This window comes from Leuciscus leuciscus (assembly GCF_965113295.1).
Source record: "Leuciscus leuciscus genome assembly, chromosome: 24".
NCBI classification, from domain to species: domain Eukaryota; kingdom Metazoa; phylum Chordata; class Actinopteri; order Cypriniformes; family Leuciscidae; genus Leuciscus; species Leuciscus leuciscus.
Genome location: NC_138723.1, coordinates 20,459,353 through 20,586,308, shown reverse-complemented (window position 1 = coordinate 20,586,308; position 126,956 = coordinate 20,459,353). Strand labels below are relative to the sequence as shown.

Sequence of the window (126,956 nt, the reverse complement as noted above, 5' to 3'; positions counted from 1 at the left end):
GTCATCAGCATTTTTGCATATACTGAAGGGTAACTTTTTCCACTTGATAACATTTTTGAACTAGGTGTACACTACCATATAGATGATTTTAAAGCTAACATATGTGGACTAAAAGCCAATTTTGATGGGGTCTTTAAAATGTTGCCATATATCTGGCAATGGACAGTGCTGCAAATGTTGAAAGTAGACCAGAGCGCTTTCATCTCCTGTCACGCTACACTCTTTAATTGGCCAAAAGAGCCTGCCAGACTTAATTTGCCTGCATTAAAGGGAAGAGTTAGAAAGTAGGACAGAAAAATCACTTGCTGAGCTTCAAAATTGATGCTTCATTGGTACTCACAGTATTTGGTTTTACATTTTGTGCTGCAGACCTCACACTGAGATGGATGGGATATTGCTGATCTAGTGCACTTTTGGTATATATGAAGACAAACAAGAGTTTGTCATATGACTTATTTCAACAAGGTGGCAGGCACATTTTTTTTTTTTTGTTCTGTTAGCATGGTTTGTTCAATTAGCCATAAAATGTAGGCTACCCCTAATTGACCATGCTTTTGATTCCCTCAAAAGCAAGACCTCAGTTCAGAGAAAAAAACACTCTGGAACCTACTCTTCTGTCAAACCAGCTTGAGAATTATAAAGGGGAATTCACGTAGTCAAAGGGAACCTCCCTTTGTTCCATCTCTTCTGAAACATGCTGACATGCTGAAAAGAATATGTCAGACGTGTGCCTGTTGGCCACATTTGATTTTTAACAGCTATGTAAATCACACAATTTGTGCTGTTATAAAGCCACTTCACAAGTTTCAAACCCAGACACTCCAACCAACCTAACCTAAATTTACACTTTTTCCCTTTTTGACATAAAGTTCTTACAATAAAGTGTCTGTCTGTGAATATTATACACAGTCTGTATTTCTTGGGAGGAAAAAAAAGTTACATATGTTTAAAATTTGTTTCTCAGTTAACTGATGACACGTAAGTACAGAAGAAAGCGTTAGACATGGTTGCAGTTTAGTCCTCATCTATTTAAACCTATATTTGTTAGGCTTTTAGATAGATTTAGCTGGAACGTAGAGATGGAAACAAGCTTTGCCCAAATATTGAGTAGCTTTTAAAAGCTGTCAGTAAATTTGGTTTTTATTATCAGCAAAGCTACAATGTTCCCTATGGGTTTAAGAAAATGACATTTTACGAGACAACGTCGCCATGAAATCTCTGCGAGGCAGTCCTGTGATCTGTTTTAGGCTTCTTTTTAAAAAACATTTCATAACATGGCTTTCTGGAATACTTGATTCTGATTGGTCAGGGAAGAAATTTAACAGTCAGATATTTCACTAGATTTCCCATGGCCTATCAATGGCAAACTGTTTATCACACAGTGGTCTTTTATACAAACGCAAATGGTGCTGTCTTGCGTCTCAGTAATTGAGAGTATTGAAAATCATCAGAGGATTTCAGCATTAATATTGCACACTATACATTTTTTTTAATTTTTACAGAACAAGAAACATAGCCAAACAAGGCTGACAATAATCCAAGTAAAAACACATATCTAAACACAGCAGCTTTACAAGAAGTATATAAAGACTATGACCAACAACAGACTACTGAAACACAGGGGTGTATATACACAACATAGCAAGAGGCTAAACAAGGCACAAGTGAAGGTCATGAATCGCTATGGCAACAAACAAGGGTAACTATGGAAGCAAACATGGCAGCAATGGAAACAGTGGCAAACAGGCGCTAAACACAGGAAGTGAAACAGAAACAGAAAATACATATCAAAACAGAAGTCCTTTAACACAAAACAGGGTAAACAAAGAAATTAGTTTGAACCTGGTAAATCAAACAGCCCTTTTCTGCTGAATTAGCAAGGCCACACTGCTAAAATCTGTTTAATACCTCCCTGACAACTACCAAAATAACACAGGGGTTAAAGAGAAAAGTTGAGGTAAATAATATAAATACCTGATATATAGAAGGTGCACACAGTGTTATACAAAACAATAACACCATCACATGACACTAAAATAATGCAAAAAAAACATTCATTTAAAACAAAATGTAACATAAAACCCTCATGTATATACTTTAGGACCCCCTCGAAAACGAGATGGTGCATCTCAAGGGGTTTATCCTAATAAATAAATTTGAATATATGTATATAACTAATAGCAAAGAAATAAGAACACAATTATTAAAATGAAAAAAACATCAAATATGAAGAATCACACAGGATTTCTGGGATTGTCAGTTTACGGCTTTTACTATAAATAATAGGATGATTTGTTCTTTTTAGGCCTAAACGTCCAAAATTGGTACATTCATCAGTACACAATCATTATTTTAATATTTTACAGTACAGTGTAGTGTTCCTCTTGTATTAGTGCCAATGGTTTTGTACATTGTGATAGACGATTTTTTTCTTAGTGGAAGCTCTAAGTAGATAATATACAGGGAAGATTATAAAATCATTTAAACTAAAATCAATATTTCAATTCATTTGGGAATAGCAGTGAATAGCAGCTCTGCATTGGAAGATCTGTCAGAAGCTTTCCTAATGACAGATTTAGAGAGACTGCACTGTAAAATTATACGATCAATGAGTTATGAAAACATGATTTTACATTGCTTTACCTCATCATAATAAGTTAAGCAATTTTCAACTTTTTTATAAGTTATACAAGATTCAGCTCTTTGTTAAAGTCAGTTTAATCTAATTTAAGTTGACATGACTTAAACATCCAAGTTGATTGCACTTAAAAAATTTAAGGCAGCAACTTTTTTTTTCAGTGTGGATCTTTAGTTTGGCCCATTACACTCGCCAATCTTCCCATATTTGTGTGAAGCTTGGTGCACATGATGTGTTTCAGGTATTCTCTTACACACACCCAGGCCCACACCAAGTAAAACAGAGCGACATGCCAAAGAAAGCTGGTGTTTGGCTCTTTTAATAATCCTGCGCTGGGACACAACTTCAGTGATATTCCTGAGGTCATCATGTGTTTTGGGTCTTTCAACATCACACTCTCTCAGGTGACCCAGCCAGGGTTGATCAGGCCCTGGCTTGTGTCCCAGCAGCACTGGCCCACGAATCACTCCTCTGGATCCACAGCCACTCTCTGCAGCCTTTATTTGGTGCATTTTAAAATCATTTGTGCAAAATAGGATTCGGTGGTTTCAACCGCTGCATAATGTTAATTACAGCTGAAATCTGATTACAGGTCAGTTTATTTTCAACAGCTGAAAGAGACACTCTTCAGTGGCGAGACCCCCGTCTGAAATCATATTTTCGTCGACCTTAATCGCATTTAAGTTGCGGCGCTTCAGCTAAAAGAGTCTCTCCAGAAAGTTTATAAAGGGAGCTTTCTGTTTTACACAGCTCCGTTCTGCTCCATTACTAAACACCACATGCCTGCTTCATGCTGTGGACCTGTCTGCAGTGTCTCCCATCAACCCCAGTGAAATAAATTGAGTCAACAACTCACGATTCGAGTCACTGTATTATTATGGGCAATTAGGCCGGTAAACGCCACACAGCTATTTGGTTAATGTAGTTGCGGCTACAGCACTACTAAAATGAAAGAATCCATTTAGAAGCAAAAAGGGTTTTGCAGCCTGATGAGAGAACTTTTTTAGGTTTAACAACAAACTATTACCATGTTCTTTAGAACAGTGAATCTCAACCTTTTTCTGGATCCCCATCATATTTGAACCCCCAGAACAAAATCGATTCATTGACATCATTAAAGGGATAATTTCATTCTCAAAAATGAAAATTGCCACATGATTTACTCACCCTCAAGCCATCCTAGGTGTATATGACATTCTTCTTTCAGACGAATACAATCCGAGTTATATTAAAAACTGTCCTGGCTAAGGTTTATAATGGCAGTGAATGGGAGCCCAAAATTTGAAGCCCAAAAAAGTGTATTGTAAAAGCAATCCACACGGCTCAAGGGGGTTAACAAAGGCCTTCTGAAGCGATGCGTTTGTGTAAGAAAAATATCCATATTTAAAGCTTCTTTGTGACGACCAAATGCAAGCAAGTACAATTCACAACTAAAGGCAGTTGACCTATCCAATTCATATAATCAGTTGTATGCATGGCTTATTCTTTTATTGGAACATGTCATGTTTCAAAAAATACAAATATTTATATGACATATGGTACTTAGATACCAACCCCCAGGCAGTAAGACTACGATCCATGGACCACTGGTTCAGAAACGAGAATTTCGAGAAGAATTTCGAGAGTTGTCTATTTATTGCTGCTTTTAAAAAACAAAACAAAAGGAGCTGCACTTTATCTTACAATTAAAATTGGGAGCTGAAATGAAAATGAATAATGTAAAAATACTAATAACAATGCAACAAAAAATAAAGTTTCCAATTAGATACTAAAAACATTTTTACAGCCTAAATTTACAGAAAAATGTATAATTCTAGTTATTTAGAAACCTTCTAAGAGGCAAACACTATTCATATACATTTTGTTTTACAGTCTTCTTTATTTTGTCTTACAGTTGATTTGTGGACTACATATTTGAATGAGAATAGATAGAGCTACACAAATGACCACATCTTTTGAGAATAAAAAGTCTTTAAGTGGAGTCAGAGGTCAACAGTTTACTGAGAAAAGCCTTTGGTTCAATGCAACACCATAATTAAATGCATAAAACCTACACAGAAAACTTCACATTCACCGTTACACACACATCTTCTAAAATACAGGATTCATCTCATCATTTAGCTGAAATGAATCTGATTTGGCACTTTAAACTCTTTTCTGGGGCATCTTGAAGGCACGTTGCCCATGGTTTCACAACCTTGTTGCAGTAGTGAGGAATTGAGGAGCATCTTTGATAGCCAAGATTAAATTGAGAAAAGCATTAAAGCCTAAATTTGATTAGGTGAGCCATAATCGAATCAAAACGAGCTTGTGAGAGTTGGCCTTGCGTCACAGATTCAACACAATTTCCTGGAGAGTGAAGGGATAGACAGCAGTCAACGGAATATGATCAGACAAAACACACCACAACAGACAGGCCGGAGAGACACGGCGGAGAACACGCAGAGGATCCTTTCATGTCTTCGTCAGCGCAAATGCCAACTTTTTTCCAGAGAGCTCAAGGCCCAAAAGTTTTGTAGTCGTGTGTTCACTTCTGAGTCATAACTTTCAGAAAATACTTTTGAGTGCAAAAGAGAAAGACATCTGAAAATAATGTCCATCTTCCAAAGAGTCTGAACACCACATCAAAGCCATTTTGGTAATTTCTCTGAGTAACATTAACTATTACGACACCGCATGATGCCATTATCTCCGCCTTCCACACAGGAATATTAACCATTGTGCAACAGCTTTATAACATCGACTGTACACTTTTTTCAGATGGCCTTTGATTCAAATAATATCTCTAGCTTTTCATAAAGACCAAATTACACTCTGAAGAGATGAACCGGGCTGTAGGTCTGCATGAGCTAAAACTAGCCCACTAATAAAGATTGACCTTTAACTAGCACAGCATTTTAGGGCTGTGAAAAAACCCTCATGATTAGTCCTTTTATTCCCGTTCACACTTTCAATGGCACACTCTTATCCCCATGTTTCCCACTTTGTATCTTTTAACAGACAGAGCAATTATTGGCCTTTCCATTAGAGCAGGCTCAGCTTAATTCACTCTCCGTCCAGCAGTGCTTTTATACAGACACGTTTTGTTCTCAGGAAAGAAAAAAAAAAGTGGAGAGCCGGAGACAGACAGACATGAGAAATCATCATATCACAGCATCTGAAGTGCTACATCCACCCACCTACTTTCCAAGTGAACGCAACAAGTACTCAAACATAATAACCTTTCAGTGGTGAATGTTCTTCTTCAGGTAGATCCGCTAGTCTTATAATATACACCGAGGTCCAGTGTCTGAGACCAGTGATTATGCTCCTATTTTTCATTTAGCAATCTAATTTAATACAAATTATATTATCAACAAAAAAATTTGGGTAAAAAGTTGAAATATATTTTTATATATATATATATATATACATTTCTTAGTATTTGTTTTTTCCTTCTTTTACTTTAAATGACTTAAATGTTCAATATAGCCAATTTGCTTAGTGGATTAACAATGTTTTTTAGAATTCAGGTTTAAATTTCATTTTTGGGCATCACAGCAAGACAAAGTCAACATTTGTGCAAAAGGTGTAAAAGTAAATTTTATTAAAATGTATTTGGGACATTTAGAAGCAATGGTAATAATTTAAAATACTGTAAGGTTTACTTTTTTTAAAAACATTAATAGGAATCAAACTAATAATAATTATAATATGAATAATTTGTTACATTTATATAGCGCTTTTCTAGGTATACTCAAAGTGCTTTACATAAGGTAAATATTTTCACAGCATTTATATTATAATATATTGTTGTATTACACAAATATATTTTTTAGAAGCTATAGAAGCTTTGATAAAAATGTACAATAAGGTTTAATTTTATTACAGCATTTATATTATAATATAATATATTATTTGTTCATTGATCATTTGTTTGTTCATAATAAACAAGTTAAATAAGTAGAAATGAACATTAACTAAAATGAATAAATGCTGTGAAAGAATTCATTGTTAGTTCCTGACAATACCTAATGCAATAAACCTTTCGCACATAATGTTAATGCAAACCTTGGCAAAAGACCCACAGCACATCTTCTAAGGCCCAGCACCACCACCCTCAGCCATACATGTCAACAGCAAACACCTTACAACCCCAAGAGATGGACGTATGATACTCGTTACTTTGTCCCAGGTCTGAAGCAGGCCTGTCTGGGCCTGTCTGAGAGGGGTGAGATCTCTTACCACTGGTAGTACCTTCTCATCTGGGTGTAATCCACAGCTCAAGTAAGGTAATTAGGTGGTGTCTCACAGCTGGTGCTTAATCCCTCTGTAGAGCACAAGATACAATGAACATGTTACAGAGTATCTATTAGTGTGAGTCTCATCTTTTACAGCATTACGGCAAGCGGGTCCACACCCCTAATTATAACTTGTTGTTCTTATTCAATAATTCTCACTTCCCTGCGGGTAACTCATTCTCTGTGCGCTTGGAATGGCATCCGTGCGAGGTTTTAAATGGCTGTGATTCCCTGATTCACTGAGAAACTATGCATGTTTTAAAAACGGTTGCATTTAACGTGTCTGATGGTTTATGACTAAGTCAGTTCACTTGAGTGCACACACTCACAAAACAGTAATGCTGGAATGTTGCAATGATATGACATTGGTAGTGTTTAAACAATAGTTACACACTATCGTTCAAATGTTTGAGTTGGTACGATTTTTAATGTTTTTGAAAGAAGTATCTTATGCCCATCAAGGCATGTATTTGATTGAAAATACAGTAAAAAACAATAATGTTGTGAAATAATATTACAATTTAAAAGAACTGTTTCTATTTTAACATTGCTGAATTTTCAGCATCATTACTCCAGTCTTCAGCGTCACATGATCCTTCAGAAATCATTCTAATATGCTGATTTGGTGCTCAAGAAACATTTATTGTCATCATCAATGCTGAAAAAGGTTGTGCTGTTTCATATTTTTGTGGAAACTGAGAGATCAAAGTAAAAAATAAAAAAAAGAAACCCTGCAAAAGTCTTCAAATTCTGTCATACTGTCAGTTTTGATCAGTCCCTTCTAAATAAAAGCATAGAAAAATAATACTGACTCAAACTTTTGAACGGTTGTGTGTGTGTGTGTGTGTGTGTGTGTGTGTGAGTGTGCGTCTGTGTGTGTGTTATGTGGTTCCTAGTGTGTTTTGGGTTACTTCTTATTTTCCCAAGTCAAAAGATATGATGGTCTTGATTTGATCAAATATGACACAAGCCTTTTCTCTCTGATATTCTGATTTGGGTCTCTTTCAATGTACTTCATCTGGCAGGTATAAAAGCATATGACTGATTCCTTAGAAAAGCAATTACACACCTCTCCTCAACAAACCCTATTATCTGAAGCATAATTCATGTCTTTTATGAGTTATGCACCAAATTGTAATATTTACTGTTAGTGGTTTGTTCCCTAATCCGAAGTATGAGCAACAGCATTAGTGATACTTGTCATAGCAAGCACTACTGATCATTATTAATCCCATTGTCATTAATTACAACAGAAGGTTTTCTTTTGCAACCATGTAGCAGAACAAACAGAAAACGTTCTAGCATGCATTCAGTTGCTGATTGCATTTGAATTTAGTCTTGATTTACTTCCATGCGTGAGAGTTTTTTGTATATGATCTATTGTTTCTCATAGTGATTCCACCCTACAGGTTTTCATGCTCCTTAAACCGAGCTGGAGCTGCAGGGTGTGGGAGTGCTTGTGTGTTATGTTGTCACCATGGCAACATATGATGATTAAAAGTTATACATGAGAGCTCCTATGGGACAGACAGCAGAATCCCATCAGCCCATTAAGACAGTGAAGCAATCAAATAAGCCTGTGGCGTATTTGTTCAACCTGTCGGCATAGTTTACACTAGACACTGTGGGAAACTTGTCCAGTTTATCTGTGCAACTTACCCTCTCAGAGGTAAAACTGAATTTATACAAAAAAAAGTATTTGATAAAAACAGTAGTCGCTGAAAATGTTAACAATGTGATTTGCACTCATTGGTAACAGTGTTGTTATTAAACAAACTATTCAAATTTGTTTTCGTGAATTGAAATAAATCTGAAATAAAAAATTAAATAAAAAAATTTAAACAAGAAATTAGAAATGCTGTCTTGACAACTAAATAAACTAAACTAAACAAATCATGTTTGACTTGTAAGTTCCAAAATTCCTTTTTGAAACTGAAATGAACATAAATTTAAGCTATTAACATTTAAAAATATATATATTCAAAGTTACAAAAGCACATAGGCCTAATAAAGCTTAAACTAAAATTAAAACACATCTAAAATATTAATAAATAGTATAATGTTAAAATAACAGATCTCGTTCATAAATCCATTCGTTCTTACAGCTTTTCTCAGTCGCTTTAGTGCATTTCTCGAATCATCCTTAACATTTGCAAACCAGTTAAGTTCATTCAACACGATTTCACGGCAATTCGTACGTATTTTACGAGGTGGCTATAATCGTATGAATTCGTACTAATGACCTACCCCTGACCCCGCCCCTAAACCTACCCGTCACCGGGGTTTAGACAAATCGTACGAATTAGCCACCCCGTAAAATAGGCCTACATACGAATTGGTCGTGAGATAACATTGGTTAATTTCTCGAAACAATTCGTACAAACAGCACCAGACAATGGACTACCTGCAAAAGCCTGTAACTTGCTCGAAATCCTTAGTTCGTCTCTCAAAAGCAAGTATTTATTAATGAACATATCAGTGCTATCAGAATGACAAGTCCCTGTGTCATTGCTCACAAACAAGATAGTTCAAATGCTAAGCACGACGTCATAACAGTGTCACAGGGCTTGACATTAACTTTTTTGCTCACCAGCCACTGTGACTAGTGGTTTTCCCAAGTTACTAGCCACTCATTTTCACTGGCCACCATTTTGACATCAATAGCATCGGGAAAAACTGCCATACAGATATTTGTATTATTATCTCACAATTTGGCAGCCGGTAGGCCTATATTAGGCTGCTGTCGGTTTAAGACCTGACGCACAGACCCATTATACTGTTTTATATAGCCAATACTTGTCTTTATGTGTGCGCACTTTGGGTGTGAGCACAAAATCTGCAGGAATGAGTAAATTATGCTGAATATGCGCAATCCCTCGCCGAAATTCAAGCCCAAGCTGCCTGTTACACCAACAATATTCATCCGGAGGAAATGAAACGAGTGAGTAAAGGGACGCGGGTTGTGTGTTAAAGGGATGGTTCGGAGTAAAATCAACCTAGGGTCCTTTGCACCATGACCTCGAGCCAAACACCCCCCCCAAAAGCTTTTTTTCCCTTGGTCGAACATTATTAAAGTTAGAGCTTATTTAGAGATATCAGCCGAATGGCTTAGTGCAGGCGCTAATGGATCCAAGGATGTATCTCGTAAATTACCCCACTAATAATGCCCAGAATGGTACCAAACTTCTACAGTAGTACAAATAGGTTCTGCACTCATAAAATGAGGCATTGGAAAGTTTGTAAGTACATCAGGAGTTTATTTAAATAACACTTGCCTGATGGCTCATGCTACCGCTAACCCGGACGTCGAGGTCACTTCCGTGATTTGGGAAAAGCACGTAAAAGTCCTGGCAGAAAGCGAGGATGTAGTCCGACAGCATCTCTCTTGCTGAGAACGCGCAGATGGTATCGTAGGCTATATCCATTCTGCGGAAGAGTTTCAGATATTTCAGTATCGATATGTATCGAAAAAAGCATTATTTTTGACAACACTAGATTGCACTTAGTTTATTTCAGATGCCTTTTTAAAATACTACAATTGAAAAATGTAGCTATATTGTATAAAATTAAACCCGCCAAAGTGGCTAGTAGGAGTGACTGCGTCACACGCCACAGCTGAAATCCACCCCATTTGGCGGGTGTTAATGTCAAGCCCTGAGTGTCAGTATTTTCAGATGTAAATATGTCTACGATTTTAATGACAATGATTGAAAACAAGCCAGCACTTTATCTGTATGGCATTTATCAATTTTAACAATAAAAATTGACTGTATATGGGATATTGATTGCAAGAGACTGGACAGGATTCGTGACACTTTTACTGTTGGTCTATCAACAGATTACAGTACAATGTCATTGCGATAAAAGAAAAAGACAAGACTATATATGCACATGTGTTTGTGTGATATAGTATGAATATGTATAAAATGTATTTATACTGTCAAATGCAAGTGTAATATGCTACTGTAAGTGTAAAAATGCTACTGCTGCACCTTTCGACCAACCTAGATATTTTTAGGGCTAAGACTATTTAACAGCACTTATTACACTTGCATTTGACAGTATATAGTAAATACATGTTATACATATTCATACTATATCACACAAAAATCCCATATACAGTCAATTTTTATTGTTAAAATTGATAAATGCCATACAGATAAATCTCCATCCTCCAAACTTTACCACATGTTGAGGCCAATTTTCAATAAGATTTAAAGGTACACAGATATGGAATAGATTTTCTCATGTGGCGAGACAATGTACCTCAATAGAGAGTTTTAAAAGAGTTTTAAGAGGTCTGCTGATAAACTAGTTTGTGCATTTGGTTGGTTTTTTTATTTTATTTTATTTTTTTATTGTATTTTCATTTACTGAGAAGTGTTTGTTGTTTTATCATCAATATTATCATGACATATTTTTTCTTTTATTAATGTTTATATGAGTTGTATTATATTGTGTTTGCATTCTTTGGTTATTTTTATCTTTCTTTGGTGGAGGCTTTAGATAAGCCATACTGGCTTTTTGCCTTCTCCAGCACTGTATATGCATCAGTATGTCCTTGGTGTTGTATTTTCTTTTAATTTGTGCAAATAAATAAAAAATAAAAAAATAAAAAAACAGGGAGTCAGTATAATACATTCTGAGCAACATGGGATTAGCAATTGATAATATAGCAGACAGTTGTTCTGTGCATAATCAATTGCATGAATGTACCAAAGCATTTGCAACTTGTTTGCTTTTATGATGTGTGCAAGTGATTAGATGATGTGAATGTTGAACAAGTAGTTTTGCGTATTTCAGGTGTGATCTGAAAAATGTATCAAAGCAACTGCGAAAAATTATAAAGCAAAATTAGTTTTGCTTGCGTTTTATGAATAAGGTCTTTTCCTGGCATATTTATATAGCAGTGCTAACTGCACATGTTTTAGATAAGTTACCAATTTGCATGTTGAGAACAAACAAACAAAGTTGGTCGCTTGACAGGGCGAGATTTCCGACAGAACTGTCCAGACACTAAAGCCAAGCTCATAACGTAATATAAAACATAGCAGATCAGACAAGAGATCAACACATGAAACTGTGTGCAACAGTAAATGTGAGAGCAAATGAGACGGAGAAGAAAATGAAAAACCTCTTAACAGGACTATAATTAAGTCTGTGAATGGAGGAGATGGAGAGGTATAATTGACAGGGGGCATTACAGGTAATGCATGCCAGTATAATGATTACAAGTCTGTCCCATGCTGCAAATTAGTATACGCATCCTCAAAGACACATTAATGTGTCAGACACCGAACAATGACTAAAGGCACAGATGATCCTGGTCTGTGACATGACGGCAACATGATGACAAGCTACACATCATTGAAGGCCGTCTGATATTCCATATAGCTTAGTTTTGTTTTCCGAAGGATTTCAAAAGGTCTAATAATACTTACACAAAGGTACACTAAATTATTATTTAAATTAACAAAATAAATGTTCTCTTGAACTTTGTATTCATCATCAAATCCTGAAATAAAGTATCACAGTTTCCACCAAAAATAGCACCAAATTTTTTGATCAAATAAATGCATTCTTGGTGAGCATAAGAGACTTTTTTCAAAAACATTAAAAAATCTCACCAACCCCAAATTTTTGAAAGATATATGCGTGAGAGAGTGTGTGTATAACATTTTCTCTCTTAAAAATAAATAAATAAATAAGTCAAGGCGTTAAAACAAGACAACAATGCTTGATACTAATGTACCACATCACCATTCATTATATTTTTAATTTTCAAAATATGTCAAATCAAATTAAAGCCTTGTCTAAAGCCAAAGCTTTAATTTCCGGCGCAACAATCTCATCATATCATATTGCTACGTTTCCCTGTTGAGCTTGTCCTAAATCAACTTCCTTTTCATTGCTGGGCCGCAGTGACAACAGCACAGACATTCCAATGGAGCGTCACTCTTAGTTAGATCACTGCTGAAACATTCCTGGAATGAGGCTCACTGGACTCATTCACAAGTGTATTTTGGCTAAACTACAATGTGAGATCACACACACACACACATACACATGAATATATGGTTTACGGGGACTCTCCATAGGCGTAATGGTTTTTATACTGTACAAACTGTATATTCTATGCCCTTACACTAACCCTACCCATCACAGAAAACATTCTGCATTTTTACATAAAAAAAGAATGAAAAAAATCACTTAGTATTATTTATAAGCTGTTTTCCTCATAGGGATCAAATAATGTCCCCACAAGGACAAAGATTTCAGAAAGTGCCATTCTTGTGGACACACACACACACATACACACGAATACACACACACACACACAAAACTCCCAATTTACCACTTTGTTTCAAATTAAAAATTCAAAGCACATTATCGCAGTCTCTATCCATCCGTCTGCCTGTACGTAAGTACTGTGTAGTACTGAATATTGGTATATTGAAGGCATACACAACATCCACAATTTTATATATATTATTTTGAAAAAATCTAATATTTTATAATTATCATGTGTAAACTGCAATATTACAATGAACAGCAATGTTTATTTATATCTATCACATTTAAAAGATAAGATAGATTGATAGATAGATAGACAGATCGATATATAGATGAATGATAGATAGATAGATAATTAGATAGACTCTCTTCTTTCAAAACATCATCATTTCTTGCTTCCGTCAGCAGAGTCAGTGTCTGAAAGTGGAAGTTCATGTCTGCACACACTGCTTTCTCCATTAGAGAGGGGCCATCAGGAAAACCAGATTAATTCCCATAAGCTGTGCCACAGGCGGGCGCCAACATTTCTCCTGGGCCTCTCTCTCACCACGCTGCCCAGTTAGATCACGGGGAGAGACAGCGGGAGGCTGAGGGACACAGGGTGGAGGCCTGGCTCTCATCTGAGGTGACTGACATCAACAGTGGGCCATGTGGGACACATATGCATTGATACACATTCACACACACAAACACACACTGCATGACGCCAGTCCAGGAGGCGTCATTGGGCGTTATCATGTGATTAAAGAGCAGGAAGCGATGAGAGGGTGGTGACAGCGAGCTGGACTGATGCACAGGAGGTGGCCGATATTAATAATAATAATCACCCTAACCTACACAGGAGATAATACCAGATCAACAAGAAACACAATGCTCTCTCTCTCTATCTCTCTCTCACTCACACACACACACACACACACACACATTTACTGTACTTAAAAATATTGGTAAGAAAAAACACAATTACAGAAATGTTCTAACAAGTATTTGATACACTGCCGATTTTGCAGGTTTTCCTACTTCCAAAGCATGTAGAGGTCTGTAATTGTTATCATAGGTACACAAAAATACAGAAAATCACATTGTATGATTTTTAAATAATTAATTTGCATTTTATTACATGACATAAGTATTTGATCACCTACCAACCAGTAAGAATTCCGGCTCTCACAGACCTGTTAGTTTTTCTTTAAGAAAAACTTAATGAGTGGAGAACCCTCCTGTTCTCCACTCATTACCTGTAGTAACTGCACCTGTTTGAACTTGTTACCTGTATAAAAGACACCTGTCCACACACTCAATCAAACAGACTCCAACCTCTCCACAATGGCCAAGACCAGAGAGCTGTGTAAGGACATCAGGGATAAAATTGTAGACCTGCACAAGGCTGGGATGGGCTACAGGACAATAGGCAAGCAGCTTGGTGAGAAGGCAACAACTGTTGGCGCAATTATTAGAAAATGGAAGAAGTTCAAGATGACGGTCAATCTCCCTCGGTCTGGGGCACCATGCAAGATCTCACCTCGTGGGGCATCAATGATCATGAGGAAGGTGAGGGATCAGCCCAGAACTACACGGCAGGACATGGTCAATGACCTGAAGAGATAGGTCCGCACGCAAGGTCCCCCTGCTCAAGCCAGCGCATGTCCAGGCCCGTCTGAAGTTTGCAAATGACCATCTGGATGATCCAGAGGAGGAATGGGAGAAGGTCATGTGGTCTAATGAGACAAAAATAGAGCTTTTTGGTCTAAACTCCACTCGCCGTGTTTGGAGGAAGAAGAAGGATGAGTACAACCCCAAGAACACCATCCCAACTGTGAAGCATGGAGGTGGAAACATCATTCTTTGGGGATGCTTTTCTGCAAAGGGGACAGGACGACTGCACCGTATTGAGGGGAGGATGGATGGGGCCATGTATCGCGAGATCTTGGCCAACAACCTCCTTCCCTCAGTAAGAGCATTGAAGATGGGTCGTGGCTGGGTCTTCCAGCATGACAACGACCCGACACACACAGCCAGGGCAACTAAGGGATGGCTCCGTAAGAAGCATCTCAAGGTCCTGGAGTGGCCTAGCCAGTCTCCAGACCTGAACCCAAAGTCTGTATTGGAGCTGAAAGTCTGTATTGTCCGCAAAATCGGCAGTGTATCAAATACTTGTTCTCCCCACTGTATATTGTTATATTATATTGTTATACAAATTATATTTTGTTTCAGTAATGTGTATGTATTTTTGAACAAAAAGAAACATAATAAATTATGAAAATCATTGTTTGCAGTGCAAGTGTCATTGATAACATTTACAAAAAAAAAAAAAAAAAAATATCTAGAAAAAAATCACAAATGTGAATTCTCAGACCACCTACCATAAAGAATAAAGATTTTATGCATATTCATCCAATAAGGGACTTCATTCTCTTCAGTGCTCCAATAACAATGACAGCTAATGAGCTGAATATTGCAAAGCAATTTTCTTTGGATTTATGTGGTGGAATAGCACGACTGGGACACTTGTTTTGTGCTTATGCTGTTTGCACCCTTTTAGTGCAGTGCGGGGTCCTGTCATTTTTGGCCTGTTCTGTGTTTTTTCAGCTGTGAATTGCTCTGTCTGTCATTAAACCTCAACGTGTGATGGAAAGGTCTCTCATCAGCATTAAAAGGACCGTGGATCAAATCAAAGTTTGTTCAAATAAACAGTTCATCCAAAAATGAAAATTCTGTCATCATTTACTTGCCCACGTGTCGTTTAAAACCTGCATGACCGTCTTTTTTCTTTGGAATACAAGAAAAGTTCTCTTGGCCCTTTTTATGCCTTTCCATCACATATTGCAGTTTAGTGACAGGCAACAATTCACATTTCATTTTTGGATGACCTATGCCTTTAAGCATTTAAAATGATGACTAAAAGGATGCATACCACATATTGGGCAGAACGGTGTTTGTATGGTGGGATCAAATTATCATAAACAGACATTTTTGCAGGGAAATTGGTATTTGTGATCTTTTGATGACAGGTGGGAAAATTGAAGCCGAATAAAACTGAGTGCTGAAAAGAAAATGACATTTAGAAAATTACATGTTCAATCAGAATTTCCCAGCACTAAAAAATGACTCAATTAAATGACATTTGATAAGTGTTGCATCAAAGATAATTTATGATGTAGATACATCCACTGTGAATAAAAACTTGTGAACTGTGCACACGCACCAAGCTGAATTCACTCTATAGGCTTTCCATAACATCGCCTTTACAACCTCACGATGCGTTAACAATCTTTTAAAAAATGCACTGTGTTTTAGGGTCAAAGGTCTGTAAAAATCAAAGCTTTTTCACTCAAGTAACATGCATAGCGTGAGACACAGATTTAACTAAAACGTTCAGAATTCCTACTATGCAATGCACCGTTCAAATGCACCGATGTCCTTTTAACATCCTAACAAGTGCGTCGTGTCAAGCTGTGTACTGACTTCGGCTCCTGTCAAGTGCCCTCCCCTCATCCACGCTGAACTCTTGTTCAACCAGGCCACCGAACAATAAACTGCAAGGTCCCCTTCTGTGTGCTGCAACCTATAGGGGACAGGAACTAATTAAGTGAATTTATTGTGTGATACCCCACTGTCTGCTGTGTTAAACGGCTCTGTGTTCGTCTGGGTGACTAGTCAGGATCAAAAGGATGGAATACTCCACACAACAATCTGAACAGATTTTAAAACGCATGGCATCATACGCCTGCCTATTTTGTAAATGGTTACAGAAAAAACTGCATTATAACTGTCACGATTTGGTCTCGTCTTGGTCACGTTTCATGTCTTTGTCATGTCTGTCATGTGATCCCCTGTTCAAAGTCATGTGATCCTGCCATGTGTTCCTTTGTCTGATGTGTCATGTTGTCATTGGTTCATTGTTTCATTGTTCACAGGTGTCCCTTGTCAGGTCATTAGTCTTGTGTATTTAAGCCCTCATGTTTGCCATGTGCTTGGTCAAGTATTCTGTAAGGGATCCACTGGAGGCAATCTTATTGAGAACCCAAGTGCAGTTTAATTAAACAAAACAAGATTAAACATAAAACAATGGCATGGCATGGCAAGAGACAAAACCGTGGACATAAATGCGAACATAGACTTACACAACAGTGGACTACAGGAAACAATACTTGACCAAACACATGGCAAACATGAAACATGACAAAGACATGAAGCGTGACCAAGACGAAACCAAATCGTGACAATAACCTAACGACTGACGATCACTACCAGATTTTCAAGTCTTTCAGAACACATGATAGATGAAAATAATGTGTTCTAAAATCAATTCAAAAAATAAATTATCCTCCAAATGGATGGAATCATAGTCTGAAGTGTATTCTGATTCACAAACAGATAGATAGATAGATAGATAGACAGACAGATTAGATCTTTTTTACATGAGCAAAATTAACAATAGGCTATATCTGATTTATATGCAAATTCATTTGAATTGAAAAATCAATATAACCCTCTGAATGACTAGTATTGTCCTAAATAATAATAATCCCTTAGCTTTTAAATCAGCTGTAATTTATATATTATGCTAAAATTCTATGGTGAAATTCTTCACATGAGTGCAGAATTATTTCTGTATTATTCTGACCGATTCATATCCGTACTCTCCAAACGACGGGATGTCAGGTCCCTCCACATTGTCTCCGATCACCATGGTTACTCCTCACATTTAAAAGCAGACTTTAGCCTTTAGTCATTGTACATGTAGGCTACTTTCCATGACATCATCAGCAAAGTCCAAATGTCTGCTAAACAAACCAAGTTAGCAAGCGGTGCTGTGGTTCACAGAAAAAGTAAACATCTTTAAACTCAAAATAACTGGATGCAATGAATCCACAGCCAAACGAAGATGAGGGACTCATGGCGTTTTAGTGTATATGCTTCAAACATATTATGGATACAAGTTGCTACTTCTGCCAGTTAAACGAATGGACCGACCAACAGCATCTCATAACGAATTAACCAAAAGGGCAACAAGGGCAACCGCAACCGCAATTCACTATCATATCCACTGCACAGCCAAGCAACCCTAATGAACTCACAGCAGAGATGGATCTAAGATACAGGCTAATAATCATATTTGCGCCTCTCACAACTAAACTGCTCTCAGCTCTCTTTATATTTTCCATGTATCAAAGCTGTCAGCACTTGCTGCGAGTTTTCTTCCACTTTCACAGCTTAACAAGACTTCCTTGCAGTGCCAGAGGGCCACAAACAGTTGCTCTGAGGAGAACCAGACGCAAAAAACAGATTGCATCGCTCATCAGCACAAGTAAAATCCACACTGCGAAAGAGAGAGTGAGAATGAGTGTGTAAATGAGAAAAAGTGAAAGACGATGAGAGGCAGCGCTGATGAAAGCCAGAGCTCAGAGCTTTAATGTGCTTTTCTCGTATTTAACGTTTCTGTAGAACATTTCAATTTTTGGTTTGTTTAAATTTCAGCCCAGAATAACAATGAAACTCCTGATTCAAAGTTTATGTGCCACATGGTTGCAATAAACAAATGATGGAAGATATACTTTATACAGGCACAACGTTTTCTAAATTCAAGTAAGAATTGTGGGATTTCTGCATCATTTACTTATCCTCATTTCACCCGCTGATCCATCTATCTATCTATCTATGGAACACAAGCACTTTCATGGAGATTTGTTGGGGATATAATTTTTTTTTCTTCAATTCTTCCTTTAAGTATGACACGAGAAGAGCCTCACCATTAAAATAAAAACCTTCCAAAATAATGTTTTTTGCAAGCAAGTTTTAACACTGTCATTCATTCATCTTTTTTGAATGAATTCTAAATCTTTCCATACTGTAGGGTCTCTCCCTGACCCAGCATGAGTGTGTGCTGCATGCTGACACACTTGTGCTGAACTTGATGAACTTCAGCTGAAGTCTCGATGGGGTTCTATTTTGGCAGCTGAGAGTTTGCCTGGCGGTTTCTGGCCGAGGAGAGGCACGCAGTCTCACTTCCCTCTTGAACAAACCGTGGCCTGAGCCTCACCTGGACACTTTAAAATGGGGAAGAAGGGGAAACAAGAAATGTTTGCACAAACCAAGTCTTTGTGTCTTAAAGAAATTGTCCATGCGCTTATGTAGAAATGCAGGTGTGCGTATGCGGTGCACTTTCAAAATAAATAGCCTATGCTACACATAGAAGTTAACTTGACTTGTGACAGAAATAGGTTGCAACTGAATTAAATAGTTTTTATACTCACTTTTTTCATACTACATGCCATAAAAAATGATGGTCACACTTTAGTTTAGGGTCCAATTCTCACTATTAACTAACTTTTAACTACGACTTTTGCCTCAATAAACTTGCCTCAATTACTGCTTATAAATAGTTTATAAAAGAAGATATTTTTAAGAATGTCTGTAACCAAACAGTTGATGGACCCCATTGACTTCCATAGTATTTTTTTTTCCCCACTATGGAAGTCAATGGGGTCCATCAACTGTTTGGTTACCGACATTCTTCAAAATATCTTCTTTTGTGTTCAACAGAACAGAGAAACCCATACAGGTTTAGAACAACATGAGGTTGAGTAAGTGATGACACAATTTTCATTTTTGAGTGAACTATCCCTTTAAGTTTGGGTATTGGGTAGGATTAAGGGATGTAGAATATGGTCATGCAGAATAAGGCATTAATATGTGCTTTACAAGTACTAACAAACAGCCAATGTCCTAGTAATATGCATTCTAATAAGCAACTAGTTAATAGTGAGAATTGGACCCTGAACTAAAGTGTTACCAAAACTATTTATATTTAAAATATTTTATTTTGTTATTTTTTGTTTTTAGATGTTTTACAAACCGACACTAAAAGTGGAAAACTGTGTCCTTTTGCATTTTTTTACTGCAAATTAAAGAATATATTGAATAAACAAATTCCAGTGGAATTCTCATAAAATGTCCATGTGACCACTTCGATGCATCTTCAAAGGACTAAAAGAGCTCAGTTTGGTTTCTCTGTCCAAAAAACAAATGAAGAAACCTGATTGTTGGCACAAAAAAAAACTTCAAATACAGTGGTGCTTTTAAATAGAAACTCTCTAAAGCAGAAGAACACACACATTGACAAGAAGATACTAAAATGTGTTCCGTGCTACAACAAACCCCTACAGCTTAGAAGAAGTTACAGAGATTCCTATCTGACAGCGGGAAAGTGAGGTCTTTGAGTTCATTGCTTGGTGTGTCCCACAAAATGAACTCATGTCCTAGAGTGTTCTAGTGTCCTAATGTGGCCTCTTTTCTTCTCTTTCTTCCAAATCCCTGTCTGCAGATCCATCAGAAGAAACATATGGGGAGCATATGTGTCTAGTCACATTCTTCAGCAGACCTGACCCACCACAGACTTAGGCGGCTACAACTGACCTGTCCCAACAAGAGGGGACAACGTGCTCCCCTTTCACTTAACCAGAGTTTATCAGCTAATGACTCAACTGAACTCAGAAAAGAGCCCCTATGTCTCCTATTTTACCCTCTCCAACATTATTTCAACCAGAATAATTAATATGAAAGAGTGTTCTATATGTTTATAAAGAGTTTTTTAAAGATGTATTGTTGAAGAGTTAGTTCACCCAAAAATGAAAATTCTGCCATTGTTTACTCACCCTTCAGCTTGTACGACTTCTTTCCTTAAAACTCAAACGGAGGATTTTTTTTATGTGACAATAACAATGAATGCATTGGATATTTGAATGACCTACTGGATATTTCGCGCATCAAAAATTGGGTTCAAATGACGCAGCCTACTTCTTTTAAGCTTATTCTAAGTTTTCTGAAGCCATTTTTTTGTGACGACAATTCTGATATTGGCATGTCTTTGTCACTGACTATCTTCCGCTTGTTTGACTGACTCGAGAACCGGATCAAATGATTTGTGAACAAATCGTTCAGTTTGTCAACTGTCAACCGATTCACCGAAGTTCCGACTCAAAATAACGATTGTCACGAATATCATCCTAGTATGTATTATTAACATATCAACCTGTCTGCTATTGTACGCTAAAAAAAAAATGCCAGGACAGGATTAAAGAGAAGGCTATTATTTTACAATAAATTCCTGTAGTAATAAATGAACTATGACATTAATGGATGCTGGTTCATTTTCTTACAAATTATTGTGACTCAACAGCAGAATGATGCTAACATCAGATTCATACTAGGCTTTACTGTGAATTCAAATGATAAAGTTGTCTTTAACCTGTTGTTTACCACTGTAATTGTTGTAATGGTGATTGCTGTTCCATTTGCTCGGAATCTTGGAACTTTTATATAATCTAGCAAAGTCAGAAGGTGACAAAGGCAAACATTTGTCAAAAGATGATAAGATGGAATATAAAATAAGATAATTGGCTGATTTTAAGTTAGTCAAACTATTCTTAGCATGGATATGAATATATTTTACATTAGCATTATTTAAGCATGAAGACTTACCAATAACTTATTTCAAATACATAACTATTTGTAGATGGATCTTTCACAATAGCAACTACTGCGCTATAAATATCGAAACATATCAACTATAGGCTACATATCGAACAAAATATACCAACAACACAAACGGCTAAAAGTGAGCTAAAAATAATTTCAGTAGCACAGATAAATCCAACAAGTATCAAAAAAACTCTACAGCATAATCTATTCATGGTGCATTGCATGCTGGATACCTTCATAATACATATGCACTGTAGAAATACAGTATGATGTTATTTGTTAACAGTCATTTTTGTTTTACAATACTGTAAACTGACAGTAAAACCAAACCTTTTTACAGTACAATTGTAAAAACTTGACAAAAATTGCCAGTAAGTGTACCTAAATTGTTGGTTAAGTTGGTTAAAGTGTACCTAAAACTTTACTATGCCTTGAAAGCACTGATACTGTTAACATACATCTAGATTTACAGATGCAGATTAGCCATTAGCCCATTCCTGTGAGGACACTGTTACGTGAATTAATATCAGACACACTCAAACTCATACTAAACACAGTAATACACAATACACAAACAACAAAAAACAGATTCTTAATGATTTTTTTCATATAGTCATACCTTTATATACAATTATGGCTTCATATAACAGCTGCAATTTTCCTTTTGTTAACTGAAAATCAATTCTTCATCGCTGTTTAATTACATTACAACATGATCAGGCACTTCCTCCATGTAGAACTAGTCTAAAAAAAGCATGGTTCTGACAAGGACTGTACGATGAGTGTACTGTATATTTCTAATGTACAACCGGCTACAGTGGGAACACATCTCCCCATCTCAATTAGGTCACGTCAGACAACAACATTAGAATCAGCAAATACAAAAAAACTTCACTAACACATTTGAGACAAATTCATAATAAGAAATTAGAGTCAAAACAAATGACATGTGTGATTATTAAATAAGACAAAGTCAAAGCTATTTACATGTCAAAAGATTAAAAAAAACTCACTGTCAGTGATACTTAAAAACATATACAGGTATGATCAGATAACAAAGACACAAACAAACAAAAGCATACTTTTAATACTTAAAGTAAATTAAAATTGCTATAAAATGCAGATAGTCGTTTTATATCTGTTAAAAATATATATGTTTAAAATATTCTTTATAATTTACAAACCTTCATGGTACACCTCACTGTTTGGATAGAAAATCTCTCACATGTTGAAAATCTCAAAGCATTAAATATTTTGTAGATGTACAGTTACATCGAATGTGTGTGTATGTATGACACAAGAACACAGAGAAAAGTCTTAAATTACATTAAATTATCATAGAATTTCTGTCAAATACATAACTTGAGAAACATTTAAGGGAGCCTGACACCCCCCAGACAGACACACAATTTGTCTAAATTAAATGTGACCTCCGGTAACCTTCACTGAGGATTCTAGAATCTTAGCATAGCTCATTTTAGATTTGTTCAATTTTGCCATTATGATGAACAAGTCAATGATAAATATACAAATAAATATCCAAGATGATAAAAAAAAAAAAGATCTTGTGCCAAGAAATGTCAATTTCAATGTTCCATTCCAAAGTTCAAGGATTCGTTTACTCTAAATATATCCAAAAATAAGAAACTTAATTATTATAAGAAAAATGTTTTAAAAAATAAGTAAAAAATTATTAATTTATTTTTGAATCATGAATATCATGAAGTTTTCTTGGGGTTATACTTTAGTTTCCATGTCATAAAAAAAAAAATCAATGGCCTTTTAAGACTTTTTGCGATCATCTCAGGATGATTATGCCATTTTTTTTAAATATGATTTTAAATTCAGAAATTGATGAAAAATGATCACATACCTGTCCTAAAAGCCAGTTTGTAAGAGGGGAAGGCACAAAGTACAAATTATTTTATACAATGAAAGAATTCATCCAGCAGTTTGAGAAAAACTATATTATATAAACAGCAACCAAGGCCACAATAAAGAATAGTTTTTTTGACATTTAAAGACTGGGAGGGGTCTTCGAAGAGCATTCAAATTGACCAGTAAGAAGCTTAAAAGTGTACAAATATAAACATTTCATTTACCATCCCAATGGTACAACAAAAATATACATCTCTGTACAAAATGCATTTATTCAGCACCCTGAAATGACAATGATAACTGTAATGTGCACTATACCAGACATTACACAGCACTCCAGTTGACATGACAAACTTCTGTCCTGAATTCATTTTAGTGACCTGCATTGCCAAACTGAGACAAAAATATACAAAAAAGCTAAATCTGTGAGTGTTTGATGTGACCATTTATGATTAGCCAGCTTCAGTATTTACACTCTGACTAACCAAAAGCAAAAAAAAAAAAAGCAGGTTATGATGATTCTCGACAATCATGGAGTCTACTGAAAAAATGTACTGTAAATCAGTAAATAGTGACCATTCACTGGCCTCTGCTGATAGGCTGCAGAAGTTCTGGCTGAGGTAAACGGTTCATGAGGTGTATGCACACACTTCAGAGAGAGAATATGGTAATAGTGACTAAAATTACACGTCAGTCATTTTTTTCTCTTTTATGAGATATATAAAGTTGCAATTCTGAGAAATAAATGCAGAATTTTGGAGAAATTAAATCAGAATTGTGACATATACAATCACAGCTAAGAGAAATGAGGTCGCATTTGTGAGAAATAAAGTCACAATAGCAAGACAGTCGCAATTACCAGAAATAAAATTGTACTAAGATGGTGATTCCAAAGGTTTATGCTTAAAAAAAAAAACTGTTTTTAATTGCTACTTTCATATTATTTTTACCTGTAATTATTTTATTTTACACTTTCAATTATTGAGTCATTGCAGATGGAAAGGAAAAAAAGTTCTAAATCTCTCTTGTACGTGTAGCCTTTTGGCATGACCGACAGCATTCAGTCTGCTTTAGTCAACAGTCAATTGACCTGCTATATGTCTATGACATATTTACACATATATTCACACAGATTTGCTATGATTAATTCATATTATAACTCAAAAACAGCTAATGTGTACATGTTTATCCAGATACCCAGCTATGCGTGTTGGTCTTGACCCCGTGCGGGAAATTCTGTTGACACATGGGGTCGAAGTTGAAGTCCAGAGCATCGCCGTCCATGAGCGTGTCATGAAGGACGGTTTCTACGTCACACTCCAGCTGTTCGATCGACATGTCGTCCAAGTCACTGGGTAGCCGCTCTGGGTGGCTGTGATGGTGGTGATGAACCGGTCCGTGCCTGTGAAAACCGTTGCCATTGGTGTAACTCGGCATCCCGGCCTCACCTCCGCCTCTTCCCAGTTGAACGTGATGATGAGGCAGGTGTGGTTGAGGCTTCATGTTACCGAGGCGAAGAGGATGACCGTGGGGCAACAGGGCACAGCCGTTCATGCCCATTGTTGGCGAGGGCAACTGATGAAGCGATCGTGGGTGTGCATGCAGGTGAGGATGTGCAATCATTTTGCCCCCCTGTCCCATTTGTCCCTGACTAGCATAGCTGGGTAGCACCCGTCGTCCTTCACTAGAAACCACTGACTCTAAAGACTGCATCAGGTTCTCTCTCGGATCGGCTTCTACTGTCAGCAGCTCTTTCAGCATCCCTGCAGCACAGGTGTACTGACTTACAAAGGGTCCGTAGCCTCCTGGTTTACTGTCTGATAAAGTCGGTATGGCGATGGGACTCAGTCCGCCAACCCCAACCTGTCCGTACAGGCACTTGCGGTAGTCCTGCTGGACCTGGGGCTGAGGACCCATATTGGGGGAGTTGTAGGACGGGTACCCAGGGCTTCCCTGCATCATGGGCGAGGACAGCGCAGTCTGGGGATCTTGGCTGCCCTGGGTGTTGTTTTTGGGTGAGATGAGGTTGAGGTTGTCTAAGAGATCGTTCATCATCACGTTGTCAGAACCGTGGTGACCCGCTACTTCGGACAGGCTGGGGAGAGGGCCACCCAATTTGGTCCCTGGGTACCCGATGTGGACCTCGCCGGGCTCGTCCTCCTCAGGTAGGAAGGTAGGCGAGCGACGGCCGCTGAGCGTGCTGGCATCAGAGCTTGCGCGAGTACGAAAGGTGGTCCAGGGTTCAAAGTCGTCATTGCTGTGGGAGTTGGGGCTGCCGAGCCATTTTGGGTACTGAGAACCAGGACTGTTAGAGCCACCATCCAGACCACCCTGCAATGACATCTACAGACGCAAAACAAGAAACCATGAAAACCAACTGTATCACATTACTGCACAGATATATATTACTAAAAAGTCACTCTTTCGCCGTGTCTACACTGGAAGTGGCACAACTATTTATCATCTCAAAGTGTTCACCAACACAAGATTTGAGTTTGAGGCCACACATTATTTTAAACTGAACTTGATTAGATACAATTGAGTTTAAAATGTTTGGGAATAGTAATATAGTAAAGCATCTAATAAAGGCATGTACCACAATTAGGGATGGGACGATTACCGGTTTCACTATAAACCACGATAAAATTTACTGACGGTTAGTAATATCGTTTAAAATTTAATTATCATTAAAACCGTGTTTGATTATCGCGATTTTTAGATCCTGTCCAGCCAGCAACAGTCTGACGCAGGCTCAGCGCGCAATGTTGTTGTTTTTTTATTCAAGAAGGAATAGCGGAAGGCAGTGACAGCGCTCGGGAGATTTTTCAGCCTTTTAAGAGAACCAATTCTGAGGTGTGGTCATATTTTGGCTTTAACAAAAGTCCTGAGGCAAACTTAATCGAGGATGGAAAACAATCGTTCAGACAAGATGATCACAACAATATTATCAAACTCTGTAAACAATAAATCAACTCTGCTTTAATTTTCAATACAATTAAAAATGGAGACGCAAGACGGCAAGTTATTTGAATGAAACGAGAGAGCGCGTGTTGACTTTTATAGATGTTTTCTCTCAGTTATAAGCACACTCTTCACATACATGTCGAAGAACGAATGTTAAAAGGGAAAAGAAAACACTCTAAAACACGCTACAAATCAAAGTGGAAGTAAACACATTATAATAAAACAACGGTCAGCAGTAGAACGGTCATCTTCTTCCTCTTAGCGCGAGCAATCTCACTCTCACTGTGCGTGCGCGCTCACATAAAAACAGCATGCATACAATAACGTATGCCATAGAAGAAGTTATCTTAAAGGCACATCAACATTCATGTCATGAACACTACTTGAACACTACGTCAATAGTTAGAAGTTATCTACTAGGTGGCCATTAAAATGGATGTGCGCGGTGTTATAATGCGTTGCTATTGACGACCGTCATTATAAGGAAGGAAATGGCACAGAATAGAATCTTGCTTTAAAAAGAGCATAGAGCTGCTTGTTTTATTTGTTGTTTGTTGATTTTCAAATATAAAACTTGTTGAAATGCTTTCAGTGTGATCATCATCTCTTTTTGAACACTTTCATCTCGTTTTAACAAAACCGTGATAATATTGATAATCGCGATAATTTTGGTCACTATAATCGTGATATTAAATTTTCATACCGTCCCATCCCTAACCACAATGGACATTTCCAGAGTTGACCGTTTCATTGATTAAAATGTGAACAATTCAGTTTTAAGGCATTGCAAAGTGACAAAGTGACAAAATCAAGAGTTTAAAAGAGTTAAAATCAAAGACAAGACTTTTTTATTTGAGATTATAAACTGTACAAACATCTGAATAACTGAATAAATAACTGATTACAGAAATGTCATGTTTAGTTATGCATGCAATAGTTTAAACCAGCACATTCATATTTCAGCACACAGAGAATCTGCAGTAAGCAGAGATTGTTTTCTCCTCAACTGACCTTTTTCTTGGCAGCTCGTCCACGGCTCTTGGTGAACTTGCTGTTGTTGTCCATGGAAGTGGCCCTCCGGCGTGGAGACTTGCCACTCTTTCCCCCCTCAGGGTTCAGCATCCACCATGAGCTCTTCCCTGTTCCTTCATTCTGGACGCGCACAAAACGACTGTGCAAGGACAGATTGTGTCTGATTGAGTTCTGTCAGGGGGAGAGAGAGAGAGAAAGAGAGAAAGAGATGAGAACATGAAAATCTTGAGTGTAGATGTCTGCCTGAAAACCAATCAAAATAAGTGGAAATGACCTGCAATCAACCAATGTCATTAAATTTTGCTAAGACACAATGAAACGCATTAAACCAGTCAAATTTTCCAAATAAAAGAAGTGACTTTTGATTGACAAAAGCCAATATTTTGACAGACAAGTTGCTGTGAGAGTGTTTGTATGTGTTTTTGTCAAAGGTTAAAGGTTTAATGCATTGATAAAACTTGAAGATATTTCAACCTTATTATCGGTTACCAATTCACATGCACCCAATCACAGATATAATTTTGAATGAAAGACCAAAAGGATAAACCAAGCAGATTTATTTTTACAGCCATCTTTGATCATATTTACCAGGGGTGCCAATAATTTTGACCACAACTGTAGGTACAAACATTCTTTTCAGAGCCTTGCGATAAAGTAGAGGAATTGCCATTTAGCTGGCAGAGGACATTTTGTATTAGTCATGTCCTTTTTGGAGACAAACACTGAACTCTATGTATACACACTATCCTGCGCTAATGATATTTTGTCTTCGGTTTTTCCATTCACACCCTGACTAGACCTACACCTACTAAGAGACAGGAAGAGAGACTACCATAGTACTATTTAAAAGCTTAACTCTTATCATTGATACCTTTGAAAGGAAGGGCAATCTTTCAGGCCTGAACTGCTCGATGAGTAGAGATGAACAGGAAAAGAGTTAGCAAGACAGATCTTCAGGTTTTGAGGATGCAGGGTGGGGTATGACAAACTCAATTTTGTAACTGCAATTGATAACATGTTTTGTGTGGTACTTTGATGATCCCATGCCATCATAATAATTAAAGTTTCAAAATGAACAGTTTGATTCAAATTGATCATGTTTTGTAATTAATAAATGATGGGAAAAAATAACTCTGATAATTTGTAGTTCCGGCCTAATAAGGCTTATGGAAAAAAACTTGCACCTATGCATACAAACATATACCTATGCATACAATTATCTGCAGTTTCCAGCTGACGTGAACGCTAGAGGCAGTAAAATACTAACAACTTTTCAAATTATGATTACAGAGGAAGATAAAAAAAATTATAAAAAATTTGCACGGTTCCTTGCACAAAACTTTGTAAACTCAAAATACTTTTACCATAGTGTAAGATTCATAAACTAATACATTTTGACACTTGCATCACATAACCAACTCTGTTTGTGTGGCTTTTCTGATGTTGTAAACTTGCTTGGTAGCTCACCTGGTACAGCACTGCACTTGCGATGTGGAGCTAAAATGGTATGGTTGATTCAGCAAATGTTTTTTTCTCTCACATTTGCTTTTGTTAAGGCTTTTGGTTTAGGGTGGGGATTGGAGTTAGTGGTATGTTATTTTTTACCACAATAGAGCATTAATCCTATTAGCAGCGCTGATCGGACAATTCATTTCTGAACTGCCGTCATAGGGTGTGTTCACACTTGTAGTCCGGTTCGCTTGGTTCGGACCAAAAGAACAAAAAACATTTAGTTCTGGTCCGCTTAGCGTTCAGATTGGCATTTTTATCACCGAAATTAAAGGAATATGTTCACAACCTGATTGGTCAGCTTTTATGACGCATTGCGATGGAACTTACCAAACATCCAAAACAATACTGTGTGCTGGGATAAACACACTTGTTGTATGTGCGTAGCCTACATATGATAGTATTTTGACCAGCTGAGAACTCGTGAAGAGCATATAAAATGTGTAAAGGAGTCAAAACAGCATCAGGAATCACTCCATCACACACACAAATGAAGATCTGCTGCGAGAAGACGCGGTTCTGAAGCCTGTACCGCTGGGCAACATCACGACTATGACGAGAAAAAACAGGTATGCATAAGCATTCTGTCCTTTTTAGGGTCTCATCTCCCTGTTCTTGTTTACTTAACATGTCTTTGGTCCATTTTACGTTCATATTTCAGTTGAACCGCACCAGAGTTCGTTTGGAAGCGGAACGAAACCCATCTTTTCAGGGGTCTTGGTTCGCTTGTTTGGTGCGCACCAGGTTTCGGGTGGCAGCGTTCACACTTATTCAAATGAACCGCACTAACAGAGCGATCACACCAGGGGTCGTTTTAATCGAAGCAAACATGGCAAGTGTGAAGTCTGAGAATACCCATACCGTCCAACATAATATCATTTAGCAGAAATGTCGCCACAGGCACATTTTTCCAATAATCATGAGCTGAATAAATATAAAAAATTAATATAATGATAAATGGCTATAATTACTCAATTTATCCTCCGAAATAGAAAAAAACAAGTACACTTAACAGAGGTATCTGCGTCTTGGTACTTGGTCTCGGATCTAAAAGTAAATACGTGCTATCATCCATCATAATCCAACATTATAATCCTTTTTCAAAAAAAATTAAATAAATACAAGGCCTGCCTAAGTATAATTCAAGTAATGTCCACAAGAGAAAACAAAACAGAAGGGAAATAAGAACACCTAAGCAGGTAATTGTAACTGCTACCTCTATCTTAAATACAGACTACACGGCTCTACATGTAAAAACACTTAGGATCTTTCAAAGGGAAAGAGTTTCTGGCTATATTCTTATTGATTATGTGTCTCTAAAACATTCAAATGGACTATGTTTTTGTGGAAAGATCAATACTTAACAGTTGAAGCAGTCTGACTGTACTGGTCCATGCGAAGTAGATTGTTATTATACCTGATGTATTAGTACATTTTAAGTAAAATATTTCATTGAAGAATGTCCTACAGGAAGTGACCAAATCAAGTGGCACTTTACTGGCGGGATCAACAGTCCCGTTTCCTGTGTAGCAGGAAGTAGATTGGTAGGAAGAGGGAAAGCAGAGGCTCAAGCCACAGAGGGAGGTCAGCAGGAGGTCACCTCCAACCTTTGATCCTGAAGGTCACGACCTTAGAGGTCAAGTTAAGGGAAACACAGCTTCCACATCACAGAATCTGAGAAGAGAGTGGACAGCACGGATTTGAACAGAGTGAATGCAAAACACTTCTGTCTGGGTCTTGAACACTCAAGTAATTACTAGAGGTCAACTGACCCGTTCAACTGGCCCTGCTAGGAAGAGGGGGAGAAAAAAAAAAAAGAGTTGCAGAAAGGATGCTGAGTGAGAGGAAAAGGAAGAGCTGGAGGAATAGAGATAAAATGAGAAAGAGAGGTACCAGTATGGAAAGTAAAGGGGTTGAGACAGAGGCAGGGAGTAGGGATTGAGTCAGGAGGAGTGTGTTGAGGTAGAGGCGGGGCAGCGGGAATGTTTTCCTGCTGAGAGGGATGGGGTCGATGAGTTCGCTGTGTGTGTGTCTGTGCCTGTGCCTGTGTGTAGAGGAGGACAGGCTCTCCAGTAGTGAAGACAGACCCTTGCATACAGACACAGTGAGAGTAATAACGTATGGGGCTGTCTGGCGTCTGTCTACACTGTAACAGAACCCCCACAGCACAGCCTCGCTCCACCCGGAGACTGAGAGAGAGTGAGGGAGAGAAAGACAGACACACTCACAAGAAAAATAGGGATGTATGGATATTAAAATTTAGTTTGATACTGTTGCTGATAATTATGTACATAATTATGTCTATTAAAATGAATTAAAATGAAATTAAAATACTTTTTACTTAAATAAATAAAAATAAAACACTACAAATTAAAATAAATGTTAAATGCTATTTTAACATTCAAACACTATAATGTACATGAAATAGGAATATTCCTTTTGAGATTTGTTAAGATTACATTAAACAGTGTTATTGAATTATTAGTGATTTTAAGGTGCTTTTAAGAACTTTAAATTGGCACCGATAGCCTCGTGGACAGCGCCCCGACATATAGAGCCTTCATGCTTCGGGCAACCCTAGTTCGAGTCCCGGCTCGCGGACCTTTCCCAATCCCTCCCCCCTTAATTTGAACAAAATTCAACAATTAAAAAAAAATTATAAGGCGATAGAGAAATATGCATGTTTTACAAATTTAAAACAAGCTGTTCTTAACCATAAAAACATTTTTTCTCTAAACACATTTTTATTTATTTCCCCCCCTTTTTTTTTGGTTTTCCAGATTACCAAGTTTGATGTACTCAAATAATGTAAACTCTTGAACTCTATACTCGATACACGAAAGAAAGAAAGAAAGAAAGAAAGAAAGAAAGAAAGAAAGAAAGAAAGAAAGAAAGAAAGAAAGAATTTTGTGCATGTCCCAGTGTACTCATGCATAAATTCATCAAGTAATTTTAGCAGATCACATTCAGAGCACATGTGCACACACTTAGCACATGCACACCAGGCCCGGTGGCAGGATGTGAGTCACTACAGGAATGCGACGAGGAAGGTGTCACAGTTTTCTAATCAAACTAGAAATCACTTGTTCAAAAAGAACAAAATGACGCTGATGCCCAAACAGTAACGGGTTCAGCTATGATTGTTTATTTGCTCAATACCCTTACAATAGATTCAAGCCTGCAGTTAGTCTTTGACTACTGATCTGAGGTCAGCTTTATAATGGACAGTACAGGAAATTAGTAATAGCCAGATCTGCATGATATCTGCTCCCCCAGAAATCAGAAAAAAGCCCTTTAGATTTCGACAAACATTCAAAAACAGACACATTAATGCGTCAATTCAGCTGTGTCAAGGATGTGAATCCTAGATGTTGTTAAAATGCACACAAAAATGACATTTGAGAGCTAAGGCGAATTATCAAAAATGTATTTCATTTAATTTTGTTCCCCACACAGAGATACTGTATAGCTTCAAATATTAGAAAAATAGCGAACAAGTCATATGGTTATTGAATGAAATTAAGAATGTTGGAATAATGAAAGAATTGTAACTTAGGGTGAATTAAACCTTTTTCAATAGATTTATCAAATTTCCCCTCCACAGTCCGTGTGAAAAAAAAAATAGCAGTTTCTGTGGTGCCTACCTCTGGTCACATGTGACTTCTTTATGTGGTGTGGGGCCTTCACCTCTCTCTACCCCTCTTATCACAGGTACGCAAGCTATCTGAAGGCTACACATTGACCTTTGGACTCAGATCTGGGATAGCCCCAACTAATCTGAGACCGTAAAGAAAAGTGTGCATTAAAATCCCCTTTAGTTAAGATTTGAGTCAATTGACGTGCGAGATGAAAAAACATGGACCAATGCACCAATTTCTACACAGATGGGTGGGAAGTGTGCTCAGGTTTGTGCAAACTGAAACTCATCTATTTAAGGCCGTTACAGGTTTGTCAGGCAGAATAAATTCCACAATGAATGAATGAAATCAATAATCGAAGCATCGCCATGAAATGCAGCCATCAGCAGGAAAAATTTGCATTGGCAAATGCCACTCCAATTATATTGTGTTAAAGTTATTTCTTATTAAAAAAATTTAATATATATATTATACACACTAAACATTTAATATATTTTAATCTATAAATATTTATGTTTTTAAAATCAAATTAATGAAATTAAGAATTGCAACACATTAATTAAATATAATTAAGATGAAAAATAATTATAATTAAATCGATAATTATTATTTATTTATTAATAAAAATATAAATTGAGTTTAAATGTTAATCAAACCATCATCAGGGGAAAAAAATGCATCTGTCAAATTACATTGTTATAGCTATTTAATTTAATTTTTAATTAAACTCTAAAATGACATATGCAACAAAATATGAATAATTATTATTAATATTTAATAAATGAATTGTTTTTTATTTATTTATTAAATGATAAAAAATAAAAAAATCCAGGACATAAAATCTGAATTCAATCCAGTTTTTTTTCTAACCATCATCACATAAAAATAAATAAATAAATAAATATTAAACGGTTTTCTGGCACATTCAGTAAATGTCATTTCAAAGAGAGGGATTTTTTTGCAGGTCAGTATATGACAAATTGGTAAACAGAAGCAAATTTGCTTGTAGTAGCAGGTGCAGTAGCAAATAAGTGTGTGTCATACTGTAATGTGTGTGTGTGTGCGTGCACATGTGTGAAAAACACATTTGTATTCTATAACTCAGAGCTATTTCTGCAGTGATGATAGGTGTCAATAAGCCGTGCTTAAGTGGTCACTGTGTTTAAGTGTGTGTGTCTGTGTGTGCACGTGTGTGCGTCAGATCTCCTGAGGGATTTATAAACAAGTCCGAGGTACCCCATCTGCATCCTGTCTGACACCCCAGACAGCACACACACCGACTGCCACTCAGTAACAAGCAGGCATTATTAATCAGCCATCACCTTCACAACATAACCAAACCAACTCGCTCTCACGTGTTCAAAGAGAACAAAGATTTCAAACGGATCACTTCATTAGAAACCAATTAAGTAATTAATTAAGTAAAACTAATTAATTTCTGCCTTGGAGAAAAAAAAATGAAACGGGTAATTGTAAAATAATAAAGAAAATCAAATTGAGGAATATAAAGTCAACCTGCTCACAATTACGAGATGTAAAGTCGCAACTGTGAGATGCAAAGTCACATTGTGAGATATTAAGTCATAATTATGAAAGTCGCAACTGAGATTTTCACAATTTATGAGATAAATGCGCCAGCACAAACCCCCTTTTGGTGTTAAAAACTACTGTCAGGATTTACTAAAGACACGCAGTGAAAAATTAGCACTGAAAAGGTGTGGGCACAGTTATTTTTGCAGATGACCTTCTGCATTTGTTGGAGTTTCCCTTTAAGACACAAAATTTAAGGGAGGAGATTATTTAAATGAATCACGCAAGGTGATTTACTAAGGTTTGTGCTAGTCAATTTAGAGGTATTTGCTCCATTATTTACCGCCCAAAATAAGCATGTCTTAAAACAGATGCTTATTTGCGCTGCTTTTGGTAGATTGCGTTGGTCATTATGGAAATGATCCGGCTGCATCTGTGTTCTTTAATTTGCAGTACTAAAGAACACAGTCAGTAGATCACACGCAGGGGTGCGTTTCCCAAAAGCATTGTTGGCCAACTATGATCGCAATTTCCATTGAACTCTATTGGTAACGACAGAACTTGCGACCATAGTTGGCTTTGGGAAACGCACCCCAGAACTTTCCACTCCCATCTGTGCTCTCATGTTAATTTGCCACGTTTAGTAAATCAGGCCCAAAGTCACAACTGTGAGATTTTAAGTCACATTGCGAGACATTAGCTGTGTCCCAATTCAGAGGCTACACCCTCGAAGGCAGTGAAGTTCGGACTAGCCTACGGAGGATTGCTACCGTTGATGAGCGGCAGTAACGTTTGTACTGGACTTTTCTGAAAGTTATATTCAACTGTCTGAAAACAAAAACAGGGTTCACAACATGTCTAAATACGTTCACCATGGTCCATTTCTGTGCATAATAAAGAGTACAAACTATTTACTATTTATCTATTTACTATTATCTTATTAATATGTAATTCAACCTTTTAACCACTTTTTATATATATATACACTGTACATGCAGCCTCTGAATTGCAGCTATTAAGTCACTGTGAGCTATAAAGTTGCAACTGTGAGATATTAAATAACACTGTGAGACTTAAAAGTCATAATTAAGAAATATAATGCCCCCATTGTAAGAGATAAAGTTGCCAGTGTGAGATCTAAAGATTTTCTTGATTTTGAGATATAGATATGGACAGTTTTTCATCAGTATTTGGGTCTGAAGAGACATAATACTCGCTCACAATAAGTTATGCACTTGCTTTGTTATGTTAATAACGGGAAAGCTCTAGCTCGGGCAATGCACTTGAAGTGTAGACGTGGTGTAAAATGCTCTACTGAGAACACATTCAAACAGTGGCGCCAGTGGATTGGACAACTCCTGCACAGCTGTTTGACTGCAGCCAGTCAGGCATGACATCTTGACAACGAACGCCAGTCCAAGTAAACAAGCAGCGCTTCCAAAGACCAGGTGCGATCTGACAGACGAGTGCCTGGTGTTCACAAACAAACATAATACTACACCTCCCTCCTTGCCATATGCACACAAAGCAGTAAACGAACAGTTTGAAAGGAATGGCATTTTCCTTTTTCAATTGAGAAAGGAAATTATTTGAGGGAATAGATGAGGTGGGATCAGCACAAGATGAAGCCTGGACTCAAACCTGCAGGTTCCACGTGTGCACCAAGGCTCATTATGTCTGGTATCTAGGCATTAGTCAAAAACAAATCTAGATAAAATAGTCATCCGACAACTAATTCGGCCAACTAGTTTATCTAGATTTTTTACCCCTGAAATGACTAAAGTGCTTTTCCCAAGTTCTGATCTGGACAAGAGTGTCAGTGGGCGAGATTTCAGTGGGAGGAAATAAACACAAGTGGAATGCACAAGTTCAACAGAGAATGGAGAGAGGTCCTCAGAGATAAGCCCTGACAAGAGACTTCAATGGGCTAACCACTTCCTCCTGCGCACATCCGCTTTATCTCTCTCTCTCCTTCATTGTAAATATTTAGCACTAGTGTGAAAAAGAAGAGAATAAATACATTTGCGTGTCAGTGAACCTGTTATGAATGAAAAACTCAAGGTTGGTTCTTTTACTCTCCTATTTACGCAAATACACACAGACATAAGTTTACTGTACATGCATGCAGCATTGCTCTCAGAGTTTGTAGAATAGGAATAAAATTATCTCGTTGAACTTTTCATTTACTTTTTCATAAATCTTTTTGGTATTAAACTATGACGTGTAACATGCCTTGTATGGTTTATTCTACAGACATAATTGATGCCTCAAATCATGCAGCTTTTTGAGGGGCGGTGACTTACATTGAAGGAGGGACCTTGGAGGTGATCTCTTTGATTTGGACCTAGCAACCACCCAGAACACCCTAGCAACCGTACAGTACTACTAAAAACCAACTGAAGCAACCACATGCTTTAGGCAACAACCCACCATACCTTAGGTGGTGTTTTGCACGGGTGAATACCACTAAAATTTTCTTCAAAAACAAGCAAAAATCTAGTTACATTGTGTTTTAGTTTTAGTAAAGTTTAAATTATACACAAAAATATATATATCTATATATTTAATATGTAACTATTTATATTTTTTAAATGATTGATATCTAATGAAAAACTACAAAAGATTGATTATAATTAAGAATATAAAATACTAATTATAATTAATTAATTAATTAAACTATACACATAAACTGAATCCAATATCAGACCGCAAACAGATTTCAGACCTTTCACAGAGTGATGTTTAGATATTTTCTCAATACTACAGAAAAACAGTAGCACTGTAATCTAGAGTATATTCTCACTGGAGTAACAAAAGCACCTGCACTTCTAAAGAAATCTTCAGCTACATTAAACACGCAGGGCTGCACTTTACCTTCATTTCATGTGGTTGCAGAGAGAAGGGACAGGAAAAGATGAGATGATGAACTCAATGAGATACATGTGAACACACACATACACGTGGTTCCTTTGCGTGCTGAGAACTGTAATCTGCCTGATACTATAAAGAATAGCACAATACTGCTCATGCTTAACGTTAGGGATAAACACATAAACTGCAAAGAGCCCTAATCTTGCTTGTTCAAAGTCTGTTTTCTTTTCTTTCTTTTTTGGTTAGTAGTCAAAAAACATATGCAAAAGTGAGTGTAAATGTTTGTATTAGTATGCATACTGGCAACTGAGTTATTTTGAGTTAGTGAAACAGAGATGGAGAGGGAGAAGGGGACAAAGAGAAAAACTTGAAGTCCCACATGTGCAGTTAGAGAGAGGGCCCGTCACCCTCCTTGGCCCATCCGTTCAGGAAAAGCTGCGTGAAGCTGATAGGAGCCCTGTCTGCCCTCTCGCTCTGCCAGACCACAGGGCTCCGCACGGGCACAGACCAGACCCAAATAGGGGCCGCGACCTTTGGGGAGTAAAATGCCCTTATAAATGATACAAAGACCTGCTCTACGATGGACCAATGAGACTCAGCGCCAAACAGGAAGTTACCTTTGATAAGAGGAACCGCTTTTGTGTTATCTGACGTGTGAAGAGAGTCCCTGATTGCAGTGTTTATCAATCAGTCACTGTAATGAGTAAATTATGTTTTTGCAGCTCTAAGCAACAATTCTAAGTCGTCTGATTGTGAAAAATGACTGATTAACTGTAGTTTCAAATAAAACTAAGACGTTTAGCACTTTGAACCCTTTAATCTTGGCCAAATAAACTTTTTATTACTAAGAGGTTCTTTTACATACTTGTTGGAGTTATCTTTTATGACAGTATCAGATTTGTCTTGGATATTTCTCCTAAAATATTTGTGATTAATGAATGTCTTTGAAAGAAGTCTCTGAAGCTTATATGACTTTTATTTATTTACGTGATGGGAAAGCTGAATTTTCAACATAATTACTCCAGTCTTCAGTGCCACATGATCTTTTATTAATGATGATTTGCGGCTTAAAAAAACATTTTGTATTATCAATGTTGAAAACAGTTGTGCTGCTTAATATTTTGATTGCAACCATGAGACTTTTTTTTTTTTTTAGGATCATTTGATGAACAAAAAGTTAAAAAGTATAGCCTAGTTCTGGCATGAAACTCTAGATGGTGCAGGCTGATACTGTAGGACTTTAACTTATTTGGTAGCAATCATGTCATTATCTACATATCACAGCTGATTGGTTGCTGTTGCATCAGCGGCCAATGAGCTTGCTGCTCAAACAATCAAATACTTGGCAGTGTTTGCTGTTATTAGTCTGTAGCATGCTTTCAGAACCCTCCCCCTTCCCCAGCTCCACCTGTATAGATCTGCTACATAATTCATGTACATTACACGTGCAGCAGCAGCATCATGTCTTACATGCTCACAGCAGTGTCTAATATGAATGTATTTGTAGTAGCAAGTCTCTTGCTCTACAGCAGCGTAGCAGATCTATTCAGCCAAAACCAAATACATTAACATTGCCAAATCCATTCCAATGCCAATCTCTATTACCATACCAATCTCCCGAGAGTTGTCATGACAGAACAGTTTTTATTTTAAATGGAAATCTTTTGTAACATTATAAATGCCTTTACTGTCAATTTAATGCATATTTGCTGAAAGTATACATTTCTTTACATTTTTTATTTTTTTTAAACGAGAGCAAACCTTTGAATGGTAGTGTATAGTAACTAATTTGGACAGTCTGTTTTGGATGCCTGTTATCCAACCAGGCTTCTTATCTAGCATAACTAGCAATAATTCATAGGTCAACCACCAGATTTACCAGCTAATCTTGGCATACTTGATTAGCAATGTTTGAATCTCTGACTTTTGATTGCAAATGTTGGTAAATCTGAGAAGAAACACATGAGATTTTTGTAAAGTTTGAAGAGTCAAAAGTCTCCCTTCGCTCTCTAGGAGAATCAACTGAGGAGAGGAGAAACAAGTGAAATATCTCATGTGTGATTTTACCTGCCTGTGAGGTGTTTTGAGTGGTTACACACATGCATTTCCCACCAACATGTTTGCACACATGTATACAGGGACAAAGAGGGTAGGAGGTCACAGTCATCTCGACACCCGCTGAGGTTTATCATGCTTTTCTAACTGCTTTCCACACCCCACCCAACTAATCCAGTCCCACCTTTACGAACTAAATCTCGCACACAAGCGCAAACACCTGGGTTGAACTCAGATCTGTCGTTCTATCATTTCATGTGGTCGCTTCAGGGAGGGGCAGGAAAGGCAGAGAAAACTAAAAAGCATGTAAGAGAAAAGATCGAAATGAAACGCACTCTCTCTCTCACACACACACGCCCGTTTAGGTGATTCAGCTCTTCTCTTGAGTGAAATGATTGGCTGATTGGTTTACAAATGCCACCTTTTCTATTATAGATCACACTGTGACATTTCAAATGAATTATACGTGCCTTTGAAAGAATGTGTGTGTGTTTTGGGGGACGTGAAACCAGAGCAACCTGCTGTGGCTTCTTTTTTCTTTCTGCTCTAATAACAGGCTGACCCGACATGAACTCTGTCACTCTCTAAATGAGCTTGACTGTTCATTTCGCCCTTTCAAGTCTTTTCAATTTCTTTTACTTTCTCTCACCTTTAGCTCTGGGTTAAATGGAAAGACTGAGTCTACAAAGAGGTTTGGCATATTGTCCTTAAAACATGCACAGAAACAAAGATGGTTTGTACTAGTCAAGGTATAAAGGTCTGAGATCTACAGTACTTGTTCATCCTAAAATGAAAATTCTGTCATCATTTACTAACCCTCATGTTGTTCCAAACCTGTGTGACTTTCTTAGTTTTTTAGAAATTTTGGAGAATGTTCATGCCGCTCTTTTCTGCACACCAAAATAGAGATGCATCAGTCGACCGGCCATAAATCGATATTGACCAGGTTTTGCTTCTTTTATTTTGGCCGATCTCAATTCTAGGCTTGCGCACAAACTGCACTGCAATCATTTCCCAAAATGCCATTTGTGTGGAAATATTACAAAGTCTGTAAACAGGACGTTAACATAGGTCAGAGACAGAACACACTGAAGACAGACGCTAAGAGGAGAGCAGACGCGCTAGCAGATACTGAACAAGCTCATTGTTTACAAGGAAATGAAATCGCTGTTGTTCCATAAGCGCCACCTACTGCTAGATAGTACATTTGCATTTTCATTCAGTCCTTCTGCTGTTTTCACTTTCTGCTAGTGTGTCTAATGTAGCATAATTTTACAAATCTAAAGTCACACCATTCTGTTTTTTCTTTAAATCTTGAAATTATACAATCTATAGAATATATGCTTGAATGCACAGTTAAGATAAGTAAGCAACTGCGCTACTTTAATGGATCTTTGCTGACATTTTTTGTAGCTCAACAGTCCTAATATCCATTTACTTTCATTGTATGGAAAAAGAGCACATGTGCATTCTTGAAAACAACTCCTTTTGTGCTCCACTCAAGAAAGAAAGTCATAAAGATTTAAATTAACAAGGGTAAAAATATGAATTTTCATTTTTGGGTAAACAATCCATTTAAATGTCTTATTCGCTAACTTTAAAATAGCTTCCAGGTTTGCATGCATACATTGGGGCCCATGGAGGAGTAATTACAGTAAACCATACTTAACGTAATACAATGAGCCAGCATGCTTCACATACCAGTGTCACACACACAGAGACCCCCTGCACTGTACCACACCAAGTCAGAACAAACACACACATACTCGGGACCGCTGGATGGCTGGTCCCCACAATGTAGGTTATCTCAGGTTTTCTTTGTGTTATATAAACCTGTACACACACACACACACACACACACACACACACACACACACACACACACACACACACACACACACACACACACACACACACACACACACACACACACACACACACACACACACACACACACACACACACACACACACACACACACACACACACACACACACACACACACACACACACACACACACACACACACACACACACACACACACACACACACACACACACACACACACACACACACTTAGCTATCTAAATGGAGACATTCCATAGACGTAATGGTTTTTATACTGTACAAACTATATTTTATCCTCTTACACTAACCCTATACCTACCCATCACAGAAAACTTTCAGCATATTTACATTTAAAAAAAACTTTAATTACTTTATTTTTACACCAGATTTACAAATGAGGAAGTCCCTAAAGGTCTTTCAAAGAATCTTACCAAGTCCAAACTTTTGAAATGTAGAATATGTGTGTGTGTAGGCAACAGTTCAATAAAAAAATCTTTAAGCCAAGGATACTTACAGGAAGTGACATCACATCTTTGTAGAGGAAGAGGAATGGACATACACAGCCAGGCCAAGGTCATGTGAGCATGCCTTATCTACACTCTTTTCATCTCTGGCTTTTTTCCCGCAAACAGAAAAAGAGTGCTCAAACACACTCTCTCACACACATTCATCTCTTTATCACGGCTTTCCCACATCAACAAGTGTCCACTTACTTCCTCTAACCCTCACGGTGAATGAAAAATGCTTTTGAGAAATTCGGATGTAGGCTTTTTCTGCCACTCAATGGTATGTCAATCTTGAGAAAAGAGAGACGTACGTTAAGGCCGTGCCGGTGCCAGTTGGTATACTGCACGTGTGGTAACGCTTCATGTCACAAGCCACTGAGAAAAACACATACTTCCAGTAAGGCGCCAAGCATTATGGGTCTTTCTGCCCACCAGTATCCACTCCCCTGAGAGAGAAAGAAAGAGAGAAACAGAGCACAGGGACCCCCTTCTGAGGGAACACCCTCTGAAGAAAAGCACCTGGCCTATGTGTGCATGTATATGGGAGCAAAAGTGCCTTTGTGGGTGTGTGCGTTTGTGTTTATGTTATGAGTGCGCGTTTGCACGTGTACATGTGTGTGTTACAGGATGCGGAGGAGTCCCCCCCCCCCCCATCAAATGGCCCCCAGAGGCCTGCAGGGGCGTGTGTGTTATTGTGAGACGGTGTAAAGAATAACACTCCTCCTGTCCCTCTGTCTCTCGTTCTCCTCCCCAATACCAAACACATTTTATGTAATGAAAACTTGAAATATAAAGTGACCAGTTTTTAAAGAACTTCTACGAATGATCAGGACTTTTACAGATATGATTACCAATCTTTGTTTTTCCATTCCCCATTTTTCACGATATCCCAGATTTCACAAATTCGATAACTGAATTTTTCAATTATTTAGTTTCCCAGGCACTTAAAACAACTTCCCTTTTCTGCTGATGTGACCAAGGCCGAGTGGGTGGGGAAAAGTAATTATAACCAATAATTTCGCTGCCTAACATTCATGATTTAATCAAATCCCATGGATAAATCAAGTCTGGTCCTACAATACCTCAAGAAGAATATTGTTTCTCAGAAAAATCTCCACAGACCATCACATGCACATCATTCACAAAAAAATCTACTTATCCTCCATCTCTTCTCTTCATTTAGTAAATATTGTAGTTAATCTGATAACGCGTTCAGCAACCAATAAGTGTGTATGACTCTCAGCTCAATCAGTGCAAAAAAAGCAAAGAAGAAAGCACACAAAAATCTGTGCAGGCTTACGTATTGACCATTAAAAACATGACGTTCAACCTAATTTTTGAGTTTTCGAAAATTTGATTCAGTGGGAGTTAGCATTATCATTCATTTCCATGTGCTTTTAGAGGAAGGTAAAACTGCTTCATACTGTACAAGCAGAGTCAAGTCTGTATTCTGGAATAAACCAGACAGGCTGACGACGAGTTCTGATGTCAAACTCTGGTGCCCCCCGTCTCCCTGGCCAGGGTGAGTGTGTCTGTGTGTGTGTGTGTGTCTTTTTCAGGGGAGGGAATGTCGCTATTTTCCAGCCACTCAGCAGGAAACGCATCATCACTCATTGTGGTAGACGTGTGCACTGTTTTTACAGGAAAGTGCAAAAATAACCTCAAGCCAAAGGTTCCAACAGAGCCACTGGCCTCAACATGACAAAGCTTCAGTAGTGGCAAAAGTTTTTCATTAAAGGAAAGGATTTCACTGCTCTCACAGAGGGAAGAGAAAAGGGTCATGTTTGATTTAGCCATAGTTTTAATGAGATCCCTTTGGGGCAGATATGATGTGATAGTAGGCGGGATCCAAAACATATACATATACACACATATATATATATATATATATATATATATATACTGTATATAAATATATATACACACCCCTACTGCCCATACAATTGTACTTTGCATTATTTTTTTAAATATAATATTATTTTAAAAATATAATATAAATAATTTCAAATAATAAATGCATAATGTATATTAACATACCTGTATGTCTTCACAAGGAAAAGAAATACAAACTTTAGGTACAAACTTCTGATGATAAAAAAAAAAAAATGCCACAAGATGCTCAAGTCACAAAACATATTTCTACTAATAATTCTCTATTTATGAAAATGGAAACAAGAGGAAAAGGAGAAGAGCGTGTGCAGGCATTCTCTGAACATGAATTACATACACAGGAAGGACATGGACTCAGAAGTCTAATCAATGCTTAGAATGATTAGTGGTAGAAAATAAAACAGGGGAAGTCATTCATCAGTGTTTTCTCAGAGAGAGCGGCTTTTCAAGATTCTGCATCTCTGTAACAGAGAGACACGGATACAGCAGCACTGCACTGGACAACTCTTGGAGAAATTCTTAGGTCAGTGACCCTTTTTAAGAGGAGCGGGATGTCAGAGGGACAGGAAAGTTTCGAGTCATAGAAAATAATGCTTTTAAAATATTTTTAGGTTTGAAAATTGAAAAATTAACATCATTTACTCAACCTTAAAGGGATGGTTTGGAGTAATTTCAACCTAGGGTCCTTTGCACCATCACCTCTAGCCAAACACCCCCCCAGAAAGCTTTTTTTCCCCTTGGTCGAACATTATCAAAGTTAGAGCTTATTTAGAGATATCAGCCGAATGGCTTAGTGCAGGCGCTAATGGATCCAAGGTTGTATCTGATAAATTACCCCACTAATAATGCCCAGAATGGCACCAAACTTCTACAGTAGTACAAATTCTATACTCATAAAACGAGGCATTGGAAAGTTTGTGAGTACATCAGGAGTTAATTTAAATAACACTTGCCTGATGGCTCATGCTATCACCACTAACCACTAACTAATATCTCTAAATAAGCTCTAACTTTAATAATGTTCGACCAAGGGAAAAAAAGCTTCTGGGGGGGTGTTTGGCTCGAGGTCATGGTGCAAAGGACCCTAGGTTGAAATTACTTCGAACCATCCCTTTAAGTAATTTCAAACCCATTTGATTTTCTTTTATGAAACACAATAGGAAACATTCTGAATAATCACACCCATGATCCAATCGTTTAGGATAAAAACAAGTCCTGCTAATCACGGATTTAACATTGAATCAGTTTCAGTGTCAGCAATCAATGTTGAATCAACGATCTCACATTCTTTCTGATGTTGTCTTAGTGCTTTTAAAAGTGAAAAACATAGGGACAGAGGGGGAAAAGTTCCAAAAATGACTGTTAAGCATGACATCATGGATGTTTGGTATCAGAAACATGGCACAATGTTGATGTTACAAATACAAACAAGAAAATGAAGAGGTTCAAGCCAACTTCACTGATGTCCCTCTGTAAACACATGAAACGCAGAGGAAATGCTTTAAGGAACACGCGAAGATGGAAATGAGCGCAGTGCTCAGGAATGGAGGATGTTTGACGCTTTTCCCTAGTAACCCACTTCCCCTTCTATTCCTCCTCCTTCTCTCCTCTCTCTCTCCACAATGCTGGAGAGTTGTTGTCACCTCCTGTGATTGTGCAGTAAGGCTGGAGTACAGTGGTGCCTACAAAATACCCTCAGCTGCCCTTTAGTGACCCTACATGCCTCGGAACTCTCTTGGATTTAGGGAGAGTTCTATGTGTGAGAATTTTTAGAAAGAAATGTGAACAAAGAGAATATATATATGCTCTGCAGGGTGTAGCTGTGCTTTAAAGGGATGGTTTGGAGTAATTTCAACCTAGGGTCCTTTGCACCATGACCTCGAGCCAAACACCCCCCCAGAAGCTTTTTTTCCCTTGGTCGAACATTATTAAAGTTAGAGCTTATTTAGAGATATCAGCCGAATGGCTTAGTGCAGGCGCTAATGGATCCAAGGTTGTATCTTGTAAATTACCCCACTAATAATGCCCGGAATGGTACCAAACTTCAACAGTAGTACAAATAGGTTCTATACTCATAAAACGAGGCATTGGAAAGTTTGTAAGTACATCAGGAGTTTATTTAAATAACACTTGCCTGATGGCTTATGCTACCGCTAACCCGGATGTCGAGGTCACTTCCGTGATTTGGGAAAAGCCCGTAAAAGTCGCGCGATCACCCGGTGTTGCTGAGAAAGTTTTTTGGTATATCCAATTTTTTTTAATCCAAAGTGTTGACAACTTAGTGTTAGCTAATAATTGTTGCAAACTGGTACTACCAACAAAATATTAGTGCGTTCCTGGAATTGGGCGTCGTTACACTACATCCTTATGCATCGCTTTCTGCCAGGACTTTTACGGGCTTTTCCCAAATCACGGAAGTGACCTTGATGTCCGGGTTAGCGGTAGCATGAGCCATCAGGCAAGTGTTATTTAAATAAACTCCTGATGTACTTACAAACTTTCCAATGCCTCGTTTTATGAGTACAGAACCTATTTGTACTACTGTAGAAGTTTGGTACCATTCTGGGCATTATTAGTGGGGTAATTTACGGGATAAATCCTTGGACAATTAGCGCCTGCACTAAGCCATTCGGCTGATATCCCTAAATAAGCTCTAACTTTAATAATGTTTGACCAAGGAGGGAAAAAAAGCTTCTGGGGGGTGTTTGGCTCGAGGTCATGGTGCAAAGGACCCTAGGTTGAAATTACTCCGAACCATCCCTTTAACAACAATTCAGACCTCCCATGGTACCTCCAACACTATAGACATGGTGCCAATAAGTTGCATTCTTCGATATGACTGACAGGAGCTGACAACAAGATGTGGAGATATACCACCGTCTGGATGTTGTTGACCTTTTGAAGACACGCACTTTGAATGACTACACAGCTGTACTGAACAATCTAAACATGGTACACTATCTTCGCACAGTGTTTTTATATATTTGTCTATAATACATAAAAAATTTTAATAAAAAAGAACATTACACACACACATATATGCACAGTATGTGTGTGTGTGTACATATATATTAAGAATTTAACAGTTTTCTATTTTAATATATTTTAAAATGTAATTTATTCCTGTGATGGCAATGCTGAATTTTCAGCATCATTACTCCAGTCTTCAGTGTCACATGATCCTTCAGAAATCATTCTAATATGTTGATTTGCTGCTCAATTATTTTCAATTATTGGTCCTCAATTATTAATAATGGTCCTTATTTTTATCAATGTTGAAAACAGTTTTTGCTGCTTAATATTTTTCTGGAAACTGTGATGCACTACCATTCAAAAGTTTGGGGCAAGTAAGATTTAAAAAAAATATATATATAATACTTTTATTTAGCAATTAAACTGATCAAACGTGACAGTAAAGACATTTATAATGTTACAAAATATATCTATTTATGTGACTCTAAAGACTGGATGACGCTAAAAATTCAGCTTTGTCATAACAGGAATAAATTACATTTTTAAATATATTAAAGTTAAATTGTAATGATATTTCACAATATTACTGATTTTACTGCATGTTTGATCAAATAAATGCAACCTTGATCATCTTAAGAGACTTCTTTCAAAAACACAAAAATATAAATTATTATTTTAAACTTTTGTTAAATAAATAAAACAAGAATAAAATAGAAAAGTACAATGTGACAAGACTTTTCATATAGAAATTATCTCTGAACTCGTTCTCCGAATGAATGAATTGCTTTCCAAAAAAAATTATAATAATAAAAAAATAATCATCCTAGGCTCTATCTATATATAAAATGTACAGATCATTGTAATATTTTTAACTCATTAAATGGACCAGAAAAGAGGTTGCAAGACATGTTTGGTCTTTTGTGGTCAGAAAAAGCACAGTGAGATGTCTTGGGTGTGATTTCTTGTGGTATGGCTCTGACATTACACAAATGCCTTATTGTCTTGCTTTCTAGAATAATTATCGAAAGTTGGCATGACTTCAGCTCAGATAAGTCCAGGGAATGCTTCCAGCTAAAATGCATATGTCTTTCCGTAGCAAGCGCAAACAAGTTTTTTTTAAAGGAATGTCTCTGGCAAGCTAAAGGGTAAATTCCTGTCTATCTCATACCTATTTCTGTGTCTTCATCACAAAGGACGCTCTAGGCTTCCATGCTTCTTTCTTACCTGCAGGAATGCTACACCTCAGTGCAATTCAATGAAAATCATTTCAATTCAAATTCAGATTTCCACTACAAATGTGATCTCACCTACAGAAACCCATTCAAATAAATCAGCTTAATTTCACCTAAAAGTCACTTTAATTTCAACTTTAATTTAATCCAAATCATTACCAATAAATGTGTACAATAATTATCCAATTCAACAATTCTGTCAATTAATTAAATCCCCCATTATTCATTATTATTTTTGGTGCCAACAATGAAAGTACAGAATTAAATAACGTTTCACGTGAATTGTTCAAGGTGACTGCATAGCACACTCGTTCTGCATCACACCTTTGGCGCAGACATCCGGTTGTCGTCATTTGACATTTCAGTTTGGGGACTTTTTTCCTGATATCTGATGAGTTCAGAGGGTTTTCACATGTAACTTTTCTGTCACGCTACTGTCCCATGCATGCACACCGATGTAGCTCTAGATTAAAAGCCACATACCCACAGAGCCAAAGTCTGCACCAAGCCACTGCGATGAAGTCTTTCATGCGTCTGTGGTACAAGCAGCGCTGCATGTGCTTTCATTTCATTTTGAACCCTTTCCACCCTTTCCTTTCTCTCTTTCAATTTGAGTGTGTGTGTGTGTGTGTGTGTGTGTGTGTGTGTGTGTGTGTGTGTGTGTGTGTGTGTGTGTGTGTGTGTGTGTGTGTGTGTGTAAAAAAAGAGCAGAATGCCCCTCAATTTTGCTGCACCTTGCACAATGCTAATTATGCACTACCCATATTATGTAGAGCAGGTATCATCTACAAACCACAAAAAAAACTTCAACCTTTGCACAATTCACCTGTAAGTACTGACATTTATCTATCAGATCAATTCTAAGAATCTGTTCCAGACCCAGAGTTTCACAAACTGTAGAACTGAAATGCAAAATTCTTGAATTTTCATTTTAAAACTAGCTAATGCACACTTCGAATCCACAAACAGGTCAAAACTGACTAGTTTTGGAGAATCAGTGGCTAGTAAGCCTACAGTCGAAACTTACTGACCGACAAACGAGAATAGAAATTAGTATCTGCTCAAGATAAGCTTGAACAAATATTGTGTATGCCTTGAAATGGCCTGAAAACACTATCGTACAAATGTATAGCTTGCATGTTTGTGCATGCGTGTGTGTGTGTTAGTGGGAGAGGTGAAAGACCTATGGTAAACTTCAATGGATGTTAGAGGTAACTGGGTTCGTGTGCTGTAAATAGGGCTCAGAGTTAAACATTTTTAAAAGCCTGAGAAAGAGGGGGAAGTGAGAAGGCATGTTTTTTCTATAATAACTTAATGAAAACCACATGAGTTAATTTATTAATTCGGACGAGTAACTCTTAGAGCTGGTAATGACATTATGAATGGAATTAAATGGTAAAAATGACAAGTGAAAGAAAAATGACATGAATGGTAAAGCATGTTTTCAATTACAAAAAGACAAGCTACAGTAGGTCTGCACACAAGATAGTATCACTAAACCACAGACACATAAATACATCTCTAGCTCTGGGTGCAGACTGCTAGGGCTGCGAAATAGAAAGTACATGCCATTTGTAAAGTAATGGTGGTTATGAGGGCACTTGGGAGTTACAAAACTGACCCACATTTAATTCTACCTGTATGTGCGTGTGCATTTGATTACTTAAGGCGTTTAAAACAATGGTGTGCATATTTAAAGACACAAGAGAGTTAAGAAACAGCATACTGTACTGTGTGCCAGAATATCATAAAATGAGTCTAAACACTATTCTCATTATTTCACTTTGACTTTGAGGGTATGAACATGGACTCCCATGACATGCTCCACAAATTTGGTGGCATGACCTTTAACCTTTGAACCCGGAGACATTTGCACTGCAGGGGAGCATTTTCACTTCAGTCTCCTTGACCTAGCTTTTACATTCAAATTCATGGCTTGAACTAAAAAATACTGAACAAAAGAGATCAGTTTGCACACAGTTCTAGCTTATATTTGTCAATATACATTTACATTGTCAGATGCAGTTTTGACGTCTTTCAAAATGAACTTTTTCTTGTTGCAAATGATTCTGATTTAAATGTCACCATGGTAAATGTATCCAACTGACAAACACATGAGGTTTTATCCCAATTGCAAGAATAATTTGTCTTGCAAGCATCTGTTTATTGAAGCTTGTTTCTGCCACAGAATTAAAAAAAAGGTAATTGCGACTTTTTCTCTCGCAATTCTGACTTTTTCTCTCAGAAATGCATGATACAAAGTCGCAACTGCGTGTTATAAAGTCAGAATTGTGAGATATAAACATGCAATTCTGAGAAAAATTATTTCTCGCAATTGTGTGTTTAGAATCTCGCAATTGCGACTTTATATCACGCAATTTATATAAATTGAAAGTCAGAATTGAAAGTTTATTTCTCGCAATTGTAAGTTTAGAATCTCGCAATTCTGACTTTATATCTCGCAATTCTGAAAAATAAAGTCAGAATTGCAAGATGTAAACTCGCAATTGTGAGATAAAAAGTTCGCAATTATCTTTTAAAATGTTTTTTTTTTTGTATGTTCTGTGGCGGAAACAAGCTTCCATACATATCTAAACTAATGTCCTGACTGGGCCATTTATAATAATCATATGACAGAGTAATACAACTACATTACACTACATTTGCACCACAGCAAACCCCTTATTTTGGTGTTCAGGTTTTACTACGTTAATGGGACTGTCGCAGAAGGGAATCTACTGGGAAAGGAAGCAGAATACTTTTCCAGTCTCAGGTATGTACACACTATGATGATAAAGAACAGTCCAACAGTACAAACATCCAATGAGTGACTGGAATGCTGAAACTATGATGTCACAGGTGGATGAGTCCAGACAATGTTTTGCCGTGGCGTGTAGAGCCAATGGCGGTGAGGAGGGGGGCGGACCACACCTTTCAGGTAATTGTGTCTCCCTGTAATGACAGGTAATCCTGCCGGTATTTTTAGCTCAGTGATGGGAGGAGGTCCGTGTGACGGTAAGGATTTGTATTTCCATTTACACACAGAACAAGCAAAGAAACAAAAGTGGCTTGTATGGAGGGGTGAATCAGAGACAGGAACAAGTGCTCTAGAGATAAATGACAGGTTGACAAAGACTCTTTCAACACTGAAACCACTCTCTGTTTGCTCCACCTCACTCATGGCAGCCCTCTTGGACTCAAAATAGTCATCAGCCACCTTAAAGCACCTAAGAAGCTTTAAAAATGTGTCGTCACATCACCAAACTTACTACATACCTCTGCATGAGTGCTAGTACAATAGGTCACATGACTACAACCAATGAAAATGACCACAGTTCCACACATTACTATAAATTACAAAATTAAAGGGACAGTTCGCACAAAATATGTCATTATATACTCACAAAAAGTATAACCTTTAAATACTTTAATGGTCACTCTTTTCATGTTTATGATACTTTTTAATGGTGGTTTTGCATCTTTTTTTTAAGCTTGTAAGCTTCAGTACCAGCATGAAAAACTGTGTTTCACAGAAACAACAAAAAAGGTCATATGAGGTTTGGAACGACATGAGGGTGATTTTTTTTTCTTTCTTTTTTTACATGAGCTTGTGCAAATTTGTAAGATCCATCATTTAACCCTCTCTGTACGTCAGGTCGACGGCAGAAAGACAAACCACAAGCTTTTTGGTCAAGGAAATTAAACAACGATTAAACTGAACTGGCATCATGTGCAGCTGATACTGGGATGTTATGCATTCTTCTGAACACTGTGAGCTCTTTCGAGCCTCAAATTCCATAACAAACCGCATGTCATTTATTTGCTCTGAGAGGGAATCCACAACCATGCATTTGAGGGCTAATTGTTACTGTCGTATACTACACTAAACATTTTTTAGGGGCCTACATTGGAAAAAAAGTTACCTAAACATGGGTTTCATGTGGTAGGCTAACACCTAAATTAGCTAGTCAAAAAACATCTGTCAAGTCAAAAAGATTTAACTAAATTAAATTCACCAAACAAAGCCTCTAAAATATAAGGTGGACCAGACAGCTGTGGGTGGTTGCATGGGTTATTTTGGCCAGGGCCATCCAGGACCTTTGTCAAAAACAATATTTAAATTAAGATAATAACAATTGCATAAGTCGTCTGAAATACACTTCCAAACAAATAATAATAATTCTTTAAAAAATCTTGTTAGATTTATACATGAAATGATAAACAATACATAGGCTATAATTGAATCCCTTCAATTACTTTGCAACACACCAAAAGTGCTTTAAATGATTCATGCTTTGAGTTGACGATCTTATCATTAAAAAATTAAATACTTTAATGGACACTTCACATCAAAGGGATGCTTTCAGTGCACAAAATACTTTTATAGATGCGAGTGTGTGTTTAAATCTTATGAAGTATTCTGTACTTATGCACATCTGAGCTTCCAATGCTACTTTTAATCACGTTTCTGCTTGGCCTCGGTGAGCCATTACCTTCCAGCCGGCTGAGCTGTTGCTGTCGCCCTTATCTTTGAAGTAAGGCACGCTCTTCACCATCCACTCGTAGATCTGAGACAGGGTGAGCCGCTTCTCGGGGGAGCTCTCGATCGCCTTGGTGATGAGATCAGCGTATGACATATTCCCCCACGCGTTCCTACGAGACGAGCTGCTCTTCCTCTGGGCCGCTGCAGGGCTGGAGCTGCTGGCAGGGGCGGGGAGCGGCGGCACCTGTTGCGGGTGCGTCAGCTGGGGATTCGGCTGCTGGGGATGCTGTTGCTGGGGATGAACGCAGGTGTCCTGGCAGTGGAAGTCGTTCAAAAGGACGGGTTTCTCCTCCTGATAGTCCTCGGTCTCTTCTAGTAAACTTAGGCTGTTAATAAAGTCCACGATACCTTGCTCCTGCTTGACGGACGGTGCCGGGGAGGACGTGTTCGAGCTCCCCGGCTCGCTGAATTCCGGTCGGTGCAGCGGCCAGGTGCATGAGCGCGGACGGGAGAGAGGCTCGAAATCCGGGTCGATGTCAACCAGCTGTTGCTGCGCTTCTGCCATCCCAAAATCAAACCCAAGTCAGCTGACTGTCCTTAAACAGATGATAAGTGCAGTGAAGATTTTGTCTAGTTTGCTAACACTAACAATCGCACATGATCATATCTGACTGATAATGAAGCCCTATGTCTGATAGCACTGTATAACTCAGCGATGTGTGAATCGTACCATGCCTGGCGCGGTTTTAAATGAAATGACTGTTATGAAGCGCTTTCAGGGAGCAGCGCGTTTTAGAGTAGAGTGACCTGGCCACGCCCACAGCGGGAGTGAGAGCCGCGTCAGCCAATCACAAGCGCGTATTCAAAAGGTAAACAGAGATTACGTTTGCATAACCCACGCTACTCCAGTTTATCCCTATGGCAGGCTGTTTCTACAAAGTACTATCTATTTTATGTTACTGTAATTAAGGGTAATTCAGTATAGTGACAGTATCTATTTTCAATTTCACTAGGCTATAACAATAGCATATGTTCATTAGATGTACTTATTTCTAATGACTAGTTAGTCGATGTATCCATTCCAGATAGATGTAGTAGTATCTCCCAGTTGTTAATAGAAACATTTCTTATCTCACTAGTTCACTAGTTAAGAAGTGAATAGTTGATATCTGAGCAACATATCCCCATATGATTCAGTGGCAAAAAATGAGCAATTCATTACCAGTAACAGTGGGACAGATACTTGTCATTATCGGCAAAGGAATAAGTACTAGTAGCCTATCAAATAAATAAGTACTAGTGACTAACTGAATAGATCTGGGAATAATATAGTTGTTAGTGAAATTGAAAAAGATACAAGTCAGAATTGGATTATTTACTTGTAATTAAAATACTAGTACTAGTACCTACTAGTAACAAAAATAGATATTAGTTTTAAAGAAAATAAATGTTAAAATGGCTTTTCCCAAATTTCAGTTAAACAGGATTTACAGAGGATTATGACTGCCATGAAAGAATTTGACCACAGTTTAACTTTGCATTCACATTTTTAGTTGTATAATATCAAATAATCACCAGTTTAATATATTTTGTTAATAGGCTTTGAAAGCGGTCCTTTCATCAAGATTTAAAAGGCAGAGTGGAGTGAGATTTATAAACCATTTGGCACTTATTCGCCTGTCAAACAGTCTATGTACTGTATCTTGTTGGACTTCCTATATTTGTACTAAGATGCTTTATGTTTTCAACGAAGCATACATGTGGCAAAGTCAAATGAGAGTGTGTGTGTGTGTGTGTTTGTGTGTGTAACCGGTGCTCATGCAGAGCCTATCAAAGTTACTCACTAGAGGGAGACATTAACTACATGGCAGTGACACCAAGTTTTAAATATTACACAAGTTATTAAATAACATTTTGTGTGCACCAAATTATTAAAAAACTAAAAGCATTTAAATCCTTAATACAATTCATCATTCGTACAATTGCCCTTTGATTAATTCAAATCTATTATGTTACATTTGATTTCAATAGTCTCTATAAGACTTTTATTTTGAAAAAACATATTTACGTGGACTATCCCGGAAGTAAAATCATTTCTGAAGCTTGTGTCTGTTTGTACATTGCTGAAAATCCTCCGCAGGTAGTAATACAGGAGCCATATGAAGAGTTAGCACAATTTAATCTTAAACAGTCTATTATAAACGTACATGCATTGCAGAAGATAAAGCATCTAGCTTGTAAAGAGGACGCAATTGTATTGATGTGGAATTGGACCAGGTGTTAGAATACAAAAGGATTCCAGTCCAGCACAAGGTGTCGGGATGAGCTTCTTCAGTTTCGGACAAAGTGCTGAAATTGACGTAGTTTTAAATGATGCCGAGACGAGAAAAAAGGCCGAGCACAAAACAGAGGACGGGAAAAAGGACAAATACTTTCTGTTTTACGATGGGGAGACAGTCTCTGGGAAAGTCAATGTAACCCTGAAAAACCCAGGGAAGAGGCTCGAGCATCAAGGGATCAAAATAGAATTTATCGGGCAAATCGGTAAGTGCAACGTAATATGAACGAGCGATGCCTGATGACGTAACGAATGTGCTGTAATGTTACCGCTCAATACAACATTTACATCTGTTTGTTTGCTTCTTTTTTTTCATTTTTTTTTTCATGTAAGTTTAATAAAGGGGACTCAGACTGAAGCATTAAAAATGCTGAAGTGTCAAATTACAAAAACCTTGTCTCGTGACATATGACACATTAACGATGGTTGATTCGTGATCGAATCGTTTCTTTCGAGTTGAATATTTTCACTGATTCGAACGAACCGGTCCACAAAACAGATGATTCCTTCACGATTTCGGACCGAATCGTTCTGAAATCGCTCTTCGAAATCTTTATTCTAAAGGAAAAGATTAAACACTAGTATGCTATTCTGCATTCATCCAACAACTCTTTGCTCTCCAACCTGTTGATCCGAGCACCCTCCTGTTTAGGCATTTTCCATAATTAATCGAGAACCGTTGAGGCAAATATATTTTTAATAGCCAAAATCAGAAATGTTACAAAGAAATAGTTAAAGAAATAGCATTAACAGTTTTCAGCTAAGAAAAGTAAATTAAATTTAGTTTTATTTAATGTATTTGCAAATTATATTTTCGTTACATACAAAATAAAGAAACACCCTAATTAAAACCCATTATGAGCAGCAATATGTGCTACTTATAAAATAATAATTGAATCGCTTTTTAACCCGTTCTTTGAATCTGATTGTTCAAAAGAACCGATTCTCCGGAGTGAGTCGACTTCCTATCTCTAGTAAAAAAAGGCGGTATAGAAACCACACCTCTGGATGCTTGCCACAAGCAATGGATCCTGTTTTTATTTTCAGAAATGAACAGTTTCCCTAAACCATGATTGTTACTCTTTGTTCTAAGTTAGCGCTCTATTTAAAGCCATACAGTATATACCCTTGAAGCATCACAAAGAAATGTTAAGTAACCTGGATGTATAGAAAATGTCAAATGTTTTCCCTGATGTGATATTTATACATCCTTATATTTATTGTATTTTAAAGGGTTAATTCACCCAAACATGTGCTCACCCTCATGTTGTTACAAACCTAACAAACTCAAACCATTAAAGAATTGTTCTAATTCGAACAACATATGCAAATTTATTAAGAAATCACATTTTCTCTCCTGTGTCGTCTTCATTTTCCTTGTAGAATTGTACTATGACAGAGGAAACCATCATGAGTTCGTCTCTCTGGTAAAGGATTTAGCTCGGCCTGGAGAAATGGCTCAATCTCAGACCTTTGATTTTGAGTTCACACATGTGGAGAAACCGTACGAGTCCTACACAGGCCAGAATGTAAAACTACGGTATGTGTTCCTGTCATTGTGAAGTTCAGTAAAGATTGTGTATTTGAGCTTACACAATATGTTGTACATTTATTTGATAGACTTCATTATACACACATTTTTTTTTTAATGATTTTATTATAAACTCTCATTTTTTTCCTCAGCTATTTCCTGCGGGCAACCATCAGCAGGAGACTGAATGACATCTGCAAAGAGATGGACATCGTAGTGCACACACTCAGTACATATCCAGAACTCAACTCCTCCATAAAGATGGAAGTGGGAATTGAGGACTGTCTGCACATTGAGTTTGAGTACAACAAGTCGAAGTAAGTCTGAAAAACAGCCAGAGGATGGGAGGTTTTTATGGCTTAGATGATTTATTAAAATAGTTCAATAAAATACAAATTTGTCACTTATTGATATATTTTTTTGCATTTTCCACTATTTCCCTCCTAAAAATCTTGAAAATGGCAGGTATCATCTGAAAGATGTGATTGTGGGGAAGATCTATTTCCTATTGGTGCGAATTAAGATCAAACACATGGAAATTGATATTATTAAACGGGAGACAACAGGGACAGGGCCAAATGTGTACCATGAAAATGACACCATTGCAAAATACGAGATTATGGATGGAGCACCTGTTCGAGGTATGAAACAATTCTTAAAGTAATAGATCACACACAATTTTTTTTATTATCTCATCATTTACTCATCGTCAAGCTATCCTAGGTGTATATGACTTTCTTCTTTCAGCCGAACACAATCGGAGTTATATTAAAAAATATCCTGGCTCTTCACAGTTTTGTAATGGCATTGAATAGTGCCCGAGCTTTTAAAGCTCCAAAAAGAGCATTCATCCATCAAAAAAGTAATCCATACAACTCCAACGGGTTAATAAATGCCTTCTGAAGCGAAGCGATTGGTTTCTGTAAGAAACATCTCCATATTAAAAAACTTTATAAACTGTAATCACTGGCTTTCAGCAATGGCCGTATGCACGTTCACAAGAGAGTTTTTTTCTTAAAAAAACCCATCTCTTGGCTTCAGAAGGCATTTTTTAAAGGGATAGTTCTCCCAAAAATGAAAATTCTGTAATTATTTACTCACCCTCAAGTTGTTCCAAATCTGTAAACATTTCTTTGTTCTGCTGAACACAAAGGAATGTATTTTGAAAAATATGGGTTACCAAACAATTGTGGGGCACCACTGACTTCCATGGTATATATATATAAAAAAAAATCTGAATAAACCAAAAATTTGGTTACCCTTATTCTTCAAAATATCTTCCTTTGGGTTCAGCAGAACAAAGAAATATATACAGGTTTGGAACAACTTGAGGGTGAGTAAATAATGACAGAATGTTCATTTTTGGGTGAATTATCCCTTTAACCCACTGGAGTAGTATGGATTACTTTTATGATGGATGGATGCACTTTTTGAAGCTTCAAAAACTCGGGCACTATTCAGTGCCATTACAATACTGGGAAGAGTCAGGATACTATTTAATATAAGTCCGATTTGACTCTGTGTTCGGCTGAAAGAAGGAAGTCATATACACCTAGGATGGCTTGAGGGTGAGTAAATGATGGGATAATTTTCATTTTTGGGTGAACCTTTCCTTTGACACCTCCTGATGGTCACTTATATTTATAAAGATGAAGTTTCTGCTGGATCAAACGTGCAGTAAGCAGTTTCTGAGAAACGATGTTGAAAGTGGATTGGACTGAGCACCACAACACACTTGTAGCCAACCAGCAGTAGGGGGCATTTACACTCATGATGGGGGGAGGAGAGAGAGTGAGCAAGAGGGAGATTGGAAGAAAGACTGTAGAAAGAGAGATGGCTGAGAGACATTACAAAAAAAAAGTTCAGAGGAATTTCATGGGAAAAAGAAGGGCTATGATTAGGCAAGAGCTTTAGGACCCACGTTAAAATAAGAAAAGCTTTCCAGCGCTGGAGAGACGGAAGCGGGAAGGCCTGAAAACGGATGCAGAGGCTGCGTTGTTTCTGCTCCATACGTGAGTAACATTGGTTTTGCCAAGATATGCTGTTTGTAATGTTAGCTATTGAAACAGGACAGTTTTGAGTTTCATTGTTTGTCTGCGACTAGCAACCAACTCTTGCTTGTATAGAGTTAATTTGTTCCTGTTCATTTGTTTGTTCTTTTCGTTCCTATTTTGCTTCGCTTCAGCTATGATGAAGGACATCCACTCTTGCATTGGGTGTTTGTGCTTTTTGGGGGCGGAGCAATGAAGGGAGGGGTGTGTTTGATTGGGTTGATTTCAAATATCAAGTGTTTCTCAGAAACCGCTTACTGCACCTTTAATCTTTAATGTGAAGCATGTTTACAACTGACTTGAAATGAAGTATACTGAATTAGAATTTTTATCTTTAATGGCTTTAGGTGAATCCATCCCCATCCGTCTTTTTCTGGCTGGGTACGAGATGACGCCCACCATGAGGGACATTAATAAGAAATTCTCTGTTCGTTATTACCTGAATCTGGTACTCATTGATGAAGAAGAGCGACGTTACTTCAAACAACAGGTTGGTGTTAAATAAATGAAAAATAGGAAACTAAATATGAAAACAATTAGTCCACAAGTTATGCATTTTGTGTTTAAGGATTCATACTCGTTTCCCTAGCAATGGTGAAATAATCATTAATTGTTCAGAACATGATCTATTTTGTGTGTTGTTATTTATTTATCATCCTTTGTGGATTCATAGGAGATTACACTATGGAGGAAGGGAGACATTGTGAGGAAGAGCATGTCCCATCAGGCTGCCATCGCCTCCCAGCGCTTCGAGGGCTCGGCAAGCTCAGAGAAAGCACTCTCTCAAGCTAAAGAGGACAGCAACTGAACCTAACCATGTCAGCTAATCATCTCATGTGTGTATGTGTTAGAGAGAGTGTGTGTATGGATTTAAAGAAGGCATGTGCTCCCAAAATAGATTGAGCAACGTAAACATGATATTTCGCATTCCTAAACATTACAGTTTATGATCAACAAGTTCTTAAGTAGCTTTTAAAAAAGGGATGAATGTGAAAAGCAAAAACACTGATTCCAAAAAACACAATTTGATATTTACAAATTCTTCCTGGCGGTTCCTCTGAGATTGTTTACTTTTTTTGTCCGCCACCCTGGAATTAATTGATTTATTGACCGTATATTTAATTGAAGCATTTCAGCTGTCCATCTAGACAACACAAACACATTCCATCTCTATCTTCCTTTACCAGCCTTTTTAAAATTCTGTATTGAATGTTTTGTTATTGTAGATTTCTTCTTTCATAACATATACATTGCATACAGTGTTCAGTTTCTGTTTTCTAATGAAATGGTATTTAACTAATTCATATTTTTAGTGATTTTTCTTTTTATATACAGTATGCTTACCAAAACATGCCTTTTTACGTTTTGTTGCCATTCCCGAAGATAAATTATAAGCACTTCAGGGTTTTTGCCAATGTGATTTTAGTGTCTCAGGAGGAACCCTAAACTCCATATCAGCCTACAAATTAATCACACATTTCTGTTTAGATTCAGCTAACAAACCAAATTAATTTCCCTACAAGTATGTAGCTGAACTGAAATGCACCTGCATTTTATTTTTATTTTAAAGTCTGTTGGTTTGTATTGACATAATAATACTTTAACAAGCTCCTTGCCATGTTTTAAAATGTAGAAAAAAAATTGAAATTTAATTCAGTATTATTGCTGTTATGGGAAACCAAAATGTTTGACGTTGTTGGTTGAAATTTCTTGGGTAACACTTTACAATAAGGTTAATTATTGAACAACCATATTTTAAAGTGTCACTGCTTTGTCACAGGCTGTTTTGAGGTTTAATGTTCTTTAATTCCTGTCAGTGAATAATTTCTAGAATTCAGGAGGCATTAATGTCTCCATTAATGGCATTAATTTTTGTTCTCTCTCTCTTTTTTTTATTTATACCAACACTGAAGATCAGCTCTCATATTACATGTCAGTGCTCTAACCTTTTACTAACCAATATATGACCTGCAATCTTTGACCATACCAGTGCAACTTAACAAATGCTGATAAAGTGATCAGGATGAAGCAGAAGTATAAGGCGCAGTATAAGGGATACATGTCCTGGAAGTGATTGCACACCCATTTTGAAATTGCAGGCTCATAGACCTCAGTCAGGGTAGTGCTATATACATTTTTAGACAGCAATGAAAATAGGCTGCGAGGGATAGAATTACAGTGCGTTCAATGAATTGTACTGTTGTTTAATATCAATACGATTGTTCGGCTGACAAAATGTCTTGATCTAATACCTTTAGACAGTGCGTGCAACTGTAAATCTATCCCTCACAGCCTCGTTTTCACCTGCGTTAAATTTAATATGGCTTTCTAACTTTACCAAGGTTTATTATGGCTGCCTTTCAGAGTAGTGCTTTGTTGGTGGCTCTCACAGTTGTGATTATTTCTTGTCATGTTAGGCCCGTTGGGGGTGTTTATCCGTCCGAAAAACCAGGATGAATCATCTCATGATGAGTTGCCTTCTTTGAGACTGCAATTTCACAATATTGGTCTTTTGTTAGTACTTCCATACACTAAAGTAATAAAATAAAATATCCTTGTGTCAGGGAATGAATATAAACTGAGATCTAGATCTGAAAAATGATTGTGACATACTGATCAAACACACTAGGCTCTGAATATTGTTTGCTAAAATGCCTTTTTTTTATATGGCATGTAAAAGAACCCTTGCTTTTGGTGTCAAACGAAAACATGACAAGGCCTGTCGCTGAGGACTAAAGCTCATGTTTTGATGTGTACAGTAAGTGATACCTCTACTGTCTGTTTCACAAATCTAAAGCATCTCTTTGCTGAATACTCATGGCTCTATGTGCCAGACTGTGTTTACTGACTTCATGTATATGACTTAAAAATTAGCACTGTGTATCCTTTCAAAACAAAGAAGGAACCAAGAATTAATTGTTTCCTAACTTACTTTACATTTATCATTGTGCAAAAAAAGTGCTGCTTAAAACGGCATTAGATAACCATATTTCTATATTAATATTATGTATGTACAGTATATATTTACAGAATTGTAAGTATATGATTTAGAAATCACTCTAAGGTACTAGCAGAGTTTACAAAAGGGATTCTAGAAGATTCTAGATCTGTGCTAATGTCAAACAGGAGTGCAGAGCACACATGTGATCTAAATGCTCTTTCAGTACTTGTGCTGTATATGAAATTTGTTTTTACTCTGATTCCTCTGAAAAAAACAAAACAAACTCTTTTCCCTCATAGAAACTTCCAGTGTGTCACGTGTCCTCATTTCACCAGCAATGGCACTTAGTTAGGGAAAATAAGGTGTGTAAAATGAAACTGTCTAATGGTCTTATAAATGGGGAAAAGAACACATTTTGAGGGTAACTGGGTATCTAAATGGTTAAAATCAGTCAGCAGTGGCACTTGATAACCCCTAGAGGGCAGACTCACGCCTCATTTGACTAGTCAGCACTTTATAGCCATTTTGACGAGAAAAACATTAAAACGTATATATTTGACTGGCCACATTTTTTAATTATCAATGTATCATGGTTTCTGTAAAAAGCAGTTAAGCAGCACAACTGCTTTCAAAATTCTTAATAATAAGAAATGTTTCTTGCAGTACCAAATCAGCATATTAGAATGATTTCTGAACGATCATGTGACACTGAAGACTGGAGTGATGATGCTGAAAATTCAGCTTTGCCATCATAGGACAGGAATATAATACATTTTAAAATAAATTCAAATCGAAAACAGTTATTTTAAATTGTAATAACAAGTTACAATTTATAGTAACTTGACAAGTATAAAGGAAGATCCTCTAGCCGATGAGTTTTCAACAGTGCTCTGGCTTTGAGGAGATTATGTTATTGATCGTCTGGCCCGTGGTGCTGACAGCTGTGTTTTCCAAGTGAATTCTGAAGCAGAGAAGAGAAACCTGGATGCGTATTGATCATAGCTGAAGTCCTCTTTCTCTACATCTGCAGAATTCAAGCCCATACACTCTAATGAGGCCTGAGGAGAAATAACAAGCCTTTGTGTTCAAATCTTGAACTGAATCTGTCACACAATATATAGAGTAGCCGTGCAGGAGATGTATTCCCTGGGGAGGCTGTTTTGTTCTTTGTGAGCAATAAAATCACTTTAGGAAAATTCAATCTAATTTCTAAAAAATAAATAAAAAGGTTTAGGTTGAAAGAATACTAGTGTAGTCGATTAATCGCAATTAATTGCATCAAACTTAAATGTTTGTATAAATAAATAAATAAATATATATATATGCATGTACATACTGTGCATGTATGTGTATACAGTATATGTATATATAGTTACAAACTTTTATGTTAGATGTGATTGTGATTAATCAATTTGACAGCACTAAATAATATCAATAAATAGTTATTATTGCTATTACTGTTGCTATTACTGCTAATAATAACGATAAATTATTATTATCATCAAACTTTTAATAAATTATTGAATTTTTATGAATAAATATGTCAATGGCAATTTCATTTAGTTTACTGATTTTTAGTCAAAGGTGACAGTACCATCTTGCCCTACTAAAGAACTGGAGGTTAATTTGGGCAGCATACAGTTGCTATCACAGCATAAATAGTAAATGCCAGCTGAAACAACATCTTAGCTCGTTAAATGAAGTGGCCAAATTATTCAGACCTCTTAGGCCTTCAGCGTTTGGAGGCGTGGAGCTAATGGGCCAGTTCCAATCCTTCACCAATAACCACAGCAACCGCTCCAAGCGCAATGCTCAGCTGCACAAACCCGGTTACCATGGCGATGGGGCCTCCGTCATCCCGAATCTTTTGACTGTATTGTGGAGGAGAGTTGCATCTGTGTGAGCAGGGGGAGTCTTGCACGGGAAATCAGGTCATTGTGTGTGTTTCTTTTTCTTTTTTAATTGCAGCTAATGTAATAAGGATGGAGAGTGAACTTTTAAAATGAGGAATAAGATAATCTGTGACCTCATTTTTAAAATAAAGTATGATTATGAGGGTTTTTTTTTAAAGAAAGACATCCCTGTTTTTGGTTTGGCAAGTGGAAGGGGCTTAATAATGTTTTGAGAGGGGTTTTGCATCGAAACCATGCAGCTTTGATGATTAAAAAAATAGATTGTTTTATGATCTAAGCGTTTTGTAGTTATTGAATACATTAGACAATGATTGACACTCCCATATGAGATGATGTCATATTTGTCTTTGAGCTTTGCAGAATATTCCTCCCCCTTCATAAAGACCCACTACTGTTCCTTTCTGCTCTCTCCTCCTTCATATTAACCATTAATGGACTCACATGGTTTGAAGTCTATTAGACAAAGCAGTGCCACATGCATACAGCCAACAAATGAACCAAACTGGATCACCATTTTCAAGCAGCCAGTAGTAATAATGCAAGTACACTTGCATTTGTATTTTAGTCACGCAGCTTCAAGCGCAGAAACACATATCTGAGTAAATCTGGCCACATGGAAAGGAAGCTTTACTATATAAGGACTGGACATCCTGTGATGTCTAAGCTCTATTAAGGCAGCGTGTGCCACACTCTTGTTGTTTCCCACAGTCATCCGCTCAAAACTGTGAAAGCATTGTCTGTAATCCACAAAATCAGATGCTAATCCCTGGAATATGGCAAGCCAATTTTGAGCAGCTTGTATGCATGCAGACACATGCATGCAGGATAGCGTCTCTAACTGTATGGGTCTTTTTAAAGGCTGAGATGCCGATTAAGAGCCGTGAAGGATTAAGGGCAGCAGGGAGAGTGGGATAACACATAGGAGGTGTGTGTGACGTAGAGGGCGGATGGGCAATACGATGACTAAACTAAACTGGCTCTTTATGCCCCATCAGGTCCTTTAAATCACAGTCTTTGTCTTTGCTGCATTTCTGTCTCTCTGACTCACTGGATGGCCAACAGAGTCAGACAAATCTTGGGGTCCAAAAGTCTGAGACCACATTGGCAATCTGTGATTGAATATCTAATATAAGATTTTCAAAAGTTGAAATAGGAAGCAGTTAAAATACAATAGAGGACAATACAGATGGCAATTATTTTCATGGTATGTGTGATAACTGATAAATGTCAGATTATCAAAATTCGACACTATTTTACTAAATATAAATTTATATTTATTTTAATTGCTACAAGCAAATTTGGGTATCATAACTTATAATGTACATTTAAAAAAATGGATACTCATTTTGAGATTACAAAATATTACATTTAAAAGAACTATTAAGCAATTAGTGTTTTTAAAGATTAAGATGTGTAGATGATGGAAGAGTTACTCTAAATCTAAAATTAAGGGAAATGAGCATGTTAAATGCACACACACAAAAATTGGCCAATACAGATGTCAATAATTATTTTCATGTTATGTTTGATAACTGAGAAATTGCAGATTATTATAATTCTATTTTGTCTAAATAAATGACAAATAAAACACTAAAAACTAAATTATATTATTTTAATTGTTACAAGCAAATGTGTGCACATTTAAAGGCACAAAACGGCAATAACCAATATTTTACTGATATAATGCGCATCCTTATTTAAACAAAGAAATGTTGCCTTAAAATGAATGAAAACCTTTACAATTCTGTCACTAATAAAAAGTTCTGTCATGAAACTCTGCTCAACCTCTCTGCTCTCTATACTCAACCTTCAAATACTTGGTCAGCATTTGCTGTAGCATTTGCTGTAGCAGTTTGCAGCGTACTTTCAGAAACCCTCCCCCTTCCCCAGCTCCACCTGTATAGATCTGTTATGGCTAATTCGTGCTATATTGTACAGCAGCAGCAGCAGCAGCAGCAGCAGCAGCAGCGTGTCTTACTTGCTCACAGCAGTGTGTCTACTAGGTTTCGGCAGTAGCAAACCCTACTTGCTCTGCAGCAACAGCAGTGTAGATCTATTTTGCCAAGACCAAACATATCAACATTGTCATATCCATTACCATGCCAAACATGGTCATGACAGAAATTAATTTGTGAAATTTGATGGTATGTTAATTTTAACTTTTCACTTAAAGTTATACTAATAATATAATTTGTAAAACAATTAAAAAAAAAAAGAAAAAAAAAAGAAAAATACAATATAGAAGCATTTTCAGCAGTGCTCTCATTCTTTTGGACCCCACTATGCTATACTAATACACTATACAGTATGACCCTGCAACATTATTAATATACTGTAATCTTGCCACATTTCTATCTTTAATCTCAATAGGAATGACTGACAGCAAGGAGCCGGCGTGCATCTTGTTAGCACGGCTTTCTCATTGAAAATCCCTTGAGCGTGCTTTGAGGGGTAATGAGAGGGGGATCCTGCCAAGAGACCCCTGATGTGTCCGATGACAAGCGAGTTCAAGGTGTGAATAAAGCCCCACTACAGCTTCTCTCCATTACCTCTGTTTTTTTTCCCTTCCTCATGAATATGGAAGGATTTGGCTTATGGCAGATCGAGAGAAAGGGAGCGGGAGGGGTAGGGGGCGGAGAGAGTGAGGTGCATGAGGAGAGGAGCAGAAGGGGGAGGGGTGGCGAGGAGGATGATTCCGTCAGTTGCCGTAGCAATGCGCAGGCTCCGTGGAACAGGAGAGGACGGCTGCTGCTTAATGATCAGAAAACAACACTCGGCGCCTCGGCTGGCTTAGACAAGACGCCGTGGACTAGAACAGTGAGCTGAGCGGCCATCACGACACAGTGCTTGCGTGTGTGTGATGGGAATGAATGTGTCCGGTGTTGTTTCATCCCGACCAGGATTTGCTGATGGTGTTTTCGCTCTGACTATATTGGAATAGCTGGGGCTCTTTCTACCCAGATATACAAGAAGAGATTCTTCTGCAGGTAATTTGTTCCTCCCTCTCTCTCCTCCATCACTCCGTCTCCATCCCGCCATTGTTTTTCCCGTTATTCCCTCTGGGAAATCTGGTAACCTTGATCTCCATCCGTTATGCATCCATCCCTTTCTTTTTTTCCATTTTCATTCAGTACATATTTGTAGAAAAAATATTATAATTATTATTTTTAATTTTAAAATATTCGTCCTCCATTTGGATAATCAAAAATATTTTCAAATCCATGTGGCTTAAAGAAATTCTTCATCTACAACCGTTACAGTGGGATGTTTCTATTTTTTTTCTCTGCCATGCTTTATGATGTGGTCCGCCATATTTCTTCTCATCATGGCTCGTCAATTAATCTTATCTTGTGACATGGTATGTTCATTTTTCACAACATAGGTCACACCTGCCACAAGCAATGTTAACACTCACAAATTCATTCTGTAATCCAAATTTATCCTCTAAGTAGTGTATTTGAGAAATATCTCTTGCATTTATCAGCACGATGATAAATATGAATGTAATGCACATTTAGATCACGTCATCCTCAATGGAGGTCGCACAGCAAAAGTGTTTTATTCCATTGCCATAGTTTGTGTTCCATCGATTGATTTGAGGTCAATATGCTATTTACACTCCTGCTCAATTCCACCCCCTTCCCCAGGAATTGTGAATAAGGGCCAGCAGTTTATCACTGTAACATTGAATTACCTCTGTGCTTTGGTCATTGGATTTGGATGTTAAGTTTTTTTTTTTTAACTGGTTTTGCCGATAGGCACAGAATTATGGGTGGCGGAAAAACAAATCAATGGGTAGCCAAAAACTAGGAAGTGGAAAAGGTCACGACCTTAATTCTGACAGACAGACACATACACACAAGGGTAAAATAATATCACATTGCTGACTAATGTGATGTTGGGGTAAAAGCTTATGCAACTCTGTTTTAAATGGATTTTTATCCTGCAGTCTTTTAGCTTTGACGTTAAGCCTGATAAAGCTTTTCAAGCTCATTCATGGGAACTGTCAGATCACAGGGCGAAAAAGGACGCATGAACTAATGTTATAATTACTTTCAGACTGAACTTGTTCATTCCAATGAAGAGTGAATCTTCATTCAAGTCATCTTGTCTTGAAGAGAATGCAATAGCATCTGTTTTGGGCAAAATTAGCTTTTGCAGCTCATATTGTAATATTTAATTTGCTAAAAATAAATGTTAATATTAAAAAAAAAAAAATTGTGTATTATAAGGCACTAATGACTGCAGAAAAAAAGCTACTGTACATACTTTAGCAATTTTTTTTAGTTTTTTTTTTGAAAAAGTGAATTTGAATGAGCAGTAGCTATAATTGCTGTTTGACTTTGGCTGCCTCACAGACCAGGAATTCATTGGGAAAAATCCCAGAGGTTCTACCGCCATGCAAATTAAACACAATTACTTTCACTCTGCTTGAGCGAAATGCAGTCATTCGTGCCCCATGCTTGCTTAGTGGAAGAGAAAGAAATTAATTTAACGAGATGTCATCTGAGAAAAATTGCATAAGTCTAAATGTTAATAGTACAATAATTAAATAAGCCGTACAAAATGTTCTTGACTCGGAGGAAGCCATTGATGTTATATAACTTCATTCAAATACAGTTTTAGCTGTTTAAGATAAGTGAAAAACGATTTGAAATATTTCACTTTCAGCATTTTATGTTTTAGACGGTGATTTGAGATGTTGAATGACATTTTGACGTTTATTATATTTTTTAATCAGGGATTGTTGCAGTGCCGACCTCCACGTGACTGTGCGATCAAGAGGGCATCAGGATGGAGGCCCCTCTGGTGTGCCTGGATGAGGAATTCGAGGATCTGCGGCCCTGCAAGAGGGAGGAGCTCGAATCAGAGCATCCTCCATGCCGGCCTCACAAAACAATTCCTCTGGCCCCGCTGTGCCGTGAAGACTTCTCCGAGCTAGAGAACTTCTCTGAGATGATGAGCTTCAAGTCCATGGAGGACCTGGTCAATGAATTTGACGAGAAGCTGAATGTGTGCTTCCATAATTACAACACCAAAACAGAAGGCCTGGCACCCATTCGCAACCAATCTCACGCCGAGGAGGATGAGGAGAGGCTTCAAGATGAAGAGTAAGCAAGATCTTTTCTGTTCCACTTCCAGAATATATAACGTAAATACATGTAGGTAGATTAATTAATTAATTGTGCAGTTTGATGCAATTGGCTTCACGTTTTTGCACAATTAAGTATCACCAAATACATGTATGGACACTGTTATCACTGTGCTGATAAATATGCCCATCCAGTTGGCTCTCTCTGCCAATCAAAGTGAGGACATGTCTCTTTGCCAACTGCCCTGTCAATCAAACTTTATAAAAAAACACCCTTTGTCCATCACCAGCGCCTGTCTGTGTGCATGTGTCCATGGTTTGGCCGTGAATTATTCAGCAAATTTTTATACGCCTCAGTGCTTTTGTTTGTCCTGACTTGCCTGTGCTGGCAGCCTGTCACCATCCTCTCTTTGCCTTCAAATCTGCCTCTCGCAAAACAGGACAAAAAAATCTCCTTGGTCTAAATATAGCGCACATGCATTTAAAAAACAGTCAAAACATCATCACTGATTGGGACTCTAATGGCAAAAATATACACAAATATTGTAAGGAAATAAAAAAAGAGCATTACAACATCAGAAATTTAGCTTTTATAGTTGTGCATTTGCTTCAAATGTAATTTTTTTGGATGCTTTTTTCCAATCTGTAGCATTTTAAGAGATAAAAACGAGTATGTTTTGGGGATTTCCAGTATTTGAGCATCTTGCTCATAACACTCTTAGTTTGTGCTGTAAATATGTTGTTGATTTATGATTTGTTAGCATGTTATTTTCTGCGTTTCCCGCTGTGATGTGTTCTCATTGCCCGTGGCTTTTGTTCTTGGCTTGAATTCAGACACAAATCTGTCCTTGCGCTAGAATTCAGCCTGTGGCTGTGCATCTGACAAATTACAGAAATAAGCCTGCTGCAGCTCCTTTTTTTAACCCACGGATGGTAAATATTCTAGATAAGATGTTGCTTTTAGAGATCTTCAGACAGTAAACAGAAACTCCTTCAGACAATGACATATGGGTAGACGATGAGTCTGTACCAGTTTGGTGTTGTTGCAGGGCTGGCATGGAGGCTGGTAGGCTTGTGTCTGTATGCCCTCAGAGATCAGCACACTTTGAATGGCCACTTGTTCCCTGGATGACTAGACAGAGGCACAAAGAAAGTGTGGAGAGTAATTTCGGCATGTAGATGAATAGACAGAAAAGAGAAGAGAAAGAAAGGAGAAAGAAAGCATTGTCACTAGCCTGGTTATATAAACATGGAAAGCATCTACTTAAAGAGCAACTTAAACATGTTGTAGCGTCACTGCTGTGCACAAATGCATATAAAATGAATGCTGTGTACATTGGATCTGTCTCTACATTCCCAGTGCTAACAAATCATAATTAATACATATAAGTGTGATTTCTTATTAAAGTCATTGTTAAAGAATGTATTATTAATAATTCTGAGAATGAATGTCTCATTTGTTTCATATTCACTGTGTCGGTTGGAACATTGTGTATATAAATGTCCATGCATGTGTCTTTGTAGTGTGTGGGATGCTCTGACTGACAACTACATCCCCTCCTCTGTGTCCAGCTGGGATGACCCCGCCTCAGAAACACTGAATGGCAACCTCTCAGATCAGGAGGTAAACATCTGCTCTACTCTGATAACTTTCATGCTGTTGATATGATTATAGATTTGTATTTCCTGCAGGGTTACTGTATAGATTAGTGCTATAGGACATGACTATACTTTACATCTATAGTACAATAAAATGTGATGGACAACAATTTATTTACCAATGCAGGCACAACCTTTTCTTTCAAATGGGCTATATGTAAGTATTTTTATGTATTAATAATTAGCTTTTCATTGACAATGTGTAAACAGCTAGTAACAAAACTTAAAAAACAAGACCTTATGAAAGCCTGTAGACTGATTTTTTGTGAAGGACTCATGACGTTTTTTGCCGGGAAAATCAAAAGGATGTGAACTTTACACTCGCTCCCGAGAGCCTCTCTTCCGTTCTATGACACATGAGACAAATGCTTATACAATGTTCAGGATGATGTCGAAAGAGCTGCATATATACTTTTTAATCAAACTATCATAACAGTGTTATGTTACCTCATCTGTCGACATGATGCTGATGAATTGCAGAACTGGTGCAAACATATCCACATCAATATGATTCAATTCTTTCTTAACTGCTGCTTTCTCACCTCTGTCATTTTTGTTGTGTGTTTATTTTGTTATTGAGAGGAAAGTGCACACCACATATTTACAGTACATTTTCATCTAAACGTCGCTCTCAGCAGCATGGATGACGTCTGGATGTTCGTTAACAGTATATCGAAGCAACATCTTTTTACTTCTAAGTAAAGAACGAAAAAGAACTTTGCCGTAAGTATATCAAGGCATTGAATCACGTTCAGTCTCTTTTATGTTAATAGCACCAGCAATAAGTTGCTGGCTGCAGTTCACTTAACGACCACTGGTGTTGCTAAAAACAAGGGTTTCTAATTTCTACATATAGCCCCTTTAATACTTATCTATATTTTGATATTATTATTATGTTAATAATATCAGTACAAATTAATTGTTGTTAGGGTACTTTAATAATAATATTAATTATATTATATTAATGGAACTGAGTTAAGTTGCAAAGCAATTACCATTGAAGCACTGGACAATGAAAAACCCTTCTTGAAATAATATAATTCTCCTTAATTGAAAAAGCATTTATTTCCTCAGAGCAAATGACTGCAGCACTATGTGAGAGTACAGCTTTGCCCTCTCGATTCAGGGTGTGGTATGTTTATGCCAAATGGACAGCAAATACAGTCACTGGCTGCCAAAAACCTAACTTGATCTACTTTCTCTGACATTCAGCCTGTCACAAGCTCTGCAATAAACAGTTTCTATATCACGAAAAAATCTTACAGAAGTCTCCATGCCTGACTGGCAGACATTTCCGTATTTTCTTTTATATTCAGTCATCATGATGACACAGAAGACTCTGGGTAATCTAATAATGTTAGCTTTTGATTCGTTTTAGCAGTGAAGTACTGTAGATGAGTAGTCGGGTTGTACATCAATGTGGACCAGAAGAGCTGTCAAGCATTCTATAAGCTACCTTTAAAAGCACTCTCCTCAGCACATTACCAATGAGTGTAATGGAACTATATGGAGCCATTACTCTCTACCATCTTGTCCTATTGATACTGCTGATGCTCCTAAACATGTTGTGAAATATTTCATTGTCTTGGCTTTAAAGATACATGAAAAAGATGAGGATGAGATGAACGAGAAGAATGAAAATGCCAATTGTCTGCGTGAAGAACCTATAATCACAGCTGATCAGGTGAGCCTAACCTAAACAGATGTGTTGCACTGGTAAAAAAAAAAAAAAAACAGAATGCTTGTTTACAGTAAATCATTTTTGTGATTTAATAATGAATGCTTCAAAAGGTTAATAAATTAGTGTGCCAGCATTTTGTGGGTGATAAATTTAGCCTAATACTGTGTTTGAGGGTTTGTTTACATCGGGCAGGTTTACACTTGAACAGTAGCCTAGTTTTAAAGCTTTGCTAGATTTAAAATCAAGTGTGCTATTTATGGGATTGCATTTATTCACTGTGTACAAAGCTTAAATTCAAAACTACAGTTCTACTTGTGTCCTTAAAACTGTTTAAACATCCACTGAAATCTGTTATTTATTCCCTCACCAGGTGATTGAGGAGATTGTGGAGATGATGGAAAACTCACCAGATCCTGGAGAGACAGAGGAAGAGGAGGACGATGATATCGGGGTCTCTTCCTCTCAAAGCAACCCCTCCCTACTGGAGGAGATCCGCATGCTGTCTCAGGCCTCCAACAACAACTGCTCTTATGAAGGTGCACAGATAAACCTGCAATTAATAAATAAATTCTTAAATAAAAAAAAAAAAAAAAAAACTAATACTGATTTATATTTAGTTGGTATCTACATGGACAAGTAACAGATTATGTTTATCTTTATGGTTCAAATACAAGCAACAGCATAAGGTTCATCAGCAAAAGTCATTATTATGAGAAGTACCTTTATATTACTAGATCAAGGTCAATGTAAATATGCTTTACATCACCCCAGGAATAGAAACAGATGTCTATTGAGAAAATAGTTTCTATTTTAAACCATGTTGTTTAAGATTCCCACGGACATATGAAACAGATCATGTTTTTGAAACAAAAGATGCAGTGGAACAAAAGTGAATGAAAAATAGCCCATGTCGACTGAAAGCAACACTAAAGAAATATTACGTTAAAGCCCAACATTAGTCACACTCACAGTGTGAAAGTCAAGTGTTGCTCGCTTTTGAAACTGGATGTTGTTATGCTGTTTGTCATGCAGGTCTGAGGCTGATGCCGAGCTCGGCGCTGCTTGACATCTTGTGTCGGGTGGAGGCGGCGATACGAGAGTATTCGGAGGAACTGGTAACTCAGCTGGCCCGGAGGGACGAGCTGGAGTTCGAGAAAGAGGTGAAGAACACCTTCATCACAGCTCTAATGGAGGTCCAGAACAGACAGAAGGAGCAAAGGGAGCTGAGCAAGCGCAGGCGTAAGGACAAGGCCATGAGTCTACAAGGATCTACTCGCTCCGAGAAGATTGGGAGCATGCCTGCGAAAGTAAGTGTGTTGAAAGTAGAATAGATGCATGATGTTTACCTCCATTCAGTCTCCAGACACAGACATCTCTCTCTCTACGGTTAATGGATCCCAGCCCATCACTCTTTAGCTGCACTTAGCACTTACTGGACGAGCAGAGGAAGCATTCCCCTGCAGTATGAGCTGTGAAGGCAATACTAGCTTCCTCTTACTGTAATGCCGCTGTGATTCCATTACATCATGGAAGTAACTCACAGGGATGGGAGACTAGAGGTAGTAAATGTGGCAAATTGTGAATCTCAAATTGAATATACTGTGCACCATTTTCCTGAACTCGGAAGCCTGGGATTTTATCCAATAAAAGTGAAAGGTTGTTGTCGTTTTTGTCGAAACTGGGTATAGAAAAAGAAAGTCGTGTGTAAAGAAATAAACATTTTTGGCCATTATTATAAACTAATAAATATTTACTTTTTATGACTGATAACTGATGAAATGGCTTATATTATTAATTTAAAAAATATATTTGTATTATTTATATTAAATTATTTATATTTTATTTTGAATTATATATATACATACAGTATATATATATATATATATACACACACACACACACACATATATATATATATATATAATTAAAATAAGACAATATAAATAAAATTAATAGTTTTAAATGCTTACCAGATCTGTTCTCTAGCTTGCACTGTACTGTACGAGAACAGAAACCTCTGGTACTAAATATTTTATATTTGAATGTTTTCCAGCGCTTCAGCATGGAGGGTCTGTCCAACATCCTGCAGACAGGGATCAGACAGACCTTTGGGACCTCAGGGACAGAAAAACAGGTGAGGAGGAGCATTTCAGTTAAAGTGCTGGATTCAATTTATGCTGGATTAAACATATATACTGGATGCAGGTATAAAATCTGATCGTAAACTGTGTCTGTGTTTTTCTTGTGTGTGGTCAAAAGTACCTAAACACAGTCATCCCATATGAGAAAAAAGTGACTCCTCCATCTGTCGATGACTTGCAAATGCTCACAAAAAGTAAGTGTACTGAACTGCATTAATAATTCAACTATATAATATAGGGCTCTTCTGTAGCTCAAACAGAATGACGCTTACAACGCCAAGATCATGGGCTTGAGCTTGAACTGATAAAAATGTAAATGTGTACATTGAAGGCTTTGAATAAAAGTATCTGCCAATTAATTTCATAAATAAAATGTAATATTGTTTTGCAGTTCTGTACGCCATGAAAGAAGACAGTGAGAAGGTCCCAACCCTCCTGACTGACTATATATTAAAAGGTAAATCTAAAATATTTTCACTGTTCCAGAATTAAGATATTTTTTATTTTTTATTGTTCAGTGAGGTCGGTGTATTTGAGATTTTTATTGTGATTGATTTATATAGTATTATTATTTATTAAGAGAATTTAGAGAAACTAACTGTGGCTCTTAAATAGGTCAAAAGATAAATATACACGGCCCGGCCCAAAAAAATGGATCACATTTATTTCCATCAAGAGGTGCATCAATTTTTGGTCAAGATCTTCAATGTAAGAGTCCAGCACTCTGTAAAGTCTCCTCCAGCACATCCCAAAGACTTTCAATGAATTTAAAGTGAAATTCACGCCAATTAAAGTGAAAATGATTCACAATTTGAGCCTGAAAAAATCTTGACATTGTCATCCTGGAATATGACCATGATGTGTCTTCCTACATGATTGTTTAAGAAATGAAAAGCTACACACTCCATCAATTATGGTTTGAAGAACTGTTGCCAAACATATAACATGCTAGAAACATAATAATCACTGCAATAATGATCCAATCATAGACTCTTAATCATTTGCCTATTTAAATCCAAACAGCGACTTTTTTGGGGGGCCGGGAAGTGTAGATATAAGAAATCAAAATTGTACTTTTGAGATGATTATGCATTTAATTCAAAAACTGGATTTCCAGGGTAATACTGTTCTCCAGCTCTAAATATTCTCATAAATAAATATATGAATGAAGAACATTTTATTCTAGACTTTTAGTAGCATTGAGCGCATTAATACTTTATCATATCTCCATCCTGCAGTTCTGTGTCCTACCTAAAGTCCTGAGCGTGATCTGCTGTTGGTGAGACTGTGGAGAGGCCAGGTGTCTTCGTTTCTCCTCTCTCAGTTCTCCAGCCCAGCTGCATGAGCTCCCTTACCCAGTATCAGCGAGGGACCCTGAACATCTAACCATCCTTCTCTTGCTTATCTAATGACCTTTGACCTTGCTCATCTCACTGCCCTTCCTGTATTCACATATCCACGACGTTCATACCACAGCGCCTGGTGCTTTACATGTTTTCTACTATGTACGTTACTTCAGGCCAAAAGCCATATGGAACGTGTAAGCGTAAAACAGGTGACCTATAATCGGTTTAACTCTACGATCAGGTACTATTTTTATTTTGAAAGATATGCATAACATAAGGCATTTTACTTGATAATTCACATCCGTTCTGAACACTGGTGATGATGAGAAGGGCATTATTCACAATCTTCTGAAGGCGCAGATGCATTGATTTCGAGAGCACATTTGAAAATAATCCATCCAGACATTCTGCTTTTTGCCGTTTTAGTATTGTGGCTTCATTTCAGCAGAGGTTGGTTGAAGATACAGCATGTTTTAGTGTTCTACATTAATGCCAAGTTATAGGGAGAAACCTTGTGACTTTTCTTATTTTGGGTAACCTAAGATTTTTTTTTTCATCCTATGTATGAATTAAATATAGTTCTACATAATGTGGTTTCTTTGATGATCCATTTATCTAATAAAACTTTTTTTTTATTATTAACTTTAACTTTCATTCATGATTTGTGCTTCTTTAATGTATATATTTCTTATTTACTAAGGGACATGGAGGAATGTGAAGTATTGCTGAGTTACAGTTCCAATAAATGTCAAACCCTGTAAAAAAACTGAATGACTGATTCATTGTAATACCGCAACATTCCACACGAGGTCAGTCATACGCAGATAATCATAAGCACAAGCGTATTGACATTACAGGAGGATTTTTGATGTGGCCTTTTAGTGAAATATAATGCTTACAAGTGTTGTTTGTGAACCCTAATAAACAGGTGACATCAAAACTGTTGATAATACCAATACTTTAAAAATAAAAATAAAAAAAGTTTCCAGAGTCATGGTGGTGAGTGTGACTGACTTTTCTAGATCTGCTTTATATTACATTATACATTATAATTATTTATTAAGCGGTGTTTAGTTCCTTGGGACTTCAATATTTAGAGGCATTTTACCTTTATGAAGGGATTTTTTTTCTAATATATTACAAACCGTGATGTTCATTTGTACTTTTTTCTATTAAACGTTTAAACGTTAATTGAATCATTTAATTAAAAATATTATTACAGTGTTTAAAAACAATATTTGAAATATATCAAATGTTAGATAAAATATAAAAACACGAATTCATTTTTGCTCGTGTAAACATCTGACTATTCATTTGTGGAGATCTACTGCCACAGTTAGCTTAGCAATAACGTTACTGACCCTGCTAAAATGCAGCTTATTTATTTATACATAACGTGCTATGTTTGATATTTTCCAAATATTATTAATAACGTATCACTAGAAATGTCATAAAACACTATCTTACCTTCCGCTGTCTTCTTTTTAGAAGAGTCAACTGAACTGAATCTTCTTAAATTCACTTAACAGCTTTCATTGAAAAGCGCGCGAAAAATAATGCCCATGACTGTTTTAATCATGCATTTTTATCTTTATAAGAACACTTTATTTGATTTTTTTTAGCTCCCACGGTCCCACCCCCACCAAAACACTATTAGACAGACTCTTAGTTAGCATAAACAGATATCTTCTAAACAGGTAATTAACAATTAAACAAATACACATGAACTGTAAGATACAAAATATATGACCGTAACTTTACTACGTATATCTATATATTTCCTTGTAAATAAACAGCTATAGACTGAATTTTTACAGCCAGTTTCTTTTATTCAAAATATTAATACAAAGTGTTTTCATGTCCAGACGGTATATGTCCTATATTACAGAACAATTTGAGGTTATCCAGTCTGCAGATGACAAAAATATTGACATGGGTACAGGCAATAAAACATTTCTAATTAAATAAAAAATATTTGTGCTTGGAAAAACAGTCAGTTGCACAGTTGAGTACATACAAGTCTTTGTTTGAAAGAAAAGAAGAAAAACATAGTGTTTAAATAGCATTTATGAATTATGTGCTAAATAAAAAAATAATATAACATGAATTTTGGCATATTTACAGATACGCTATTGTGATTCTTGTCTGCAATAAAGTTCACAACCCCTTTTACTTACACATCTACAACCACTGAACAGAAAATCTTTGGTTTTGTATCCACCAGATAAATCATGAACTTATTTGCTGCCATTAAATAACCACAGACCTAGAATGAGAAATAAATACCTTATTTACAGTAAGGTAAAGGAATGAATGTTTTTAATTATTGTTTACATAATCAATACAATACATTATTGAAGTTGTAAAATAGATTCATGGGGTACAAAATCAATATAGATTAAGATACCGTCAAATTTTACACTTCTAAATTGAATAATGCTACCATATATCTCTAAGAGATAACAACACGGGTTTGTTTTGAAATATATTTGGCCAAAAAACATTTAAAAGGCAAATATAGCAACTTAATATGATGCCACTTTAAGTGATGTCCTCGATATTTCCTTTAACCAATGCGGCTATGAAACATATGCTATTGATCGTATGTAAACGTAATTATTAATGAGGAGTGTCTTGTACATAACGTCGAATAGACCTTTCATTTGTTTTCATCAAGGCAAGTTAGCATCTTTAGTTTGCAAAAGAACAATCAGCAAAGCAGTAACAGCAACAAGAACACAAAAATAAAATGTTTGTCATGAAAAGAAATGTGAATAATGCAAACATCTCAGTGTTACACTTTACAGAAAGGAGAGGCTTTTCAGTAATACTTTGGACAGTAAAAAAACGATGAATTTATAAAACAAAACAATGAGCATCTTTATATTTGTTTGTTTACGTTACTTATATATAAAAAATAAAATAAAAAATGTAAATAAAGAAAATTACACCATGCTGTTTCAATACAGAGGCAAAAAGCTTATCGGTTCCAGTCCATCCTTTTCCAATGTGCTTCAGTTTGTAAGACCGCAGACGTGAGGTCAGCAGAAGTGATTGGTCTTACACCAGAGAGCCGGCCTGGTTTTGCGCTGGCACCATAATGGGTACCCCTCCCATGCGGGATATATTTGCCGCTGTTACGGTGGTGGGCAGCACTGGCGGACGTGGAATCTGAGGCTGGGCAGAGGCTGTCCGGGGCACTGAGGTGTGATGGGAGCCTCCGTTGGTGCTGGGGGGTCCCGATGGCCCACGGGGCAGGGTGGGGTTGGTGTTGTAGCCCGGCAATGAGCGCTCCAGGTTGGCGTCTGCCGGAGGCTGTGCGCGGTAGGCGGCTATGCTGCCCGTGGCCGTGGTGATGGATGCGGTGTCGGAGTGAGGGTAATGGTGGTGATTGTGCGGGTCTCGCTGGTAAGAGCTGGTTTGAATGGAGGACAGGGTGCCGTTTTTAGAGATGATGTCAGATCCAGTGCCGCTCTTGGCCCATGAGACGCGTTTGGGAGCCTGAGCATCTTCCCTGTAACACACAAAAACACTTAGTGTCTACACAAGTTATTGTCATGTTCTTGGACGTACTGGTGTTTTTACTCATATGTCCCAGTTGTGTGGGAGGGTATATGTGTGTGGGCACGTGTGTTTGTGTTCTTCTCGTTCTCCAGACTCAGAGTGTGATAGGTGTGGTTGATTATACGAGCGGGTTGGAATGGCTTGGTGGATATAAGCAGAGTGAGGATATCCGTTCTTTGAGTTCCCCTCTCTTGCTTCAGACATGTTTACGTGTGTGCCCTCTTAGCATTTGTGAAACCTGCTAAGCCTATTTAACTGTGTGCCTTTAGCCTTTGTGCAATGCACTAAGATTATTTAAAGGGATGGTTCACCCTAAAATTAACATTCTGTCATCATTTACTCACCCTCAAGTTGTTCCAAACCTGTATGAATTTGTTATGTGGAAGATAATAGAATATATTTTGAAGAATCTCAGTAACCAAACAGTTGAGGGGCACCATTGACTTCCATAGTATTTTTTTTTTTTTTTTTTTTTTTGATATTATGGAAATCAACGGTGACCCACAACTGTTTGGTTACGGACATTTTTCAAAATATCTTCCTTTGTGTTCAGCAGAAGAAAGAAATTCATACAGGTTTGGAACAACTTGAGGCTGAGTAAATGACAAAATGTAACTACGCTCCTTGTGGGGAGTGGAATTGTTAAAACGGCGTAAACTGGTAATTGTATTGAATCAAGTAAAAGTACTACTTTAGTGCCAATTTATTTTACAATGCATTTCTCCTGTTTACGAATAGCTAATAGGTAGGTAAAACATGTTTTTTTATTTTGCTTTGATTTAGGAAAGATGCATAACCCAATAAACTCCTACTTTTTGCTGCATTCAATTGCTTGTTGTGAGTGTTTGTGGGAGCAGAAGACTTTAATACGTAACATCAATCAATAAATCATAATTATCTTACTTGATATCATTGGCCAAATCCTCCTCTGTGTCTTTCCGTCTTGTCCACATGAAGAAGAGGAAGAGAATGATCAGAATGAGAGCCACAATACAACCAACCGTAACACCAGCGATCATCCCAGCATTAGTTGCTGCACAAAAAGAACAGGTAAAGTTAATGAAAGACAGAATAAACAAATACATTACCATTCAAAAGTTTGGGGTCAATTCGAATATTTTAAAATATTTTTGAAAGAAGTCTCTTATGTTCTTTCGTTATTTAAAAATAATAATAACTGTTATTTGAAAAATAGAGAAATACTGTGAAATATTATTACAATTTAAAATAACTGTTTTATATTCTATTGTTTTATATTGTATTTTTACTGTTTTACATCAAATTGTATTTATTCCTGAGATGGCAAAGCTGAATTTTCAGTCTTTGTCACAAGATCCTTCAGAAATTATTCTAATATGCTGATATGGTGCTCAAGAAACATTTCTAATTATTGTCAATGTTGAAAACAGTCGTGCTACTGTAACGAACATAGACCAGTAAGAGCAGTGTGTGTAAACCTCACTCCCCTGGCCTCAAGAAGAGCGCTAGAGGCTGCAGTCTTTAGCGTCCTTGTTAGCGCGCCCGCGCCTAAGAGAATCCGGTTCGAATCCCGCTCGGCGCAGGTTGAGTAGGACCGGCTACATTTGGTGCCGTTGACTTGGATGGGAGTGAGGTTGATCTCATGAGGCTGTGGGTCTTCATCGCTAAAGACCCCTTGTTAACGTGCCAGCCCATCACGCTGGAGACCCTGGTTCGAATCCCGCTTGAAGTGGGTCGAGTAAGACCGGTTACACTACTTAACGTTTTAGTGGAAGCCGTAACACATTTCTTTAATGAATAGAAAGTTAATGGCATTTTAATGTAAATGTATTTACGGTCACTTCAATTTAATGCTGAATAAAAGATCCACAAAAAAAATTGACCCCAAACTTTTGAACAAGTTTATGTAATGACCAACCAGCAGTACATACATGTGATGACCTCCAGGTTGATGTAACAAGTCTCCTCTCCTGCAGAGTTGGATGAAGTGCATACGTATTTTCCTGACATATTACTGCTCAGATTGTTCAGTTTTAAAGTTCCTGCCGTTTCATCTACAACAACACAACAGTGTGAGGTTAAAGTCAGACATGCATGTTTACAAAAATAACTTAGCCAGAGGTCCCAAAAAAATCTAATATTTGAAACAGAGATCGCGTAACAGTAACCGATAAAGTCCTGCCAGCTGAATGGCAGGAATGTTTATCCAACATATCCAAGGATTTTATTCCAGTGCCTCGAGAATTATATAATTATGGTCATGTTTAAGGTTTAATCTCAGCCCAAACTGTTTCCCCATCATGCTTAAAGGATTAGTTTAGCCAAAAATGAAAATACTGAAATGATTTATTAATTTATTCACAGTTCAAAACTTACATGACTTACTTTCCTCCATGGAACACAAAAGGAAATATTTTGAGTAATATAATTTTCTGAAGCTCAAGCTTCAAAAAGGATGAAAAAGCACCTTCATAGTATCATAAAAGTAGTCAATGACCCGTGTGCTGTATCACGAAGTCATGCGATAGTCATGTGACAAACCAACCAAAATAAAGTGAATATTCATGAATAACCTTATCTCCAAGTGAGCTGTTAACCGTTGCGAATGGATCCCGAGTCATGTAAATGACTTTTAATATATATTTATGGTGCTTTCTTTGTTAGTGACTGGGACATTCCTCAAAAATTCACCTCTTTTCCACAAAATACATACAGTCAAATGTGATTGAAAGACATTAGGGATTTTTGGGGAAACATGTTGAAATGTGAACTAGAGAGACACAATATGCTATTAGAAAGAAGATTGAAATGAATACATTATGTAAACATATTCTTGTGTCTTACATAGATAGACTCACTTAGTGCGGGAGAGAAAAAGACTTCTGAGGTAGGGCTCGTCTTGGTCCACTTGTATTTGGGGGCCGGTTTACCATCATTAGAGTTACAGGCCAGAGTTATGTTTCCTTTAAGAACAGGCTTTTCTTTAACTTGACACACCGGCACTGAGGGAGGAACTGAAAGAGACATGATGTGATGTTAAATGTAGAGTAAAATCTTTTTTAAAATTTTTTTTTTTTATCACCATCTTTCTGTGAAAAGCTGCACTTACAGAATCAAGTGTTTGAAAAAAAGAATGTGTGGCCTGTGTCACAGAACACATATGAAAGAGGATTAGGGGATGATGCACATGTTTGTGCATCTGACAAGTCCATAGGCTTGTGTGTTTTATGACTTTGCATGTGTGCGCCACAGTGTGACAGCAAGTACTCACCTTTAACATTAAGGATTAGCTCTCCGGTGGTTCCTGTGACCCCGGGGATCATGACCTGGCACATGTACTTCCCTGAGTCCGATGCTTTGGTGTTGTTAATGAACAGGGATAGGTTGGTGCTGGGCATTTGATGGACAAAACCAACTCGACCTGCAAACTGGGGAGTGCCAGGACTTAACTGTCCACTGACGTATGAGATGATCTAAAGAAAGACAAAGAGGTGGTTGGGAGGGATCATAATTACAAATGAGGAATGAATAGTTGATAACAATTCTGCCAATTCTGAGAATATTTCACAATATGTATGCATTCATATATAAATTACATGAAATGCATTTAATCTAATGTTTTTTGTAATATTTTTGAAACACAAAGGCGTTTATTTGATAAAAAAAATACAGTAACGGCAATATTGTGAAATATTTTTAGAATTTAAATAACTTTTCTATCTTTGTATAATAAAACATAAATATATGGGAGGTATTCATAAATAAATAAATAAATTATACACACATAAAAGACAATTCTGTCAAAAAAACGAAAAATGTTGCAAAAACAAAAACACAAAAACTACTTAGGCAAAAGGCAGTACATTTCAAAACCACTGCGCAAAAGTATAATAAAAAATTTGAGTGACGTAAGATCATCAATCTTTTAGAGGCAGAGACAGAATTTCTCAGTGGACAGCTCTGAAAGATTCATATCAGAATAACCCTTCAGTGAGCAGAGTTAATCTCAACTGAAGAAAATGCAGGATAGAGGGTTTTACAATCTGCAGATAATACGGTTTCTTATTCTGTAATGAGATGCCATGTAATCCAAAATAAAAGAGAATTGCTGCCAAGAGTGGACATTTCAATCTCAGTATTATACTAGCTCTTAAAGTAAGATGGTCTGAACTTAAAGGCAATATGAGTTGTAGTCTGCTGTGATGACCCAACATGACTTCTTGTAGTTTCAGAATGGTTAACACAAAGGACAAAGTGATTCTGCGATGACAGTGTGATATGAGCATCGATTCAAAATTATTTAACTGAAAAAAAAAAAAAAAAAAGATATACATATATGAATGTATTTTTATATACATTAAAAAGTGTATCATTTTTAAGAGTTTCTGACTTAAAAAAAAAAAAATTTATCGGTCCACAATAATTTTACATTAAGTCTCTGCCATTCATAATCCAAATCACAACATGCACAGATGGTGCTAAACTTTCTGGCATCTGCACAAAAACTAAGGAATGATCCCACTCATAATACCATACCATTTCGAAATCTAATTTGGACGGACATAACATTATCAGATTTCATTATAAATCTTTGCTGAATCCTCTCGCCATATTGCACTGGGAACATGTTCACACGAGTACTTGAGTGTGTTTGATAATGAGGAGCAGGATTTATTCTGTGTGCACTCTTGACCTCTAGAACTCAAGAGTCTGAGTGACCAGGCACAGACATTACAGAGTATATTCCACCAGCTGCATGTCATGTTACGTTCTTAACTACTCCAAAATAATCTATCTATCTATAACCCATTATGAATTTTGTTTTCTGATTATCTGATCAAAAACAGCCGATATGTGCACATGACCTAAAATACTGCACTCATTACACACAAACAACCTACTTCATGAACTAGTAGTGGGAAAAAATGATGTCCAGAGGGGACATTTGTTTTTAAACACTAAACTTGGTTGAGGTATTTATCTGAGGTTTATCTGAGAATTATTTGGCAAAAAAAAAAGCAAAAAAAAAAGCAAACTACAGCAACAAGTTTTATTTTACTATCGAAAAAAATGCATAGAAAAACAAAAAGCTCACAGGAAAAAGCATATATTGACTAACATAATCAGTTATCTCTTGTTTTTGCATGTGTTCATAATTTCTCTGTAACAGTCTGCCCAAAAACTACGTTAGCATATATTTAGTTTCATTGCGTTATCAAAAATCAAAACAATTGACTCCTAGCACAACTACACAATATGCTTACAAAATCTAACAAATCTGTGATCATATTTGAGTAAAGGGTGAAGATGTCAATTTTCCTAGGCTGAACATCACTTTTGTTACCTACAGTTTCATAATAAAATCATAAAGACTTCCCAGCAAAAACTGATATATTATATAGTATTGATATATCTCATAGTTCATTGAATACTATAGTATTTTATAATAATACATTGTCTCTGATTTATTCTAATAAAAAGAGCGTAAGAAATCCCTCATTAATAATAACCTTACAATTATTACCCTTATAAGTATTAATTGTTTATTAGTAACTATAAAGCACATTATATGGGTAAAAATAGTAAGTTTTACTTTGACAAGTAGTAGCAAAAACTCACACTTGTCTTATTCTACTGTATTCAGTCCTTGCACTACCTCAGGTGTTTTTTTAATCCTACTTGCCTAATTATTTTGTTTATTATTATTAATTATTGTTTCATTATTATTTTCTATGTTCATCTTATTTTACCATTTTTACCTACCATTTATTTAAATTGAATGCAGTCTCAGTAGCTGATCAGGTTTACATTTCACTGCAAGATATATTCTGTATATAACTGTGTATGTGATGAATAAATTATTGAAATTATCGTTTATTTAAGGAAAAGTGACAAATAACATTTCCATGTATTTAAACATCACGATTTTAGGGGTTTTAGGTATATATAACTTTTAAAAGTCACTATTTAAAAAAAAGAATCTTGTATTTCTTGTTTTAGTTTTTCACTTCAGTGGTTCTGCAGTGTGACAAATTGACTTGTATTACGTACTTATAGTACATGCAGTCTCTCAATTAATAACTAACATAAAGTATGAGAACATTAAAAAAATGTGTATGCAAAAAAATAAAATCATCATAAAAATAAAGTAAATATTTTTAGATGAAGTTTTGCATATCACACTGCAGGACACCGCTGTCACTGCCAACTCGAACAAAGAAAAGCAACATATAGCAAAAGACAGTCACCATTTCTGTGGTGCTGGACATGTAGTTCCAGACGACCGTGTTTTTCTGTATCTCAACACCAGTGAAAGAAGCCTGCAGCACTACCATCTTCCCTTGGATCACGTCTACGTTTTTCAAAGGCAGATTAAGCTGGGCCAGGTCACCTGGAAAGAAAAAAAACAGAAAGAAAAAATCGATTAACAACCTGCGAAACACAAAATACTGACACTCAACCTAGTTGACAGACCACATGTCAGATGCACTCCTTTGAAGCTCGGAAACATCCAGGAGTGACTTACACTCCCCCAAGTGGAGGTAAACCAGCTGAATCCAGCTGTCCTGGTTGTCCGTCTGTTCCGCCAGCTTGACCAGGACTCTTCAGCTCAGCTCCCGTAGAAACAGATACTCGCCACACAACGACACTCATAACAGAGAATCTGCTTCTAAAATCCTCTGGTCATTTAGGACTTTAGATGAAAGTCAACAGAAAAAACCCCCACAAAAAACGGGTGACGCAATTGCAGAGCATCTTATTTTAGGCTTAGCGCAAGGTACGAGGGAGGGAGAGCCTCAATGCCATGTGTAGGCTGTCTCGAATTCCCCTCCCTTAAGTGTAAAACCACTAATCCTCAACGAGAATCCTGTTTGTGCTCGTCTCTCTAACATTTTCTTCTGCTTTATGTTTGCAGGCTGGTCTTTAGCCCGATAACAAACTAGCAGCAATAGATAGTGTAATTTCTTACATTGACCCTCTCCAAATAAAGCCGTCGCTTAGCGTTCAATTCAGAAATTTAGCCTATGGGGCAGGATCAAAAATTGAATCGCATTATGAATGTATAAAGGAATTAATCTGCTTTCATGGAAAATCTTTATCAACATTTCATTTTATAGGTCAAAAGAGGAAACCAGATTTCTGGCCATGCCAGTTCACCTCCCTCTGTCACTTTAGGGCAGTGATATGTAGCCGTATGTAACTGGTTACAACTATACTGTGAATCACTTCTCAAATTAAAATATTTATAAGAAAACATACAGAGAGGACAGAAGATGTGTGCTGATTATCAAGACAGTGTACCACACATGTATGGTGTAGACTCGGTGTCATCGGCTACAGGATAATCATGGACAGACTATTATTACTAATTTTCTTACCCTTCCTGCCAAGAATTTACACAACCATTCAAAAGTTTGGGGTCAGTAAGATTCTTTAAAAAAAATTAAAATACTACTTTATTCAGCGAGGACAAATTAAACTGATTGAAAGTGACAGTAAAGACATTTATAATATTTCAAAAGATGTCTATTCCAAATAAACACTTATCTTTTGAACTCTATATTCAAATAATCTTGAAAAACATTTAACAGCTTCCATAAAAATATTACACTGTTAATTGTTTTCAACTTTGACAGTAATAAGAAATGTTTCTTGAGCACCAAAAAAAAAAAAAAAGAAAAAAAAGGATGTGACACTGAAGACTGTGACGAGTAATGATGCTGAAAATTTAGCTTTGCCCACAAAGGAATAAATTACATTTTAGGGCTGTTGATTTAACACGCTAATTTAAATGAATTAGTTATGGAAAAATAACGCATACAAATGATTTCGACCATTTAACGCACCAGCCCCACCCCAGACCTGCATTGGTCATCTTGCATTTCATACAGTTGATTGGTGACGAACATCAAACACGACGCAATACGTGAGTCTTGCAATTAGAATGACCCTAAAATTCAAGATATCAGGGCAAAATTCCCCTGTATGAGTTTTCGTCTCTTATTTATATTATATGATATAGTTAAGCAATATCACACGAGTGAACGCAATATCACACGAGTGATGTTTTTGTCCTGAAAAATGTAAAATCTTTTTATTTACATATACTCACCCATGTCGTTTTATGTGTAATATGTAATATGACTTTCTTTCTTTTGTGGAACATAAAAGAAAATATTCTAAATATGATGCTGTTTTGATCTATAAATATATCTAAATACCAATTCAGATGCAAAAATAATGGTCGTTGTAGCCTAAAAGTTTATGTGTAATAAATTCTATGTTGAATAAAATAAAATATATCTTTCTAAAGCTGGGCCTACTTTTTTGAGTCTTCTTTCAAAAAATTAATTAAAAAAATAATCTCACCGACCCGACATTTCAACAGTAATGTAGGCTATAATAAATATTTTTTATGAGTATTCATGTCTTTCAAACACACACATTTAATTAAGTCAATTAGAGTGAAGTCAACATGAACACTAGCACTTTTGAATTGACCATTTACAACGTTCATTCACAATAGCACAAATTTCTAGTACAATTTCCATAATCTGAATGCTAGGATACACATACAAAGCATTTTAAGCCCTAAGCAGCTTAGAATAAATGCTTAAAGACAGAGATCATTTCTTTCAATTATTATTTTTTTTTCATGAAAGAATTTGACCTGAAACTGTATTACTGTCTAGATACCAATAGAGGGCAGCAAATACCATTCAATAAATTCACTCTACTTTTAATTCAACACTACTTGTATAGTTTTGCAAAGAATACATCAATAAATAATTACTAATGTTTATATATTATATTTAATATTCTTTTCTAAGTTACAAATAAGAACAAAAGACCGACATAATATGGTGTTTCTTGCACTTCACTACTGAAATTCCTTAATTCTAGAATTATATGACAGAGACAATGACTCATGCAGTCAATCTATGTGTTCAGTGTGTACCAAAGCAGAGCTTCTGAATCATTAGATGCATGAACCAGCATTCACAAGTCTTCTCTTCATCTCTAGATCTCTCTACTAAAGCCTCAATAAGATTAAACTAGTAGCTCAGTAGGGAACCTGTGTCCGCATCAACATCTCTCATTAATCAGAGCACTTTTGGGAGTGTTTCTCTCTTTTGTGAACACAGAGTCTCTAAGATCCACATAAGGATCTTAGCAATGTTTAAATTCTCCCTCTAAACTCAGTGACAGGAAGAACAACCTCAAACAAACATGAAGACATTTACCACAGAAGGAAAGCATTAGCACTGTGGATGTGAAGTCACATGGGAGAGTTTAGTGTGCGCAAACCAACGAACAATTCAAAGTGACTGTCCACTACTAGTGGTTTATAGTCATTTAACAATGATGAATGACTCCTCTGGGAGACGTTTTGAGGGATTTGTGAGAATGACAGAGGGACAAAAGCAAAGAGCCTATTTCCTGACTCTTCGAGCATTTCAGCATCTTCTGATTTAGCTCCTAATGACAAGACATTCCAGCACGGTCCCAATCCCATCAGCCTAATGAGCCTGCAAATGATTTCTGGCATTAGTCCTCAAAATCTGTGTATACAAATGTTTTACTGATGCAAATGTGCTTTTGTTTGCTCTGTTGTGATTGTGAACCCCAGAAAGTTTGAAGGAAAGATCCACGGTGCAATGAGAAGAACGTGCAGAAAGAGAAAGTCAAATATTGAATGTGGACTTTTCATTATAGCAAATTCTCTTTATAATGGAGGGAAGCTCAGTAAAGAGAAGAAGAGTGTTATAAATCTGTTCAAATCATTCCAACGGGTCTGATCTGAATAATATATGTTATCGAGTAGCATGAAGTCAGAATGGAGATGGAAAGATCTAGATGTGCTTTGAATTAATCTCACTCTTGCCACACAGCTGGGAGGTAATGAGGTGTCATCAACCAAAAACTCAACCAGTAAGTCTGAGACACCAGTAATGCCCACTAAACATTGGAACAGTGTTAATACACATATAAAGTCGTACATTAAAATGAAGCATTAACGTAAAATTGTGCATCTTCGATGTAGCTGATAAAAACAGTGCTGTTTTATAAATATTCACTTGTCCTGCATTTTTTAATTATGTACATACAAATGATGTACATACAAAATTACATTAAGACATTAAATAACTATACAACTAAAGTGGCAGAGCATACACTATATACCATTCAAAAGTTTGAGAAAATAAATAAATAATTTTTATAAGTATGTAGTACGTACGTATAATTGATCAAAACTGACAGTAAAGACTTCTTCACAGTTAAAAAAATTAAATACATTTTTAATTAATGCCGTTCTTTTGAACTTCCGATTCAAAGAATCCTGAAAAAAAGTATCCCAGTTTCCAAAGAAAATATTAAGCAGAACAGCTGTTTTCAACATTGATAATACCAAATAACATTGGTTACGGATGTAGGACATAGATCACCAAATCAGCAGATTAGAATGATTTCTGAAGGGTCATGTGACACTGAAGACTTGTCACAGGAATCATATGCATTTAATTTTTTTTATAGAAAACAGTTCTTTTTTATTATAATTATACTGTTTGTACAGTTTTTGATCAAATAAATGCAGCCTCGGTGTGCATAAAATACCTCTTTAAAACATAAAAAACTGTCCCAAACTTTTGTACAGCAGTATGCATAAATGAACAAATAAATACAAATAAAATATGTATTTAATCTACCAACTCACTTTGGTTATATTGAAATTATATAGAGGAATATTAATACAATCATACTTGTACCCTGAGAATCTCAAACAAATGTGACTGCTTATGATTTTTCTGTGATACGCAAGTGCTGGGTTATTAATAATTATAATCTCTATGCACGGCACCTGTTTAACATCAGCTGAGCCTAAAGTTTCAATGTGGAACATTTAGCTGATTCTGAGATTCTGAAATATATATATATAAAAAAAAAAAATCTGAGATAACCCCATTATTCAAAAGTGCTGCAGTGCTGCACAAATGTGTTTTGCAAAACCAAAGTCAAACAAAGGGTTTAATATCCTTCGTCGTCAAAGAATAACTAATCCAAACCGACTTTAATTCTTGGATGCCATGAACAAGCCATCTTCATTTTAAACCCCTCCCCTCCAACAATCTGTCATATAGGGACACTTTTTTGTGAGACCTCCCTACATTATTGTATCAATGAACATTACTCTGAAAGGTCACATTATGAACATTATTAAAGTCATGTTGACTTGGAATCATGGATGAAGTGATTCACAAAGACATGAACACGGCGGTTCGAGCACAACAGAATATGAGTTTGTTCCCATGCGTACGCTTATGTGCACGACTGAGAGGTTGATGCTTTTAATTACAGGAAGAACGCAAATTTTCCTATTTATTTTTCAAAGGATGGCACAAGGCTCTGATAAAGAGTCTGGGAAAGGCCTTTGATGCATCTGACAGTTTGTGTGGATGCAGAGCATTGGGCGGAGACCAAAACTTCCTGTCTTAAGTCTATCTATGCTGCAAAGTTAACGTTAAAGCATTCCTGCCCCTGGGTCTTCAGTCAGATCTGAGACCGAAGGCCTTTGCATGCAAGACAAGTTAACACCCAAAATTATTTGCTCTGACAAAATGAGTCAACTGAAAATGACAAATCTAATCTCAACTATAAAGCCTTGATACGATCAAACAGAGAACTGATATCTGGGGTGGAGACGTACACAAGTACACTGTAGATCTGAGAGATTGAGTGATGGCTTTCTTCATGCTACTGATAAAACTTTTATGAAGTGGTTTCGTAATGTGGGAGGGAGGATTTTATTTGTGAGCCTTCAGGGCAAATCTCCATCTGAGGGACAGAATTTTAAAATGCTGACAAAAGGATACACTCTATTAGCAGTTTGAAACGGTCTGTTTTCAGAATGAAAATAGACAAGTGTTTAAACTATTTGATGATTTCAGTAATACCGAAAAATTGTCCAATCAGAAGATATAATAATTAATGCTATTAATGGTCAGCAGAGTGGAAAACATCTGCTGTAGGCGGTGTAACTCTCTAGGGGTTTTGCAAGTTTAAAAAAAAATTAATATTTGATTATAGTTTCATTTAAAAAAAGCAGAGCAATGCTGTAAAGCCCTTGAAATGACGCAATGACATGAAGCCCTTTTGCTGTCACGTGACAAGAAAACAATTAAACCTTTTACTTGGTTGCACTAATTTTTATATAAAAGTTAAATTAAGATATTGGCACATGTGTGTAGAATTTTCTCTCATTTGTCAATGACTCATAGAGACACCAGGCAAGGTTGTCTTCTGACATACTCCTTATCTTACAAGAAAAGTCTTATTCCCTTGACTCATTTCAACTCTCTTTCTCTACTGCTATTTCTCTTTCCAATCTCTTCTACTCTCTCTATCTCTCAGTAATTACAGACGATCATCGAGAGCGGAGAGCATCAGTTCTATCAGTTCTAACTGTGACACTGTTTGGTTCATTTGAGAAATATTTGTAAGCCATTAGTTTAATTGCAGAAGTAAGATTGTGTGTTATCCACAATATCAGTGTGTGTGTGTGTGCATGTAAGAGAGAGCCGTGAGGGTGGATGTGCCGATGAAAAGGATTGCGATTGACTTTAGAGCAGCTGAGCGGCTCAAGGTTAATTGAAGCGGTAATGAGGGTGCAGAGAAAAATCTGATTAATGTGGATAGCGAAAAATGGACAGGCAGAGACAAAAAGTCTGACTTCATAAAGATAACTGAAAAAAAGCCTTCTACAAGTCAGAATAGGCGAGAAATGGAGCGGCAAAGAACCTGCCAGAATCATGTCTTGGTAATATTTCAGCCCAAAAAAAGATTTTTTTTTTTTCTCCAAATGATTTAATTGGCAACAAGCACATTCCCCCTAAATAATATTTACGTACATACAGAATATAGGCTAATTGTTTTTGGGGGTTGGATGTGCTTAGAAATAAATTTGGAAATATAATAAATAAAATATATTTAAATAATATTTACTTATAACATATAATCTTTATAATATTTTATATGTATTTATACATTTATGTAGTTTAATACATATTGTTTAAGTATGAAACATCATTGTAATGTTTGGTACTGCCTTTATGCTGATATAAATCAAAACAAATTGTAGTTTAATCATACATTTAAACAATGATTGTATTGTAATCATTGTTATTTAAAAACGAAAAAGAAAAAGGTAACAGCCCTAAAAAAAAAGATTCTTCATGAAATATATATTTCCCCTGTATATGGTGAAATGTGACCAAGACATGTTTTCATGGGATTCACCCAAGAATTCGTACATATGCTGATCTGAAACTAGTTTTGCTTGTTTTTTAAACTATGGCTGTTGCATCTTGGAGAAATATAGGGCTGACACTGACATATAAGGGCAACACTGGAAGAGAAGTTTTAAATCCAGTGTATTCCTGTTCCCTTCTTTCCTGTTTCCTGTGCATTGTGTTAAAACAGGGATACAGGAAAGAGCTGGGCCAGATAAGACAAAGACTGGGACACACTCCAACAGCACAAAGTATGTAAGGTCAACACGCACACATACAAGTGCACACACACACACACCTGCGTCTCCATCGAAGATCCTGAAATAACATCAAATTGAGCCCTTGTGACTCCTCCTGCTTCAATGGCTCAGGATGCTGGCCCAGATCTGATCAGTTCAACATACTGACTGACAGCTGGGAGTCAAATCTGTACAATACCGAGAGATGGCAGGTGATGGAATCTGTCCAGGAGACAGTGGATTAACATGATGAATTGTGCTGGGATTACCCTGTGTTTTACAGGAGTCGCAAAATGTGATCATCTGTGACACACAAACCTCATGCCTTTAATCCGATTCAGAGACGCCATCTATCAGCTCTGTTTAATGCTGTATTAATCTAACCTCACACCACTGCTGTCATAATGAGTGACACGAACCCAGTAATGACAAGTGAAATGAGAAAGCACATGTTAATACATTAATGTACAGTATTAATTGACACCTAAAGGGGCACAGAGGTGATAAATTGATCGAAATGACCACAGGACACTTTAAATAGATTAAAATCAACAGTAGATTTTAAATATACGGGGAAAAAAATCTATTTAAAATGTATGCTGTTCTTTTTAATCTTTTATTCATGTATGTATCGCAGTTTTCACAAAAATATTAGGCCTAACTGTTTTCAACATTGATAATAGTTCTCACAAAAATATTAATGTTTTCAACACTGATAATAAGAAGAAATGTTTCTTGAGCACCAAATCAGCATATTAGAATGAGTTCTGAAGGATCATATGACACTGAAGACTGAAATTCATAAATAAACTGCATTTTAAAACTGCCATTTTGAATTGTAATATTTCACAATATCAATGTTTTACTTTATTTTTGATTAAATAAATGCATCCAATAAGAGACTTCTTTAATTTTTAATTTAATGTATATACATTTCATGTTACGTCTGACAACTGATAGCATTAGATGATGGCAAAGGTAATCTACAGGGAAATGGGAATCAATACACAAAATATCTAATTAATCAAAGTGATGAATAAATCAGTGACGATGCAACGCCTGTGTGTACGTACGTCTCCTGAAATACAGCTGGAAGCAAATTATGCCAAAATGTTCATCTTGCATGAGTAAAACTAGGAAAAATGACTAATTTGATAATTAAGCCACATGCTGGGGATGAATGTTCAAAAACGAATTACCCAACTGTGAAGACAACGTAATTACCATAGAGTTCCAGTCCTCTAAATCATATGGAAAATAGTGCAGATAAATCATTGAGACCAAGGCCTTTATCTCTACGCTCTTCAGAGCTAGTGTGATTCTTTCCATCAGTAAAGAGATACGGCTCAATCTTGAATGGATGAAGTTTATTGGACTGATTTTGAGGAGCATTACGGACTCTTCGATTAAGACTTGCATTTCAAGGCGGCTCTTCAAATGTCAGACGCTTGACCACAGCAGTAGATAAAGGTTCTCTGGTAGGCTGAGTGAGACATTAATCTTAATTTGACATGAGAACCGATAAAACCAATGTTTGTTGAGCTGAATAAAGAATAACTCGGTCTAAATACAATCAGAAAGGAAAACATACAGCTTTCTTTATGCCCCCTTTTCTGTCCTTTATCTTCATTACACCAAAACAAAGTAGCCAGAGTGCTACTTCAAAATAATTTTTTATATATAGCTGAAAATGTCAGTTTTGAGCCAAAAAATATTTGCACTAAACTTAGCAGCACCACCAGACCGGCCGAGCATTATGGGGGATGGATTACATTACACTCTCAGAAGACTTAACGTTCCCACGGTGTCACATCAGTTTAGCGATTCTGTCGCAAAAATACATACAGCCTTGATCCGCCACTGCAACCCCAGAGTTAAACCTGTCTTAAAAACACACAAGGCCATTACTGATGGGTAAAGCACATGATATGGGAGGCTAAAAGGCCAAAAAAATTAGCATGAGCAGTAACACCAGGTCACAATGTTGTGTTTGGCCGTAATTAATCTCTGTTTAGTGTTTCTGCATTAGAGGAGTTCTGATTAACCTGAGGATCAAAAGAAACAAACAGAAGCGGAAAGGATGTGGATCCTGTGGCACGTCTCGGCACGCACACACACGCATGCACGCATGCACATCCTGGGGCCGGTCACGTTTCCTTCTGCTGAGGTCGGGTCTGTGATCAAACTCTCAAGCTGTGTATAAAACAGCACATCCACAGCGTGAATGCTGGTGTGTGTGGTTCCCGCTTGAATAGAGAGAAATATAGCCAATGAGAATAAAGCAAAACTATTTCATTTGAAAACAACGAGTTATGAAAACACAGTCCCTGGGAGAACAGTGATGAGCGGTTTATGGAAAAAATAACAATTTACAGAGAGTCACCACCCTTGACAAAACTAATGCAGGGACAATTTCAGCCACAGATAAAACTCCCAAAGTCCCAGCATGAAAACAATCACAATAGATAATGCTGCTATTCTTTATTAAAAAGAAAATCCCCCCAAAAACGTAATGTCTACGAACCAGCAAATAAACTTATGGTTAAATAGCATAAATATGAAGCACAAACACACTTGTGTCTATGTACATATATGCGTATACATTTTTTTTATGTTTATTAAAGGGTTAGTTCACCCAAAAAAGAAAATTACCCCATGATTTACTCACCCTCAAGCCACCCAGGTGTATATGACATTCTTCTTTCAGACGAATACAATCTGAGTTATATAAAAAAAATGTCGGCCGTACGCATGGATTTATGGCGGAAGAGGAACACTTAACGCACAACATAATGATGAACGCGGAAGCGCAGAGGATAGAGCAAAACAAAACACCAGTCATGAATTAGAAGTCTAAAATGAAATTTTTAAAGAGAAATGTTGGAGGAGCTTGAGTTTGTTGCCCAGCCCTGTTTGTTTGAACCGCGAGAGGCGTCTAAACTTACGATACTCCTACATCCTACGTCACTCTTGTGGCGCAAGTCGACTTGCGTAGTATGCGTACGGTCGTCTGCCGGAAGCTAGTTATTTTAGTCGATAAAGTTTTAAATATGGATATTTTTCTTACATAAAACACATTGTTTCACTTCAGATGGCCTTTATTAACCCCCCAGAGCCATGTGGATTACTTTTATCATGGATGGATGCACTTTGATGGACTTCAAAACGAAAACGACCATTCACTGCCATTATAAAGCTTGGAAGAACCAGGACATTTTTTTATGTAACTGATTGTATTCGTCTGAAAGAAGAATGACATATACACCTAGGATGACTTGAGGGTGAGTAAATCATGAGGTAAAAAAATTTTTTGGTAAACTATCCCTTTAATGCACATTATATTAAAATATGACCTGTATTCATGGTGTAGGCTATATAGGGATTCGGCTAAAAATAACCCTCAATATTCCTTTTAATGTCCAACTGAAAAGAAGCGACTCAAGTTGAAACAGCAGGAAGACTTATTTCACATTTTTTATATCAGTTATTGCCTCACTAATGTAACTGATGTCATAAAAAGCAAGCTTTAGTTCACAGCTGATGCCATAGAGGTGTAACAGCAGTGATGTCATCTTAATTTTTAATGCCACTGACAGGTGGTCTGACACTAAATGTAATATTTTCCATCAAGCTGCTCATGGGTTAATCATGATCTAGACACCCACGACCCAGATAAAGCTTAACCACAGCTATGGGCTTGTTCATAATGCGTAACAAATCTCATTAGAGGCCTGCTGATCTAGGATCATATTTGTGATGTTTATACCAGTTCAGGTGATTGCATTATGACACCGGGATGTTACTGGTGTCATAATCCTTTTAGTTGTGTTGCCAGATAAATTTGATCCAGGCCATGGGCTCGAGGGGAGCTTTTATTGTGATAAATACGCCGCTAGATCAGGGGATTTTGCCCATCAAGAGTTACCCAGCAGGTTTTGAATATGACACTCAGTCAGCGCTGATCTCATAAAAGCAAATTCAAAGCAAAAACCAAATCCAGCCCTGACTTCAAAGTGTTTTTCAAAATAATTCCTGACATTGACTGAAATCTGTGTTCCCCAGCAGAGACGTAACAAATCCAGATTTTCAAATAACTGACTTCAAGGACTCGCAGACAGGTCTATTTATATATAATAATAATAATAATAATAAAATATAAGAAGATATGAAAAAGATAAATGTAAATTAAAAAGATTAATACATAATACAACATTTTAACAAAAAAAAACTAAAAAAAGATAAATTACAGATTTTATTACAGCTTCTCGATTATGGCAACAATCATAATCACGATTATTTAACATGATTATTGGTGGGAGATATGATCAAAGATATTATATGATGGGAGATATTATTTCATGATACAAGTCATTTTAAATGTCAGTAAAATTTCACAATTATCAATACTTCAGTAAAAACTAATAGGTAAATTGGAAAAAGTCCTCAAAACAGTTACAGAAGACAAGTAAACAGTCAGCAATACAATTAAAACAAAGAAACTAAATTATAAACAAAACCAACAAAAAATACAACAGAATAAAATTACAAATTAAATAAACAGTGCTTTAGGTTTTTCAGGAAGATATACTTACAGTGGTATTCAGATAATTTAGCCTACAACAGAAATTGAATAAAGTAATCAAATGTAAAATAAAGCTATACATTAAATATAGACTAATCCTTATTAAAACTACAGTTTATTCATTCAAGAGCAGTGAGTGATTTTATCTTTGTCTTTTGTTGTTTGATTAACAATAATGACGGCAGCAGATATATTAGGCTGCTGTCACTTTAAGAGCTAATGCACAGACCCAATGCCACTGTTACAATAGCGCTCTTTCTCAGTGTTTACATTCACTTAAGACATTACGACGGTTACATAATCCTGCTTTACGAGGATACTTACCAAAACGGCATTTTGACATATTTGTGTGTAGACGTTTTGACCATTTAGGCGACAATCTGAAGCCCACAGTATACATCGCTTTTGCGCGTTCTGCCCCGTCTCGGAGCGTGCGCACAGGAGGCCGTCAAGGGAATTTTATATCTTTCGCGGCTTAATACGCTTTTAATAACACTGTTTAATATCAAGCACGTCCCGCAGTCCCACAAGCAGGAAACATTAGACTACATTTTACAACCCTCACTTATTTAGCTGATTTGGTTGTCAAGTTTGGGCTTTTGGGGAGGAACGAAAGCACACCACTGTGAAGGAAAGGAAGGTGCACGGGACGGAATGCGGATGCTGCACAATAATCGTTTATTATCTTGTTTTCATAATCTTTGGAAGCCAAAATCGAAAATGAAAAATCAATTACGATTAATCGCACAGCCCTAGTTTTTAGACCTCATTGCTAACCCCCTCCCCTCCAAATACTATCCCGCTTCCACTCTTCAGGCAAACGCATCAGCAAGCTGGATGGCTGCATCTCAGTGTGATTTTTGTCAAGAGCTGTCTGGTGCAAGGATTCAATAGAAAAGCTATTTGCACTTGAGTGCACAGTCTGACCTTGAGAAGCTATGAGTTCAAAACAAGAAATGGCCAGACACAGCGGTCCACCAGGACCATCTAAGCATTTACCCGTCTCCCATTGAGAATGAGTGCTAAGAGAGGGTGGACCGGTGTAGTACACACTGCTGCAGGCACAGAAATGCAGCAGAACATGCCTCACGGTTGCACCTCGGCATGTCATCTCCTTCACGCCACAGCAAGTCACTTTGCAATTCTCATTTGGGGTAACTGCATGCGATTGCGTGTTTGTTCACTGGACCGACGATTAACTCTGACTCGTCTTGGCTATTGGATTTGACCATTATTGCTGAATTTATGAGTGTTTGTTCAACATTTTCTTCCATTCCCAGTGTAAATATTGAATATAATAAGGTGTTTGTGCCGCAGGTAGAAATTATATTGTGAAGCATACCCAGAAATTACATGTGAGGTTGGATCATGTTCAGTTTATGCCAATGTACTTAATAAATGGCAAAATGACAAATAAGAGGAAAAGATTAAAAAAATGGTTTATAGGCATATAAAATGCTTATCGGCCTTCAACTACGGCTGTTTCTCATAATGACACAGATGAGAGAATCTAAAGCTTTTCAGAAGAAGGTGTGACAAATAAACTAATTACTCAATCTGTGAATTAAGAAGATGGCAAGATAAGCCAAAAAGCTTACAGCTGACTGTTCAGGGTTAATGATCTGTCTGATCTAGAAATCCCAACTGGCAGTCCGTTCCAGAAATACCTCTCACACACCCCAAACACATGCACTAAAAGATAAGCAGGGTCCAAAATTAAGCACACACCTGCCTATTGAGAGTGAATAGAAATATACAGATAATCCTTAGCGTCAAAACTGTATTTTGTATTAATATAATATGCTATGCTATATCACACATCAGCCACATTCTACAGCCATCAGTGACATTTATCTACCAGAATAGCAAATGAGTGGGAACGCAAACATTCCTCTGCTGCCCACATTACGACTGTAGCCCGAAATCAACCCCAGACAGATCAACAAAGGCCTCTCAAATAATAATAATAATTTGATTATATAAATAATATATATATATATTCTCTGTCTTCTCTGTCAAAGTAGTGGAGAAGTGGAATTCAATACCCACAAATATTAGAAACTCAGGAAGTTTTGCAGTATTTAAAGCCAGCCTCAAAATTTGGCTAAAATCAGCACAAGAGTGTCACCACTAATGATTGCATTGTATTTTCTGTATTTGGTGTATACTCAAATCTGTATATTGTGTAAATATCAATTTTGAATAATATGTATTTTTGTAAATTTATGTAGTATATTTGTTGTTTAGTGGTTGTTTTGAGTCTTTTGTTTTGTCTACCTGCCCAGGGACAACAGATGCAAATTAGCTGTTAGCTAACTCTGGTGCAATTGTCTGAATTGTGCGCTATCCCTGCCAAATAAACAAACAAATACATAAATAAATAATAAAAATAAAAAAACTTAACTGCCTTTTTAAAATACCCTTCCTATTCAAAATTCACACATTTGTATGGAAAAGTCTAATCAGCGTTTTTGAAATCCTGTATGAGTGAAAAGGATGTGGCTTTCAAAAACGATTGATACTGTATAATTTATAGTGATGGACAGCAGGTGAATTAATCAGATGATATTTGGCCATTTTGACATTATTCTATAAGAAAAAAATAGGATTACTAACAGAAACGTTAGTTCAAAATTTACTGACAGTCTTATCAAATGGAAAACACATTTTGAATGAATTTTGAGCACATTTTAAGAGGAAATTTTGTTCACATCTTTTTGTTAGCCCACTAGGGATGGGACGGTATGAAAATTTCATATCACGATTATAGTGACCAAAATTATCGTGATTATCAATATTATCACGGTTTTGTTAAAACGAGATGAAAGTGTTCAAAAAGGACATGGATGCTCACACTAAAAACAGTTTAATATTTGAAAATCAACAAACAACAAATAAAACTAGCAGCTCTATGCACTTTTTCAAGCAAGATTATATTCTGTGGCATTTCCTTCCTTATAAAGACCGTCGTCAATAGCAACGCATCATAACACAGCGCACATCCATGTATCGCAACGGATGCGCACGCGCTCTCTCGTTTCATTCAAATACAACTTGCCGTCTTGCGTCTCCGTTCTTGGGCGATTGTTTTGTACGCTGTACAAAATGGATTTATAAACAGGTAAGATTTAAAACATTAATCTCAATTCAAAATGTCCCCGTAATTGTGTGGTAAAAAAAAAAAAAATCGGTGTAATAAGTGTACAATGATAGTCTTGTTTGAACTTGTTCGCTCGTCTTTGGCTCACTTGCTGCGAACTTTTATTCGCGGAAGCTTCACGTTTATTTCAAGTGAGTGAGATCAAATATTTCAACTCAAAACAACATTTTGTGCCCAATTATTTCCCAGACGTAGTTTTTGGTAAGTTTACTTGCCTTGTGTTCGCTATAAACAGTGGGTGATGGTCAGGTCACACAAGAGGACTCGGCAGATTTGAAGTGTTTCCCCCATATTGTAGTGACCATCCTCGATTAAGTTTCACTCAGGACTTTTGTAAAAGCCAAAATATGACCACACCTCAGATTTGGTCCTCTTAAAACACTGAAAAATCTCCCGAGCACGGCCACTGCCTTTCGCCATTCCTTCTCGAATAAAAAAACAACAACATTGCGCGCTGCGTCAGACTGTTGCTGGATGGACAGGATTTACAGTGACAGTGAGTTATTAAAATCGCGATAATCAAACACGGTTTTAATGATAATTAAATTTTGAACGATAATACTAACCGTCAGTACATTTTATCGTGGTTTATAGTGAAACCGGTAATCGTCCTATCCCTATAGCCCACATTGTATAACTTATTATTTTTTAACATAATTATAAATTATGACCAGAGAAATTGAGGAATGGAATTTGTTGTAACGAATGGAAGCCATGAGTTCTACAGCTCAATACATTTTTAAGGATCAACTCTTTCAACAGAATGTGAAGCTGGTTTCTGATCTGCTCTGACAGACAGAGGGTCACTGAGCGCCACCATCTGTCTTCAAAATCCGCCTGTCCGAAATCTGGACACCCCTAAGAGACTGACCTCGAAGAAATGAGTCTTTGTGATCTTGCAGAACCATAAAACGTGAGTACCTTCGATAGGTTTTTTTGTGTTTTGTTTAAGATGATTAACTGGAGGTGAGATAAGTCTATGAACGTCCTACCACCTCCATCTCCCTCACAACACCCTCCTTTTGCACTTTCTGAGATTGGGCTGGTCTTCTCTAGCAGTGTCTAAGCCTCGTCTCTCTCCTTTAATCTTCTCACGGCTCAAAGCGGTCTTTAGATGTGAGCAGCTCTACACTCAATCCAAGCTTTCAAAGCAATAGAGGTGAGATACCTTAGGCAAAACCTTCACAAATATCTGAGATTACCACCACACAGGCAATGACCAGACAACTGGTCAAGCAATTTAGCAATCTGAAACAAGGCAGGCAGAATTAGCAATGAACAAGAGTCTCAAGAAGCTAGGCTAGTTAGGTTAAGAAGATCAGAGTTGTAAGATCTTCAAGCCATGTTGAATGAAGAGCACAAGCTTCACTTGTTATTTCTATGAACAGATGATCTGCCAGGACGCAATAAAATAATATTTTCCTGCAATAGTAATGTCTGTTTTTGCCATCTCTTCACCTACAGAGCGCATTCAATGTGCGTCTGCAAAACGACACTCTGTTGTAGCGCATCCCGAGGGACAATAAACAATAGCGTCTGCTACTGAATACCAACAAAGCGTTCCTTTACAAGCCTCTTTTTCAGCAGGGGTCTATTTTCAGGAAGGATGGGTGGAGGCCTGGGTAACAGAGTCACATTTCCCTTTAAACTTTGCAGATTAGATTGCAGACCTTCCAAACAGTGACTGTGATAATCTGCTGTGACTTCTTCCATCACGATGGAAATCTTACTCTGCAAAACAGGCTTGGAAAATCGTTTGAATTCCAGAATGACTTACTAAAAACTATTTTCATATAAAACCCAAGTTAAAAGTCATTTTACACATACCACCGCTGGGAAAGTCAACTTTTAAACCACAATCGGTAAGACTGACAGCGTTTTCTTGTTGGAGAAGTTTGCGTATCTCAGGTTGAGTCACTGCAGTGATTTCTGAATTACTCAGAGGACAGTGAAATGTATTTATTTATTTGGTGGCGTTATCGAGGTGATCTGGGAACAGTGGAATTGCCTGGTGAGGGAATGCTGGAGCTTATCAGGGAGTGCCAGGCGGTCGAAGAGGAAGTGGAGAGTCAGAAAAAGGAAAGGCCTAAATGCTGTCTCTTCCTTAATTTATTGCTCTCTCTCCCCACCTCTCCCTACTTTTCCATTTTTCCTTCCTGTATTTCAAAAGAAAACACTAAAGATCATATAATGTTATTTTGCAAAGAACGTTAAAGAGAACCGTTTTCCACACAATTACAAGATTTAAACCCCTTTTCCTCAGAATAAAAGGGCTTCAATGTAATACAAGCCTTTAAAAGAGATATTTTAGCCATTACAGACCATTTCAACATTGGTTTAAGAAAGTGACTCTTTGTTTGTTCCTTGGACGTTTACGGTTAGTAGAGTCCATTCAAAACATCGGCGGGAAGCGCTTGATGCACAGTCGGATTTCATGTGAATGTGAGAGGAAAACCTGTTAATTCAAAAGGGTTCACATACTTTTTGTGTGTGTGTGTGCGCATATTTAGCAAATATTGTCATTAATCAGGTTTCTGCAAATGTTTCCCTTACCTTGAAGGACCTATAATCTATATGTTCTATTCTTAAGTGCTCTTTGTCTGACTGGCTTGGAAAAGTCAATGTCTTCCTCTGGTTTTGGATCAATCTAAAAACAAAGTCAGTTTGTATGTTTACTAATCTGCAAGTATCTACTTTTATCTAAATGGATTACTACAGGGTTATTAACCTAACAAAACCTAGCAACAAACCTAAGCACACACATTTTGAAACGTATGAAATTAGTAATAATAGCACATAGAAATTAGTTTACTAGCATACAGTTAGAAATGTAATTTACTATTTGCATAGATACAGACTGACCCAGCAAGCAAATGCAATGTAAACTAATAACCTTACCGGGCACCTTAGCGACAAACCATAATGACTTGCTTCAGCTTCACCAAAAACAAGAAAAATATCATCCACATATTTTGATTAAATATTCCCAACCTTTCCGCTAAGAACGTTATTGTTAATCATCCAGACTGCGACATGCTTTTACCGTATCTCTTGCAGTATCAACCAGGTAATGATAGTCATCTGGATACAAAACTTCAGGTAAACGAACGTTTAATGTTTGCGCCTCAAAGTAATTCCACATCATTGTTTATTTTCAGTTTTTGTAAATACCTTAACAGTTCCATTTATGTTAGACTCGAAGTACGTACTTGTTTGGACACATCCGTGATTTAAAAAATGCCGCCACCGGAAATGCTTCAGGACCAGACATGCATTCCAACATGTTTGTTAATGCTTACGTCCTTGAAATGGTCTATATGGTAGACTAAACTCTAAAACTCTCAACAAGGCATTAGTATTTGAAAATACCTATACTATGCGGATACAAAAATCTATGGGTCACCAGACAACTGTATAGGGCATTTAATAAATAAAATAAAAAACATCAATTATATGTCTATGTTATTTTGGGTTATTTGTGAGACACCTTCAACCACAAAATTAAAATTAAAAAAGCAGTTTCGCTATGGAGAACCACATAGGCCACCCAGTATTACATTGGTTGCCTATATAGCTTTTTAATTACATATGAGACATTTACACAGAGATTTAAGCATTATGATATAACAGATTATCTTTTGGTAAACAAACTTGCTACTAATGGGACTGCAATGATGCATATCAAATGCAAATGCAAATTAGTACTTCATGTAATTACTTTTTATGGAGGGGAGAGCAGAAACTAGTGTTCAAATCATAAATCAGGGCATCAGAGAAAAAAAGAGCAACACTATTGAGACAAATAGCATTACAATTTAAAACATTAAAATGTAGAAATGCAGAGACTATTAATGCTGTAATACAGCTACTTAAGAGACAATTGTTTTGTATTACTAGCAGTAAAAAAAAAAAAAAAAAAGTTTAGAACTCAAACTTTAAAAAAGATGATTAGTCAATCAATCAGCACTCACATAAACCCTCTTCCTATTAGGATTATCAGTCTAAGCTCGAAGAATGCACAATTATTTCCAGGATAAAGGGTCCACATGGCGAACACTTTGACCAATCATATAGTGCATGCCTTTAATCAGTAGCAGAGTAATTATGCCAGTACTATGGTGCATTGTGTGTGTGTGTGTGTGTGTGTGTGTGTGTGTGTGTGTGTGTGTGTGTGTGTGTGTGTGTGTGTGTGTGTGTGTGTGTGTGTGTGTGTGTGTGTGTGTGTGTCTCTCTCTGGGGAGATGTTCCAGGAGAACAGCAGCCCTTCATCTCGTCTTTTAAAATACTTTTAAATTAATTTTCAACAGCACGTCAAGCAGCTAAACACTATTGTCAAGATGACAAAATACAGTACAGAGATGGAATACCAAAACACAAAATACCATGAAATATCAGTTGATAAATGCATACATCAACCTGTCGATTAATAAAATTAATATTATTGGCCAATGAACAATAGTTCTATTGCATTTATTTATTTTTTGTTCAAAAAAGGCAACAAAAAAAACACTATTCATACAACAAGACTGCAGCCAGACTTAATAGTAATACTTTTCCTATCCTTTTTGTTTTCAAATGTTAATTTTATGATTTTAAAGTTATGATTTTAAGGAGGTCTGCCTCGTGTGAAAGAGCTGAGAGTGCTGCTACTGTATCTAAACCACAGTGATTAAATGTAAGGTGATCGCCACAGTCTTTTTGCTCACTCTCTCATCTGTGATTCTGACTAGTTGATCAGACAACCCAGGACAAACTTGCGTACGTGCCGTGCCCCAATAACTTCAGTAAGAAAGTTCCATACTCAGCTTTGCTGTATTAATAAATAATTCTTAAGATGTTCCATTTTAAGACTTTTTGCAGATGTTCTCTGCTCAGTCAGTCATGAGAATTAAATGTCATGAGATTTACCTTAATTCTGTCACCAGAAATAGAAACCTCACTCGTCTCGAGGGACGACAAACTTCCTTCATGGGCGCACAACTTATCGCCTGCGTGCAGGTTTGACAGCTGTATCACTCACAGAGCTGCAACTATCACTCACAGAGCTGCGACTATCATTCACGGCCAAAACATTGAAGCTTCAAAAGAAAAATGTGAAAATTAATCTCCAAGTTAATTTGCGACAGCTGAATGCTGAACAATGTGAATTTGAAGGTGTATACCAGAAAACCATGCACAGTGTTTCCAAAAATGATATAAATTTCCAGTTACGCTTAAATGTGTGAGATGCAAAGTACTACCGTGCACACAATCCTCAGGCGGCATAGTAATCCTCTGCAACTGTGCATTTCAAATCTACCATTTCTTTATAAAGCTTTGAAGAATGATTTCAATGTCACCTCCAAGTTATCAACCTGCACAAGATGTAATATTGAGTAAGGTGATTTGGAAAAAGCAAAGGATACACTGGCTTTGATGGTAAATACCTTGAGCCTGCATTTACGCTAATCTCAAGTTCAAGAAAGCCAACTCAGCTTTCTGAAATGTAAAGACCTTTAATACTTAACCAATAAAGGAATTTCTCATTCGGGTTTTCTCTTTACATTAGTAACTTGAGATGCATGCAAACCAAAAGATAAGATATAATCTTATCAATGACAGGTGCAATATATGACACAACAGCTGCTTCACATTATATAAAAACAAGTCACAAAATAGTATTGTTTTTCAAATTTGTCATATCAGCAATTTTTAGAATGCATTTCATTTGAGTATTCCCTCCACACACACACTCAAACAGTATCTGTGCTTATTCTGTGCGTGTCCTATTCTCGGATTAAACCCACTAGCTAATTTGCTGATTCTTCGCAATGCCTGAATAATCCAACCCTAATCCTCGCAGGCTTGATTAAACAGTCAAATCTGGCGCTCAGAGTCTTTCTGTTTTTAATAGGCACCTCACTTCAATACTCTCTGATCCAGTCATTGCCTGCTGGTGTTTCCTCACATCCTCTGCTCGATGTATTGCAACACGTCCATTTATCCTAGAAAGAGTCTTCTTTCAATTGCCCTCTGACCCCTGAGAATATGTGTCCCCATAAGACTGCCAGCATTCAGTTTTAATTTTATACTAGACCTCTTGACTGTAATGAACATAATTAAAATTCATAATTCATTTTGCAGTTATCAGCATCTGGCTATTGTGTAACTTAAAATGGATAGCTGCAATCCAGATAAGCTGATACATCATTTTATACATATACACTGATGATCCAAAACATTATGACCACCTGCCTAATATGCTGTTGGTCCTCCGCATGCTTCCAAACAGCTCTGACCCACCGAGGTATGGACTCTAAAAGACCCCTGAATGTGTCCTGTGGTAACTGGCACCAAGACATTAGCAGCAGGTCCTTCAAGTCCTGTAGGTTGCGAGGTGGAACTGAACTTGTTGGTCCAGCACATCCCACAGATGCTCAATTGGATTGAGATCTGGGGAATTTGGAGAACAGGGCAACACCTTGAACTCTTCATCAAGCTCCTCAAACCATTCCTGAACAATGTGTGCAGATTGGTATTTTTATTTTTGGAAGAATTCCATAAATCTCAAAGAGAAATGCTTCACTCTCAATCATTCCCAATCTCATTAGTATTCGGAGCCTCTCGAAGGCTGTCGTTGTGAGAGGCAGCAGGTTTGAAGGTGAAACTGTTTAAATGAACATTCACAGGTTTTCATCAAGTGCTCAATTATGTATCACAGTAATTAGGAGCCTGAATTATCGATAGTGGAGGGGAAAAGCAGGCCTGCTCCTGACAGCTCCGGCTATTTTTACACTGATGGGGAGAAGATGAACTCCCTGGTGCACCTCCTGTACTGATTATTTCTGAGTGGTGAGTGGGAATGAACAGCTAATGACAGGGACTGCCAGAAATGGATTGGGCACTAAGTGAGAACAGGACAACTCTCTCATTCGCTTTAATGTGTTTTTTGAAAGCGACACTCTGTTGGGGGACCCTGGGTTATTATTTTCATACGCGTTTCCACAAATGTCAAGAGCAAACTGGGAATGGAGGGATGCACGGAGTGCTGTCTGTATAAATTAGGAACAAAATGGATGGCGAAAGATAAAGTGGAAAACATTTTTTACTCCAGAGATTGCAGTGGCAGAACATAGAGAAAATGATCTGTGCCTGAGCTCAGAGGACCACAGTACAACATACAGGGGAAATAAAAAGATGAAAATTGATACAAAGCCGGTTGGGTGACAATCGAAAACCTGGGCTTAACTGAAAATGCGGGGATCTACTGGAGTAGAACTGAGAATTTGGACTGGATGGAATACCGATGGCCTCAGGCATGCTGTAATTCACAGACTGCAAGATTTCAAAATTGAGCAAAGCATTCTGGGATAGAAGATGTTTCCACATTGCGATGAGGTGTCAAATAGAGATCCAACTTTGAACGTAGACATGATGTTGGGGCGCAGATTTATCTACACCATCTCAAATGCACACACACACGACATGCGTGTCCCTGCATGTACTAATGCATTACCCTGCTTCAAATCTACATGCTTGATGTAGCTGATGGGAGCAGCAGTGTGTGAGATATTAGCTCGATATATACCGCAGAGATGCAGCATCACCCCAGGGCTTTCTTAGGAGGATAAAATTATCATAAATTATCATAGAAATAGTCTATATGCTTAGATTTCAAGAAATAAAAGCAGGGGCACATTCAAATATCTGTATTATGTCTTGCATTGGCAGCAGACTGTAGGGCAGTGCAATTAAGAAATGAAATGCACATAAATGCAATGGCAAATCAGAGGTTTTTAATAATTTTTTTTAGACATTTCATTAACAACATCTTTTTCTAATAACTGAGTTTTAAGAAGTCTGATCCACAAATGAGTGTTTCGTGTTTCACATTTCTCAGTGGCACAAAAATCAGTGCTAAAAAAACATCACCTGTGGATTCGCTAGATGATGCGTCACTCGCTTCCTATTTAGATGGCGCAACACTTAAAGATACAATATGTAATTTTTTTCGCCGCTAGGGGTCGCTAACCTCTTACAATAACAAAGGCGTAAGTTGATGACGCAAAATTTCCTGCGGAATTATGGAACTTGTCGTCAACCCGATGGATCTAATAATGTTTATGGATGAGTGAATACACTGATGTTTTTATCATGATATCAGCGCCACACGCGAGTCCCACGGATATAAAGGAATGGAGATTTCATTCTATCAAATGCAAGTGCTGTATTAGTGCTCACACAGGTCAGTGTATTAGACGTGTATTAGACGAATGAAGCTTGTGAGGTAACGCAGCGCTGTTTCACTTGCTCTGCACTATCACACTAAACTGCATTTGAGTGTGTTAAAGTTATAATGTTATTCTATGTGTTAGTTTGTCTGTATGAGACTAGCAGTGAGCTAGATCAACATTAGAATAACACACTGATCATATTCTAACATTTCATCATGTTGAGCTATAAAACACAAATTAGTTTTATGTACATTTGCTCACCTGTCTAATAAAGTACATACAAGAGCTGTGTCTCTGTGAAGTCGTGACTCGTGAAGCGCTGTCAAGTCCAAGTTAGTCGCTGATATTGATCCTCGTTTTAGTTCTCCTTTTTTCCCAAAGTCTGCTTGCCATGGTCCATAATGTTTGAAAGAAACAACAGCAGCGTGCAGCCAGAGGTTACGCACTACACTCATTATGCACAGTTGTCCACGTCTGTCGTCATGGTTACTATGGCAGTACTTGAGCGGAAACCAGGGATAACCCGGATATTACGTCAGTGACAGGCGACAAGTGAACAGGTTTTCCGGGACGGCCAATTATTTAAAATTGGAATTTCTCTGAAATTAAAAATCTTTGGGAACTTTTGGGATATTGTAAGTACACAACTGCAGGAAATATATCACACTGTGCAAGTGATTTCTGGATATTTTATTACAAAATTCTTACATATTGTACACAGTATGCAAGTGCTGCAACCACGCTAGAACTGCTATTATAATCAAGGCAAAGACAGTGTACATAAGAAATGTGTATGCATGTACACGTGTATACATTCACACAAACACACACACACACACACATTTGTATAATGTGTATTATACATACACTTATACTAATAACAAAATATCTGTAACATTGTGTTTTGCGCAGTTGCTTTGGTAACCAAACTAAAATCCAAATCACGGTAATGGCTTAGTGTGTGCTTAAATCACAAGGCTATAATTTAATTTTAAAAACAGGCTATAGTCTGACACACTCCATAAAAAACATAAATATTGTAATTTTACAAGTAAAGTACAATTATTAATATACTTACTACAAAATAATCCTTTTTTACAGTGCAGTTACATTACAACAATAAATATATTTCTGTCTTAATTTTTGATATATTATTTGTTAGATATAATGTTATATTATTATGTCTATTAAATTCTCATATTAATTTTTTATTTAATTAATTTTTTATAATAATTTATAATATAGTTTTTTTTTTTATTATAATTAAAAATTATTAATTACTATAGTATCGAAACAGCCCTACAGCCCTAACAGGCACATAGAACTAATACGAACAACATTTTCAAACCGAAACAATACAACTTCTGCAAATGACAGCCAAAAATAACTCCATAATGAGCCAAAGAGGATCCACCTTAATGACTAAAGGATTTAAGGGAGAAAATCAATGACAGTAATGATCAGTCACTAATGAGGAAAGAAACACACTCGCAAAATGTCAATGAGGGTCACAGAGAGTCGAGCAGCAACGGCCTGAAATTTAATCACAAAACCAATAAACAAATTGAAATGTTACAGTTGGTCTCTTTATTGAAGACATTTTCCCACCATAAAACTGCAGGCTAGCATATGCATTAAGTGAGTGTTCTGATGAAATTCATGATGGTTGCCCGACAACAAAGCAAATTTTCTTCATTTCCCTTTGTGTTTGCTCAGACTTGGCACAAGATGTGTGGCTGCTAAACAATAAGGTTTAGATCTAAACATAGTACACTCATTTTGGAGCATTTAACCCTTAACACCCCTAATGAAAGAGCATGAAACAAGAGGTCAGTGCCTGAGGCTTGGCCCCCTGATCAATCCCCCCTATTTAAACTATTACTACATGTGTGGGGCAATGGCCATTCGGTCACTGCAACTTTAGAGGCAAAAAAAAAAAAAAAAAAATTGTTTGCTTTGGATTCTTGGACCTCACATTGGACTAAACTAAATGTGTTATTCAGGAACAACCCATTCTCCTGGCACCCTTGATTCAATTAGAGCAACATCTTTCCTGTAAATCATGGAATGGAGATGGAAACCACATGAAGTGGAATGGAGAATTAAAATGCTAATTAAATCATTGTTCATTTTAGTTAGGATTGTGAAACAGCTCTGACAGTGTATGCGTCTTGTCTGTGAAAGCCCGATGGGAGGATAAAACCAGCGAGACAGAGGGTCTTTACCTCTGAGCTGTCATTAACATAATGAAGTCTTAGCACTCCAAAACACTGGTGTGTGCCAGTGATTCTAACACTCCCTCTGAGAGTCTATAATTACGGCTTATAATGAGAGCTGCGCCAAAATTATTGTTATAGTCACCAGAATGTAAACACCAGTTCAGGACCCTTCAGTTCATGTCTGAAGAGCAAGTGTGTAATTATATGTGAAGATGACTGTTCTCAAGGGTTATAAATGACTGTGTGCAGGGTGTTTTTTTTTCTCTTACAGCAATGAGGTTGAGGCTTTGCCCTGCCGCAGGAGCTGAAATTGTGCTGATGAGCGGTAAAGTATCGCTTTCTGTCCTCTAATGGCTGATGGGATGACAGGTGGGCATAACCTCAGTGACAGCTTACTTCTGATTCCTTCTCCAACTTCTTCCTTTCTCTCTCTCCATAATAATCCACATCTTTTTTTCCCCTCATTGTCTTGGCTAGACAGACAGATATTTAGAGTAAAGCCAATCCCAGAATGCATTGCAATACACTCTGTGAAGAATAAATCCAAGATGGCAAATGAAACAAGAAAAATTATAATTATAAATAAATGTATTATTTCTTTCATTAACGAGAAGTATAAACTAAATCAGTTCAGTGTATTTTATATGGACTGTTTTACCCAATATTTGTGAGCGCTTCTGTATGTGTTTTTACTTGTTAAGCTAACAGTGTGAATAAGAATGCACCGATATGAAAATTTTGTCCGATACCGATAATACTTTATATTTGAAAGCCGATAACAGTTGCTAATAAATTTAAAACCACATTTGTATATAATTTTTGAGAACCTGGTTACAAAAACAAAAGTCTCAAAATTAAAAGCCATGTCCCTAGCACACAATTATAATCATGTTCTCATTATAATTTTATGTAGCCTATATGACAGACTTGCATGTTGCACTTAACAGTACTTTGCTTTTTGAAGTGATTCCAATCATATTTTAAGCAATTCAAAAACATCATGGTGAAAAATAGGAAATAATACCTTATTTATCGGCTTTAAAGGCAGGTTTTTTCTAAAAAACTTTTTTCCAAAGTTGTTTAAACTGTCTTTATATACCAATACATAATTAAAATGTAAATACTCTGAAAAAGAGAGTTTAAAAATCGAGTGTCTGTAGTCCTCACAGGGCTGCAATAAACACAGCTACTTATTTCCATTCGGAACGAATGAAATGATTGGCTGGGCGACTGTCACTCTCCCTCGCTACCATGGCTACCACCCCTGCTGCTACAGGAGCTGCCCACATGTGCGCACCCATTTGACTCGAGGAGGGGAAGAGGCACGGAAGCTAGGAAGAGCAGTCAAAATTCCCAGTACCTGCATATACAGTCAGCGAAGGCAAACAAGGCAAAAAAAAGGAACTAGTAAGGTAGAAAGGTAGGTTACTTGTCTCCGGAGTGTAACGTTAGTCCTCATCAGAGCCAACAGTGCTTTCATCGTGGAAGCTCTTACATGCAAAACACTGTATATGTTATGAATCTTACACGAAATTCACCTGGCTTCATCACAGTGTAACTGATGGTAATGGGAAAACGTGTATCAATGAAACCTGTTTTTAGCTTTGCCTTATGTTACTAGCTCATTACCGAATCAAACTCAATATATTTTAAACTTTACCAGTATCGATATGCTAGCTTGATAGGGAGTACTAACAGCCATTTTAGTTGTTTATATTCATAATGATAAAGTTAGGTATTTTATTACATGTGATTCTGACATGATGTTACTACATGCACTGCGCTCCTCTCCGCTCGGAGCTGGCAAACGCGTCCTCCAGCTGAGCGGTCGGCATCGCACGTTCATGTGTTTTGGGGGCGTGGCTTTGGAAGGAGCCCAGAAGGGAGGGGGTGGGAGTGAATGGAATAAGTAGCTGTGTTTATTGCAGCCCTGTGAGGACTACAGACACTTGATTTTTATACTCTCTTTTTCAGAGTACTTACATTTTAATTATGTATTGGTATATAAAGACAGTTTAAACAAATCAGGTAATTTTTTTTTTGTTGAAAAAACCTGCCTACCCTGCCTTTAATATATCGGCCAAATTTTCTTATCAGGTTGATAACAATAACGTTAAAAATGAACATATATTGGCCAATACCGATATGGTGGCTGATATATCATGCATCCCTAAGTGTGATACTCTAACAACATGTTAACAGCAAACTCCTTTGAAATCATTTGATCACTCAATCTGCAGTCTCTACGGCTTCCCACAACTAAAGATTTTTAGTCGACTAGTAGTCGTTCACTTAAGCCATTAGTCAACTAGTCGAACATTAATGATATTCATTTAATTAGGCATCAGAAATTTGTTTGAGTTTCAGGGCTGAGTAAGAATGTAACATTGCTAACATTGTTTTACATTACAGAAAAATACTAAACCATAATAACGCACTTAAGCGTTCACATAAAGCTTGCTGCCGTGGACATATCAAAGACATATATGTTGAGAGCGTGAACACAATGGACAAACAGAGGCGTTTAAGAATCCGTTCAACAGCGCTCAAAATGCATTTTTTTAAATCTCAATACCGAAAGCACTACTCTCATGTGCTATTCAGTATGCACTATTGGTGTGCTGCATGGAGCTGCTGTAGAGCGTTCCAAGTGACGGGTAGGATGCTGCACACAAGGTTTTGGCAAGGCTTCTGCTTGTGCAGCCAAAAGAACAATTCTCACAACATACAAAAAATAAATAAAAATAAAAATAAAAATGACTGTATCCTAGGTACTCTATTGTATGATAATACAATATAAATAATATTTTTCACTAGAATACGATTTTAGATGCTACCCTATAAGGTCAATGTTTTAAGTTAAAACATTTCTGGCAGTGCAAACAGAGAACTCCAGGTACAAAGGAACGATCTGGCAGACACAAAGAGAGTTGCTGTCACTGCATTTCAGGACTGGATGATTCCTGACCGGCCATATGAGATTACACTGGATTTCAGCAGTGGTAATTACTCTGTCACTTCCTCTACAGGCGCTCAGTTAGCTCACTAAGATTACTCTTCGCCTATGTTGCATTAACTGGATTTTCAGGATTCATTTAGTTTCATGTCAATAGTTTTGATGCTAAGTTATCAAAAGAAATTCAAAATTTCAAAAGCAAGGGTGAAGATGCTAAGTGCAAGGTAAGGACAATCAATATTGTGATGGTAATATGAATGCAATATCCAATATGACTATTATTTAAATTAATTGGTTTCATATACTAACTTGCAAGTCTTCTTTACAAGACACAATGGAACTTCAAGAATGAATTGCACCAGCTGACATTCATTTGCATGCGCTGTCTGTGTTGTTTCAACGTTCTCTAAAGGAATTATGCAAATTACAAAATGGTGCAATTTAAGATACTCCAAAAAATTGCAATTTGCCTTCATTTAAATATGCATGGCTTGGTTAAACTGGACTGTAGATTGCTAGTGAATAAGACATAGGTGTTGGCTCTGAAATGCATCACACTCTGTTTCTCTCACTAAGATATTATTATTATATGAGTGAGAATCTGTGTCTGAGAGATGACAGGAAGGAGTCTCTGCGTCTGACCTCAGTGTCTCAAGTCATGAATTGTTACACAGATTCCTGTTAGACCAGACAGAGAGCAGAGTAAAAGCATCAACACACCGTCACCCTGCATGAGTTCAGTATAGACTAAACTGATACATCGGCCCGACAGCCTGCCACAACACCACATCAAGTTAAATTGAATGATAAATGGACAGACACACGTTGGTGTTCTGAGCTGCACTAGGAGTATATAATCTTATCCAATTTAATAAATAATTATAATTATAATAATTCACTCAAATATATTGATTGATTTATTTTTCTTAATAATGATTTAGGCCAGTGGTTCTATACTGAACACAGTGAACTAGATTTATGTGTGTAATAGTGGAATGTTTATTCTAACTTTATCGTGCTTTGAGAACACAATGACACAATGGCACATCAAAGGACAAATTGTGTTATGTGGGTGCAGTTACTTTAAATAAGTACAACTGTTCTACAACATCATCACTGTACAAGCTATGTGATGTAAAAACATCTCTGGTAACACTTTATTTTGATGGTCCCTTTTGAACATTCTGTTGACTATTAGTAACTTTGCAACTACATGTCAGCTTATTCTAACCCTACCAGTCTACTAATACTATACTAACACTCTAATGAGAGTTAGAAGACATGTAGGTGCAACATTGCTTATAGTCAACAGAATGTGTTAAAGGGACCATCAAAATAAAGTGAAACCACTTCTCCAATAGGATGTGGCATGTCTTTTTAAAAATGGGTTTATGATGCCATTACGCATGTGTGTAAGTGTATTTCCAAGAATGTCAATAGGCCAAGAAGAGAGTTGGGAAAGTCGCCCACTAGTTTTCTCATGACCCCAGACCGCACTGAGCACGTTCCTCTGGGGACACAGCACTGAGAGAGGGACTCCTCTCGCTTCCGTATATGGGACATCCTGATACACAACACAAACCCTAACAAACATGGTAAAAATTAAAGATTATAACTGCAATGAGCCCAAAATGTGTTTGGATGGACACTTAAATCACACTTTAATGTATGAATGAAATTGCATTAGAAAAAATATCAAACCAAATGGCATTTGCAAACAAATGATGCAAAAGCATTTCTCAGAAACAACTTTTCTGATACTTTCAAATATTTTAAATTATTTCTTAAAGTGAGTTTTAGTGGATTTATGAAGTCAGTCCCTCTACATTTCATACAGGTGTAGATGATCGCATTCATTATCGACATGAAAGTGTCCAAATACTTTTTGTCTTAATTTTAAACAATAATTCTATTCTTTTAACATTTTAAACATGAAAATCTTTTTATTTTTATTTAACAGATAGTTGAAAAAAAGTGCTTGCCATTCTTTCTTCAAAGAAATACCACTTAATCTGATATTTTGTAATCTGATGCAAAGACATTCAGACATTTTAAGTGTGGCATAAGTGGCCAACATTTTTTTTTTTCGGACACTTTAAATCAGCAAAGTTTTCAGTTAGATTCTAGAGCAGCAGTCGTTTCTGTTGGAACTTGGAGTTGTTGCTTTGCTCTTCTATATCTAAATATAAAGACAGGACAAACAAAACCTTTTGAATTACCCCTGAAATTACTTTGTTCTTACCAGTGTTGCCAAAAGGCCAACAAGGGCTTTTCCAAAAGCCAAGCTTTGACTTGTACACGCTACCAAAGCAATGCAGGATTACAGTAACTTATGATGTTCTTCTGAACTAATTTTATCCCTGCCACCTGGGCTTAACACAGAAACCGGCGATGGAATTTTTCTGAGCTATTTCATTCCAGCGGGTTTAGTAAATCCTTGTTTTGCACTACAAACGTGAGACATGCAGCTCTAGACATTCGTTTCAAACTTTTCCAGTTACAGTATTACAGACAATTAGTGCACAAGTCATTTCACTATTTCTCACTCGCCTTGCCTCCATCACTTATCAAGTTCTGTCCATTTTTTGTACCTAATCAAGTCAAGGAAATACCGAGCTGATAACCCATTTCATTTTCACCCCCACTTCCCTCATTTCAAGGCACTGGAGAGAAACGGACGCACCTGCAAAATGTGTTGCTCATGTGCATGTTTGCACGAGAAAACAATAAGTTATCTCAGTACTCCCATAAGTCAGATCCTGTTCCTTAAAACTGCTACAGTATTACTAGGCACTCAGATCCAAACAATGTCAATTGTTTATACTTCACACATAGAATAATTCAAGGAAAATGACACTATTGCCCAGAAAAGCAGCTTGTCAAATGATTCCGTAAGCAGCAGATGACCACACCCAGGGTGAAACTAGCCTACTCATGGAAATGTTTAGATAACAGTGTTTTATAAGGGCATGCGACTCAAGGGTTTATCTTTACTAATGCGCGCCACCAGGTAGTAATATGTGTTACGTTCATTTACTAACCTAGTTTACCAGGTGGGAGGAAAAAGACTAAACAAGTATAACAAAATAAGAAAAATAATAAGAAAAAATTAAATTAGGCCTATATTAATTACATGTTATATTAATATTACAATACACACATCTAAATGGGGACATTCCATAAACGTAATGGTTTTAAATACTGTACTTAAATGTAGCCTATATTCTATCCCCTTACATTAACCCTATACCCCTAAACCTAGGCTATCCATCATCACACAACACTTTCAGCATATTTACATTTTTAAAAAACCTTTAATTACTTAATTTTTATACCAGGTTTACAAATAAGGGTGTCGCTAAAGGGAGGATATTGGAGATTTTGGTGACTTCTGGGTACAAATTTGTCCCCAAAATAAGTAGGAACACACACACAATTATAAATAAAATAATATATAAACATTGTTTTAATATGTAGTTTAAGTAGCAGGTGCCTTAACCTACATTGCCGATCAATTTTCTGATTCTGTGTGAAACCGAGTTTATGGCTTAAATTACAGTTTTTACATATGGACTGGAAACAGCCAACAAAAGCAAGAAATCGGCTTTTATAAGCTACATGATTTTATTTATAACAATATAAATATATACAGAATATCTTAGTCATACTGTTGACTTGTAGTGTTGACTTATAACGTTAGTTGTTTTGTTTTTTAATCGTTAGACAGCTTGAATGAAACCGAATAACTATCCAGTTCGTGAAAACATGAAATATTTACATAACCAACGCACACAGAAATAGTTCGTATAGTGGTTTAGAAGCAGCCTACCTGAAATACAGCAGAGAAATGTGAATATTGACAGGCAGGTGTGAAGTTTCGCTGCAGTTCGCGTCTCCATGGCTCAGCATGTGAAGAGTGTCCGCTCTGCGCGCGCTCGTCCGTATTAACACTGCTGCGCGTGAAGTAGATAACAGTTATCTACAAACTAATCAAAGAACTAGGGCTCTTTCAAGTGTCCTAAAACTGTGTGTTCTCCTCAGAACCAGCGATGTTCACCGTGAGAAGACCGACGCTACTATCATCCAAGCTAGAAATCATATTTGACTCCTTAGAATTCAGTGGTATGAGACCGAACAAGTGTCCGTTTGTTTCGCGGCGAATATCCCAGTAAATTCTCTCAGAGAGTGCGGGAGTTTCTCTACGCACTACACAGCCAACGAGAGTGTGGTGAACACTAGGAGTATAGTTCAGTCCGAGATGAATGCACCTGCACTCGCGCGCAACGCCCCCTGCGTGCACTGACACGTCATCGCTTCTGTTACAGGTGAATTCTGCAAAAATATTTTTCACATAGATAGATAGCTAGATAGATATATAGATAGATTTAATTATGAGACCATTTAATGTATGATTACAAGTATGTTTATTGTGTTTTTAAAAACTAATATGGGTAACACTTTATTATTTTCATTACTATTTTGTTTCCCTTTCACTACCAAGTCATTATCAAAACATTATATAATGTTCACAGATCAGTAATTCATTATGGTTAATATATGACTATGACTGCAGTCACAGTTCATGCCACATGGTATCTGTTACCCAGGTTGACTTTCCAAGTTTCATTTAACTCTTAAAAAGTTAAAAACCAATAAAAACACTCAGGCTGCTCTAGTGTTGTTCTGTAAGACGGGACAGCAGCACTAATGTTGTGCATTTCCTTTATATCTCTTGAAATGCTAATGCAACAGGACAGGGAGTGGGGCTTGTCACGGTGGTACAGCGACCTCAGCCCTCGGAGGTGAATACCTCCTCACTCCTGTTTCTTTAGGATGGCATGTTGCCATGGAAACAGGGCTGAGGTGGATGCAGTCGGACTGCTGGATTATTAGGGGCGGATGAGCTCAGTTCTGTGATTACACCCTGGGCCACTCGGACACGATCATGTGGTTTTGCAGTCAAAGCTAATATCTTAAACGCGCTCGAGCACCTCAGGCAAACTGCATCCAGACAAAATTCAAAGAAAAGGGTGAGCTGGGGTGTATGAGATAGAATAAACAGATGTTTAAAATATAACACGCCCTGACACAGAGGGTCGTTTTTATTCTGTAAACGACTATTAAAAAAGACACAAACACATCAAAAGCATGTCCTTTTGGCCAGTCCCAAGGCAAAACTGACCAATTCAGAGCTGTAAAAGCTATGTCAGACCAAAGGTCAATGCTGTTAGTTACACAGTTTACACACAAGAACACATTCAGAGCCATAATCATCTCACAGCTCCCAGACAAGCAAACAGAACAGATAATGACGTGAACATGAGCTGCAGTGTGATTAAGGTCCATCATCATCATTTATGACCACACATAGCTCACCCATAAACAACCAGGAGATAAGCATGAAAAAATCATGAGGATTATGGATTTTAATTGACAATTGGCTTCCTTTTTTATCGTCATTGTTTAAAATTATATAGGGATCATTTGTATAGTGACTTGTTTATTTAACTTTATTTTATTAGTGAATAATTATTATGTTTATTATTATTCTATAATATACTGTAATAGTATATGTATATGAGAACCTACATAACAATCTAATAAAGGTTTAAATCTGATGAAACTGGTGGACAATTAAGAAAAATTATGAGGTCTCTTTCTTTCTCTCTCCATATACAGTACACGCACGCACACACGCACACACACACACACACACACACACACACACACACACACACACACACACACACACACACACACACACATATCAGTGCTGTCAAATCGATTAATCATGATTAATCGCATCTAACATAAAAGGTTTTGTTTATATATATATATATATATATATATAACCATTAAGAAAAAATATATACAACATATAATGATATTTACATCATACACACACAATTTCTTAACTGTAAAACAGTTTCTGTCTGATTTACATTGAATTAGTTTAACAGTACAATTTTTTTAAAGTAGGTTATAATTCTCATGTACGTATGTATGACTTTTGTACCTTTGGTATTTTTAAGAACACAAGTAATATTAAAACATGTTGTTCACTGTTATCAATGTTTCCGTAATGAAAAGCTAAATAATGATTTTATAAAGATTTGAAGGATTGAATGAATACCCATGACATAAAGGTGTTATGAACAAGCTGAAATCAATATATTTTAGTCATCATCCAATATTTTTTAACCAGAGAAATCGATCAGTAAAGCAAATAATAAATGTTTGGGGTTAGATAAAGTGTAGCAACCTCCATTGGGAGTGTTTTTGTTTCCTGGCCGAGGGAGAAACTCATCTCATATGACAGGCTAAGCAGGGAAATTAGACTTCGTGTTTGAATTATTGATTCTCTTAGCACATGCTCGACCAGCCAGCACTCCAACTACCTTTGCAACACCATAAAATAGCTTTACTACAAAGAGAAAGTACACATTATGTTAAATAAAACACGATACTTTCTTCTGATTTGGGGTATAATTCACTGCATCAGGGTCAAATTGAACTAAAGTATTGCATGTTTTAAGAATTACAAAAAGCACTTTACTTCAAATGTTTGACAGGTACTTTGACATGCACTACTTAGGGCCTATAAGTAGTATTTATAATACATAATTCAATATTCTAGAATGACATTAATGGACACTTATTCTTTCAGCCACTCACAGATCTTTACTGCCACCTGCTGGTCACAAAAAAGACCATCTCAAGTGCTCGAAATGTGGTGCAGAAAAGATGAATTTAACATTTAATCAGCATTATTGTGTTATTTTGAAAGGTTTGAATAAATTAAAATACCTTCAAAAAAATTGGGGGAAAAAATGACTGAAAGTAAATGAACAGCACTTAATTTCATCAATTTATTTTTTGTCCTTCCAAACATGTAAACAAGACTGTGACCTGGAAACAATCATACATAAAGACACCGTGTGAGCTCACAAATAAAAAACAAATATTGATAAACGGTTTATGAAAAACATTCTTCGAATGTTATTGTTGAAAATGCTGGAATGCTTGACAATATCAATATATACTCTTAAATATATATATATATTTATACTTCTATGTAGATAGACTTTATACTTAGATTAATTAAGAGCTCTCGTTGAGGATTCTTTTTTTCAGACAGTTCCTGCATTTGGATCTCTGTTGCACTGGCTCGAGAGATTAAAATAAAGGCAGTTTGCTCCCGTTTACGCTCCCTGATTAAGACAATTACTGCAAAGGAGACTACCGCCCCTTTCGGAGCAGACTGTGCCTGACATACCACATAAATACTTTGAGTTTCAAGTCTAGATTTCAATTTCCTGGCTTTAATTGGCAAATGTTACAGCACATTCTTCTTGTTGAACTTTAACGAATAACCGATCGCAGTCTCTAAACATTCCAATAAAGATCCGGCGGAGAGAAAGTCCAGCTCCACCTCGATAAACTTAATGTAGATGTGTAATCCAGAGAGGGTGCTTTCCCTGGCCTGGCCGGTGCAGTTGTCCTGCAGGAATCTGGTTATGGCTGAAGGCTCCCCTCGTCCATAGTGTTTGCCTGAAGTCTGAAAGTGCTGGAACAGACATTGCTGTAGCGTCCTCTCCTCTGAAATGCCGAGGTAACAGTAAGTGACTTTGGCTGATGTCCTCTTGTCCTTCTCTACGCTCTCGCAATGGTCCGTCTCCTCCTCTTCCTGCGAGGATGAGGACTTGTCCTCTGTGCTAGACGAATTGGACCCGCTGGTCTCCTCGTAGCCTATGGCGTACAGGCCATATGTTTTTGGGATGCCCCCTGGCAGGAGGTACTGGGAGCTGTTGCTGCACCCTGCCGCTCTCGTCTGTGCGATCGGGATCCAGTCCACCTCCATGTGCAGCTCCAAACAGCGAGCTTCGCTTATAGTGATGTCGAGGAATTTATAATACACGTTTTTCCAGTTCATCTTCTGAACCTTGGTCATGATCACCCTGCCCTCGACCTTCTCAGGGTTGAAGTATTCCCGTAGTCTTTTTCCCAGAGGGACCTGCGAGCTGATCTCCGCGTAGTGGTAGCGGATCTCCTCTCGCCAGCGCGTGTTGTAGCCCACTCCGAAGATGGCCAGCTTATTGGACAGGTGGAGGCGGGAGAAGTCAGTCCATGTCTGAAAGTGCTCCCATTTGACCTCTACTGACTCGAGGATACGCATCACGTTCTGCATCACTTCCTGGCGCCTGTAGAAAGCATAAGGAGAGGAGGACGTGAGGGGAAATACTCGGGATATTTAAACATATTGGGAAATAGAGCACTGGTTCGAACTTACTGGGTGTGCTCAGATGGCTCCAGTCTTATCTGAAGAACTCTGTTTTTTGGAAGCTGGTTCTCCTCTGTGAAAGACAAGATTGAATTATATGGCATGTTAGAAATACACATTTTTGTAGCATCAGATTTTTTTCACAGATTGAGGTTGATAACTAGGCCCAAATGGCACACTTTTATAACATTTTAACAGAAAATTGGAAATCTGTGGAATTTATTTATTGCAGAAAAACATCCAAAATATGTTCATTCATCTTACACATATGAATAAATATGTAATATTAATAATAAATACTGTTATTAATTTTGGGTTTTTGAAAGACGTGTATTGCATTTATGTGATCAAAAATACAGTACTTTTGTGAAATATTATTGCAATTTAAAATAACTTTTTATTTGAATATATTTTTTAAATGTAATTTATTGTTGAGATGGCTGAGTGGAATTTTCATCAGTCGTAACTCCAGTCTTCAGTGTCACGTGATCCTTCAGAAATCATTTTAATATGTCGATTTGTTATTATCAATGTTTTTGTGGAAATCATGATGCATTTTTTTAGGATTCTTTGATGAATAGCATTAATTCGATTTTTTTTGTAACGATGAAAAAGTCTTCAATATTATTTTAATATTCACTTTTGATCAATTGAATGTGTACTTGCTGAATAAAAGTATTGATTATTTAAAAAAAGAATACTTTTTGAACACTGTATGTAAAAATATGTAATTAAAGTTTCTGGAAATCAGTGGAGCTTCATGAGGAATTCTGTGGAAGCAGAAATCAAGTAGGACTCTTTTGGTTGCCTGCCTTTTAACCATCTCCTTTTTAAAGACAGAGGATATTACATTTGTGGCTTTAAACGTATTTACACTTCAAAGATTTTTGCTTTCACCTGTCTCTATGTCTCCCTCATTGAAGGCCGCAGAAAGGTCCTGATTGCACCAGTCCTCCTGAGAGTAGTCCTCCATAGTACTGCCATCTGACTCCATCTCCTGGTAGAGGCCGCTGCTGTTGATCAGCACAGGCTGACAGCTTTGGGAATCCCAGCCGCCCTGCCCAAACACCTTCTCCAGCTGCTCGATGGAGTAACTGCTCTTCCTCTTCCCAATGCCGTGCTCCTTCACTCGGCTATAACACCTTCTAAGTGTCTGCAGAGGACCACAGGGATCAAAGTCATGTTTATAAAAGCAGTAATACACGTGAAGATGGAACACTGTATTTGAACCAATTCTGAGGAATAGATAAACCGTGAACAACTACTTTCTTAGTACTTATACCCTTAAAAAGCACTGACTCACACTTAAAAAGACACGCTCAATTTCCTTGATTAACTTCTCTAATCTGATAGCACCTCAGCTTGCATGGCATAATGAAATACAAATGTGCACACTAGATACTTACTCAGGAGTCTCGGACATCATACAAATTTGACATACCGCTTTTTGCATACTATATAGCAGAGACATATGCATATTCAGACATTTTCAGTTGGTGTGGTGTAGCAATAACCCTGTAGAAATAAATCTGATCATATTGATTTCAAACCAACCTTTATGTGTGTGTGTGTGTATATACAGTACTGTGCACTGTGCAAAAGTCTTAGGCATGTTAATCCCCCCCCCCACAAAAAAAATGGTTTTAAGTCAGTTATTTATATCTTTTGCTGTAGTGTGTCAGTAGGAAATATCAGTTTACATTTCCAAACATTCTTTGCCATTAATTGTAATAATCCAGTGAGATTTCTATATGCACAAGGAGTCTGACAGCAGCCGGTGTGATCTGATCTCACCATCATCGAGTCCGTCTGTGATTACATGAAGAAACAGAAAAAACTGAGACAGACTAAATCCAGAAGAACTGCGGGAACGTCTCCGAGATGCTTGAAGAAACCTTCCTGCAAAGCTACCTGAAAAACTATGCGCAAGTCAGAGCCATAGAGAGAGAGAGTTGCGACACTCCCATAGACCTCCGTTGTAAATAATGGCGGCGCTTTTAACCGCCTACTTCCGGGATATGAAGATCGGAATAGTTCCAAACACTGTCATTTGGGCGTTGGACACCATTCACTTACATTGCTGCGCGTCGAGTTGTTCCAGAGTTAAGTTGCCGAAATATCGACCTCTTTTGAATTGTCAACTGTCTATATTGTATCAGAGGCCCTTTGCGATGCTTATACTGGTCTTCATTTGTACATGCACAGCGTAATTATTTATATTTTATGTTGGTTGTTTCAACCAATTTTCAAGCACTGCCTGCTAGCTAACGTTAGTTAGCTAGCGCGACTTCGTCAGCTAAGAGTTCGGTAATGAATCGCTACCACCTTTATAGCAACTTTTATTTAATTTAATTTTTTGGGATATACTAACTTTTCATTATGTTATTATTGTCTTGAGTGAAGCGGCTTGTGAGAACAATGCTGGACCTTTAGGATTGTTATGGCCATCACCAGTCCTGTCTGTTTCATGGATCACCTGCCCCTGGTTTTTGTTTTTCTTGTTCACACACACAAGCACACATTTTTGTTGTCTGTCATTGTTTAATAAAAAATATTTTATTTGAAAACCTTCATTTGTATCAGCCATGCTTAAATTCGTTTTTAATCTGTTATAGTTTTGATAATGTGTATGGCCTTAATCTTAAAATAATATTCTTAGTCTTAACATGATCATGTTTCACGTTGTGGTCCTGGGGGTGGCCACTTTCATCAGAAGAAGTGAGCTAGCTTCTAAGCGAATTCTGAACGGACCGCCACGGCAGACCTCTTTGCGTGATCACGAAGGTAGGCTAATGGCTGAATCAAAATTTATAAGCAAAATCACGGGAATCAATAGCCTAATACAGCCCAGTTGTGCTAAAATAAATATCATGAGACGTCCATCATCAGATGAATGATAGGCTATGGAAAAGTTAAGTTAGAGCCGCTAAAGCCAGTGCTACTACCCATGCGAACATGAACACTAAGCTTTTCCCTCCAAAAATATAGCTTAAAACTTATCTCCAAATGCAAAACTGACATTAACAAAATGCAATAATGCAATAACAGCTGAAAAAGTACTTGGGTGTGTGTTTTATTTTATATTTACCGTTCAATAATGCAATCGCTGCTGTCTGTCCCATAGAAGAACATGACAGCCAGCGTACGTTTTGGAACTATTGGGGCTTACATGAACCACGTGACAGCCATAGCGGCGACATCAAAGAGTGTCGCAACTCTCTCTCTCTATGGCTCTGGCGCAAGTGTACCTGGACAAAAGCCGTTTTAAACGCAAAGGGTCGTTACACCATATATTGATTTGAACTAGTTCATAGAAGTTAAATCATAAATAAATTCAATTTGTGATTTTATCTTTGAAAGCATTCTCACTTTACAGCATTTTAACACAAGTGCCAGTACTTTTCACAGTACTGTAGCTTTGCAGGAAGGTTTCTTCAAGCATCTTGGAGACGTTCCCACAGTTCTTCTGGATTTAGTTTGTCTCAGTTTTTTCTGTTTCTTCATGTAATCACAGACGGACTCGATGATGGTGAGATCAGATCATCCTGGCTGTTGTCAGATTCCTTGTGCATACACAAATCTCACTGGATTATTACAATTAATGGCAAAAAATGAATGGTATTAACATGCCTAAGACTTTTGCACAGTACTGTATATATACACATTTTCTATAAAAATATAAAACAGAAAAAAACCCAGATTAATTTAAATGTAAAGTTATATTATAGGCTATATGATGAAACGTAAATCACTTTCATCTTGTGGTGGGTAGCATATGTGATTTCAAAGGTATATGCTGAAGCAGGCAGGACGGACAAGCTTTTGTTTCTATGTGAATATGTGATATCTAAAGTTCAATGCCCTAATCACAGCCATTTTGTCATCTTCACCAAAGCTTTGTGGAGCAGAGACAATCTTCCATAAACATGACAACAACTCCAGGATCACAACTGACAGCCATCGGTCTAATAAGCCTGCCCTGAGGTGAGACAGGTAACGTAAGTGTTTTGCTTTTGACAGCTTCACTAAAGCCCTATGTAACAAAAACAAACTGCCAAACAAACATGACAACAAGTCTCTGAGCATATCCGAGTGACAGCCATGTGTTTCGATGTGTTATTTACCTTCATCCTCTCTCGACACTGGGATGGGGTCCTTTCATAACCCAGCTCTGACAGCGCTCTGGACACCCGCTCGTACATCGCTGGTCCCGGCGCCTTGCCAGAAAACACCGTCCCGGCCACCTCCAGCTGCTGCATCCGCGCCTCCGCCAGCCTCTCGTTGCCCCACACGGCGATCAGCGCGTTGGTTTCGGACGGTGTCCACGACATGCCTCGACAAGCAGTGAAGCTGTTGGATGCAGAGGCCGATCCACTCCGGCCTGCGCCCCCGGACAGCGCAGCCCCGACGTTCAGAGGAGAGAATCTGTTAGGGGTGGAGGGGTTGGAATGGTATTGGTTGCTGTCACTTAGATCCTCGGATTCTGGGGAAGGAACCTCGGTTTTGGGAATCTTCAGAGGCACCGATATATCAGGAGAACGCTCGGCGTTACTGGGGGCCGCCATCTTGCCTCTGTTGCTAAGGGGAGGGGGCAGAGAGGAAGCGCGCACGCGCGCTTACTCCAAGCGAGATTGACAGCTTCATAATGACAGTTCAGCGTTATCATGTTTGCATGATACTTTATGTTTTCATTATAGCTAATAATATTAAATACAAATTATTATAGGTAATTATTATGAAACAGTGATAGTTATATATAGACAGTTTAGATGTATAATTTGAATTAATGTCACTGTTTTTAAGTATAATATTATTAATAATGTGATATATATTAAATAGTGCTGATACAAAATATATCCGCTTTGGGACGCATCGCCGTTTGTATCACTCCGCTTGACCAAGTTCGCGGCGTTCTTCCTTGTGAACGGTGCGGAGTGAAAGCGGATTTGGCTGTTGCAAATAGCAGATTTTAAGAAAGTCGAAGCGTCAGTGTTTCCTTTTGCAAACGGTAGCAATGCTGTGAGAATTTTTAATTGCAGCATAGATAGGTTTGAAGTTTAAGTCATGTGTTTTGCTTCCAAAATCATTCGCCTCGTGTCGTGTTTCTCTTGGTTCATTAGCGGGAAATTGAAAACCTGGACTGAAGCTGGACTGGGTTACATAATGCTCTGAGAAGGAACGTAAACTCTGTCGGTCTGTTCTAAAGTTCCAGACAGACAGGGCTTTCAATCTGTGCCTTGCTGTTGGTGGCCTTAAAAAGTAAGTTAACCAATATAATGTTATAAATAGCTTGGATTTTAACACTGTTAAATAAGTGCTATCATAAGAACAAGAAAACTGTTTTCTTAACAACAGCACGGATGTCATATAATAATTATATATTACGCAAATAAATAAATATGACAGTTCAGATTTACCATGTCATCAGTGCAACTGTTGCAGCAGCAAAATCTCTTTTGTATTTAATACAAATTGCAATTTATATATGTAAAACATTAACTAGGCTACTATTATTATTATTTAAATATTAAAATGAATTACCCATTTTAGAGATGCGCATTTTCCTTTGCTGCAATATATGTCTATTATATTTTCCACTAGCTGTATATTACAAGCGACAATACCACTGCTGACCAATAGGTGGGGCTGCTCATCGTTTCATTCTGCCTTGCGTC

The 126,956-nt window shown here is 37.2% G+C and overlaps 5 protein-coding genes and 2 long non-coding RNA genes across 9 annotated transcripts; 3 read left to right on the top strand and 4 right to left on the bottom strand.

Moving 5' to 3' along the window:
- Positions 1-22,292: 22,292 nt before the first annotated feature.
- Positions 22,293-52,890, bottom strand: foxo1b (forkhead box O1 b). Its single transcript, XM_082158264.1, has 3 exons — positions 52,117-52,890; positions 27,550-27,741; positions 22,293-25,917 (listed from the first exon to the last, which is right to left on the bottom strand). Exons 1-3 carry the CDS (start codon positions 52,669-52,671, stop codon positions 24,760-24,762), a joined length of 1,905 nt encoding a protein of 634 aa, XP_082014390.1. The 5' UTR covers positions 52,672-52,890; the 3' UTR covers positions 22,293-24,759.
- On the bottom strand, positions 37,335-46,032 carry LOC309489495. The gene is made up of 2 exons (XR_014202425.1): positions 41,233-46,032; positions 37,335-41,006 (listed from the first exon to the last, which is right to left on the bottom strand). It is a non-coding gene; the product is annotated as an uncharacterized lncRNA (long non-coding RNA).
- LOC309489496 lies at positions 48,202-50,073 on the top strand. The gene is made up of 2 exons (XR_014202426.1): positions 48,202-48,271; positions 48,330-50,073. It is a non-coding gene; the product is annotated as an uncharacterized lncRNA (long non-coding RNA).
- A 1,299-nt stretch (positions 52,891-54,189) lies between the features above and the next one.
- Positions 54,190-61,269, top strand: vps26bl (vacuolar protein sorting 26 homolog B, like). Its single transcript, XM_082157614.1, has 6 exons — positions 54,190-54,650; positions 55,828-55,984; positions 56,128-56,292; positions 56,441-56,616; positions 58,374-58,516; positions 58,700-61,269. Exons 1-6 carry the CDS (start codon positions 54,428-54,430, stop codon positions 58,832-58,834), a joined length of 999 nt encoding a protein of 332 aa, XP_082013740.1. The 5' UTR covers positions 54,190-54,427; the 3' UTR covers positions 58,835-61,269.
- A 4,306-nt stretch (positions 61,270-65,575) lies between these two features.
- Positions 65,576-75,565, top strand: fez1 (fasciculation and elongation protein zeta 1 (zygin I); the record flags this gene model as incomplete). Of its 3 annotated transcripts, XM_082158278.1 has the most annotated exons (10): positions 65,577-65,867; positions 67,622-67,991; positions 69,497-69,596; positions 71,229-71,315; positions 71,683-71,848; positions 72,345-72,619; positions 73,366-73,446; positions 73,572-73,647; positions 73,845-73,910; positions 74,692-75,565. In XM_082158278.1, the coding sequence occupies exons 2-10, from the start codon at positions 67,675-67,677 to the stop codon at positions 74,706-74,708; spliced, it is 1,185 nt and encodes a 394-aa protein (XP_082014404.1). In that variant the 5' UTR covers positions 65,577-65,867; positions 67,622-67,674. The 3 variants fall into 3 exon arrangements, with proteins under 3 accessions (XP_082014406.1, XP_082014404.1, XP_082014405.1); XM_082158279.1 differs by lacking the exons at positions 65,577-65,867; positions 67,622-67,991; positions 69,497-69,596 and adding an exon at positions 69,614-70,354; XM_082158280.1 differs by lacking the exons at positions 69,497-69,596; positions 71,229-71,315; positions 71,683-71,848; ... (3 more) ...; positions 73,845-73,910; positions 74,692-75,565 and having other exon boundaries at positions 65,576-65,867; positions 67,622-67,995.
- A 1,042-nt stretch (positions 75,566-76,607) lies between these two features.
- Positions 76,608-117,247, bottom strand: esama (endothelial cell adhesion molecule a). The gene is made up of 7 exons (XM_082158276.1): positions 116,830-117,247; positions 84,591-84,733; positions 81,614-81,815; positions 81,201-81,356; positions 80,274-80,396; positions 79,267-79,396; positions 76,608-78,313 (listed from the first exon to the last, which is right to left on the bottom strand). The coding sequence occupies exons 1-7, from the start codon at positions 116,897-116,899 to the stop codon at positions 77,860-77,862; spliced, it is 1,278 nt and encodes a 425-aa protein (XP_082014402.1). The 5' UTR covers positions 116,900-117,247; the 3' UTR covers positions 76,608-77,859.
- Positions 117,248-119,847: 2,600 nt separating this feature from the next.
- On the bottom strand, positions 119,848-125,872 carry msantd2 (Myb/SANT DNA binding domain containing 2). The gene is made up of 4 exons (XM_082158755.1): positions 125,406-125,872; positions 122,179-122,434; positions 121,291-121,354; positions 119,848-121,201 (listed from the first exon to the last, which is right to left on the bottom strand). Exons 1-4 carry the CDS (start codon positions 125,844-125,846, stop codon positions 120,337-120,339), a joined length of 1,626 nt encoding a protein of 541 aa, XP_082014881.1. The 5' UTR covers positions 125,847-125,872; the 3' UTR covers positions 119,848-120,336.
- Positions 125,873-126,956: the final 1,084 nt, after the last annotated feature.

Coding starts and splice junctions, on each gene's coding strand:
- foxo1b (XM_082158264.1), bottom strand. CDS start 52,671: ATGGCAGAAGCGCAGCAACAGCTGGTTGACATCGACCCGGATTTCGAG. Junction 27,742..52,116: donor ACAGCTCAGCCGGCTGGAAG/GTAATGGCTCAC, acceptor TCCCCCTGACAG/AACTCAATCAGACACAATCT. Junction 25,918..27,549: donor GACGAGCTGCCAAGAAAAAG/GTCAGTTGAGGA, acceptor TTGCGTCTGTAG/ATGTCATTGCAGGGTGGTCT.
- vps26bl (XM_082157614.1), top strand. CDS start 54,428: ATGAGCTTCTTCAGTTTCGGACAAAGTGCTGAAATTGACGTAGTTTTA. Junction 56,293..56,440: donor TTTGAGTACAACAAGTCGAA/GTAAGTCTGAAA, acceptor TGAAAATGGCAG/GTATCATCTGAAAGATGTGA. Junction 58,517..58,699: donor GACGTTACTTCAAACAACAG/GTTGGTGTTAAA, acceptor GTGGATTCATAG/GAGATTACACTATGGAGGAA.
- esama (XM_082158276.1), bottom strand. CDS start 116,899: ATGGAGACGCGAACTGCAGCGAAACTTCACACCTGCCTGTCAATATTC. Junction 84,734..116,829: donor ATTTCTCTGCTGTATTTCAG/GTAGGCTGCTTC, acceptor TTTTCTTTCCAG/GTGACCTGGCCCAGCTTAAT. Junction 80,397..81,200: donor CTTTTTCTCTCCCGCACTAA/GTGAGTCTATCT, acceptor GTGTTGTTGTAG/ATGAAACGGCAGGAACTTTA.
- msantd2 (XM_082158755.1), bottom strand. CDS start 125,846: ATGGCGGCCCCCAGTAACGCCGAGCGTTCTCCTGATATATCGGTGCCT. Junction 121,355..122,178: donor TGAGGGAGACATAGAGACAG/GTGAAAGCAAAA, acceptor TGTCTTTCACAG/AGGAGAACCAGCTTCCAAAA. Junction 121,202..121,290: donor GAGCCATCTGAGCACACCCA/GTAAGTTCGAAC, acceptor TGCTTTCTACAG/GCGCCAGGAAGTGATGCAGA.